The 119,634-nt window shown below is 36.2% G+C and overlaps 1 protein-coding gene and 1 long non-coding RNA gene across 2 annotated transcripts; one reads left to right on the top strand and one right to left on the bottom strand.

Moving 5' to 3' along the window:
- Positions 1–2,813: 2,813 nt before the first annotated feature.
- On the bottom strand, positions 2,814–66,647 carry ALG13 (ALG13 UDP-N-acetylglucosaminyltransferase subunit). Its single transcript, XM_047765887.1, is given in 31 exon segments — positions 2,814–3,231; positions 6,326–6,506; positions 8,497–8,537; positions 12,002–12,193; positions 18,127–18,333; positions 18,994–19,159; positions 20,401–20,472; positions 24,133–24,188; positions 24,287–24,319; positions 26,986–27,106; positions 27,488–27,644; positions 27,835–27,948; positions 28,531–28,777; positions 29,510–29,637; positions 30,925–31,025; positions 31,356–31,420; positions 32,791–32,899; positions 33,894–33,969; positions 36,746–36,908; positions 37,116–37,197; positions 41,926–41,998; positions 43,976–44,022; positions 44,759–44,809; positions 46,824–46,907; positions 47,476–47,658; positions 47,660–47,695; positions 47,697–47,821; positions 47,824–47,849; positions 64,418–64,556; positions 65,591–65,753; positions 66,528–66,647. Coding segments are annotated over 29 exon segments (3,273 nt in total). The 5' UTR covers positions 64,489–64,556; positions 65,591–65,753; positions 66,528–66,647; the 3' UTR covers positions 2,814–2,965.
- Positions 66,648–66,749: 102 nt separating this feature from the next.
- On the top strand, positions 66,750–94,307 carry LOC125118958 (uncharacterized). Its single transcript, XR_007132947.1, has 3 exons — positions 66,750–66,987; positions 73,732–73,829; positions 94,252–94,307. It is a non-coding gene; the product is annotated as an uncharacterized LOC125118958 (long non-coding RNA).
- The last annotated feature ends 25,327 nt before the right edge of the window (positions 94,308–119,634 follow it).

Here is a 119,634-nt window from a genome sequence, read left to right as displayed (position 1 = left end):
TACTAGGGTAGAATATTTTTTTCTACAATTCTGTAAATGATTTGAAAAATCTCTACCACATAGTTTATGAAAAATCATAAGATCTACAAGAAAATATTTGCTGATTAAGTGGACTGATAACCTATATAACACCAATAAATGAATGTTATTATTAATGTTCAGTGAAAATAGATCTTCGTATTTTATTCATTACCTGGCCTGAATTCATAAGAATTAATTCAGTTTAACCTCAGTTCTATGGTGTTCACATAAAAAAAATCATGATTTGTTTGTTTATAGTTTTATTTCCAAAGCTAATTAAAAGGTTACACCTTGATGAGAGGCTCTAAGGAAATGAAAGATGTTTTAAATTCCTAAGTCTTGAATTTTAACAGTAAAACAGATTCAATATTTTCATCTGCTCTTAATCAAGAGCAACCAAAATTAGTTTTGAGAATACACAGCATAAAAATGAATTCTAAATGTTTTTCCTCACTATGGAAATGATCCAATTTTCTATCTTTGGTATAACCATATTTATCTTAGGAAGGGGGTGAAAGTAAAGGGTCCAGGACAAACCACAGTGCCTTTATAGCCTTCTTCCCCCAATAATTCTAAATGGATGAAATTTGGGTATAACAGCAGAGGAAAGACAAGATGTCCTTTTTAACATCAACAGCAGCTAAAGAAGTGACATTACTATATTCACACTACAGGTTGATTAAACACAGTTTTTTTGTTTTTTACCAGAAAGACCACTTCCCTTTTACCTGGAAGCTGCCTTCAAAAACCACTGCAGACTTCTGCAGCAGTAGAGGTTACCGTCACCTTTCCAACTCCGAAAGTAGGAGGGTCAGGGCACACTCCTTGATTATTTCTTAGAGAAGTGTGATTGTAAAACATAAATAAATGGACTATACTTGTATGATTTAAACAGACCATATGTACTACTGATTTCACCACTGGTAATAATAAGGTTGATTTTGGGCTTTTAAGTCAATTACAAGCATCTTATTAAACTGCACTAATTAGTAATGGAAATCAAAGCAAAGCAGCAACCCATAAGTTTAAAATATAAAGACATCAACTGGAAGTCTAACACAAATGTGCTTATCTCAAAAACCATACAGTTTCCAGACCCATGTTCTCAAGATAGACTACAACCTTCTAAAACACTGCTTAGAAGCTAATTAGCAAACCACTGACAGTTGAAGATACAGGACAATCACCTGCTGTGAGTTATGTATATTTCAGAAATGCTGGCATATTCGAAACATGTTGGAGAGGGGTTGTTCCATGTTTCAAGCTTGACTAAAATAAACCTTTACAAAGCAATTTGTAGGCTGCACAAATTAAAAACCCAGGAGGTTAGCAGAGAAAAAGCTAAAACATGAATACATAGAGTTAGGTTCTTATATAGATCAGTGTACTGTTGTCCATCTTTCTTTACTAAGGTTGCCAGATGTCAACCTGTAGAGCAAGGACTTCTTAAGATTAAGGATGCAAAACCAAAACACTACCAGTAACATGTCTATTATGAAGCAGAAACCTTAACTATTACACTGATTTGTAACTCATGATTATCAATCATCTTGAGAACAGTATATTGAACATAAGACAGCTTCTTTGCAATGGATTCCACTCTAGTTCTTTCAACTGTTCAAGCACCTTGAGCCCTAAGTCTGAAACGGTTGTTTTTACCTGGGATATAGCTGAAGGTGGGAAAGAACAGAATGAGTCACAAGCATTTTTAAAGGAGGCAGTATAAATAGGTTTTGTGACAACCAGAGAACACTTTTAAAATAGCTGTTTGTGGGTGAGAGCAAAGCATTCATGAATTACCCTCAGAGGATAACTAATGAATACAGAAAACCTTGTGGGTTTTGGGTAGATACAAGGGAGAAGAGAGACGCTGACTGATAAAATATGTCTCACAGAAAGCTGAAGACAAAGCTAGCCTGGAGAGATACAACATGAATCTAAACAAAAATTTAGAGATTCAACAACTGTTACAAGCATAGGACAATGAGAAAGTAAGTCTAGATTAAAATTCCACAAGGGAGTTAATAGATTTTTTAAAAAGCACAGAAGACAACTTAAAAGGAGCATTCTCAAGGGAAAAGAGCTAGATATGGTAGTATGTGCTGCAATGTCTTAAGATTAAATAACATTTCAACCGAGCCCCCACCACCAGTTCATGCTATAGATTCACATTTTGTGCAACCAAAATACCAGGGAGAAAACATATTGGAACAATCAAATGTCTGGTACCCTTTGCTGCCATGAAAAAGCAAAAAAGAAGGAAATCTCACTCATTTTAGCAATTTTAAATGCTAATTTTTATTTACTGCTAACTGTGCAAAGGACATCAATTCAATACTGTGCAGTAAAACAGTTACAGAAATCCAATATTAAACAATAGCATATGGGATAAATCTAAAGCAGAGCACCATGTGCCTTCGAAACTGATTAATATCATAGAACACAACTCAGTTCAGACAATTCTTAAGAAGCCTGAAGAGCTCTCGCATTTAATACTAAGTTTGTTACCCAGAAGCAAATGCTCTTGATTTTGTTGTTTTATTTTCTAGAAACAAGTAGAAGTTTTTTTCCAGTTTTGCACGGCTTAATATGCTATGTGACATCTGAACCAAGGAAATAATAGCTCGTATGATTTATTCCTTTTATCAATTGGTACCATCAGCTAATATAAAGTTGACAAGCTGGCTGACAGGTAAATAGCTGAATACAATGAAAAATGCTCAAATATGGGGCTAGTTGTACATCCATCTCAATTTCCTTATTCACAACCCAAAGTAATATTCAAAGTACTATTTTAAACCAAAAGATAAAATAATCTTAAAGACAGATACAATAGTAACCACTCTAATCATCCTAAATCACTTAAACACTAACATAAAACACTTTTTAAAAACCAAAACAGCAAGGAAAATGGCAGTGCAAGAATACTTTGTACTGCTGAATCTCACATATTCTGAGGTACATAATGAGAAGCTGAGGGAGATGAAGCAACATAGCCAAGTGGCCCAGGAGTCATAGCACCATGAATTTGAGGAGAACCACCATATGCTGCACCAACTGGATGCCAGGGGGCAACATAGGGATAATCTGGTACAACAGGAAGGCAGGAATCAAAACCTGGCAAAGGTGGCTGCCCATAGGGATCTGACATTACTGGATAATAGACTGCTCCATGAGGGACAGAGGCAGGGTCAGCATTTGGAAAAGGACCTGAAACAAAGAGAGCATACAGAATACTTCATATACAAAGGTCCATTAAATGTCAATATAAATGGCTATTGACAGGTAAAAATGAAATTTAGCATTAACTATAAAAAAGATCATAGCAATTGCAGCAGAGCACTTTAGATATGAACATCAGTGACTAAAACAGGCTACTAAAAGATAGTAAGAAAATTTCCTAATTAAAAAATTACGTATGTGTGTACAATGTGTCACATGTGTTCTACCTAGAGAAAGACATCTTTCTGGGATGATTTAGGTACCAAAACACTAAATACATAAAGACTGGAATGGACAAGCCATGAGATCCTGCTGTATAGCACTGGGAACTATATCTAGTCACTTATGATGGAGCATGATGGAGGATGAGAAAGAGAATGTATATGTGTATGTGTGACTAGGTCTCTTTGCTATACTGTAGAAAATTGACAGAACACTGTAGACCAGCTATAATGGAAAAATAAAAGTCATTAAAAAATAAATACATTAAGAAACATTCCCTAGAGTAATTCTAGTCGATTAAGTTCTTATAAGAGTTGGTCACAATTAAGTTTACAAATAGTCTTCCAGTATAACACCCACCATCCAAATAAACATTTTGTATTACTTTAGCAACTAAAAACTCAAGTGTTTTTACAGTCTAGTCTATACTTTTTTACAGTCTAGTTTTTACAGTCTAGTCTATACTAAATTCTGAAGAGCATCCCAAAGACCAAACATTTTAAGTGTGATCTTTTGAATGTCATTAAGATCCTAGCATCATTTTAATTTTACAGCACTTTCGCTACCGTGAATCAATTTCAGTGGAAATAGATTCTGCTGTGACCTTAATTATAGTGACTATATAAATTTTTTTTAAAAGGAGTCTTTGATTACTTGGGATAACTTACGATGAGTTCATTTTGTGAAATTAAGACTGCCACTGTCTCATTTCACTACAATTAAAAATAGCTCTATAAAAGGTACATGGAACAAAAATGTAATTAAGGTTGATACTTTAATTTTTATTACCATGGGCCACCACATGATGGGTAAGATTCTACAGTGCTAATATTACAAAACTACTAATATGCTTTAAGAAAATCAAGGAGAAAAAGGAAATTCATTCTTCACATGCACCAGGCATAGTATACTTATACATATGAAGTCTCATCTAGTTCTTACAACAATCCTGACAAGTCATAAAACACAATTATTTCCCATTTTACAGAAAAATCAACCTTGGGGAGGTTAAGTAACTTAGCTGAAATCACAACCATCAAGTAGCAGTTGCTATTTCCTGTGGATTCGTTTTAAGAACAGTCCAAAGATCCTATCTAAACCTTCGAAATGCCTCAAAATTGTGAGACCAGTGGCACTGTTTCACACTTGCATAACCTCTAATGTATGGCTTAATAGAAGACAGCTGGATTCTCATATCTGCTTCTGTATTTTGTCTATTATGATATGTTGTTTTAGTTGAAATATGTAAAGAAAATCTGGCCTCATACAGATATGTAGCTGGAAAAGAGAGGTCTTAATAACTAGCCTTTTCAGATAATTGTAGATATCCTTTGATGCTACACCATTAACTAGGTAAGTGGTAATTTCTTAAAGGTCATTAGTAAGGTGGACTTTTATACTTTGTTAACATTAAAATCCATTGTTTTACCTTGCATTCTGATTAGATCTTTACAAAATCACGCACTAGTAAGAGTATACACTGATAACTGGGAAAATATTATTTCACTAAGTTATACAGATCTCCCAAATGTTGACACATTTCATTACACAATGTAAAAAACCACATTCATTAATACCCCCCCTACAATCTATCTTATTAGAAGAGTTAATTAAGTATTCGGAAGCTGTCAAGTTCATGGTGGCAGATAAAAATTAGATTTGGGGGGGGGGGAGTTCTCTTTCGGCACAGTGGGTTAAGGATCCAGGATTGTCACTGTGGTAGCTTAGGTTGATGCTGTGGATACAGTTCAACTCCTGGCCTGTGAACATCCACATGCCAAGAGTGGTTGGGGATAAATTTTTTTTTTTAATTTTTAAAAAACTAGAATTTTGGAAAACCTGTATTTGAAAGCTGGAATTTTTATCTTTGACAAAAAGCACTATCAGTTGCTATTCCTCAAGTAATAGGCTCACACTGTTCATTTGAAAAAAGTTTGCCGTATCGCCAAGTCTGAATAACCATGGTTTGTCTATCATTCCTTCAAGTAAAAAGTGTTCCAAAAGTCAGCTAGTTAAGCTTGAAACTCAAGCTCACAAATCTTTTTCTTTAAAGCTATTCATCATACTTCAGTATGCAGAGTACTTTATGAATACTTCCTATTTTGCCATATAGAATATTAAGTACAATTTTTCAAAGATAAAAATTTAGTAAAATAAGAACATCTGGAGTTCCCGTCGTGGGGCAGTGGTTAACGAATCCGACTAGGAACCATGAGGTTGCGGGGTCGGTCCCTGCCCTTGCTCAGTGGGTTAACGATCCGGCGTTGCCGTGAGCTGTGGTGTAGGTTGCAGACGCGGCTCGGATCCTGCATTGCTGTGGCTCTGGCGTAGGCCGGTGGCTACAGCTCCGATTCGACCCCTAGCCTGGGAACCTCCATATGCCGCAGGAGCGGCCCAAGAAATAGCAACAACAACAACAACAACAATAACAACAACAACAACAACAAAAGACCAAAAAAAAAATAAATAAAAAAATAAGAACATCTTTGATCAAACAAAAAAAAAACTGGCATGTTTGTATCATGAGCATGTGGCAATGATGAAAATACTAATTATTAGCACAGTTTGGTGCCCCTACTTTGATTTGTGCTTAGATGCCAGCAATTCTACCCACTACTGATTTCTCTACCCTTAATGCAAATGTAACACAGCGGAAGAGATAAAAATCTGTGTACTATGAATTCTTTTACCCTCATGGATCCCTTGAAAGGGTCTCAGAGACCCCAAGAGGTCCAAGTACCATGCTTTAAGAAATGCTGGTCTAGTATATGGACCTTATGATATATGTGAAGGCTATTATTAAATTACACACAATAAAATTCAACTGTCTTTCTGGCAGAGAATCTCATTACATACTCACAATTTGCTGATACTTCTGCTTGTGTGCCATCTTGTCTTCCCACCTCACTGTATAATGGAGGAATGGTTTGATCTACCAAAGGATGTGGCTCAGTATAGACTGGATAATTCTCTACATGAAGCTGCTGCTGCTGCATCTGTGGCACATAGACCATGGAGTGCCAGTAGCTGTGATGATAACACTTGGGCAAAAAAAGGGAAAAAACAAACACTTTACTGTTCCTTTTCTTAAGTAGTACTATTCCTCACTGAAAAAAAAAAAAAGTTGGGCCATGATTTTCAAGTGGGGTAACAATGACTTTTGAACTAAATGATATGACATTTAGAATATCCATTCTCTGTAACAACTTCAAGATCTTTCACAGCCTCTGTATCTCATATTTGGACCTAGGAATTCTTTTAGGACAGCATCCCAAGGAAATCATAGACATACACAATGATCTGTATACAAAGATGTCTATTATTGCATTATTTTTAAAGGTGAAAAACATTTAACAACCTAGATATTCAACAATAGGAAGCTAGATGAATGAATGAGTATACATCCATAATGGTATATAATACAGGCAATAAGAAAAACATGCTGTTAAATATTTAAGGAAAAATGTTCATATTGTTAAAGTTTACAAAATTACACGGCACAGTCCATATTTTATAAAATAAATAAGCTATAAGGAAATATATCAAAATATAGTGGTTATATAGGTGACTTTGGTTTTCTTTATACATTAATATTTTCCACATGTACAATAATGAATGCTATTACTTTTAAAATCAGAAAGTATTAAAATACCAAATCTACATTTCCTTGTATTCCTGATATAAAATGCATAACACGGGAAATATAGCCAATATTTTATAATAACCATAAATGAGGTATAACTTTTAAATATTGTAAATCAGTATACGGTATACCTGTAACGGGATATAATATTGTACAACTATAATTAAATTTCTAAGAAAACAAAAAACAATCCAAAATACTAAAAATAAATAAAATGCCTCGGCCTTGTTTCTGTAGGTGACTTTAATAAACAAACATAACTGAAGGGGCATAACTGAACTTTATTTTTTTAATTCTTGAAACTGCATTTGGGAAACATAGTCTTAAAGAACAAAAACTCAATTACTTTTCAATTATAAATGTGCACCAGTTGAGGAAGACAGTTTTCTGTAAATGTAATGCCCAAGGTTTTAGGGAAACCAGTGTCTTGGAAAATATGAACTTATCTGAGTATTGTCTAAGGAGACTACCTGGTTCACTATCATCTGCCAACTCTTAAGACGCATCATTCCTTTTCAGAAAATATGCCATCTTGTTATACCAGAAGTGCATTTCAAAGGGAAAATGATCCCGGAAAGGATAAAGTAAAAGAGGTTTTACCTGAAATCAGAGACACCTTTCAGTGATATTAAGATATCTGTCGGAAGTTCCTGTTGCGGCTCAGCAGTAACGAGCCTGACTAGTATCCATGAGGATGTGGGTTCTATCTCTGGCTTCGCTCAGTGGGTTAAGCCATGAACTGCAGTGTAGGTCACAGACCCAGCTTGGATCCCGCATTGCTGTGGCTGTGGAATAGGCTGGCGGCTATAGCTCTGATTTGACCCCTAGCCTGGGAACCTCCATATGCCACACGTGCAGCTCTAAAAAAAAAAAAAAAAAAGGTATTTGTCAATACTCCCCTTCTACAACTCAGGGAAGTGGTGAAAAACAGTTTTTGGCAAATATCTATGAACACATGAGTGCTTTAAAAATACTACAGCTCTTTAAATGTCTCTGAATTAGTCTGATTACTTTACACATAAAATGCAGAAATAGTCACAAAAATGTTTTATGTAAACAGGATATATAATCCATTTGCTATTTTGAGAGACAAAGACATACTGAAGGGTTGGCATATGATGTTAAATATGGAGGTCCATATATGATAAAGTTATACTGTGTAGAACTCCCACTCATGACAACTTAATGACGATTTTATAAGAGAAGCTGAAGCACTGGGAGGCTAATGAGGAAAACTATCCTGTGTTACCTTCAGAGATATCTTATAAAAATAGAAATAAACCTTTTAGGCCCCTGTTTTTGGGTTTTAAAGTTCAAGAGTCTGATTATCAAAACAGCTTACATTTTTAAGATAGAGTTTGGCAAAGCAATTTTAACAGGACTCTTACCTGCAATCCCAGATTGAAATAATACTGCAAAACTTTTGTATCTAAAAATAAAATTTAAATTTTAGTGACTAGATGACATAAGCAATTAAAACTTACCACTTAGAAGCTTTTCTCTTTGAGAATTAAGGTAGATAAAACAAATGTAGTCTTCCCATATCAATACTACCTTCAATTCTACCTTACTGTAAACAACCATTTACCTACTACTATAGCTAACATCATTCTCGGACCCAAGATTTAATCACTAAATACACATTTTATTTCTAGATGTTACAGGAATGCTACTCTGCCAATATGTACAGAGAATCTAGTTAAGGCATTTTCTTGCTTGTGTAAGACTACAAATCTACTACATAAACAATCTTACTGGTCTTCAGTTAATGAGGCTAATATATAGTACAAACTAAGGCTCTACAAATGTCAAGATTAATGATGCTTAATAAAATAACTAGCATCATTTGAAATAATGTTGTTTTTATTTAACATGATTTATGTACCACCACTAGAAAAGAGGCAATGAGCAATGTAACACGAAATAAGTTATATCCTACGGTGACAAAATTTCTCCAGACATAGAAATCAACATATCTTACAAATGAACAAAAACTAGATGTATGAGAGAAGAGGGAAGAGTCTTAGCATTCCACTTATATCTCTAGATGTATTTTTACTAAACAACCTGGAATCCACGTATATTCTCACAAATAAGATTAATATAATTTGAGTTCCACTAACAAATGAACACTCAGAAAACCCCTCTTTTTAAAGTTGGAGACTCCCAATCCATACAAAGGTATTTACTGCCAATTTAAAAGAATCAACTTGTATTCTGACTATAATATGGGAGTAAAATATAAAGCCTAATGTTCAAGCTAAAGAATATGAAAAGATAATAGTAGGAAGTACATCCACAAATGTCATGGAATCCCAACCCTTGGTATATACATACATCCAAACAAAACTTGTATACAAACAATACATAGCAGTATTATTCATAATAGCAAAAATGTGGAAATAATCCAAATGTCCATTGACTAATAGATAATAAAATATGGTATATCTATACAATGGAATATTATTCAGCCAAAAACAAAAAGAATGAAATACTGATACAGGTTACAGCATGGATGAACTCTGAAACACTATGCTAAGTGAAAGAGGTCAGCCTATAAAAGACCACATATTGCATGATTCCATCTACATGAAATGTTCAGAAACAGGCAAATCTATAGAGCAGAATAGTGGCTGCCAGGGCCATCTAGGGTGAATAAGGAGTAACTCCTAATGGACACAGGGTTTCTTTTTGGGGTGATAAAAATGTTCTGAAATTAAGATAGTGGTGATGGTTGTGCAAATTCATGAATATACTAAAAAGTACTGAATTACACAGTTTACATGGGTGACTTGTATGGTATATGAATTGTATCTCAAGCTGTTTTTTTCAAAAAATGACAGGTAAGGACTATAAGAACTCAGGTACATCTTTGAAATGTAACTGAGGATGAGATCATTTTCATGATCGGATTTAAATAGGAAGTTAGATGTAACAATAGAGGGGGAGAGAATTTGAGTAGAATCACCATGTCATCAAAGGCTTAGAAGTAGAAAACAGGCAGAGTTCTTATAAAAGTAGGAGGTAAGGTACAACTTTGGAAAAATGACCAGTAGTTTCTTATAAAACTAAACACATACCACTCTATTACCCATCAATTCCACTACTAGGTATTTGCCCAAAGGAAATGAAAACATGTGTTCATGAAGACGTTTACAAGAGTACTCATAGCAGCCTTATTCATAACAGACCCAAACTAGAGATAGGCCAGGTGCCCCCCAACAGGAGAATGGACAAACCATGTAATACCTGTACAATGAAATACTACTCAAGTAATAAAAGCAAATAGATTACTGATATATGCAGCAACATGGATAAGTCTCAAAAACATTACATTGAGTTTAAGAAGGCTTCCATTACATATACATGAATTTCTAAAACAGGTGAAAAATACGGCAGGAAAAATCAGAATAGTGGTTGTCTCTACGGGGAAGTAGAGATGGGGTGGGAAAAGACTGGGAAGTGGGGTGAAGGACCTTTGTGGGATAATGGTAATTGTCCCTTGATAGGGATTTGGGTTATACAGGTGCATGTAATCACTTGTCAAAACCCAGCAAGTGAACATTTCAGATTTGTCCATTTCATTATACATTACCTTCACAGTAAAAGAAAAAAATACCAAACTCTAGTTAATGATATGTATGCTTAAGTTTTTTTTTATAGGAAAGAATGATGATGTCTACAATATACTTTGAAATGCATCAAAAAGATGGATTAACTGATGGACAGAGAGATAGATGGAGAAATATGTGATAATGCAAGTATAGTTAGATGTTGATAGAATTAGGTGGTATATATATGAATATTCATTTTAAAATTCAAATTTCATTTATGTTTAAATATTTTCATAATAAAGTGCTGGAAAATGCAAAATCAGCATTATGTGCCAAGAAGATCTTAGGCAGGGGTAGGTAGGTAAGGGGAGAAGAGTAAAGGGATCAGAGTTTAGATACTGGGTAAATTAGGTGGAAATGATACATTATTTTTTTTTGTCTTTTTTGTTGTTGTAGTTGTTGTTGTTGTGAAATGATACATTATTAACAAAATAGAAAATCATGGAGAAGAGTCAATGTTTTACATGGCCTAAAGAGAGAAAAGAAGGGAGATAAAGATGAGGAATTCCACTACAGGCAAACTGAATCAGAAATGAAAGTACGAAAGCCAAGTGAAAATGTCTAGCAAGTAGGTGGAGGTCAAGGCCAGAATGACTTAGGAATAATGTACATAAAAGTTAATAATCAAGTTTTAAGGAAGGGAAAAAGAACAGAATGGAGTTGAAGATCTTGGTGACTACCTAAGGGGCTGAAAAAGGACAAACTAGAGAAGCAGCTAGAAAAATCAAGGGAAGGAGTTGCTGTCGTGGCTCTGCAGAAATGAATCTGAGTAACATCCATGAGCAGCCAGGTTTGATTTCTGGCCTGGCTCAGTGGGTTAAGGATCCGGCGTTGCCGTGAGCTGTGGTATAGGTCAAAGACGTTGCTTGGATCTGGCATCGCTGTGGCTGTGGCACAGGCCGGCGGCTACAGCTCCGATTTGACTCCTAGCCTAGGAACCTCCATATATCGTGAGTGCAGCCCTAAAAAGACAAAAGGCAAAAAAAAAAATAGTCGAGAGCAAGATATCCAGTTGAGAATCCTCTTCAGATAGACATGTAGCTACCTTAAACAGGCTGCATGAGTCAGCTTGATCATCCACTGCTTGACTATGCAGAAGATATTCTCAGCTTTCAGATGCTCCTCTCCTTAGTCACTTGCCTAGCCTTATGCTCTCAATTCAATTTCCATTTGGTCCTCCACCCTATTTGCACTGATCAAGCATAGAGAGATATGCTCTAAAATTAAACAGAGAAGCTCAGGCCTAAATAACCCTCACCCAAGCTCAAAATCTACTTACCTTGAGGCAGATCACTGCCACTTGGATCACACGAATAAGGTGGAGGTGGGGGTGGTAAGTTTGAAGCCTCTCCCACCTCAAGAGGAGGAGGAGGTGGTGGTGGAGGAGGTGGAGGTGGTGGAGGTGGTGGTAGAGAGGCAGCAGCAGCAGGAACAGGAGCAGATAGGTATGGATAGGATGGTGAAGCAATCACTAAAAAAAGAAACAAAATAAAGTAGCAATGCACAACTGTAACACCTTATAAGCAGTAGCTCATCTTCTATTCATTTGTGTTGCTAATATGGTTAAGCAACTCTTAAGTTTCATGGTTTGACATAAAGACAAAAGCATAGAAGGTAAATTGCCCATATTCTCTTAGACATGCCAGTAGAAAACTAGAAATCCATCACAGCTTATTCTGAGTTAAGGAAATGACTTGACATTAAAAGTAAAAAAAAAAAAAAAAAAACTTGGAATCTGTAGAGCTTTGACTATTAAGATTTTGAACATCTCTAACAGGTACATAAATAAATACCATTAAAGTAAAATGTTTACTTAGCTTAATACAAAGTTAAGGATGTTTTCAGCCATCTGCCAACTGTAGAAGCTAATAAGATAAACTAAATTGCACAGATTACAGATTTAAGCAATCCTCAAAGGTTCCTACTTGAAAATATTAGAGGAATACAGAGAACTCTAAATCGTGACAATTTCTATGGACCTACAGAATATAAAACAGACAGGCTGGATAATCTAAACTATCTTAGCCCTTTAACTTTTTGGAACTGTTACTACAGTTTAAAAATAATCCTCATTTAGGAGTTGCCCAGTTTTTGACATAAGAAATTCAAATACGATTATGTTTAAATATCAGTATGTTCCTCTATTATGATAAACGATGTTGTTCCAACTTAGTGAAAATAATTTATCTCCATGTATACATGCTATATTAAATAAATTTGCTAAAATTTTTAAAGATTAATGATACAACTTTTCAAGTTTAATTGTACATTTTAGCTGACTGTAGAAAGTACTAAATTTTATCATTTTGTTAGCTGAATTGTAATTTTAACCCTGAGAAGTATAGAAAGTTTAAGTATCATTGTTTAATAAAGGTTTAAATCAGAGTTTTAGAACACTTAGTTTAGTACAGGTAGAGTGCACACAAGCTAAACTTGTTATTGTGGTAATTTAGCACCAGATTTTGTTTTTTGTTTGGTGAAGCTGTGGAACGCGAAAATTCTAGGGCCAGGGATCAAATTTGCACCACAGCAGTGACAATGTCAGATTCTTAACCCAGAGCTACCAGGGAACTCCCTAAAAAGAGGAATTTAAGGCTGAATATTAGAAGTAATTCACATTGCTTTCATTCACCAACATAAATACTAATAATACATTTATCTATACCTTATATCTAGCTACAGGCTAACAATAATAGGAGATCTAAGTCTTAGGATGATTTAAAACTTGATAAACAACTCTTTTGTGGTGATGAAAACTGTTCTCCCTTGATTTTGGTGGTGGTTACACGATGCTATACATTGTTAAAATTCATAGAACAGGGAATCAAAAAATGAATTATACTGTATCTAAAGTAAACAGTAAATTTTTAAAATTTGCTCAAATAACTTGAGTTTTGGAGTCTTGTTATACATGTAGAAACCTCCACTTTTACTGTTTTAGAAAAAGAATTTAACTTTTAGAATATCTCCAAATGCTATAAAGACTTTATGGATTTGTTTTCTATAAAATAATGGTTTCAACAAAGCCCCTTCTTATTCCTTATAAACTAGTACTCAAGTCACACCATTTTTATAAAAGCAACTGGAATAAGTTCAATAAGTTAAAGATAGTAGCATATGATTATGATTGCAAGGTTAAAAACTAACTACTACACATAGAGGTAGCTAAATATGTTCTTATGGGCCTGAGAGAATCAAGGGCAGAATATGGAGGTTACTTTGTCTGAAATCACCTTTTAAAATGTATATTGCAATAAGCTCCATAAGAAAAAGCTTTCAAAACTGCCATTTTCTCTAAAGATATATGAACATTTAATTCACAGATTTAACAGGGCTCTATAGACTTAACAAGTATAGTTCAAGGGATGGACCCAGAACAATGGAAGCAAACTTTTCTAAAATATGAATGGAAACTAATGAAATGCAGTGAAAAAGCTTATTTACCTGTCCATGTAGCTATAGTCTGCTTCAGGACATTTCAGAAGAGAACATGAATATACACAGGAAGACCTGGCTTCTCTAGAGATCAAAGGTCAGGGTCAGGGCTAAAGTGCAGTGAGGTGCAAAATTTAAAGGGCCACCATATTAAAGGGAAAAAAATCCACAATAAAATATCCAAACTCTAAAAGACAGGATCCAAGCCTGCACTTATATAACCTCAAGAGTGAGTGCCCTACTCACCCCACACTAAGCCTGGGCCACAGTTCCTGTCTTTTAAAAATAATCTTGATACCTTAGTTATCATGGAGTTTTTTTGGCTTAATCTTGTTTTTTAAAAAATAGTGCATTAAAGTATTATTTATCTTGATAACTGTGGGTTATTTCTTTTTGACACTCTCTTAAATTCTGCATTCAGAGCAATTGAGTCATTAGTTCTGGTCCTGGCAAAAGCCTTGGAAAGAGTTACCAAAAACTCAGTTAACAAGATTTAATGCCTATAAGAACATGCCTTAATAGAAGCAATCATGGCATCTAGTTACCTAGCAGATAGGAAGTGGCTTAAGGAGTATGGGATGGGACTGTCAGACAGACACATGAATAACAATGGGAAACATGAGTTTTATCTAGAGGACTGAGAGGAATGATAAAGAGTAACAAAAAAGTAGCCATAACCTATTAGAGTTATAGTTGAGGTTCACAAGTGACTCAATAAAAAGTAAAATGAAGGCAGTATACATTTTTAGAAATATCTACCAAAGCCCCCCACAAATCTGGCATTCAAAGGGTAAGCTTTCAATGATTCTATATAAATGTGATATTACAATACTTGATTCACCTGTCATTTGTTTTTTATGCTCAGATATCTGCTAGAGGCAGCCAGCCAACACCCGTCCTTACAATTAGCACAAAGTAGTAAAATCAGGGTGTACATACATTAACATTTTCAATAAAAAATTTCCATGATCATTAATGAACATATTTGCATGTTTTGTTCCAGGCACTATGGCTAAGCAATTAATTTTTAAACTATAAATAAAACGCATACAGAAGAAAAAAAATCAAAGTATTTTCAGGTGGACACTATCCACATTTTGACAGCCATTTCAGAAAACTTCCACACGCCCCATCGCAATCACCACCCTCCTCCTCCCGCCATAATTAACCATTATCTTGACTTTCAGAGTAATCACTTCTTAGTATTTTTAAGAGTTTTGTCACCCAAATATGCATCCCTAGACTGTTTTTTTTAAAGCTGATATCATGAATATCTTTTAATCTATTGGTACTTTTTCCACCCCTGTCATTTCCTTTCAATTTTTCTTTTCAAGAATCTGTACCCTTTTCAAGAATCTGTGGAGTTTCCCAGTCTGGATTTTGCTGATTACATACTCATAGTGCATTTCAACATGTTCTTGTATTTCCTGCAAATAGGCAGCTAGATCCAGAAGATTGGATCAGACTCAGGATTGATTCCTTTGGTACGTCTACAGGTAATGTCTGTCTTTGCAATCTTAGCAGCTATTGCTGTTTAATACCCATCCACTCAGTAAGGACTGCAAAATGATTATATTCTGCCACTTCTTTTTCACTGATTAGAATAATATACAGAAATATTTCACTTCCTCTACTACTTAGTTACCCAGTAAGATAGTTCATAGAAGAAAGGCAGGATAAATACTTGACTCCTTCAGCTTACTTTCCAGTTTTCAAGAAAGTAAACTGGTTCCCTATCACTCTCTTAAGGGAACCAATTTTTTTTCCCAGTTATGCATCTTTTTCAGATTCTTTTCCATTATTGGTTATTACAAGATATTCTCTGTGCTATATATAGTAGGTCCTTGTTGTTTATCTATTTTATGTAGAGTTCATATGTTAATCCCAAGGGAATAAATTTTTAAAATATCATTAATAACTTGTAAACATATTTGATATGTTCCAATTGACTGAATTATCATCCATCTTTGGCCAGTGGGAACCTCTTCAAGATGGCTCTTGAGTCCTTTTGACATGACTCCAGTACTCTTTGATAGCTTCCTTTCTATATAGCATGACAAGATGATCCAGGTTCATCTTACATTTCCTGCCCAGACCTAGAACCAGAAATTTCTCTACAAAGCTGTTTGGTTTTAAGTGAGAAATGGTATTTCAATACCACAAACTGAGTGCTAAGGACACTCATTGTTTCTAGTCTTTTCAATGGACAGAGCCAGGAAACACACAAATTTAAAGATAAAATACCTCAAGTTCATACTGATATTTTCAATTCAAATGTGAGATCATAGCTTTTCCTTGGCCTCTTTTAGTATATCTGCATTATCTTTCTCCCATACTGAGATCCTAGTTTACAAGGACATGGGATAAAATTAGTATATCCCATACTCATTTGTTTTAGCTGACTAGACTCAGAATAACGATCTGAGTATACAGATAGAAGAACCTGATGTGATTACTGAAAGCATTAAAAAATGCTTAGTACATGGTCTCTCAATTCTGTTTTTAAAAATAGCTGTAGTATGTCTACATTGTTCAAACATAAGGCTTTTACTAGTATATTATCAACCTCTCAGCCCTTGTTTTGTGTAACTATATATTTAATGCTTATAATCAGGTCTTAAGTTGATGTCTCATTGTTTTGGTGGTCTGAAAGCCAAAATTATCTCTAATACAATGTTGTCCATCCAATACAGCTTTCTGTGATGGTAGAAATATTCTGTATCTGTGCTGTCCAATATAGTAGCTACCAGCCACATGTGGCTTTGAGCACTTGGCATGTATTTAGCATGACTGAGCAACTGAAATTTTATTTTACTTAACTGAAATTTAAAGTGTCATATGTGGCTAGTGATTACCTTGCTTGACAACATATCTTTAGTAGATTCTTCAAAAAGGGCTCATGTGAATTTAATACTCTGAATCCTTATACACTTTCTGTTAAGCTTGAAAATGTTTGGTTGCATATAAAATCTTTGGTTCACACATTCTTTCATTATCTTAAATGTTAGTCCATTTTCTTCTAGCACGAAGTACTGCTGTCAATCTAGGTAATCAAAGGACTTTTTCTTTAAAGTACAGTCGTTTTATTAGAATATCCTAGTGTTGGTTGTTCTGGCGCAATATTCTCAGGTATGCAGGGTGATGTTTCAGTATGTAGTTTTAAAGTTATTTGTTATTAATTTCAGGAAAATTTTCTGAATTACAGCTTTTAGTATTTATTCTTTCCCCTTACTTTGGTTTTTTTCTTCAAGAACTTCTATCAGTGTTAGATATCCTTTGCCTAACTTCAAAGTCACTTTTAAATCTTTTTTTTTTTTTTCATTTTAGATTTTCTCCCTTACATTTTTCTCTTAAAGGATTATCTGTGGCACATATTTGGTCATACTCTAATTTAGTCTTCATTACTGGAATGACTTTCTTCCATGTCTAATGCCTTCTTGAGTTCTGTCAGCTCATCTGAGTTTTTCTAATTTGGATTTGCTATTTTTTAATTTATTGTTGTATTAATGTCTTCATTTTAAAATAATTGGTTTAGTTTAAGTTCTGTTTAGTGTGTACATTTCTGACATGTTTTCTACTGTCTACAGGGATATTATTCTACTTTTTTCCCTTTAAAACATCTTTGTATACAACCTTAATGCTTTTCTTTCCTTCATTGTTATGTGAAATTATTTTTCATCAATTCTAGAGTGGGGTGGAGTACAAGAAAGCTTTTCTAACTTCATAGGGCTATTATTTTTGTGTCGCGTTTAATGATTGGTTTCTAGGATTCCTTGGTTCTGTTCTCAACTTTAGTCTGGACCTGCTCTTTTCTCTATCCTCATCAATTCTGAGTCCACTCTCAGCAGTTTCTCCCCAGTGAGGAAAACTATCCAAAGAGGTAGCTCTGGCAGGTCAGTTTTGAGAGTTCTTGGGGGCCAAACTGCTCCAAGCCCTTCAGTCCCTTTACCATGTACCCAAAGCACTCACCTAGTATTGGAGAGGTCAAATCCCTTCCCAGTCTTAGCTGCTCCTTCCAAATTGGCTGCCCCACTTTCCAGTGAATTCTTATTAGCTCTTTTGGGGCTCTTCTGTTCTCAGGTCCATCAGACAACATCCCCGATGCTTGCGTCTTCTTGCTCCCACATAGACCCTGATAGCATGCAGGTCTTGTGACTGGTGGTTTGTCCCTACCTGCTTAAATTTTGGGGTTTATGGGGATACCTTGTCACCTAGTTTTGTCGTAAGCATTGTCCCATGGGTTTTAGTTCTGCTATTTCCATTTTGATTTGGGGATACAGACTGAAAAGCTATGCTGTTGTTGCTACCACTTTCCCAGAATTCTGCTGAGAATTTTAAATTATATTAACTCAATAGAATTTCACAACCACTTCAAAAATTGGTACTACAGTACCTCCAAGCTCATAGATAAGAAAGGTTCAATAACTTGTCCAAAATTACATAGCCAATGTGTTGTAAAACCAAGATTCTAACCTAGACCTCAAATTCTAGAGCCAAATTTTTCAGGAATTGTGTGAAGTGTGAAATACCTCTACCTTGACTTCTGTATTATAAAACTTAACTCAAAGTTTGAGAAACTAGTACAAGTCCTCTAATTTTCAATGGAGTAGCAAAACAATAACTATGAAATCATATCGAAGCCAAATTTGCAAGAAAAACAACTGAAACCCTGGCTCTCAAATCTCATGGATCCCTCAACTATAGAACATGGTATATTAAGTAGGTTAAATTTAATAGTAGATTAAAGTAATCTTATCTAATCACTAGAACTGTTGTATGTGCATGTTTATGAATAGAAAAAGAGGCTTCCAAAGTAAGCAACCGCTAATAACCTACCTGGCCTGCCTTGTGTAGGTGGAGATACAAATAGAGGCTGTATAGCATTCTGTGAGGAAATTGAAGTGGTACTACTAGCTTGATTAGCTGCTGCACAGTTAGATAAGACTGGAGCTGGAACATTATTGGCACAGGAAGCTGCAATTGCTGCAGAATTTACCATCACCTATAAGTGTGGAAGAAAGTTTAGAAATTTGGTCTCTCAAACAATATTAGTCTCTTCTTACCTGATCCTAAATTTTAGGAAATAATATTCTAGTGACTAAAACAATGAGAAGTCAATCTTCATATAAACCCAATATAGGCAAGTTAGGTTATTTCTTTTAGAAGACCTCAGATTACTTTGAGAGTTTTACTTTTTTGCTATTTTTCTGAAAAGGTAATAATACATTAATATAATTGAAAAACCAAGTATAAAATGAAAAATTTCCCTCCAACCCCTGTCTTCCATCTGCCTAGTTCTTCTCTCCCCAAACTGGTAACCTCTGGCTTTCCTGCATATTACATTATATATTTATTTTTACATGCATAAAATTTCCCCACACAAACACACATTTAAAAAAACAGAAAAGGCTTTTTTTTTTTTTAACTCCATGAGAATGTAATTTGTTTTTCTGATTAGGCCATAGCACCCAATTCAGAGTTGCGCATAGAGAGGTGTTCAGTAAATGGTAACAATTCTTGCTCATGAACACACCATCCTCACTGCAGTCTCCATTTCTCCATTTTCTTATTACCCACTGCAATGTGGCTGCTACCACCTTTGATTCTCAGAAAAAAACTGTATTCAAAGTCACAGTGGTCTCCAGGCATCATAATAGACTCTTGTTAGTCCTTATGTTGCTTGGCCACTTAGCAGCAACAGCCACTTGACTATTGCTTGAAACATCCTCTTCCTGGGGATTCCATAATAATACACTCTCCTGCTTTCCTTCCCTGACCATTCCTTCTCTACTCATTTTTTAAAATTTGGTGAGGCACAGGATGTTCTAGATGTTCTTCTCAATCTCTTCCTTTTCCCAGGATGGTCTTCTTCAGTTCTAGGTTCAGCTACCTTTTTGATACCAGCTTCTCATTCTATAGGATAGTTTTACATTAAAGTTTCAGTAAATGACAAACTTGACAGGTTATTTACATTAACTCACTCATTATATAAGAGGTTCAGAATAGATGCACTACAAGTATTCTAACATTGGCACAAGAGAATAGTCTGGAACACAGTAGATGCTCAATCGATTTGTTCATGACTTACTGATTATCGTGCCAGGCACCAGAAAGTACAATAATATTTAAGAATACAAGCAGCTTCTTTTAAGTATGATATACGGCAAAGACAACAAAAAGAAAATTCCTTTTCCTTTGTTTAGACCACTGCAACTGACTGCTAAATAAAACCATAAAGATTACCTTCTGGGGGTAGCTGTATGAGGTAATTGGGTCCTGAGGAGACATAGAACATGGCCTTCTATCCTGAAGAGACTTTAATGAATACAGAAATGTAAGTAAGGGGAAATCAAGAAACCAAACAACATATCAATAAAAGATCTGCTTTTGTTTCAACATCTAAAATTAAGTGAAACTGATCTATCCTGAAAATATTCAAATGTGGATGTGACTACTAGGATTACACTCCAAAAGTTATTTACTCTAGTGCCTGACTTAGTTTGCCATTCTCTTTTATAGCTACAGAAATTCTGATCCTATCCAACACTAGCCCCAATGCAGATACTAAATGTAATGAAGGATTGATTGTAATTTAAACACTTTCTTGGTGGCTTCTGCCTTAAAAACCTCCAAATCAGTAGGGCCAGCAACAGTGTTACTAAAAGATCGCATTCCACCTAAAGATGCAGCTTGGGACAAGAGTGGATAACTGGATGGTCAGCTGAATACTACATAATCAGGATGTAGCATAATCTAAATACTACTCCTCTTTGGCTCAAGACCTTGTCTTTGTGACAGTAAAAATGATTTTAAAAGGCTCAGAATTATGCATGACAGACTGTCATGACAGAAAAATAAACTAGCAGCAGAAATTGGTAGTACTAAAACAAGAACATAGAGGAAATCGGGAGAAAGTAATCACAAGAAATAAAAGGAACCACACTGTGACAAGCACAAGCCCAACTTAACATGGACCTGAAAGTTTGTGTTCAAGTACAACCAAAGTACCTGACAAAAAAAATAATAATTCCAGAGAAGGATTTAGCTGAGAGTCAGGCATACAAATATGAAGAACAAACATTCATGGTTTCTTTCTTAGAAGTATCTGTGCCTGTGGAGTTCCCGTTGTGGCGCAGTGGTTAACGAACCCAACTAGGAACCATGAGGTTGTGGGTTCGATCCCTGGCCTCGCTCAGTGGGTTAAGGATCGGCATTGCTGTGAGCTGTGGTGTAGGTCACAGACGCAGCTCAGATCTGGCGTTGTTGTGGCTGTGGTATAGGCCGGCGGCTACAGCTCCAATTAGACCCCTCGCCTGGGAACCTCCGTATGCCCTGAGTGCAGTCCTAAAAAAGCAAAAAGAATAAAAATTTAAAAAATAATAAAAAAAGAAGTTTCTGGGCCTGGAAATCTATTTCCTGCATTGAGTCCTCTCCCCTCAAAATGCTGTGGAAAAATGATTAGGGAGTGGAGCACACCGGGAAGAGATTGAAACATACTGGGGATGTACAATCAGTTCAAAACAAAAAGGAATATGTGATAAGTAAAATTAAAGGAACAGAAACAAAGTGTCTACTCTTGTCATCCCTGGAGGTGAGATTTTTACTTGCTTTTCAGTGTGGGTGGCTATTTCAAGAAATGGTATAAAAAGCATGTGATATGCAAATAACGACTGAATGAGGGAAAAAACTATTTCTCTAGCAGGAGCAAAAGAAGGGAATGAGAAATAAGGGGAAGAGTTACGTATCACAGTTTTCTTCACCTTCCCAGGATGTAATGCCTAAACAATAAGAATAAAAATTTAGTATATGAAGCTACTATCAAAGTTAAGATGAATCAGAGAGAATAGAAGGTAGTCATTCAACTTCTTCACAAATATTCCATTTGGGTCATGGTAGGTTGCTCTTCCTGGCCACATCTAAAGTTAGATTTGGCCATGTGACTTGTCTGGATGAGATATGAGCAGAAATACTGACAGCCAGTGTTTAATTTCACTATCGTCAGCTCTGCCAAGGTGAATGTGAAAGCACATGTCCATCAGCCTGGGTCCTTGAGTGACTTAGATGAACAAAGGCCTGCTACCAACCTGCACTGGACCTATAACATTAATAAGACCAACCACCCTGTGTTAAGCCATTGATTATTTGGGGGGATTGTTGCTACAGCATAACCTAGCTTGATCAAAACAGTAATTGGTTAAAAGGAGGGTGATATTGTAACAAAAACTTAACTTGAGAAGGAGATTATAAACTTGTACCTCTTAAGGGAAGAGGTTTATAAAACAGAATGTTAGTTTTGTGCTTTGATTACTAGCTGGCAGAGTTTACCAAGGTATTTTAAGATAGATGTGTATAGAAAAGTAGTTTGTAGGCAGGAATGAAAGGGAATAGAGTCTTTGAATACTGCAACTTGTAGGGTTTGGAGAGGCAACTGATTCAACTCAAAACTGTAAGAGATAAAACTGATGAATGCTTTGAACAACAAAGAGAAGTTTAAACTCAGCCTCAAAGGAAGAATCAAATCAGTTAAAATATGACTGCACTAAGTTATCTCAAAGCAAGAGTACAATTAAAGATATGACATCCACTGAGTGAATCCTTGCACTTGGACAAAATGGCTTGTGGAAAAATATTGAAAGGTATGGTTCTTCTATCAATGCCTGACAACCCTCAAGGTATTTGCACTCAAGTAGGGAGGTGTGTGATAAGAGTCCAAAGAATTATAGCAAATCTTAATGTATTCATAAAAAAGAATTGCTAGGATGGCTACTGGCACATGAAACTAATAGGAATCAGAGATGCGGCACAATAAATTAATCACACATCCAAAAAAAAAAAAAAACCATGAGCATAACTAAAACCATCCAATTGAGACACAATAATCCTTGGGCCCTCAATTTTCTACGAGTAAGAAGTAGTGTAAGAAAGCTGCTCAGTTTCCAAGAAGGATTATTCTCCAATACCACTTCAAACATGGCCAAGGAAGGAAGGGCCTTAGCGTAATCAAGAGCCCCAGAAAACAATGAACCAGGGAAACTTTCAGGGAACAGTTCCCATGCCAAAGATGGGGGCACTCACAATGTCTGTCCAACATGATGTCAAAATTGCCATAGCCTATGTTTTTCCTATTTTCCCTGGATCTGAATGAGAATGTCCCTGCTGCATGTATGCAAGGGATAAATAACTGTGTCTTTGGTTTTAGTCCTCTTGATCAAGAGGAACCACACATGGACCCAATACATAGTACTATACATTTCCCAGAAACCTTGGGCTTTGAGTTTAATCACACTGAAGGGGATTTTGGGGTTGCCTCCCTTGATGTGGAAGGAAGTATTCTGCCTGTGGAAGGGAGTTTCCGTTGAATGCTGTAGTCCTTAGTGCTGTTAAAATATTTCCAACTTTTTGACTTCCAGGCACAGAGAAGTTAAGAGTCTTCAAGTGGAACATGCTCTGGCCGATGAAAAAGAAATGAAGAGAAAGTGATATGTGTCATCTCCACGTAGAAGCTATAAGAGCTAGTGCACCATTCATTACCTTTTGTGCCCTGCCTTAGCAATCATGGATGATGCTTCCATAAACCTAAGTCCCTAAGCAGAGCCCTCTTGTAGACTTCCACTAGGCATGTGTCATAACCAAGAAAACTTTTGTTATATTAAATATCTGAGATTTATGGCCCATCCTCACTGTTAGAAAGATCATGATAAAATCCTCTAAAAAAATCTTTCTTCACTGCCAATGTTCAAATCTCCTCTTGTATCAACACATATTAGGAATAACTCTAGGTTAATTTCCAGGAAGGGGTATGATCTTAGATGAGTTAATTTCTGGGTCCCAACTTCTTCGTCTACAAAATGGGAATGATATCCTAATTACCTCATAAGATTGTTCTGATTTAAATACATCTATACATATAGCTCTTAGAACAGTGCTCTAGTACATGGGAGTAGTATGTGTTTACCATTATTATTCAATACCTACCAAGTTTGCTGTAGATTCAGTTGTGCTATAAACACCTGAAGTTTCATAGTCTGGTTCTAGAGAATATAGCCAAAGTAAAAATAATGAGTATTTTATTGTACAGTTTGAAATTTTATAAATGATGAATATCAGATTGTATCTTGATCTCACTGACCTGAAGGATAAATATATTCTTCATGATACCCCCCTAGAAAAAAAAAGACAGAAGTATATTTATATATGGCTTTTTGCTCAGCAGGGCCAAATGACCAGACCTTGTTTTTTTCTTAAGTTTTATGATATATATTCAAAACTAAAATGTATACATCCTTGAAACAGGTGATATGAGCTTTCATACTAGTCAACAGATATTAAAACCAGAGGCTGGCTGTAAACTGCAAATTTCTCCCCTGAAAATTCCCTTAGTTCTCAGATTTCAGGCAGAAGTGAAAAACCTAGCTATGTCTAATTTTATCAGTCACACAGTAGAGTATGATGATTAAGTTCACTAGCTCTGGAGTTAGGACCATCTAGATTTGAATCCTGATTAACTACATCACTTTAGGAAGGTTATTTATTCTTTGTGTTTTAATTTCTTCACTGTAAAACAGGGATAACACACCTACCTCACAGGGGGGAGAGAAAAAAACACAGCACTCTACTTGACATATAGCAAATAGTGATTATAAAATATCTGTGGAGTTCCCATTGTGTCTCAGTGGGTTAAAAACTCACTTGTATCCACAAGGATGTGGGTTCTATCTCTGGCCTTACTCAGTGGGTTAAGGATCCGGCACTGCCACAAGCTTCGGCATAGGCTGAAGATGCATCTAGGATCTGGCATTGCTGTGGCTTGGCATAAGCCTGCAGCTGTAACTCTGATTAGACCTCTAGACTGGGAACTTCCATATGCTACAAGAGCAACCCTTAAAAGAGAAAAAAAAATCTGAGTATAACCAATAGTTTTCTTAGGTGAATATTAAAGGAATATGTCATGCCTCATCTGTTTTTCAGCCTAATTCAGGTAAATAATACATTTAATATTTATCTGTTCTCAGAAGATGGCTTGGAAGACTAAAGTTCTTTGCTTTAAAACTGCTACACTGGAGTTTCTATCATGGCTCAGTGGTTAACGAATCCAACTAGGAACCATGAGGTTGTGGGTTTGATCCCTGGCCTTGCTCAATGGGTTAAGGATCTGGCATTGCCGTGAGCTGTGGTATAGTCAAAGGCGTGACTTGGATCCTGTGTTGCTGTGGCTCTGGTGTAGGCCAGCGGCTACAGATCCCATTGGACCTCTAGCCTGGGAACCTCCATATGCTGCAGGTGTGGTCCTAGAAAAGACAAAAAAAAAAAAAGAAAAAAAAAAGAAAACTGCTATACCAATGAAATGCAGAGAAAGCCAATCTCCCATTGGTTAGTTTTCTATCAAATAAAACCCTAAAGGTCAAAACTGAGTTTGATTCTTAAATGTGTCACTCATCAAACACACATGCTGGTAAACCCCTCCAGACAGCAGGATTTAAGGTGAGAACAAAGATTTGGTTACACTCAATATACCACTACAGGTGAACAGTATATCTGGAGGTATTCACTGTGCTAAAAGAAAAAGACAAAGGGTCATGCTGAGTAAGAGCAGAGAGTACACATATTTAAGCACACACATGTATAAATTCTTCACAGACAATTCTTGTGCTAGATATTTTATCCTCATTCAATTCTTAGAAACATCTATTTTCTTTTACATCAGTAGCAGAAAGAACATCACAAGAAAATAAGTTGACCAGAAAGTCAGATCACTCAGGCTACCTCATACCTCCTTATAATCCACCCAATTCCTCCAGAAATGTTTCAGTAGGCATATATCATTTTATAGAAAAATGGTAAAAATAAGCACACTCCATGATGAGAGGCACTTTAACAACTATTAAAGGCATATACATATGCTTTAGAGTCAAATAAACCCAAATTCAAAATTCTGCTAGTCACAAAGGACCATATATCACATGATTCTTTTTATACAAAATGTCTAGAATAGGCAAATCCATTAAGACAGAAAGCAGACTGGTGGTGGGGGGAGGGGATGTTGGGGAGATAAAGGGGAAAGAACACTAATAGGTACAGGGCTTCTTTTTCTGAAATTGATTGTGGTGATAATATGCAGCTCTGTGACTATAACTAAAAACCATTAAATTGTACTTTCAACATTGAATTGTACACTTTAGGTGAATTGTAATGTATGTAAATTATATCTAACTAAAGCTGTTATAAAAAAAATTAAATCTCTACCACTTACCAAGGGTATGATTTTGGCCATGTCATTTACCCTTTAAACCTCAATTTCCTCATATATAAAATAAAGATACTACATTCCTCAGAAGGATAAAGTATTAAATTATAAACCTAATGTCTTAGTATAGTATGTGGCCACTAGAGTTCAATGAATAATAATGTTTATAGATCAAGTAGATTTTTTTGGACACAGAAATTATTTCACAGCAGTCTTGTACAGTAACAGTCACGTGAAAAGCATAAAGTAGGTATACAAATGGTGAGGACAGTATGGTAAGGGCTTAGAGTGCCTTACCAATAAGGAATATATATTTTCCATACTGAAATCTCATCAAATCAAAACTCACTGAAGACCTGAGAGAGCTGAAAGTTGTAACAATTAGTGGCCTATGGAAATAGATGTCTGTCCTGAAAAGTACTAAGATATCTTCAAAAACCTAGTAAGCTCTGACACAAGAACTGATAACTCTTTCAAAATGAGCTACCAGAACACAGTGAGAACTCCCAAACTAAAATGTTAGTCCTACTGCTAATGCCACAAGAATCATCTTTTCAAAAAATACTTAACTGTAACTGACTCACCATTGTCAATCCGGCCATCACCTTCCTCTGAATTCAAAGTCTGTTTGCCTGAACTATGTCCTCGCCTTGCAACACAGTATCTCGAAGTAGCAGGAACCATTGTAGAGGGCCCTCCATGATTCTGTACCAAAGAGACACACACATACATACGCAGTTCTCCCTATATAGAGAAAAAGCTATAAATATTTTAAGTGTACTTTAGAATTAAAAATATGTGAGGAAATAATAATCAAGAAAACAGAAAATTCTAGCCTATACTATAGAGAAAAGGCTATTTGTTCACCTCTACCTCTCTTCTCTAAGAACAGTTTTTAAAAAAAGTTTTCCAATTTTTAAAAGCTCTAAGATGAAAACTTAGAAGGGCTAAGTAATATTTTCCAGGAAGGGCTTTATTTGGTTGTTTTTTTTTTAAAAAAGGCTAAACTTTATCCACATTACCTTTACTTAAAAAATTACAAGAGAAAAGTAAATCGTTTTTTGAGTAAAACTCTGACCTACTTACAGGTAAACTTGGATAAGCAGTCTCATCTCCTTCTTCGACTTCATAAAAAGTAATGGTTTCTTCCAAGCCCCTGGGCATCTGTCCATTCTCTGGAGCAAAGCTATATTGGCACTCCTTATTCATACAATGCATCTGGCGGTGACTACGTCTAAAGGAACTTAAGTAGTTTGTAGAATGAGAAGGGAAAAAAGATAAAATATAGTAGTAACTCGTTTCTAATTTCTAAGTAACAGTTCAAACATTTCAATGTTGACATTAAAAAAAAATTTAGTCCACATACTTGCTGCACAGCAATAAAGCCAGACTTACTCATTTTCTGTAACTCTCGACACTTAAAATTAGCTTACCGAGATCTATAGGAGAAGTTATCATAACTCTGGCAGCACCTTTTACCTGGGCCAGGGTAAAAAGCAACTTTAGGGCCCGCCATGTTATGCCTGTTTATAAAGCGAGATGAATCCCTAAGAATAAAGGGGAAAAAAACCAGAACTCTTTATTTACTAGTGCTTGAGTAGGCAGTCTTTGTAGTTAAATAGAATTAACACATCTTTCTAAAAAAGACCAAATACAAAGAGTTTTGCTTTCCTTACTACTGACATTAGGCCTATCCATTATTAATGGATACCATACCATATACATGGCACTCAGCTTAATGGCATTCTATCTTCTAGCATCTCTTCAACCGCTCCGTATTTCCCCAGACTGTGAGAATATAAATCTTCAATAAATTTGACAAGAATTTAAGTATAAATCAATTCCATCCTCTTTGCTTCCTCTTCAGGCAGATTATAAAAGAAATCTAGCAGTTCCCTGGTAGCCTGGTAGTTAAGTGTCTGGCACTGTCACTGCTATGGCTCAGGTCACTGCTGTGGTACGGGTCTGATCCTTGGCTCAGGAATTTCTGCAAGCCATGGGTATTGCCACAAAAAGACAAAAAAGAAATCTAAACTCAGGATATTTCCATATTCTACTGTAATTTTGCCTAGGAATGATTTCCAATGTCTAATCAGAGTACTTTATCTTCAAAGTCAGTTAAGACCTACCTGGGCATCCCATATCCCCGACCTTGTCTCTGAGATGAATGTTGAGGATGAAAATGTTCATTAGACATAACATTGTCAGCTGTCTGTGAGTAGTGCATTGGAGGGTCATGCCCATAATGCATACTGTGCTGAAGCCTGGGTGGGAGGAGGGGTTCTCCCCTGCTGTAGGCCATAGTCATATAAACTTCTTTCCCTCTCACTTTCTTGAACATCTTCTTGCGTTGCTTCATGTCCATCTCTGACATAGCTTTCAAGCAAACAAAGAATAAGCTTCATAACCAAAGCAAAAGATTCAGTGTCTCACACACATGTCTAAAACTCTCGGATATCTTCTTAGGAAAACCAAATGAATACAGGGAAGGAATGTCTGTATTTTCAAAGGATGTACTAGGTATTCCATTTGGAAGGGCAAAACCAGCAAGTAACTTCCGTATCAATGGACATCTCAGCCCTCCCTTTAGTACAGGCAGCTTTGGTAATCAAAACATACAGTCAGTCATCCAATGCCCTATGTTACTATTATCAAAGAAGTTATGCCTATTAATATTTCTGGCTGCTTCCATGAGGTATCTCCCTAGTTCTCTGAGAAATCTTTTCCCTTCAAGTTTTAGAGTTTAAAATCCACTCCAGCTTAAGCTTATACAAAGTCACCTCAATGGTAGTTCTCAGCCAGGGACAATTTTGTCCCTCTCCTCTTTGAGGAACATTTGGCAATGTCTAGAGACATTTTTGGTTGTCATAACTTGAGAGAGGATGCTTCTGGCATCTCATCTAGTAGACAGAGGCCAGGGCTGTTGCTAAGCATCTTACAATGCACAGGACAGCTCCCCGCAATGACGTATTATCCAGCCCAAAATGCCAGTAGTGCCAAAATTGAGAAACTCTACCTCAGAGTAACACTTACATTATACCGTTTTTTAAAAGTGCAATGTAGGTAAGTATAAGAAGAGGAAAATAATAAAACTTTCAGCATACAAACCCATTTCTGGAACATAGCCCCCGGAAAATTTCTGGTAACCTCTTCCTTTCCTACTAGGCAAGGCATTCCAGGCAGGAACAGGTGTCACTTGGGTAACTGGTTTTAAGTTAGCCAGTGGAACAACATGCCTTAAAGTTAAAGATATCACCATGAAGCCATTGTATCATAGACTTAATTCTCATTTGATACACATATTCAACCCCTCCTGCTAAATTTTCAAGTATTTTCGACTTCAATCTGTTTACACTAGCTTCCCCATTAAGGTTTTCTTTTTAGGTTACAAAACCTAAGAGTATGTACAACTTCACAGCTGTTTGTAGCACCTATCATGTTCAGGAGGAAAAGACTGTAGAAAACTAGTTTACAAATACTTGTTAACACTCCTTGGAGAAGGATTATATTTTCTCACCCCACTGACTTCAGGCTTAGTTATGTAACGTACTTCAGCCAATAAAATGTGAGCAGATGCTTTAGGAACCAGCACATGGTTTGTCATGTTTTCATTTTTCCCCTGCCTGTGATCATAATAGCATATGTCTAGATAGAGCCTTTGCTAACCTACTCTGAACATGCCAAATGAGCAAGAAATTAGCTTTGTTCTAAGCTGCTGAGATTTTTTGGTTGTTAGGACAGCATAACCTAGTTTAAGGGTTCTTGACCAACAAAATTAGTATCATCTGGAAATTTGTTAGAAGTTCAAATTCTTGGGACCCAGCACAAACTTACTAAATCAAACTTTGGTGATGGAGCTTATCAATTTGTATTTTAACGAGCTCTTCAGGCAATTCTGGGGTATATTAAGGTTTGAAAACAATTGGACTAGCCTGTCTTGATGTTGGCAGAGGCTCAGTTAGCAAACCAGCTTTCCAATTAGTATAAACAAGTATTTTATCAGAATTCTGTTGTACTTTTTTTTTGTCCTTTTAGGGCCACACTCGTGGCACATGGAGGTTCCCAGGCTAGGAGTCAAATTGGAGCTGTAGCTGCCAGCCTACACCACAGCCACAGCAACGCCAGATCTGAGCTGCGTCTGTGACCTACACCACAGCTCACAGCAATGCCGGATCCTTAACCCACTGAGCATAGGCCAGGGATCAAATCCGCATCCTCATGGATCCTAGTCTGGTTAGTTAACCACTGAGCCACGATAGGAACTCCAGAATTCTGTTGTACTTAATATTCCTAATAAGGTTGCTAGTACCTAAGATTTCAAAACTTATGCATAGGTATACAATTACGCACTGAGATTTTATACTCTGGCATATGATTTGACAATTCAAGATAAGTCATCTTAGGCCAGTACCAGATAGAACTTTGGTTCTTTTACTAGCATCCTGGTAATTTTCAATTCAATATTACAAAAAGGCATGAAGAGCCCAAGAGTTTAGTAATTTAACAAACTATTTTCTTCTTACTTTTCTGCCAGTTCTTCAATGAAAACTGTTACTGAATTGTTTTCATTTCCAACTTCCTGAATATGAGCATTATAATATCTTCCACCTGATTCTAAGCGAACCTGAAAGAGAGGAAGAGACAGTAAGAATACATCTAGTCTCAAATCTACTGGAAGATCTGGCTTCTACAAAACAAAAATGCCACTTCTCCCCAGGTGGAATTCAGTATCTACTTATTAAAGCAGCTGATAATCAACAGTGACAGTGTGGATCAATAGAGGCAGCACATGCTGAAAGAGCTTTACATCTAATCACAAGTTGTAATTAAAATTTAACGCAAACATTAAAAAAAATTCCTAGCATTTTGTCAATTAGTTTTTTTTTTAATTCATATTAATGCCTAAAACCACAATCTCAGAAAAATAAACTACTGATTTTTTAAAGGAACTAACCTGACACTTGTCTCCCAGATAGTACTGTCTCCCAGCATACTCCATATAATCAGATTTTTGAAGTTCTATTAAAAGAAATGAAGATTCAAGCTCAAGTGAACTGGTTCCCTTCCTGTTTTATATCACTTAATTTTCTAATTTATTTTTACCACAGTGTTTTTGACAGTGCTACCATTATAAGGTAAAATCTGGAGGAAAATGCCTAAAGGGTCATTCTATCACTCTTGGTGGGTTACCTCTGTGGTCAATTTAGGGAGACCTGCCAGAACAGTCTTGTGCTATATAAAACACAAGTAGGTAGAAATTGGGAGGTTGTAATTTTAGTTAGTCAAACACCAATAAGGTATGATTTGAAAGTACTATACCTCAATTTTTTAAAAAAAGGGGAAAACATGAGAACACTATGCAGCTTCTTCAAAGCAATAGTTTACACCCGAACGATGTGGGTTTGAACCGCGTGGATCTACTCACATGTGAATTTTTTTCGATAGTACTACAAGTTCCGAGGTTGGTTAAATTTGAGGATGCGGAACTGCAGATACAGAGAACTGTGAATACTAAGGGCCAACAACAAATTATATCTGGATTTTCAACTATTTGGAGGGTCAGCAGTCCTACCCCCATGCTATTCAAGGGTCAACTGTGTTTTTAACAATTTATTGTGTTCCACATGATATTAACCTTATTCTAGATTGTTAACTATACCTAGCTTTACCAAGGTTCAAGGAATTGAATATGACACATTAAAGGCTACCTTGAAGGCAGAACTTTTAAGACCTACTTTGATCAACTTAGTTATCTTACAAGGGGAGAAAAACAATCACCTCTTTTAAGGGTTGGCAAACTTTCTCTGTAAAGAGTTGAATAGTAAATAAACTTTGTGGACCATACAGACTCTGTTGCAACTATTCAGCTGTGTCATAAAACTTTGTGGACACTGAAAATTGAATCTTACATAATTTTCATGTGTCACAATACACTGTCCTTTTAATGTTTTCCTGCCACTTAAAAATATAAAAACCATTTTTAGCTCATGGACTATACAAAAACAGGTGGCAGATTGGATCTGATTCACAGGTCATAGTTTGCCAAGACCTGATTTATCAATGAGCGCAGTCTTCACACATTTAAGATGAATTTACTTCCACTTACAAGTTTCTGGTACTCTTAAAGTTATCTAAAGACATAATTCTTTGCAAAGTTGAACTCCCAGATGAACATCAGATTCTAAAAGATCCTTCTCCACTTCTAAACCTATTTGTTTCCTCCTTAGGATTTAAATCATGTATTGAGTAGGCTAAAAATATCATATAATCATATGTAATAAGTGTTTTTTACAATGATAGTTTGAAAGTATCTCTTATCCTAAAAAATCTGCAAAATTATTCTCCTAGATCTCCCAGGATTCAAAAACATCCTATTAATATTTCATTACCTTTTCTGCTGTCCAACCAAACATCAAATTCTACATTACGATAGATTTCTGGATCCAGGGCTTTGAGCACCTTATAGGGGAAGAGCATCTTTGACGTATTTTCTGAAGACTAAAACAAAAACAATCATGCTACAAACTCACCATCCTTAGCTTTGGTCTTCTTTCTATGAAGAAGAAATAAGGTTCTTTTCTTCCTTTTTAAAAACTATGTAAATAAAGGCCTTTCTTTTAAAGAAATAAATGCCACAGTAAATCCTACTGTGTATTTTAAAAATCAGGAGTCTAAAAGAAGTAATATTGCATACTTCTAAATGGTTTTAGATGGCAGAAAGGAAATATTGTCTAAAGCAACCAATAACTCAGGAGACATATATAAAGCAACACGACACAGATCAAGATTAAAGATTCAGTCAGAACTATTCAACAAGTCTCATCTTGATATTCATATAGACATTCAGTGTTTCTGTACCCTAAAGTCACCTGGACAAACCTGAAGTTCACTTCATTTTGGTGAAAATGCTAAAATTTCCAAAAGAATTGCCTTTTTCTTCTGCTTTCCTAGAATTTCATCATATTCCATACTGTTCTCAAATTACAAGCACTTGGGGCACACACACAGATTGTTCTAGTAGTATTTTCCCAATTTAGCTAGCCTCAAACTGAAGGTCTGGCTTGATTTTAGACCTATATAGATGGTAAAAATTCCTCCTGTTTCTCCAACCAGGATTATTACCTATTTTCTTTGAGTAGAATAGAAATGAGCATTATACGCTTGAGTGACAAAAAGAAACCTTAGCATCAGAAGATTGATTACAAACTAAATATCTATTGGGTTTCTATTATTACTTTAACTAGAAAACAACAGCTTCTGAAATTTGAGTGTTCAGACTTAGCTTTGAAAAAATTTACAATTCCATAAGAATAAAAATTCAGATAACATTAAGCATACATTTTACATTTTCAGAATAAGACTTCCACGAAGGAAAACATCAGCTCCTCCCCCACCCCATAAAACTAAAATGGACCACCTAACCTTAACTAGTTTAAGTTATGACACTACAAGCCAAGATTATGCAAATTTTTTGCCCTAGAAAATCTCAAACCTTTGCTTCTTCTGTTCCTTGATTGTACCCCTCTGGTATATTTTCAACATTGCAGCAGGCACCCCACTCTTCAGTCCTAATTGAAAAGATTTAGAACAAAGAGCTTTATATAAATGCAGTAGCTAAGAAGTCTTAAGTCTAACGATTATACCACCATCTAGTGGTAAAGTAGCTCAGTTCTAAGAATGAGGCAAATACTTTTTTCATCCCAACATTTACATTTATGCTTCCTTTTCATAAAAGTATGTGCTACATATACCTCCTATATTTCCTATCTCCTGTGAGGACACAATTTTAAGATGGTCCCTATGATCCCCACCTCCTGGTGTTCATATACTTGTAGGATTCCTCTCTCCTTGTTTGCTCCTAACCAATAGACAGGATGTATATCATTACATTGCATAAGAATGCAGTGCCTGTCTTGCTGATCTCTCTCTCATACTGACTATAAAGAAGCAAGCTGGGAGGTGGGGGGATGCACTGGGGGTTTGGGATGGAAATGCTATAAAATTGGGTTGTGGTGATTGATGTACAACTAACTATAAATGTAATAAAATTCATTGAGTAATTTAAAAAAACTGTACTTGGGCCAGAGGTGGTGATCATTAAGCTAAAAATTCTAATTTCTTTAATCCTTACCGTTAAGCAATTGAGATCTAATTAAAAACCTTTTTTTTTTTTTTTTGGTCTTTTTGCCTTTTCTAGGGCCACTCCCATGGCATATGGGGGTTCCCAGGCTAGGGGTCTAATCGGAGCTGTAGCTGCCAGCCTACACCAGAGCCACAGCAACACAGGATCCGAGCCGCGTCTGCGACCTACACCACAGCTCACAGCAACGCCAGATCCTTAACCCACTGAGCAAGGCCAGGGATCGAACCCGCAAACTCGTGATTCACAGTCGGATTCATTAACCACTGCGCCATGACGGGAACTCCTAAAAACCTTCTCTAAAGAAAAAAAAAAGCAGCAGTAACCAACCATGTTCACCAACCACATATGTCAAGGAGCTGAGGATTACCTCTGGCTGACAGCCAGCAAAAAGTTGAAGTTTTCAGTCCTATGGCTGCAAAAAAATTGAATATTACAAAGAACATGTGGCTCCTCATCCTTCCCCAGTCAAAACTCCAGAATCAATCTTGCCCGACAAAACCCTCATTACGTTCTTAGGAAGGCCTAAGCAGAAGACCTCACTAAGCTGTGCCCGGATTTCTAACCCACATAAATTATGAGGTAAGAGTATTGTTTTAAGCTGCCAAGTTTGTGGAAATATTGTTATGCAGCAATAGATAGCTAATAGACTTTGCCTTCCTACTACTATTGTTTCTGTTAAGCCTCAAGTTCTTAAGACAAATGATCAGTGAAGAATGAAGCAAATTCTACCCTGATATACAGTTGTCACCCTCTGTATTCCTCAATATAGTCATCCCTTGGTATTCACAGGGTTTGGGTCCAGAACCCCCGGGAGATATCAAAAACCTCAAAATTCTCAAGTCTCTCATGGTTAGCCTTCCATATCCACAGGTTCCACATCTGGACTAGGAGGGCTGATTGTAAGCTTTTTAAGACCCTCTTTATCAAAACAAACAAAAAACACAAGCATGAAACATCCAAGAAATAGAACTGCAAGACGAAAAGACAAGGTGACACCTAACTAGAATTCAGCCTATCTGAATTTCCAGAGAGAAGAATGTGGAAGAAACATAAGAAAATACCTACTTTATTACCTCCAAGTTTTTGACTAAATCTGTTTTTAATAATAACTGCTTCCTCAGTGTGCACTCCTAGTGGGTACCAAAAGCAGACACATAAAAGCTGCTAAAACTTACCTTTAGCCTGAGACATCCTTTTCTACTAGCTGTATGTATGTGTCAAGTAACCATTTTGAATCTCAATTACCATCTAAACAATGGTGCTGGTTTAGTCATTTTTTTTTTTACCTCTTAAGTGTGGTCCAGGGCCTACCTGTATCAGAATACTTGGGTATACTTGTTTAAAAAACACATTCCTAGCCCCATTCTGACCTCCAGTTTTTTGAAAGGAGGCCTCCAAATCTGCCTTTCTAACAAGCATCTTAAGTAATTCATATATAAGTTTGAGAATCATGGGATTAGATAGTTTGAAAGTCTCTTCCAGCAATTAAAAAACTGATCCTGGAGTCAGACTTGAGATGTATGTCAGGAAAGAGAAATTTCTGCCTCTACCCCTCTTGAGTTCCTGTGGCTCCACTAATGATAAAATTGACACAAGACAGGAGTTCTCTTGTGGTGCAGTGGATTTAGGAGCGGGCACTGTCAGTGCAGGGGCTTGGGTCACTGTTGTGGCATAGGTTTGATACCTGACGTGGGATGTTCCACATGCCATGGGTGCAGCCAAAAAAATTAAAAGAAAAACAAAGAAAATTGACACAAAACAGATCGACAAGATAAAAAGAAAAGAAAAAAAATGGGCTGACCCTCCAAAGCCTGAGCATTTCACAATGCAACATGTCTTTTCAGTAAAACTTCTCTTCCCCAATTAAAAAAATGTATGTCCTATACTTACATCCACACAAGTGTGTATATTGTCGGCCCCTTCATTTTAGCACATTCCACACCCATGGATTCAACAAACTACAGACGGTACTAGTTGAATCTGTGGACGTAGAACCCATGGATATGGAGAGCTGACTGCACATACTACACCATTTTATATAAGGGACCTAAGCACTGAGGATTTTGGCATTTTCAGGGGTCCTGGAACCAATCTTCCACAAATGTCAAGAGAAGACTGTACATAAACAGTCAAGTCATAAGTTTGGCAGGTCCCTTCCACTTTCAAATGATGCACTGAAACATCCCCTATCACTTTATTACCTGTCCTGAGTTGAACTCTTATAGTCAATATGGACATCCTCGCTGCCAGTCACAGCATTGTTCCTGTTCTTCTTGGAACCACTTCGAAACAATTCAACTGCAGTCTTCAACTCTTCTTCATCCACAACAAACACATCTTTATAGAGAATTTCATACAATACAGCTAAAGGAAAAAATGGCCAAAATTCCAATTGTCAAAATAAGAGTTTTTGTAACAATGTAAAAATAGCTATAACCCAATATACAAATTCAATAGGTACCAATAAAGTTTTAAGAGAGCTATTTAGCTATTTATGGTGGGTCCCTCAATTAAAGATTGGAATCAAATCATCTGAAAGCACACCCAAACATTTATAAAGCCTTTACATACCCTGACAAACAGCTGCACTTGACTGAAATTGTTTTGAGTACACTGAATCATAATGACCATTACTTGAATAGCAGAGTAGAATCTGAAAAAAAAAAAACCACATAGAACAATCAAGTGAATGTTAGACATCTTACATAACCATGAAATACTTGAAATTAAGTTGCTAATCAGAAACTGATAAACTAAATGAATCTGCTTTTTTTAAAAAGTGACTTGGGAGTTCCCATTGTGGCACAGCAGAAATGAATCTGACTAGGAACCATGAGGTTGCAGGTTCGATCCCTGGCCTTGCTCAGTGGGTCAAGGATCCGGCGTTGCTGTGAGCTGTGGTGTAGGTCACAGACATGGCTCGGACCCTGCAAGTTGCTGTGACATAGACCAGCTGCTGTAGCTCCAATTCGACACCTAGCCTGGGAACTTCCATATGCCACAAATGCGGCCCAAAAAAGCAAAAAATAAAAAAATAATAAAAAATGACTTTTAGATTCCATGTATAAGTGATATACATTGTCTTTCTCTTACTTTACTTAGCATAACAGGTCAATTATATCTCAATAAAGCTAGGGAAAAAGTGATTTTTATTTTTAGGGCCACATGTACAGCATATGGAAGTTCCCAGGCTAGGGGTCTAATCAGAGCTGTCGCTGCTGGCCTGAACCAGAGCCACATCAACGCCAGATCCGAGCTGCGTCTGTGACCTCCACCACAGCTCACGGCAACGCCGGATCCTTGACCCACTGAGCAAGGCCAGGGATCGAACCCGCAACCTCATGGTTCCTAGTCAGATTCGTTAACCACTGAGCCACGACGGGAACTCCTCCAAAATCTTTTTGAATTTTTCTTGAAAAACCCCTGTCTTGTGTAAGGGATATAATCCATAATGATTAAGTCTATTTCATTTTGAAGCTGTTTCTGACATCAGCAAGCTGAAGTACCGAAGACACCTTCACTGTATCTATGATAAGATGGTGCCACAAGTTTCCTTTGCAGGAAATTATCCTAAGTACTCTTTTTCTACTTTCCTATACTACATTGGGCTTACTTTTCCCAATAAACAAGTTCTCTGACCCCAAGTCTATTATTCTTCCCTAGTCTTTTGTTGAAATCACAATGCCAACTCTATCAGTATAATCCATTCCAAAGCACAGAGGGTAAGTGTCCAGCTAAGGTTACCCACAATAAAGTTTAAGTTGTAAAGCTTTACCCACCCCAAGAGGTATTTGTATTTAAGAGGAGTTTATTAATCTAAAAGAATAGTGGGCAGATTTTGAGCGAGAAGCCCTTCATACTATGGAGTAGAAGAACTGAGAACTCCAACAAAGGAAGGTTAATAACCAGAGGCAGTTATTAAGGATTAGTTAAAGGAACCCAGCTAACCAGAAGTGATAAATAAGCAGGAAAGAAAACAAAGATGAACATACAATTTATCTATTCAAGCGGCAAGAAGTTCCATTCTGATGGAAGAGGCAAAACAAGGCATGATGGCTTTTATGGTCCTGGTGGTATCTCAACATAAAATAATAATTCTCTCCTACATACTTGGAGGAGGGTGTTTACTGGGGTGGGCGGGGGGGATGTAGCATCAGTAAACTAGTTTTAAAAAGGAGAGAGATCTATATTACTTATGAGGATAGATATCTGAAAACTAACAATGTTAAGTATGAGCCCATCTACATAAAAAATAAATACAAAGAGAATGATATGGCATACCAACCCAAACTTAATAGTTGTTACTTTGAAGTACATGAGATTGAAGAACATGAAAAGTGACTTTTTACTCTATATTTCCAGATATAAATTTTATTTCATTTTAAGTATGTCTTTCTATTCTTTCTAGATAGAGCAAATGAGCTGTATGAAGATGGCTAGCTTCTAGTAGCATTCATTTTGACACCAGGTAACTATGTAAAATGCAGTTAAGTCAGCTAAAGAGGTAAAAAATACCAAGGTGAATATTTGGGATTTATTTCTTTGAAAAATTGCTCCAAAATATATTTTATAGAAAGTTCATTAATAATATTCACTGCTTTTGGGGTTACTGCTGTGGCACAGTGGGTTAATGGTCTAGTTTGTCTCTATGGCATTGCCAGTTCAATCCCCAGCCCTGTGTCATGGGTTAAGAATCCAGCATTGCCGCAGCTTTGGCATGGGTTGCAGATGTGGCTGAGAGTCAATCTCTGGCCTGGGAACTTACATTATGCCATGGGTGCAGCCAAAAACGGGAAAAAATTTAATGTTCACTGTTTTTTATAAAGTTATTTTTGAAAACCCAAACAATTAAAATATAAATCTTAGGAGCCTAAGATACAGCAACTAAGTTTTAGGCAAAGCAAGGTGTCACACAACAAAAGTACCCTGCTGCCACTTCCATACTTAAATTTCAGTATAAACAAACATTCACTTTGTACATTTCCAAATCAGACATATATATATATATACACATACATACATACATATACATATATATATATATATATATATATACACACACACACGCAATGCAAATACCCAACTCCTGATAAGTATTAGCTCTGTATGTATGGATGAAACTTTTACACAATATTCTTCAGTTGCACACACTCAAAATGTCTTACATTTTTGTATTCTTATGCTTCCAATGCGTGATCTTTCCCCCTTAATTAGCTCAATAATATCTCTGTAAAATGCACAAAACATTTTAAAATTGAGCTGTGAATTATAGGAACTAGGTGGTGGGTATATGGACGTTCACTACACAAGACATAACTTTTGATATGAAAAATTTCAGAATAAAATGTCTGAGAAAAAAAATTAACCACAGGTTTAAATGTTCCTGGTAAAGATCTAAATGTCTAAATCTCATCTCAGACAATGCTATGCACAACTGCAAAGATACAATAGCTAACATTACGCTTCCTCAAATGATTCTGTCAACCCTTTGTTTAAAAACTTTGAGTGTTTAGAGAAAATTATATCATCTGAATTTACTTTGAAATAAATCAAAAATTAAGATGGATTGATGAATGGATAGGGGGTGATTATATACATGAGAAAACAAGGATATTTAATGTTGGCAGCAGACTCTTAAGTGGTGAGTTTATGGATGCCTCCTGTAAAATTCTTTTAGCTTTTACATATGTCTGAAAACCTTCATAATAAAATATTGGAAAAAAGCTTCGATTGAGTATTTTGTATAAGGAAAAGACAAATTCTTGACATGGTCTACTATAGCCCTCTAGCCTATCTTTCCAGCACTGCTCTCCCCACATCCAACTACTTGAATCCCAAATGGTCTCTTGCTTCCATCCTTTGCATATATTTCCTCTAAAGAGATTGCCCTTCATACTTGTTGGATTCATTTTTTTTTTCATACTACACTCAAATGTCACCACCACCATGAAACTTTCTAAATTCCCTCAAGTAGACTGAAAGGTTTTTCTTCTATGGTCTTTAATATATACTTCTATTATAAAACATACCACTTCACTGAAATCACTATTTTACATGCCTGTCTTAATAGCCTCTTAAGCCCTTGAAAGCCAAGGATTCTGCTATATTGATTTTGGGATTCCCAAAGCTCAGTAATCTGCATGGTATGCTACAGGAGCTTAATGTTTACTGAACAAATTAGATGGCAGTGTTGCTGGTAAAATAACATGACTAAGTTATCTCTTGCATCCTATTCTGTCCTCTCTATTCCTAATGCCACTTACCTAGTTTAGATGTTTTGTCTAGATTACTGTCAACAGTGTAACAGTTCTCCAAGTGTCTAATCTTGTCTTACTATTGAAACGCTGCCTGAACTTTGCTCCATGATGTAAAACAAGACAAAACTCAAAATATTCTGTAGTCTATATTTATTAATCAAATCATCAGGATAGAAGGCTTTTCTTAAAAACTTTTTGGAAGAAAAACTGTATGCTGAAGAACAATTTGTTTACCTGCTGAGAGTTGTCAACCAACAAAACAACCACCTGCTATTTTCCAAGCGCCTTACTAGACAGTAGTAGCACAATGTCCCTGCCCTTAGAAGAAACCTTCAAACTAATGAGAGAAACAGACATGAAAACAAATACAATGTGATAAGCACAATTACTTGAGTGATGCTAGGGGAACAAAAAGGGAGGAAATAACTCCAGGGGAGTTGGTAAAGTTTCAAAGAAATTGGTATTTGAGATAGGAAGGAAATGAAACATAAGAAAGTCTAAATACCTGGAAACATGATATACTAAGGTTGAAGGACAACGAAAGCTGGAAGGCTTGGGACCTTTTAGGGCACTGAATGCCTAGCCTCAGAGTTTGATCCTTATCTTCTAGTCAATGAAGAGCCAATTAGGGTTTGGGGTGGTTTTTCCTATTACAGAGGAGTGACAGATCAGATTTGCTTAGAAGGATAGCTAACAATACTGACGGGCTGACTAAATGGAGAGGAAAAGGCTGGTTATAGAGAAACTTGGCTTTTATTTATTTTTTCTTTTTATGACCGCACCTGTGGCATATGGAAGTTCCTGGGCCAGGGGTCGAATCAGACCTGCAGCTGAGGCCTAAAGCATAGCTATAGGAACACCAGACCTGAGCTGCACCTGTGACCTATGCTGCAGCTTGTGGCAACCCCGGACCCTTTATTCACTGAGTGAGGCCAGGGATCACACCCACATCCTTGTGGACACTATGTCAGGTTCTTAACTACTGAGCCACAACAGGAACTCCTCGGCTTTTTGAATGCCTATTTTTTCATTAATTAGGTAAAAAAGGATGATTTCTTTATATCCTGATAAGCCAGGAGCATCACTCGATTTTTTATTTTAGTAAACATCTACTATCTTCTTACCTTGTCTTCATAGCCATTATCTGTGACATAAGTTGGAGGCTTTCCAGGGTAGCGATAAAGAATGAAATCTCGGCTACATGGGTAAAAAACAAAGATGGATGAGAAGAGATAATTCAGTCTGTGTAGGAAATAGTTACAAGAACAAATATTTGTGCTTTTAAACTGCCTACCTTATTCATATAAAATAACTGTTTAAGAGATTAAATAGTAGTTCAACATAGACAGCTAACTATCCCTAAAATCCTAGATATTTTTAAATGTATCTTAATTTGAGGAAAGGAGGAGTAAATAAGGTGGAATTGCCAGTTGTATGTATGTTTGTGAGTTTCAGAAGTTCTCATTTATTTAAAGCAGGGGTTGGCAAATTTTTCTTCATAAAAGACCAGATAATAAACACTTCAGCTTTTACAGGGCATATGGTTTACTCAACTTTGACTTTGTAGTCTGAAAACAGCCACAGACAATGCATAAACCAACATATAAACAAAATGTACACGACTATGTTCCAAAAAGCTTTATTTATGGACGCTGAAATTCCAATTTTATTTTCATACACCATGAAAAAATATTTTTCTTTTTGATTTTTAACCATTTAAAAATGGCTTCTTAGCCAAGAGCCACACAGAAACAAAAAGCAGGCCAATTCAAAAGCAGCCTCATGATTTAAAAGCAACAACAGATTAGCTGTCTGCTCAATGCCTCTTTTATATTACTTCTTGCTGGATTTAGTGAGAAATAAGCAGTCTGCAAAACACTAACTTGAACAAGTCCCCATATAAGGGGGTTCTGATGCTATCAAGGCATATGCCACCTCACCCATCCTAAGAATTGTGAGTCTTATACAGATCCAACTCCTTAAATAAACAAAATTCCCACTAGATTCCAAACTACATTTTATAGCTATTTTTCAACACCCTACAGCTTTTGGAGTTCCTGTCATGGCTCAGTGGTTAACGAACCCAACTAGCATCCATGAGGAGGTGGGTTCAATCCCTGGCCTCGCTCAGTGGGTTAACAATCTGGCATTGCTGTGAGCTGTGGTGTAGGTCGCAGACGCTGCTTAGATCTGGCGTGGCTGTGGCGTAGACCAATGGCTACAGCTCTGACTGGACCCCTAGCCTTGGAACCTCCATATGCCAGGGGTGCGGCCCTAAAAAGACCGGAAAAAAAAAAAAAAAAAAGAAAGAAAAAAAAGAAAAAAGAAGTGCCACTTTCGCAATTTTAAAGACCACAACAGAACTTCCAAAGCAACAGAGCAGTGTTTCTCAAATTTTTCTACCATTATTGCCTCCCTAAAGAGCCTTTTTATTTTTTAGGGTTTTTTTTCTTTTTACCTGTGGCATATGGAGGCTCCCAGGCTATAGGTCAAATCAGAGCTGCAACTGCAGCCTAGGTCACAACCCAGGGCAACACCAGATCCCAACCACTTCTGTGACTACACCACAGCTTGTGGCAACACAGGATCCTTAACCCACTGAGCAAGGCCAAGGGTTCAACCTGAATCCTCACAGAGACAACATCGGATCCTTAACCCACTGAGCCACAACGGGAACTTCCTAAGAAGCCTTTTTAAGGACTTTTCTTAATTTCCTTAATAAAATTAAGTACTATACTTAATTTTAATAGTACAGATATAATGTGTATCTGTTCATGTACTGTGACCCTTTGAAGGATCATAAACCAACGTATTTATTTTTGGTCCTCAGGAACCAATTTCTACCCTCTTGGAAGTGACATTGCCCCAATGAGTATGCATGCACAAAAGGCAGAAAGTTAAATATACAAAAAAATGCTAAGATATTCTGATTTTTTATAGGAATAATACTAGCAGTTCTTTAAAAACTTTTATTCTCCCATTCAAATGCACATAAATGTAATAGTTCTCCACCCCAAAATTATACCACTGACTTTGCTTAGACCTCATTTAAGTATCAATATATAAAATCTCAAATATCCTCAGTCCTAAAGGGATTTTATCAGAAACCTTACACATTCTTCCTCCCTCTCTCTCTCAAAAAAAAAAAAAAAAAAAAAAAAAAGCTCTACTTACTTGTAAATTAGAGAAAGGGCTCTTATTTCCAGCTGGCCAGCACTTTCCTAAACATAAATAGTGCATAATGTTTTTAAAAACATTCTGTACCTAGGAGGTAAAGTTTCTGCAAATTCAACAACTGTTTTTTTAGATGCTTAGGACTGTTTTTTGTAGAACACACTATAACTTGCTTTGAGGCTTGGGATACTGTGATAGTTACTTATCAATATCAACTTATTCTGAAAAAAAATGGACCTGAAGATTTTAGCTATTACATAACAAGGACAGTGATATGGGAGATTTAAAAGGCACAATAAAAATGTAATTAGTGTAAGAATATGTAATTAGCAGGGTATTTAGTAGATGTATTATGCCAAGAAGTATAGAATTTAATCAAAATTATTTTTAATTAGATATGATTATGGATCTTACTCCCACATAAAAGGGTAACTACAAAACAGGGGAATTGTTTAATTAAAAAAATAATGGCCTCCTAGTAATATTCATTACCACCCCCTCCCCCATTACAGTGAAAAGGCTTAAGCTTGTCCTGTTCCCAAGCCGTATGTACTCTTTTACCAATCTATGGGTGATAAAATTGTTAACACACAATTCTCAATATTCAACACAAAACAAAAGGTCAGTTGCCAGCCTCTAAACTTTTTGGAAAAACTATTTGATTCAACACAGCTGGCCACTTAAGAAAATAGGTTGAGTCTAGCTAAAGCAACACAGCTGAATGATATTTAGGTTACTATTCCAAATACTCTGAAAAGATTAACCCCCCATATTTGATCTTACCTTGGGATCTCCCAACCGTTCCAGGTATTTCTCAAAAGATCCCTCCACATACTTCAAAAATAAAACAAACTTGACTTAACCAAATACACAGCATTACTGAAATCTGATTATATTCTGCAATATAATCCTCCAATGAGTTTTTAAGCTGAACAATTATGGTATTAAATTACTACTTTGCACAGCACCTCAAGAAGATTTGCACATACACAGAAGTTCTGAGTGGGGAAAGGCTGGTCTATAAAAGTGTTTTAGGAAATGGTCCTGACTTACCCACATACCAGAGCATTTCATCAAACAGTATGCCTTTGAGTTTCTTTTGAAACGCCCACTTGACAATTTTCATAAATCAAGCAAGCACAATAATTATAAGGATTTCGAATTTGACAGCAGACATATACAAAGTTAAACTGAGAAACTTTAAAGGAATTTCATTAGTTTTAAAAAAGCACAGGGCACAAAGGAACTTCTTGGGATGATGGAAATATTCTGTATCTTGACTTTAGTGGCAGTTGCATGACTGTATATTGCCAAAATTTAAAATGCTAAACTTAAGATGGTGAATTTTATGGTACGTAAAATGTACCTCAATGAAAATAAAATTAAACTCAGGGAATATATGTCTGATTCCATGCATGTTTATCACTCAAAAAAATTTTAATTTTTCTCAGTACTTTTAAAAACTGCTTTTTTAAGGTATAACTGATACACAATAAACTGCACATATTTAAATGGCATAATCAAGTAAGCTGAAGTAGGTATGCACCTATGAAACAAATCATCATGACAACTGTGATAGTATATATATATATATCGATCACCCCCATAAGCGTCCTTGAGCCCCTCTATAACTTCACTAAACCCCAAGCAACCGCTAATCTGTTTTCTGTCATTATAGGTTGGTTTGTATATTCCAGAGTTTCATGTAAAGGAAATCATACAGGATGTACTTTTTTGGAAGGCCTGACTTCTTTCACTCTGAATAATTAATCTGAGATTCATCCATGTGGTTTTAAAATTTTACACACATCTTTGTTACTCAAAATGTGGTCCATGAACAGTAGCAAGTATCGCTCAGGAATTTGTTAACTGCAGAAATCTTGGGCCCCAGTTCAGATCTACTGAACCAGAATTTGTTTTTTAACAAGATCCCCAGGTGATCTGTATGCACAAAAATACTTGAGATGCACTGCTTTACACTATGGTCTTGCATTTGAAGTAATTTCATGATAATTCTTTCCCCAGGTGTGGTGAAGACTAACTTCAAGGTAACGAGCTTTAAAATCAAGAAGGCTTCATATAGTTTTAAGATTCACTGAAACCATTTGGAGAAAATTAAGAGTAAACCTCAAACAGCAGGTAAATACCCATAATATAGTCAGGAGAACAAAAAGTACTGGAAGGGCTAGGACTGTTTAAAAAACAACAACAAAAAACAGCCACACAAAAGGGCACACTTCAAATGAGACCTGGATAAAACCTCATTTTGTTAACAAGAATTCAAATACTTCAACATATACGAAGAAGTCTTCTAAAAAGTTGTTCAAAGTCAATAATGGCAGAGCTCCAATTACCAGTTTGTTACATGAAAAGATACATGTTTGGGACTAATTTGTTTTGTGCAGTTAAGTTTCGCAAGATTCTTCAAGTTGACTGGCTGAAGACCATGGTACACAGAATTAAGAGCAGAAGAGGTTTGTTTATGCATATTTAAAAATATAAACATACCCAAACCTTTTGTGAACTATGATTACTTGTTTAGGAAAACACTGATGTGGATAATACAGTCAAAATGTAACTTTTGGGGTTTTGGTGTGGGGGGATAAAATAGTGGGAAGGCTACAAATTAACTCTTTCTTAATTTTGAATTAGAGTGCAAAACCAATCTGATTCTGGGAGGAGATCCAGAAGCATGCTAACTAGGAGGAAGGAAGCCAGCTGAAAATTAAATATTTGCTATTGAAAGGAGACTAAATGATATAGTATTCATACATAGGTGCTCAAAATTCATTTCCTACCTGCTACATACACTACAAACATCTCTCCCTTGGGGATACTTTCTACTTACAGACTCAAAAGTTTGTTGATTTTCTCTCATATACGAGACACAAGCCTTCCTGATTTCCAAGTGATGGACCTGGCTGCAAAACAACTAAAAAGAGAAAGACCAGCGCACTGTCAGCAGTCATTTGAAATACAAGCTTCTAAATTAAAGCTGAACTGGACACTCAAGTCTCCCCTTATTCAGGACATTTGTAGGAAAGTGGGAAATTAAATCCTGATCTTACTAAAATCCATTTTTGTCATCTTCAGTGAGACTGGGGAGGTATGATTCTGTCATGCACCCCACACACACACTACTTACAGGCACAACATATAAATTTTTCCTTAGGCATAAAATTTAGAGGAAGAAGGGTCTGCTTATAAAGGATCAAGATACATTTCAAAGTTTTCTTTAACTCCATTATCTCTTACATTCCAAAGTGGCATTTAAAAAACAGAAAAGAGAGCAAAGGCACAGCAATATATTTGTACTAATCAGCAAAGGCACGCACCAAGCTAGTAAGTAGCAGAGAGGCCCAGATGTTCTAAATAAGGAAAAGAAAAGGGAAGGGTTTTTTTGTTTTGGTGGGCTATATAGGTCTTCCAGCTACAGTACTGTGCCATGTCTCAAACTCTGAAAACTCAGTATAGGAAAGATATATTTGTTTTCCTTTTACCTGCTCCGAAATAGCCCGAAAGAGGCAAGAGGCATCCTTGGCAGTCAGCTTTCGAAACAGCCCTAAGCTGCCTAAATATTCATCCATTGATGCCTCATTCAGAGACCTCTGGCCGCAGTACTTTTTCCATCCTTTATGCATTGTGCACAGGGGGTGGAGGTGGGGAAGGGGAGAAAGGAACACAAATGTGGCAAGAAGGAAAAAGCAGGGTGCAGGTAGGAATGGGTAGCAGTGACAAGGGCTTGCTTATGCAGGTATCCGGAAAGCAGCCCAAAGTCTAGGCATGAGAAGGCAGTTGGAGTCAGCGCTGCAGAATCTTGGCACTTCTCAGGAGCAGAAGCAAAGGGCTGGCTTGCCCAGGACAAGTCGGGACCCTGTGAAAAGAAGAGGAAGAGCCGATGCTCCTAGGAGTAGAGAACTTGACTTGAGAAGGAGACATGAGAGGGAGAAGGTACTTGCAGAGCTACCTTGTAGGGGAAGGGTGGGATTAACCCAACCAGCCCAAGGTTGAGAGAAATATGCACAAGCAGCTGAGCTTTGGAACCAAAAGGAAGCCGAGTTTGCAGCTTAACTCATGGCAACTGCTGCACGAGGTTGCAAAGGGACTGTAATAAGGCTCAGGTGTGTATGATGCAGCCCAAGCCCACACTGCACTGCTTTAAGATCTCTGCCCAAATTTTCAAGCAGTCTCTGCCCAAGTTCCCTGCTCCCTTTATAGTTTCATGGAGATGAGAGGCAGAAAAAATCTGAATGTAATTAAGTAAGCTTTTGTATTAAGACTATCTTAAGCCATAAAAATGGGGGAAGGGGGAACTCCCTTGATCTAAAGGGGCAGAGGTCACAATTCAAGGAAAGTGCCAAAGCAGTTATCTGGATATTTCAAACATGAGGTTTTAAAATAATCTTCTCATTTACTTCTCCTAAGTAATAATCCTCTGCCAGGATCACATAAATCCATTAATTATGCCAGGAAACAATGATACAATTCTTGACTAATGTCTCCGAACTATTGTACAGCATTAACAGAAAGAGAAATTGCAAAAAGTGTATTCCTCTGAAAATGCAAACAATGAAAATTTAAAATTGAAGCAAAATGAAAGAAATATCTTAGCCACAAACTTACTAATAGGCTACATTTAGAGGCAATGAACATGAGAAGTGTACTTCAATGCTTAGGGCACTTTTCTGGAAAAAATTCACTGAATTTTGTGAAAACAGAAATAAACAACTGGACTTTGTAAAGTTCAAAAACAGTACTGGTTACCTATATTACTTGATTCCAATGTCAAGTGTTATTTAAAAGCCAAAACCCAATTCCCTTTTTTTTCTAATTGTCTAAAAAAATAAAGCTGGCTTTGGAGTAGTTGCAAAATTAAGCTGCTTTCAAAATTATTTTTCTGTTATCTGTGGACCCAATGGTAATCATGTCTGCCCCCTATAGGAAAAGCACCAATAACCAGTTTTATAATTTAGGAATAAAATAAATGCATAGTAGATAAAATAAAATCTTGATTTCCTTTAGCATGCCAATTTGAAATTACCTTGACTAATTTCTTTTTTTAATGAAACTAAAACACTGGGGAAATTATTTCTTTTACAAAAGTTCTGAAGTATGGTTTGGGAAGAGGGATCATCACCTTTCTTAAGACCACAAATTCACTGAGAAAAATGAAGTTATAATGAAAAAGTTAATTCATTTTTGGCATTTTTCACTCATAGAGAAAAATATAAACTCCTCATATTTACTGCTAGTTAAGCTAAAAATAAGGTATATAAAATGTTAATCAATATTAACCCATACAGTTCATTTTGAGAAAGGAAATACAGGAAGGGAAAACTTGGAGAGGAGGAGAGAGAATCAGAGAACAGGAAAAAGAGCAGGAAACAAAAAGAAAAACTAGAGACAGAAAGACAGAGAAATAGAGGGAGAGGAAAGTAACATGCACAGAAACCACAGAAAGAGACCTACATAAATATGGTCAATTGATTTTTGGCAAAGGTGTAAAAGCAGCTCAAGAGAGAAAAAGTATTTCTATCAAGTATCACTGGAATACTTGACATCCATGTCTGACAAAAAGAGCTTTGTATCAAAAATATGTAAAAGAACTCAAAAGTCAACATTAAGAAAACAAGACAATTTCAAAATGGGCAAAGATCTGACCCACATATTTCACGAAAGATAAAGAAATGGCTGATAAGCACATACAATGTATAACATCATTCGTCATTTGGAAAGTGCAGATTAAAGCCACAGTGAGACATCACTACACATCTACTATGGTGGCTATGATAAACACAAACAATAACAAGTGGATAAACTAGATCCTAAGTAAGAGAATCCAGATGTAAAGGGGCACGATTCCAGAAGATACGATTCTATCTATATGAAATGTACTTTTGGCATAGATTCTGACAAATCTATAGAGAGAAAAAGCAAGTTAGTGGTTACATGGGGTCAGGGTAGGAATAGGTATTAACTGCGAATAGGCACAAAGGATCTTTTTGGTGGATAGAATGTTCTAAAACTGTTTTGCAGTGATGTCAGCACAACTCTGCATATTTACTAAAAATTACTGAATCATACACTTAAAACTGGTGATTTTTAATAGCTTTATAATTCACATACCATACAGTTCCCTTGAAGGGTACATTTCAATGGTTTTTCAATATATTTGCAAAGTTGTACATCCATCACCATCACAATTGATCTTAGAACATTTTCAGTACCCCAAAACAAAATCCCACATCCCACAACCATCAACGTCTAATCCTCATATCCCCACCAGCTCCAGGCAACCACTAATTTACTTTTCTGTAAATTACAACCACTAGTCTGCCTAGTCTGGGCCTTTTAAATAAATGGAATACAAAATATGGTCCTGTGTAACTGGCTTCTTAGTATATTTTCAGGGTGCACCTTATGTATCAGAATTTCAATCCGTTGTATTTTAAAGTATATTTTATGTATTCATTCATCAATTGAGAGACATTTGGGTTTTCCACTTTTTGACTATTATGACTAATGTTGTTTATAAACATTCATGTCCAAGTTTTTGTTTGGACATTTCTATTCTCTTGGGTAATACCTAGGAACTGAGTTGCAGGATCATATGGTAACACTATGTTTAGTCATATGAGGAACTGTCAGTTTTCCACAGCATCGGCACCACTTTTATTCTCATCAGTAGTGTATGAGGTTCCTGATTCACATCCTATCAACACTTACTGTCCATCTCTTGGATTATAGCCACCCTAATTGGGTATAAAGTGGTATCTCATTGTGGTTTTGTCCTGCATTTCTTTGATGGCTAATAGTGTTCGGCATCTCTTCATGCGCCGATGGCCATTATATATCTTTAATGAGATACCACTACATACAGTTAGACTAAAATAAATTTTTTTAAATGATGATACCAAGTATTGACAAAGATGCAGAGCAACTGGAACTCTCATATGTTGCTGGTAGGAATATAAGATAGTACAGCAACCCTGGAAAAATATTTTAGCAGAATCTTATAAAGTTAAATATAGAGTTGCCATATGACCCAGCAACCACACACTTCTAGGTAACTATCCAAGAGAAATGAAAACTTAAGTTCACGCAAAAACCTGTATGTGAATATTTACAGCAGCTTTATTCATAATTATGATTCCTCCCAAACTGGAAACAATCCATACATCCTTCAACTGGTGAAAAGACAAACTGTAGTACATCTGTACAATAGAATACTCTGTACAACAGAGCATGGATGAATCACAAATGCACTGTGCTAAGCAAAAGAGAGTTTCAAAAGGCTATATACTGTATGATTGCATTTATATGACATACTCGAAAAGACAAAACTTTAAGAGGGTTAACAGATCAGTTGCTGCCAGTAGTCAGAATTGTAGGGAAGGGCTGACCACAAAAGAATGGCAGGAAGGGATTTATGGATGGGGTGGAAGTGTTCTGTATCTTGACCTTGGTGGGGTTACATGATTATGCATTTGTCAAGATTTACAGAACTGTATCTAAATTTAAAAATAAAACAGGAAGGAATAGGATTTACAACTGAGGAGCTCACAAAACAGACAGAAATTGGAGAGGGGGAAAAAAAGAACAAGAAAATTAGAGGATCGATTCAGGAAAGCCAATACTAACCAACAGCAGTCCCAAAATGAGATGAAGAAAGTGGAGGGGAAGAAATGATGATGAGATAAAGAAAACTCCAGCACTGCAGAATATGAGTGTCTATATTTAGACTGAACGGGTCCATGAAGTAGCCAGAACAATGAAAGAAAAAAGAATCCCCAATGCATGTAACAATATCTGAAGTCAGGGGTAAACATTCTAAAGCTTTCTGAGGAGAAAAACAGGTCAAATACAAAAGATCATACATGAACAGCAATCAACTTCTCAAGAGAAGAACTAAAAGCTAGAAAACAATGAAGTTCAATATTTTAGGAGAAATTATTTCCAACCTTGAATTCTATACCAAGCTATCAATCAAATGGGAAGTAGAAGGCATTTTCAAACTTGATAAGGATGAACGGGAAATCCCAGGAGGACAGATGTTTAAGCAAGACTAAATAGAGAATAAACTAGCTCAAATACAAGCTAAGAGAACTCCAACACACATTTTAAAAAAATAAATAATAATAAAAGTCATAGATAACCTAGCATGTTCAAATATACTAGGAAAGATGTCCATCCCCATTGGAAAGTTCGGAAATAACTCTAAATAACATAAAGCAAATGAAATAAACAAAAAAATGAAGTAAAAACGTTTTATACACATGTAATCGATTAACACTACATGGCTCATATGAGAATATTGTACTTAAGGAATCATAATAATGGCAACACTGAAAACAGACCTCACCAGAACTGATAAATTTGCTTTTGCTTTTCAAATTTAAATATCATCTATAGATTTCCCACTGTGGAAGAAAGGGAAGGAGATAAATAGATGATATTTAAATTCAACAGAAACAAGTTTGAAAATATCACTTATTGAACATATAAAATAATGTATGGTCACCTATAGGAAGCAGGATCAGAGATGGGGAGGAATGGAACATAGAACTGCTGTTTCTTGTTATAAGCCTTGTACAACTAGTTAATATTTTATATATTTCCATCTATTTCCCTAAGAAATAAGAAAACTTTCAATAAAAAAATCTCAAGTGGAATTCCCTTGTAGTGCTGCAAGTTAAGGATCTGGCATCGTCGCTGCAGCAGCTGAGCTTGCTGCTGTGGTTTGGGTTTGATCCCTGGCCCAGGAACTTCCACACATCCTGGACACGGCTGAAAAAAAAAAAAGATATATATATATACATACACATATTTTTAAAAGCCCTCAGGTAACAAAAAAAGATGAAGTAGTTGACAACTAAAAGTAATAATAAAACTTAAAAATTCAATGAAGTAAGCAAGAAATACAATAGCATAATAAACTGGGAAAGTAAGTAGAACATTACAGCTAAAAGGGGTCTCTTATTTTATAGATGAAGAAATGGGTTTCAAATAATTATAAGACTTGTCCAAATTTTCACACCCTATTAGCAATAGTACGAGGACTAGAACTATATACTGTCTTCCAATTCTTGCACAATTATTATAAAGATGAATTGAACACCAAAGAAAATAGGAACAAAGACTCAGAGATGGTTAACATGTTCACCAAATTAGTACAATTTTTAGGACTTAAAAAAAGACCTGTAGGACAACACTAGAATTCTTCCTGTACATAACAAAAGCCATTTCATAGAGTTTAATACTGTCCTTTGAAATAGCTATTGCACTTGAAATCCCAATTGGCTGACTACTCTTCAACAGCAAACTAATCCAATCCTACAAACCTCTAGGACAGTGCTTCTCAAGCAAGGGCTTGAAAAGAGATTGCTCCAAGCCCAGAAATTCTTATTCAGCCAGGTCTGGGGTGGGTCCCAAGAACTTGCATTTCTAACAAGTTTTTAGGTGATGGTGATGCTGCTAGCCCAAGGCCATACTTTAGGAACAATGTGTTCCACAGGTTATTAATAAGTGTTCCTGAGAATTTCAAGGCCAAAATTTCAGGACACACTGCATGTTACAATGCTATCTTTGAAGTTCATATGTTCATTAGCAGTATTAAATGCACCAAGGAGTGCTAAAGTTACCTGTGTAACTTTGACCTGGTCTTTCCCATAGGAAAAAAATTTTGGGAAAAGGCTAACTACCAACTGAAGTTAGTAATGGTTTTTATGCACAATAGCTACTGCTTTCAAATTCTCAAGGTTTGAGAAATGTCTCTAGGAATTTTTCTGTGATCTAAATCTAAGGTTGTTGGAATACTTACATAAGACACTGCATGTCAAGTGCTCAGCACATAAGTGCTTAATTAAGGATTGGCTACAGTTAGGAGCTACCTGCCAAATTAAGTGGCTCACTAAGAAATTATTCTTTGGTCAAAAAAAAAAAAAAGTTAAGATCCAGAACAATTGCACCTAAAGTCTACTGGAAATCAAGCCAAAATTCAAATATAGCTCCTCTTGCTGTACAGTAGAAACTGACAGAACACTGTAAATCAATTACAATGGAAAAAATAAAAATCTTAAAGAAAAAAACAATATAGCACATCAGAAGGGCTTTCCCCAGCCCTGATGGATTTCCTCCCTTTGACATCTGAAAATAATGGGAAGAAAAATTACTGCCTTAAGGACCTTTTAGGCACTGCAGTGTGGATACAGATTAAAATAAAACAAATTAACTAAAAATATCTTAAAACAACATATCATTTGGCCTGTCATAAAATTGATATGCTTTAATTCTAAAACTACTTTTCAGCTTGAAAATGTGATTTGTTGTAACTGGAATTGTCTATTTCTTCTTTCACTAATGAAATAGGGAAATTCTTTGCTGTACAATATATAAATACGAATAATATTTAGAATTCTAATGTTTTTTTAAAATTCTAAGACAACACTCCTTCATGTTTCAACCAAATTAAAGGAGTTATATGCCTGGAATTTTTTGAAAAAGCATACATTATCTGTGACATATGGTATAGTTGCAAATGTACAAAAATGCTTTTGAGTTGTTTTAATTTCTGAAACAATATATGAAAAGATAATGAACTTGATTATGCCACTTTAATCTCTCTGAATCAGCTTTCTTATCTATAAAATAAAGGAGATGGACTGTATGATCTCTAAGCTGTCTTTCAGGTCTAAGAAACTGTGATTCTCTGCAATTCAATGGTGGCTAATAGATTTGCCCTCCCTTTAGATGACCAAATTTGTGATCAACATTAACCATAAGAGTTCCCTGGTGGCCCAGAGGTTGGGGCTTGGTGTTGTCACTGCTGTGGCTCGGGTTCGATCCCTAGCCTAGAGATTTTCACGTGCTGAAGCACAGCCAAAAATTTTTTTTTAATTTTTTAAAATTAAAAAAAATTAACCATAAAAATAGCTTGTAGGGGGATTAACATTATCCTGGCAAATTGTGGGGCTGAATGGCCCACATTAAAATGAATGATAAATTTCACATTATCAAAGAAAATAAACAGATCTAAATTTTTAAAGATAAAAAGATTTGTAACTATATGTGGTGATGGATATTCACTAAACAGTGGTAATCATTTTTCACTATATACATATATCAAATCACTGTTATACATCTTAATGTTATTTGTCAATTATATCCCAAAACTAAAAAAAAATAATAAACACATGTACATAATAACTTGAGACAGCCTGCTGAAAAGACAATTACTACTAAAAAAAATTAATATTAACCCATTTATTTCACTTATTTTTAGTACCAAACAACATGGAGCCAATTAGGGGAAACTGTTCTGCAATTCTACAGAACCTTTTTTAACCTCTTCCATTAACAAAAAATGTGGCGGTAACTTTTTTAAAAAAATATTTTTTAACAGCACCCTGAAACTAGAAACTGTCACTTCTTTTCAAGGTGAACACTTAAAAAGAATTAGCAAAGGAAGATTTAGGAGGAAAGGAAACAAAATGGCTCTAGAATTAAATTTGGTCATATGGCCCTATTTAACTTCCTCAAGTTTTAAAAAGACAAAAAAAAGAATTGATTTCTCAGAGTGGTGATCCTGACAGAGAGGCAAAATGGAAGAAACAGTACCAAGAGCCATTTGCTTTCATTTCCTTCTCTTCCCTACTTCCAACTGCAGCATTCTAACATATATGTTAGGAAAAAAAAGGAAAATAGTACTGTTTAGTTATATCACACTGATATAGAAAAACTGAAAGTTGTTTTTTATTGTTGTTTTTTAAGCTACTTGCAGTGTCCAATCAATTTACAGACAGACAGGGGACTGAAGAAAGGGAGAATAAAGACTAGAACATTCTTTTCTTTGTTTTGATGCACTGAACAGACCCATTCGTTTAAACCTCTAAGTAAACTCTTAATTCTCTACAACCTCGGCTAGAGACTAAATATGAATTTAAATATGAAATTCAATGAAGATTTTGCTTTCTGTACCATTTAGGACTATATACTGTGAATTCTAGGAAAATATCTCTAAGCCTATTCCTATTTCTTAAAACAAAAACTCTAATCGAGAGAAAATGTATTATTTCAACATTTTTATTTTCAAACATGCCGCACAATTGTTTTTATGTCTTAGAAATCACCTATGAGGGAAGTTAGTTTTACTAGTTCACAAATGGAAAAACCGAGATCCAGAAAATAACTCAGGCTGAAAATTTTGGAATGTTTTTCACTCCTAAATTTAAGGAGTGTTATTATCTACCCACTTAATACTAGTAGTGGAGAAACAACCAATATGTTCTGTACAAAAGGGGAAATAAAACAGTAAAAAATATGCAATATATAACCTTTCACAGACATGATTCCAACAGTGACTATCAGTTCAGCAAGTACTTGAGAAGCACACTTGACAATAAATTACAACACTGTATTGCTTTACCAAACAGCCCAATGTAATCTATCCTAAAATACTACACAAATGAAAGGAAAATTCATATAGTTCCTTTTATCAATTAGAAACAGTGCTACACAACACATTATGGGTTATAGATACTAAGTTAAAATACTACGGTTTCCAAGTGTATTGTTTGACATGTTTTAAGCAATGAGAAAAATTTATAATTTGTGTTATATTATAAAAACTGGAAATTACTAAACTTGAAAGTATTTAATCAGAGGGCTTAATTACAAAGGAGTCTAAGAGGTATCACCAAAATATTAATAAACAATGACCAAAGAATGAAGTTACGGAAGCTGGCCTCCATCTAGGGATTCTCCACCTAGGGCAGCCTCGCGGTACCTGTAAATTCTCTGAAATTCATGGCAAAATGTGTAAATGTGAGTAGAGAGAGAAGTATTTAAAACTACCTCGAACAACTTAAGAACTATTGTCTTAGAGAGCAGGACAGTAGCCATCAAAAGAAAATAAGGTAGAGTGTCAATCACAATAAATTCAGCCAGGATGTAGTAAAAATTCATAGACAATAAAGATCTAGAAGTGAAATACCAAAATAGATAGTACATGATGGTAGAAAAGCCCCTCAAAATATTTTCAAAGAATCAATATCAATGTCAAGAAATATATTTTTTACATTTCCCGTTTGAAGCTAATTTTTTTGCTTACCTTTTATCTAGCCACCTACAATAATCATAAGAATTCAAAGAACTCTACAAGATTGTGCTAGAATATTCATGTAAAGAATTGACCATTTAACAAAGAATCAAGTATCATTTGGTGGTTATCCTACACCTTTCTCTACATAATCTACTACTGGAAAATACTATAGCTACTGCTTTTTATACACTTCATGTTTTTCCAAAGATCCCCAATAGGTACCATTACTTGACAGACCTTTATATACCAGTAAGATATTACAGAAGATCAGCACTGCTATGTTTGAGATGTCATTCCTGTAAATGCTTGATCCTACAAACTTCACCATATGTGATGGTCACATCTTTCCTCTCAACAGAGAGACATACTTTGGAATCAAGTCAAGGACAGTATGAAATGCATGTGTACAAGATGACAGTGTTTAGCATTTCCTAAAGCCAATATCTAATTTTAAGATGAGAAAAGAATACTGTTACAGAAGTGTATTTATCATTTACGGAAAGCCTACTGTTTTTCAGGCAGAGGACTCAAGAATGAATACAGTTCCTCCTTAACTATATTTTAAGAGTTCCTCCAGAGCAGCAATCATATCTTAAGTTCTGCTGATACAAAAAGTAGATTATTATTAGACATTCCTCTATTAAGTCCTGCTGATATAAAGAGTAGATTCCTATTATGCATTTACATTAAAAAAAAAACCCTAAGAGACCAATTAAATAAATGGGCTTGAGACATTTAGGAAGTAAAGCTATGAGTACCTGGTATCCAATCATATATAAAGGGTTGGAGATGTAAGAGTTAAAGCCTGGGGGACTGACTAAATGGTGACACCATTCATTAATGGTGATAAGGATCTCAGAGGCATGAAAAGGAGAAATATGATTTTAGTTTGAGGCACATGAAGTTTAGGGTGCTTAAGAGAATTAAGAGACTGACATGACTAATAAGCAACTGGAAATACCATCCAGGAGCTCAAATTGGAGTTGGGGGATATAGATAGGGGAGTCAATAGCAGAAACTCTGGTAGTTGATGAAAATACCAAGAAAAAATATATAAAGAGGACCAAAAATAGAGCCTAAACCACAAACATTTAAAGAGAAAACAAAAAAGCCAGTAAATAAGTTGCAACCAGACAAACCAACTGGGAGCTTTTCCACATGGATTTTATGAGTAGAAATCAGTATGTTTTTAAACAGCAATGTGGAAACTGAAATAAGCTACATACTTATGGCTATCATACGCTCTAAACTTCTTGCCATAGTCCCAATTTCAAATATATAGTCCCCCTGACCCCATAAATGATAGAAATATATCAGAATTCAGCCTTCCAATTACAATTCCTAAACCATCTATTGGACATTTAAGTAGCATAAAAGTCCCCATATTATGTTCTGAGCTCAGCTTCCTCATTTGCAAAATGAAATAGTAGCTATTCCATAGGGTTACATTGTAAAGATTAAATGAGTTCATTTGTATAAAATGCCTTAAACAGTACCTGATACATATTAAGCAAAAGGTGTTAACTGTTGTTACTTTTCATTCTCCACTCCCCCATAAAAATATGGTACCAACTGTTCAGCAGAAAACTGATTACCACATAACTATCAGTACCATCTAATTCAAATCTTTCCCCAAAACCAATTTCAAATAATCTGCCCATACATTTCTCAGACCATACACAGATTTTTGGTCATCTCTGGTAATTTTATATTTTTAACAAATCAGGGAGATTCGTGCTAAGAGGGTCGAAAAACGCATTACCACCAGTTATTTCTGACACTGTTTCTTTGTCTTGGAAAACTCTTCCTCAAACAAAATGGTACACATCTGCGTATTGTCCTTTGTCTACACGACTTGCCTTTAAAAGCAGACAAAGCAATGCTCTAAGGTGTCTAGAATCAGACTGGATAGTACTTTAAGATGATTCTACTTTTAAATGTTACAGAAGCTCCCATCAATTTCATCAGTTGTACTATCTTTCCTACCATCAATCCCTTCCAGCTTTCTTTCCTTCCAAATTATAAGCACATAGTCATCTAAAATCCTTACTTGCCAAGGATCCTATAACTCCACATCACTTTTTATTTACTGGAACATCAATCAATCAATTCTAGTTACCTATACATCTCTGAACCTATCCATGAATTTTTTAAATTAAAACTTTCTCTTTTACTTCCTTATCCCTGGAAATCTAAATACCTTTCAATAGAAAAATGCTAAATAAACTACACTTATGCATTGATTTCAAGAAACTGAAATCCTGTCAGATAATGAAACTAATTTTATTTTATTGAGCAAATACTTCAAATGGAATTTTGATTACCATTATTTTTTTTTCATAGGAACCAGTAAGACATAAACTTGGCAACTAATTTACCCTAGCCTCTTCTGTCATCTGTAAAATGAGTGGTTTGTACTAGACATTTTAAAAGTTCTCTATCAATTCCAAAAATCTACAATTCTTTGTCTTAAAGTCATTATCTGTTCAATCTAGTATCAATCCTGCCTGCAGGATTTTGCTTATTGCAAAAACTCAGGAATCACAGGTTTCTAAAAATCCAAGGTAAGGTTGTCATCCACCAAAGGAAAACCCAATTAAGTGAACTGTAAAATTCCTACTACAACAACTGAACTTCTGGAAGTAAAGAAAACCTTCCTAGCAAGAGATTAAAGTAACTAAAGAAAATGCTAGGAAAGTAAAATATAATGAAAAAAACACTTACAACATATATTATGATATGGTAGAAAGAGCACAGGATGGACAGTCAAGGAATTGCTTCTAGTGGCAGCTCTGCCAAAGGCTGTTATTTTAGACAAGGTATAAGCCTCTAGCCTTCTTCCTCATCTGAGAAACGATGGGATTGGACTACATGAACATGAGGATTCCTAACAAAATGATTCCAAGACAGCTTTCTGATTTTTAAACCTTGCAACTGATATAAAATTTCACAAAGACATAGTCAAGAGTTGTCACTACACACAATTGACAACATTGGCTTAAGCCTCTGCTAAATGAAATGAATGGAATCCGGGTTACATAGTCTTGTGAGAAAGCAGCAGAGGATTTCGGGTCTTATATTGCTTTTTAGTTGTCTAGTGTTTGAGACATTTTGTTTCTGATTCTCTAAGGTTAGTCGTTCTAGTCCCTCATGAAATAAGAAAACTAAAGACTGAGTGGTCAACATAAATTTTTAGCCATTTTTTTCCTCAAACTGGAGGAACACATTTAAGGTAGAGTCCAGGAGGGTCAAATTCTCTCTATGGATTTGAACAGGGCCTTTCCTACGGCATTAGTTTAGCGTTAACACAATTGCTTACGGTGCTGCAAGTTCTCAACTATGTAGATGTAGATTACTCACTTTTTAAGATTATTCTCAGCAAAATTTTAATCCAAGTTGGCATCCTCCTGATACCCAGAGTAGTTCTCAGCCACCACCTTCTACCATTAGTAAGAATTTATTTTAATATTAGCCTAAGTAAAACACAATCAGGAAAATAAATCTACAAAAACATTAACGTATCCCAAGTAAAATGTTTAAATATTCAACATTTTGGGATAATACAACAGGATATACATCTTGAGAGTGAATGTTCTATTTTTATGGATGAGCTATATCTCAAATATCAGAAAACTATGAATACTTACAGATAATCTAGTTTATTTTATAGGTCTTTAGACCACTTACCCTAGTCTGAATTTCATAATGTATCTATTTTGAATTATGTGAATTTTAAAACCATCTATTTAGGCCATTATACACATCAGATCATTTATTCACTTGCAAAACTAATTTTATAAATACAAAAATCCCTTTATGATGCTACAGTAAATGTTTTGATACCACTGTGAATGAGGCTCCTTAATAATAGCAAGTTCTATCGATATAAGTGCTTTTTGATTTACTCTTCTCAAAACAGTAAAGCTCTGACAATGGGCAAAATTATTTTGTCACTTTCTACTTAAATTTTAGAGGAAAAAAAGGAACACATCCACTCCACTCTATTCTTCAGGATAATAGTTTCTTGAAGTACAATAAATCAACTGACTTGATAGTCAATCTTGTTAATCTTTTAAGGTAATTATGAGCTTTTTACCTTTTTACTTCACAGAACACAACTCATCATTTTTGCTGGTCTTTTTTTTTTTTTTGGCCACACCCATAGCACATGAAGTTCCCAGGCCAGGGATAGAACCTGTGCCAGAGCAGCAACCTGAGCTTCTGCTGTGACAATGCCAGAGTCTCAACCCAATGCACCACAAGGGAACTCCAGGTCTTTTTTTTTTTTTCTTCTTTTTTCCAATTTTGTTCCTTGGATTATGAAGCTAGAGATGCCGACTCAAAATTTTTTTGACAGGCCTCTGTTTCATTTTTTTAATCTAAGGAATATCAAACTAACTATACTTGAGGTTTCTGTCAAAGTGTTCATGTTTAATTCATTTTTTTCATGATTCCAAATCCATCTGGGATTCTAGGATAAAACATGTAACTACTCACTACATATTCCCTTTACTAGAAGATTAGGGAAAAGTCTAATAAATTTATGAAATTGCAGCTAGAATTTGGACCCAAATGCTAACATTCACACTATAAAATTTTCTATACATTCTATAGATATAGGCTTATTAATTTATATTATTCTGCAAATATATACTATATATTTAATTTGATTTAACCACATTCCATAGGTTGAATTTGAGGGGTGTTTTTTAAAGTGTTGAGAGTTTAGTGTTTATTTTTGTAATCCAACAACTTTATCCAAAAATGCAGAAAATTTTTCTGGCTGGCCAGGAGGAAAACATTTCAGTGTTGATAAGTCCATTGACTGTAACAGCCCAGGAAGCGTGCTAAAACAAAAGAAGAAAAATATTAGGTAACATGGGAAAAAATTCCGTAATTCATTTGCTGCCCACTTGATGACTGAATCTAACTTCCAAGAATACTGTGATGATTCTCAAACTGTATATGATTCTCAAACTGTAGATTTTAATGTATTTTAATATTATACATATATACCCTAAAAATAAAATACAAAGAACACTACATTTCAATATCAATTCAACGATACTTCATCTTTTATATCAACTGAAATAGTTCAGAAATGTTATTTCATGAAAGATGTAGTCACACTGCCTTAGAACACTTGTCAGGACTGGGCAGATATAACTTGAAGCAAAATTAATTTATGAAAACAGAATAAATGAAACCCAAAGTAACAACTGCAACACAAGAACAATAAGCTAAGGAGACTACTAAACCCATACATGAAGATTGTAAAATAACTTTTTTGCTAGTAATTTATGATCATAAATCCATATTACAATTAAGCAATATACAATCACCATGCATGTGGGAAATAAGGTTCCAAACCACAATACAGAACTATTACTCAGAAATTTAATTAAACCAGCCACTTAAATTAGAACAGACATACAATCACCCAGCCTAGATTTGGGGCACATAAACAATATACCTAAAATGAAAATATAACCAATTATTGATTCTTATGTATTCATGTATGTGACATTTTTGAAATACAAGAAAGAAGATCTAAAGCCGAAAAAAAAATTAATAAATTGGAGACCTGGAGTGCTTCCTTTTTAGCCTGAGAGTCAGGATGTGCTTATGAAATCAATGTTTCCCCCTTTTTAATGTACTGACATAAAAATCAAAGCTGATTTAATATTTAGAATGAAAATACTCATCACAAGTGCCTGGAGAAATTGACTTGCATAAACCAAGGAAGACAAGCATTTACTCCTCTTCGAAAATGGTGTGTCATCCCCTAACAATCTCAACTACCCAAAGACAGATGTATTACCTAAGCCCCTATAATTTTGGTTATCTAGCTTCTCCTCTGACTCACAATATTTTCAAAGAGTATTACAAGGCCACCCTGACATTTCCTCTCCTCAATCATTATAAGGAATAGGGCACCAACAATTGCTCCTGGAACAATAAATGAACCTGTCTCAATAATAACAGGAATCTTTATCTGTTTTGCTCATTGATACACGCCAAGTGCCGAGAATAATGCCTGGTATACAGTATGTGCTCAATAAATAATGAATGAACAAGTATTTACTGAGAACCTAAGAAAAAGAAGCAGTCAAATTAAAAGAAAAGCTTATGTTCTGGCCAGTTTTGTCTAAGGTTTATTTCAAAACTAATTTCAATTCATTATAACATCAAAATACATATTTTGTAATATTTCTATGAGGTCTTTTCCTTTAAAACATCAAGTAAGAATAGCTTTTAAAGTCAAACAATTGGGAATTACTGACCTGACCCTTTGGCAAGCTTCTACTGTCTCAAGAAGAATTAATACAAAGACAAACCAGCAATTTTCTTCATCCTTCTATTGTGATGTTGATCAGTTCTTGCTGAATTCTAATATACTTCTAGAAAATAATATGCCTCACCATAAAGCAATTCCTCTGCTTAAAATACCCCAATGGCTTCTCATTAAACATAGAATAAAATCCGAACTCTTATATGAGCTATCCCCACCCAGCTTCATCTTCATACTGAATTCTCCCTTGCTTACGATACTCCTGTCACACTAACCTTCCCTCTGTTCTTCAAACACACCAAACTCCAAGCTCATTCCCAACTTTGGACCTTTGCAATTGCTGCTGTTCCTCTGCTTCTAGAGCTTCACACTATTGGCTCTTCCTGGTCATTCAGGTCTCAGCTTAAATGTCATATACCCAGTCATGCCTTCCCTAACCACTCTAATTAGTCTTCATCTCAGCTATCACATCACCCTGCGCTAGTTTCTTCGTAACACATTTCACCACATGAAATTACCTCAATTGCTTATTTATGAACTGTTTACTGTCTATCTCTCCCCACCACTAGAACCTAAGCACCATGAGAGCAGGGACATTATCTCAGGTTTACCACTGTATCCACAGCACCTAAAACAATACCTGCCACATATTAAGTGTAATTTAATCAAGAAATGAGCAAATTTAATTTAAGGATTCCAGTGGATTTGCTGAAGGAAAAAAACCTTAATTAAGGATAATCAATGCCTTCCTTAAATGAAAAATGAGCTCAAAAGTTATATTCTCAGACCTGCACACCCAGATGAAGATACACAGACACATGCACACACACATTCAGATACTCACATGCAATGAAGTAAGCAAAGATGGTAAAAGAAATACAAGAGTTCACAAAGTGGAAGACAAACAAATGAGCAGGTTTTACAAGTGAGAAAATCAAAACGTTTGACAAATGGGAGAAAGTAAGAGGTCAAAGATAGAGGTGGGTTAGATAGGAGGGTAAGACCAGCTAGGGAGGAATTAAGGCAAGAAGTCAATCAGTCTCTAGTATACCTGCAGGTACAATAGAAGAGATGCCCGTCTTTGTGTAGCTGCTTTGCCAATTCCAGCTGATGATTGTTCATCAACTTTTCATTTATAACCACTACAAGTGGCTTTCTTTTTTCCAGCGTCTCTAAACAGCTTCCTGCACCTACAAATATACATCGAATTTGTTAATAATTTAAAAAGTTAAGGTGCTTCACCAAGCTTTGTAACTAGAACTCAAAAGATGAAAAACTTAGTTGGCAATACCACAAATCAAGCCTTTTAATTACACATTGAAAATGACTGATAAACAGTTCTCAGATGCTTTCTATTAAGTGTTATAAATCCGACTTGAAAAATTCTTTAAGTCACTGCCAACAATATTATGACCTATGATTCAGTGCAACATGCCCTCCAGTAGTAGGCCCTGGGCATGGGCCTTGAATCCAAATAAGATTCATGGTCAACATACTGTACATGAAACCATACCACACTTCTATTCAAACACCAGTAGAAAAAGCAAGCCTTCAATAGTGACAGGTGCCAATAAAGAAAAACTCTGACCACTCCTTATGAGTCCGCCTGTGAAGTATGATCCCAAAAATAGTCAAGGGCAAATCTCCACGAACATACATATATACAATATTTGGGTCAATTCGACTTTGAAATCTAAAATCATATACATAGTTTAAATGGGAGAGAGGAGATTAATAAGTGAGCAGACAAATCCCTTTTGGGTAGCCGATGCCAGTGCCAGAGTGTTATCTGTGTACCATGTACTGACTGGACAGGTTACTTCACCTTTTAATAGAAACGTAAAACATTTCTCAAAGCCAATTTCTTAATAACCAATCCAACAAATTAGCTGCCTGAACATTCCTGCAGATCTAAGCCCAAATACTAATTTCAACTGACAACTCTTTATACATGTCATTGCACAAATTATTTCGCCTCTCTGTGTTTAGAGTTTGATTGTAAACCTGGGCTTCAGTGATTGATTTCCCATCCCGCAATCACCCAGAAACGATAAATTCTCTCCACGAATGAATGTTCTCAGTTGTTAGACTGAAATCGGTGTTACACTCAGAAGGACTAAAGTGAGTTTCACTAGTGATTTTATTTTACGTCACAAAGGTTCAAATCGCTGTTCTTAGTTATTTTCCATCAAAAACCAAACCGGGCGATTCTAAGGCCCTTTACCTGCGTGGCTAATAACAAGATCTGCTTTCTGAAGGTCTTCTTTCAATGAATCCTTGTACCTGTAAACATCCAGAGTAAATGACTCAGTACTGAATGGTTCAGGTACCACCTTTCCTCTACCTATTTGTAGGACAAGTCGGTTGTAACCAAGGCTCTTGATTATCTGAAACGGGAAAAAAGAAAAAGGGAGCCTTTTAAAACAGGCGACTGTAAAAACAGCAACTATGGCAACGGGCGGCCAAAGAGTCGAACTGGAGCCGAAGTGTTAGTTTTCCTTCTTCCCCGATTCCGGGCCCGACAGGGCACCTCGCTAGCCCTGAGGGATCTAGACGCCCCAGCTCACCACAGCGTGAGAGAAATGGGCCCGCAAGAACTAAGAGACCAGGCAAAGGCTCTGAAAAACGTGTCGCGAGCTAGGGGGAGACCAAGGAACAGCTTCGTCGTGGTCCCACGGATGGAACTGCGCGAACCTCACGCCCTGAGAGGGCGCGCTGCGGGGATACCGGCCGCGAGGGCGCCTTAGGGAAGGAAAGGCGCCAGGGCCCGAACGCGGCGGGGCCGGACGAGGGCAGGACGGAGGCGGCGCGCCAGGCTGAACTGGTCGGGCCGGGCCTGACGGAGCGCGTCGACCGCGCGGCCCCGAGCGGCCCTGAGGAGCGGCCGGCGAGGCGGGCAAGGGCCCGAGAGGCGGGTCGGCGCCCCGGCTCGGAGAGGCGGAGCCGCTAGAAGGAGGGGCGAAGCCGGAGGACGGAGAGGCGGAGGCGGAGAATCGGAGGGAAAAAGCCGGGGAAAAGGAGGAGCCGGAGAAAGGACGGGGAGGAGCGGCCCGGGAAGGCGGCGGGGAACGGGGAGAGGAGGCGGAGGACCCTGAGGAGCGGGGGAGTGGGAGGAGGGCCCAGCTGGGCGCGGGGAGGAGCCGGCCGAGGGGCGTCGGCACCTGAGGTCGAGCGGCTGGGGGTTCTTCCCGAGGACCGCGGTCAGGCAAGGTTACCGAGGTTAGCAGCCAGGCTGGCGGCGGCGAGCGGCGAGCGCAGCGCGGCGAGCCCAACCGCCGCCCGCCTGCCTCCCCCACTCACTTGCAGACTGTCGTGCGCCGATACACACGCAATCAGGTCGTCAAAGCTGGTGGTCCCTACAGTAACAAACACGCACTTCATCGCGCGGGTTCCGCAACCCCGAATCGCAAGGGCCGGATGTGACGTAGCAGGGCCACGCGGGCTGCCGCGGCAGCGCTGGGTGTGGGAGGCGGAAGTCGGCCCCAGCCGCCAGGGGGCAACGGGAACCCGGCCTGTGTTGCCGGGAATGGGAGGGGGCCAAAGACTGCTAATGGCCTACGTGCAGGCTACTGTTGTAAGCCCTTTGCGTGTAGAAGCTCACGGGACCCTCACAGTAAGGAGGTGGGCAATTGACAAATGTATTGTTTTTCAAAAGTGGGGGTTAAAACAAATAGTAGTGAAGCCTTACACCTTTGTGTTTGCATCCTTGCTCGAGTACCACAGATCTTTTAATGGTAGAGAAGTTTGGGATTCTTTTTTGGCTACCGTGTTTTGCCAAGATAACGTTTTACTTCAAGTCTGTGGAGGGCATCGGGAAAAAAAAGAAGTGCCTTTTCAAAATCTCTCATTAGCCTAGGCCCTTCTTTCAACAGCAGTTTTCGAGAAACCACAGCCCTACAAAGTCTCTTGGAAACTGCAGAGAAACCGTAATTGCCATTTGCAAGCATTGTTTGTAAAATAGAGGCGTTAAGCCCTGAAGCCCACATTTGTGTCGTTGAACCAATCCATTTAACCATTTAAATAATAAAATTACCATAAATTTACATTCTAATGAATGTAAAATTATATATTAGCATGACTGAATACCTCATATACTTAGGTTTATGAAGTGAAATACAGGAGAGTTGATTTCTGAAGGCTCCCCTTCTTTCTCCTTGCACCATTGCTAAGATCATTGCCTGCTTTAGCTCATTCTAATGGTTTGTGTATTTCCTACTTAAAAATCTCAGTTTAGCTAATATTTATGCTTTGCCCTGACTGGTTATACATGGAAGGGAAACTATGAGAAGAAATTCTTTTCAAAACAGAGGATTGGTAGTGAGTTAGGCCTACAACATAGGCTAAAAAAAAGAACAAACTATTAGTCATATTTCTAATGGGACTGTTAAATCTTGCATTTTGACTAATTGTCTTTTTGAGGGGTGGTATACTGCTGCCTCTTTCTTGATACCAAATTTCATGAATTAATGAAACTACAGTTTCATAATAACAACATAGATCATGGTTAAATAATAAAGCAAACATAATCATATTTTCTGCCCCAAAATAAGAGGAATAAAGAATGTTTATTGGAATATAAAGACAAAAATACTCAGTAATTTAGAAAGACTGCATGTGATATCTTTTCCCATATCTGAAAGATGTAAATTAAAGGAGCACTGTTCTGATTAGCTCAGAGAAAATAAGCACATATATAAATTGAATATTCTTAAATTCCCAGAAAATAAGAAAACTGAATTTCTGATGAACCAAGTCCCCCTAAAATTGAGCTTCCTTACCAGGTTAATGATTTATCTCTCCTTCCCGGAAACTATTCCCTTGCTTGTCTCCTCTGATCTCAATTCCTTTCTTGTCCCCTCTGACCTCAATCCTGTTCTAGCTGAACCCTAATCAACCAGAGTCAGACGACTAAAATTGCTATTGTTGATATCATCATTAAGGTAAAAACTCAGGTAGTTTCTCCAAGGCAAGATGAGCTCACAGGCCTTCGAGCCATAGACCACCTGGCCAGAGAATCCTAAACCAGAGACCTCTTGACTCCTGAAATCGCGATAAAGGAATGTTACAAGACAATGATTAATTCCAGCTTCTTCTTCCCCTTTAAAACATCCCTAACTAAAAGACCAAGAAGGAGTGGATCTGAGACCTGTATTCCTCTCCTTTGCTTGGTGCCTTGCAAATGAACATTTACTTTGCTGCAAATACCCTCTGCCAGAGTTTGGCTTTCTATGCCTCAAGCAGAGGAGCCCCTGCTTAGTTACATTAGTACATTTAAAGTGCTAGACTTTAATAAAACATCTTGCAGAAACATTTTAAGAACCCAAGATGACATAATTGATGGAAAATTCTGGCGATTAAGTCTTTTCTCTGTTTGGCAGTGTTAAATATAATACAAGCATGCACAATCATGTATCATTTTCCTAAACGTATACAGCCTTACTAGTTAAATACATTAATGTTACTTCTAAAAAAAGGTTTTTTTAAGGCCACACCTGCAGCTTATGGACGTGCCCAGGCTAAGGGTCAAATCGGAGCTGCAGCTGCCGACCTTCACCACAGCCACAGCAACACCAAATTCAAACCTTGTCTGCAAACTACACCACAGCTGGGGGCAATGCCAGATCCTTAACCCACTGAGTGAGGCCAGGGACTGAGGGCAGGAATCGAACTGGCATCTTCATGGATACTAGTCAGATTCTTAACCCAATGAGCCACAATGGGAACTCCTAAAAATGTTTTTGATTATGAAAATGTAAATTTCTTTTAAAGTCATGTTGAATCAGCATTCTGACAAACTTTGTTTCAACAGTAACTATGTTTTATAGTAAGCCAGCTTGAAGATAATTTCCAAGATCTTTTAAGCACCTTTAAAAAGATTGTGTATTGGCATTAAATTGAGTTAATTAATGTGTAATTGTTGCACAGCTACTTTTTAAGTAAAATAGAATACTGAAACATTAGTTTAAGCATAATTATTTTTTAATCAATATAAATTTTTTTTTGTCTTTTGTCTTTTTGTTGTTGTTGTTGTTGTTGCTATTTCTTGGGCCGCTCCCGTGGCATATGGAGGTTCCCAGGCTAGGGGTCTAATCCGAGCTGTAGCCACCAGCCTACGCCAGAGCCACAGCAACGCGGGATCCGAGCCGCGTCTGCAACCTACACCACAGCTCACGGCAACGCCAGATCATTAACCCACTGAGCAAGGGCAGGGATGGAACCCGCAACCTCATGGTTCCTAGTCGGATTCGTTAACCACTGCGCCACGACGGGAACTCCCAATATAAATTTTTTTATTTTATGATTTTTATTTTTTCACTATAGTTTATTTACAGTGTTCTGCCAGTTTCTACTGTACAGCAGAGTGACCCAGTCATATATATGTACGTATATATTATTTTTCTCACATTATCCTCCATCATGTTCCATCATAAGTGTCCAGATATAATTCCCTGTGCTATACAGCAGGATCTCATTGCTTATCCACTCCAAATGCAATAGTGTACACCTATTAACCCTAGACTCCCAGTCCATCCCACTCCCTCCCCCTCCCCCTTGGCAACCACAAGTCTCTCCTCTAAGTCCATGAGTTTCTTTTCTGTGGAAAGTTTTATTTGTGCCATATATTAGAATCCAGATATAAGTGATATCATGTGGTATTTGGCTTTCTGTTTCTGACTTAACTTCACTTAGTATGAAAGTCTCTAGTTCCACCCATGTTGCTGCAAATGGCATTATTTTGTTCTTTTTTATGGCTGAGTAGTATTCCATTGTGTATATATACCACATCTTAATCCATTCATCTATTGATGGACATTTAGGTTGTTTCCATGTCTTGGCTATTGTGAATAGTGCTGCAATGAACATATAGGTGAATGTATCTTTTTCAAGGAAAGTTTTATCTGGATATATGTCCAAGAGTGGGATTGCTGGGTCCTATGGTAGTTCTATATTTAGTTTTCTGAGGAACCTCCATACCATTTTCCATAGTGGTTGTACCAACTTACATTCACCTCAGCAATGTAGGAGGGTTCCCTTTTCTTCATACCCTCTCCAGTGTTTGTTATTTGTTGGCTTGTTAATGTTGGCTATTCTGACAGGTGTAAGGTGGTACCTCATAGTAGTTTTGATTTGCATTTCTCTAATAATTGGTGATATTTAGTATTTTTTCATGTGCCTGTTGGCCATCTGTATATCTTTTTTGGAGAAATGTCTATTCAGGTCTTCTGCCCATTTTTCAGTTGGGTTGTTGGTTTTTTTTGCTGTTGAGTTGTATAAGTTGTTTGTGTATTTTAGAGATTAAAACTAATCATAATTCTAAGTTTACATATTTTTACTCCTTATTTGAAATGCTATAGAGAAGCTATGTCTTGGAGTTGTGTAATGAATTTGTACATTTTTGCCACTTTAGCTAGTTATAAAAAGGATTTGTGTGGCTATGGAAAGTTTTGTCATGTATGTTCTTAAATTCTGCTAGTCTGTTAACATGCTTATATATGCAGGACAGTTCTCAATAATATCCAGACTGCACTTTTCTTTGAAAATAAAAATTAGTCACTTTAGTTTAAAGTTACAGTTAGTATGGGTGCCTGAAGGTCTTGAAGGAGTAATAGTGACAAAGAATTACAACAATGTATGTGCTTTAGTTTTTCAAGGGAAAAGAATAGTTTTTATTTTCTAAAGCAGCTTTTTTGTTTCCAGAACTCTTTATGCTCCTAAAACTTATTGAGACCCTTACAGAGATTTTATGTGGATTATAATGTTAGTTATAACTATTGATATTTACTATAGTAAAAACTAAAGATGAGAAAATTTAAAAATATTTATTGATTCTTTGGAAAGTAGCAATGATAAGTGTGATGCATGTTGACACAAATGACCTGTTTCTTATGAAATATAACTATATTTTTCAAAACAAAAATTTTCCTTAAAAATAGCATGTTTCACATTTTGGCCAATCTCTTTTACTATCTGGGCCTAATAGAAGAAAGCTGGGTCCTTGTATCTGCTCCAGCATTTAATCCATTGCATTATCACACATCACATAGCCTCTGAAAAACTCCATGAATTTGAGAGGATAAGAATCAAAAAAACACATTAATATCTTAATATTATTATGAAAAATATTTTGACCTCACAGGTCCTATAAAAGAATATGAGAGAGTATTAAAAAAGACAAAACTTAGAAAAGTAAAATTTATTTGCCTTGGTTTTTAATACCTGAGCCCGAAGAGAAGATATAAAATATATTAAAATATTTAGAGTGCTCCACCAGTTTAGATGGATTTGCTTCCTTTATTTAGTAATTAATGCTTCCATCTAGGATATGAAAGATTATTCTTTCCTTTTGTGTAATCTGCCTAAATAGCAGAGATTCTTTGTCTTACGAGAATAATTTTCTATCGTTTAAGTTGCCTTTATTATGTACTTGATTATTTAAGGGGAAAATACCCATAGCACTTGTCTCTTCACTTATAATAGTGTTCCACTGTATTTTTTTGTTGTTGCTGTCTTTTTAGGGCTGCACCTGCAGCATATGGAGGTTCCCAGGCTAGGGGTCTAATTGGAGCTAAGCTGCCAGCCTACACCACAGCTACAGCCACACCAGATCTGAGCCGCATCTGCGACCTACACCACAGCTCGTGGCAACACAGGATCCTTAACCCACCTAGCGAGGCCAGGGATCAAACCTGTGTCCTCATGGATACTAGTCAGATTCGTTTCTGCTGAGCCATGACGGGAACTCCCCATTGTATTTTTTTATATATATAATGATTTTTATTTTCTTTCATTATAGCTTTCATTATAGTTGACACTACAGTGTAGTGTCAAATTTCTACAGTACAGTATTGCCCATTGTATTTTTTGATGCGTTATTTGTAGTTTGATTAAATAGGTAGGTAAACATTGTTTCTCTGTCACTCATGAGTCTAAGTGCACAAATCTCTTCTAACAACTCTTATTTTTGTCTTCCTAAAATCAGTTCCTAAATGTAGAACAAACACAATTTTAAAATTTCCGGATATATTACATACCTAAAACTAAATCTTTTATACGTGAAAATCACTATGATTTCTCAGAGGGCCTCTGAAATCCCAAGGATTTGCTCTGTCACCTTATAAAAAAAGATAGTGGAAATAATTAGGCTTGTTTAATATTTTACTATAGTAAAGTTACATGGGAAAAGTTGTCAGGTCAGAAGGGACATTCAGGGTTTCCTAAATTAAGTTCATGTTGGTAAAATATCAATATAAACATTTCAGAAATTGCATGCTATAGGAAGTCCTTGGCAATTTGTCAGTGCCCTCCCTCCCGGACAAATGTGCCTTCCATAACACTGTTTTACCTTCAGGAATAACCCTTATCAAAACTCTTACGAAATAGATATACTATACACCAATACAGAGTTTGAATCATCTCTGTAACAATAGAATTGGCAATAGTAATAAATTAACCACAGCCATTAAATCTCTTAATGTTCTTCTTTTACTCTAATGCTTACCTGAAGATTCTACTTCAGGAAAAAATTTATATCTTTAACAAAGAATTACCATCTCAGAGCCTCAGGGAAAAGGACTATACCAAGAACTTCACATGCTTTCCACTTTAAAAATAGGCTTCTGAGCTGACATCACGTAGATAACTTTCAGACTGCACCAGTGGACTGAGGCAGGATGTCTGGGACTCTTAATCCAATGTAAGGCTCAGACCACTATAGAGTCAGATAACCAGGAAGGATGTACTAGATAATGTCAAGCTTTCAGTAAGATATCCAGTAATCCTTTGTTTTTCCCGTTTAAAAATTTTCACAGTTTTTAATGACGTATGAAACCCAGGTTTTCTGACATGCATTTTAGAAAAAATATCATACATACTTTCCCAGATAAAAATAAACATGGAGCTATTGCTGAGAAACTAAAGGAAATATGGAGAATAAGGTAGCATTAGTTGTCCTGATAATAAGGGTGGTTTCATATTGGTTTTATGTAACTAAGGATCTATTTTATTTTTATTTATTTATTTATTTTTTGGCTGTTTCTAGGGCTACACCTGTGGCATATGGAGGTTGCCAGGCTAGGGATCTAATCGGAGCTGTAGCTGCCAGCCTACACCAGAGCCACGGCAACATGGGATCTGAGCCACATCTGCGACCTACACCACAGCTCACAGCAACACCGGATCCTTAAACCACTGAGCGAGGCCAGGGATCAGACCCGCAACCCCATGGTTCCTAGTTCGATTCATTAACCACTGAGCCAGGATGGGAACTCCTATTTTATTTTTAAACAATTCAGAAGTAAATCGTGATAATACATGCCATACTAATTTATTCATGTTCTTTTTATATTTATTTTGTTTCTGCTCTAGCTATTTCCTCTGCCTCCCCATCAGTATGGTTAGCCAATCCTTCAAGATTCAGCAGAGGTGCAGTTTTCTTCAGGAAGCCCTTCTCTGACCCTTGTAAGGTATGTCCATTATGAGCAAATAAGGCTCTTTGCTTACCTCTGTCATAATTATTGATGTTTAAATTACCTATACTTTTTTCTTCCTCTGAACTGTAAAACCCTAAAAGAGTAGATATCTAAGTCATCTCTGAATTCCTAGCATTTAGTGCTGTCCCTGGAACCTGCAAGATACTCAATAAATGTATATTGAACTCAATAAATGATAAAAGATACTCAATAAATGTTTATTGAAGAGTTAAATTATTAGGTACCATGCTAGACACTATGGCGAATACAAAGATGAATAAAACATAGTGCCTTTTCTATGTCAACAGTAGGTGGTTTTGTTCATAGGCTGATTAGAGGTTTGTGGACTTTTAGAATTAAGAAACCATCAAATCTATTCTTTTTATTTGATGGATGTGAAACAGATTTCAATAGATTGTGATTTTTTTTCTCAAGATTATAATAGCAGAGCTAGTAATAATAGCAGAGCTAAGAGTTGAATCCAACCCTCCAGATACTTGTCAAGGTATACTGTGCTGACTTATCCTTTAATGATGAGCCTACAGTAATGATATCTGTATTATATATACAGGAATATATTAAGGAATACCAGCACTATAACTTTAAAAGGCCGATAAGCCAGAAATGTTTCTTCTTAATCTTTTAAACATAGCACATTATAGAATCCTTAAGCTGCCTAACTATTGTGTTTAAATTTATTTTTTTCATCATTCATCAAAAGTTTCTGTATATCCTTTATTAATATAGTAAATGACTTGTATCAAAGCTGAGAAGTTATGTGTTGTAAAACATTTGTTTTTAACCTCTACTTGTGCATCCATTGTGTTTTTGAACAATTGCCAAAACTTAACTCTCCCTTTCCTCCTCCCCATTCCAAATATATTTTTTTTTTGTCTTTTTGCTATTTCTTTGGGCCACTCCCACGGCATATGGAGGTTCCCAGGCTAGGGGTCGAATCGGAGCTGTAGCCGCCAGCCTACGCCAAAGCCACAGCAACGCGGGATCCGAGCCGCGCCTGCAACCTACACCACAGCTCATGGCAATGCCGGATCATTAACCCACTGAGCAAGGGCAGGGACCGAACCCGCAACCTCATGGTTCCTAGTCGGATTCGTTAACCACTGCGCCATGACGGGAACTCCCCAAATATTATTGATGGTAATTGTCTTACTTTTAGGGACACAAAAATAATGATTTCTTGCCTACATTGGTCAAACTTAGGCTAAAATCATATTGTAATAGTCAGTTTTTGGAGAACCATAAAGAAAATGGTTTAATTTTAAAAAGTAGCAGAATATATGGCACTTTGGCATAAGAATTATTTTCAGCTCAAGGCATTTGAAAAGAAATGGATATGAGAAAAACTATGCCCTACTCTTATTTGCCTAAAAGTAGTTATAAGGGAATTCCCCTAGCCCAGTACTTCTGGAAGGACAGAAGTTAAACACCAGAGAAAACTCTACACCCTTATCAGCCTGGAGTCAGCAAGAGAGAAATCTGTATAACAAACTTTACTAACTAGCCCTTAGGTTCCTTTACTTTGCCCATATATTTACCTTCTACCACTTTGCCACCCAAGAAACTCAAAGTCCTTTTCCTTTATCTTGTCACTTCTCTGAGAAATTTTTTTAGTTGAAGCTGCTATATGAGGTCAGATTCTAACCACCCCTTTCAGTTACTCATCACTGAGTACATTGGGTGGATGTCTGATGCACTTATTAATAAACTTTTGTTTGTTGTTCTCTTGTTAATCTGTCTTTTGTCAGTCTAATTTACAAGGCCCCAGCTGGAGATGTTTTCCTCCTCTATGTTTTATTAATAGATATTTTTATTTCAACCATGTTTTAAAAATTCAGACTAGGTTTCCTAGTTTCTTCAAGATCCTAGTGAGTAAAATGAAGAACTTCATTTACCCAAGAGTGTACAAGAGAGCGGATAAAATAAGATTCAAAAGGTTACAGAAGAAAATACGAAGGAGCAGAAACAATGAGTTCAAATAAATCACATCAAAGTCTTAGGCTTAGGTTAAAAAAAACCCCACTATACAAGCATAAAATTGAGGTTTTAATTAACTGTAATGAATGAGAGTTGGCTGTACCACTGAATTATCACAGGCAAGGGAAAAAAACTAATTTTTATAGAGCACTTCTAATGTGCCAAACAATGTGGTAGACGAATTATAAGCCTGATCTCTTTTTATCAGACTTAAATTGTAAGAATTTTACAAATCCCATCTGTACATGAAATTGCTGCTTATAAAAAAGTTACAAATCATATCAAAGCTACAATATTACTCTATAATATAAATAATTAAAATGAACCTTTGTGGTTTTTACTTCACATTCCTTCCTAGGCTACAAAGACAAAGATCAAAAACTATGAAATGCTTTCTTTACGTAAAATCCAATTGAGTATGGAACAAGTCACCTAAAGGAAGCATTTAATTCTTTTATTGTGGCTATAAGACTGTTATAGATCCTATTATCAAGTATTTTTGGAAGAAGGAAAAGACATTTATGGGATCCTGATTATATGAGTATATGCCTCCTGTACGGATTAGTGATATGGTTAATTAACCCCCTGTTGTATAAAATTATCATAATCAGCTTAACTACAAATGATAAAATGTTTGAGTAAAGGAAACTATACTGAATAAAACATAATTCCAGACAATGCTTAGAATCAGTTGTATGATAGAGGGCTAGTGCTTAGATTATACAAAAGATGTTAAGACTTGGATTTTTTTTTTCCCTAATTTATTTTATTGAAGTATAGTTGACTTACAATTATACTTGTGTTAGTTTCTGGTATTCAGCAAAGTGACTCATATATATATTATATATATATATTCTTTTTCATATTATTTTCCATTTATGGTTTATTACTGGATATTGACAATAGTTCCCTGTGCTATACAGTGGGACCTTTGTGTTTATTCTATATATAATAGTTTGCATTTGCTAATCCCAAACTCCCAATCCATCTCTCCCGCACACCCCTCCCGCTTGGCAACCAAGTCTGTTCTCTATGCCTCTGAGTCTGTTTCTGTTTTGTAAGTAAATTCATTTGTGTCATATTTTAGATTCCACATATAAGTCATATAATATGGTATTTGTCTTTCTCTTTCTGATTTATCTTACTTAATATAATTTCTAGGTCTATCCATGTTGCTGCATATGGCATTATTTCATTCTTTTTTATGCCTGATTAGTATTCCAGTGTATGTATGTGTGTGTTTGTGTATACGTATATATATTCTCATATCTTTACCCATTCATCTGTTGATGGACATTTAGATTGTTTACATGTCTTGGTTATCATAAATAGTGCTGCCGCTGTGAACATGGAGGTGCATGTATCTTTTCAAATTATAGTTTTGTTCCAGATATATGCCCAGGGGTGGCATTGGTGGATCATAGGGCAACTCTACCGTTTTTTGATGATCCTCCATATTGTTCTCCATAGCGGCTGCACCAGCTTACATTCCCATCAACAGTATCGTTTCTTTTTCTCCACACCCTCCCCAGCATTTATTGTTTGTGAATTTTTTTTTGCTTTTTTTTTTTTTTTTTTTTTTTTTGCCTTTTAGGGCCGCACTTGAGGCATATGGAAGTTCCCAGGCTAGGGGGTTGAATCGGAGCTACAGCTGCCAGCCTATACCACAGCCACAGCAACGCCAGCTCCGAGCCACATGTGCTACCTACACTACAGCTCATGGCAACACTGGATACTCAACCCACTGAGTGAGGCCAGGGATTGAACCTGCGTCCTCATGGATGCTCGTCAGATTCGTTCTGCTGAGCCACTACGGGAACTCCTGTTTGTGAACTTTTTAATGATGGCCATTCTGACTGGTGTGAGATGGTACCTCACTGTAGTTTTGATTTGCATTTGTCTAATAATTAGCAATGTTGAGCATCTTTTCATGGCTATTCACCATCTGTACAAGACTTGAATGCCTTTCAAAAACTCAAGTTTTCAAAAAGGTCAGAATTGTTTTATTTTGTTTTACTTAATTCTCTTTAATTTTTGCTAACTTTAGCAAAAACTACAGAATATCACATGGCATTTTTTTGAATAAATATCAGAGTCATGGATAGATCATAGTAAAAACAAATTCATTCAAAATATTCATTGAGTATTACTATGTACACATCCCTCTGCTACACACAGATACACTAGACATTTTAGAGTCTAGTGAAAACACACAAACATGTATGCAAATATGTTTTAACAAATTGTGATGAAGTGCAATAAAAAACTGAGCAATGCAAGGGAGAATAATAGGAAGGGTGAGGTGGGGTGGGGACCTACTTTAGACTCAATAGTCAGAGAAAGTTTCTCTGCAGAAGTGAATTTAAGCTAAGGTATCAACCAGGAGAAGACTGAGGGAATAGCCTTCTAAGTAAAGTGACCAAACTGTGGGTAGGTCATCGAGAAAGATGCTTTGCTTGTTTGAACAGAGAAATGAAAAAGGACAGTGTAAGTAGAGCATAACAAGCTCCAGTAAACACAGACACACAGACACATACACACACAAACAACAGGAAACAAACAAAAAAATACCCTCGTATTTATTGGGCTGTATTAAAAATATATTTGGTAGGTGCTCTCATCTCTACAACAACCCAGTACTATCCCTATAGTATCATTTCCCCCACTTCTTTTCCTTACAGCTGAGGAATGAGTCTTCGAAACAAAGTTATAAAGGAAAAATAAAAATAGCAGAGATAGGATTTTAATCCAGATCCAACTCCAAAGCCCATATTCTTTGTTTACCTATTCTCCTTTCTGATCAATACATAAAATGTAGTTGAGAGATGGCTGGCTAATGGCCATGAGGGAGAATTCAGTTAACTAACTAGCCTATGTGTAAAAATGGAGCAAGTAACTATGGTTTCATAGCACATTGTTTTCAGAGACTGTCATGCCTTCTAAGGGGTAGATGTTATGTTTCAGTACATAGGAAATTACATTTGGAGAGCTCCATCAGGGAAAAGAAAGAGAGAAGGGTAAAACTAGAAAAGTTGTGTGGTGATATCTTAATCAACAGTCATTTTGTATTAGAGTAAGTTAGAGGGGGAACCATTTATGCTTCTGGCATGTATCTGCCTTTGAATCCCCATGGTAAAGCTGTTAGGTAAAGATTAATATCAGAAGTCACTTTAACTTTTAAAACAGAACCCATGCGATGTCATAGATTTTACTTTTAGACATATTTGATGTTAACGCAACAAAATTTTGTTTAGCAAGAACTTGCTAAATAAAAAGTCACTTTTATTACCTTTTAAGTTGGCTTTTTTTCCTTGATTAGCCTAGTTAAAGATTTGTAACTTTTGTTTATCTTTTCAAAAAACCAACTCTTAGGTTCATTGATTTTTTTTTATATTGTCATTCTATTTTATTTACTCATGCCCTAATTTTATTATTTCCTTACTTCTATTAACTTTGGGCTACGTTTGTTCTTTTTCTAATTTACTTGAGGTATAAAGTTAGGGTGTTTATTTGAGATCTTTCTTTTTTCTTAATGTAGGCATTTATTGTTTTAAACTTTCCTCTTAGAACTGCTTTTGCTACATCCCATAAATTTTGGTATGTTGTGGCTTTGTTTTTGTTTGTCTGAAGATACTTTCTGATTTCCCCTCTGATTCATTGGTTGTTCATGAGAATGTTATTTAATTTCCTCTTATTTGTGGATTTTTCGGCTATATTCCTGTTGTTGATTTCTCATTTTATACCTTAGTGATTGCAAAAGATACTTGATAAGATTTTAGTCTTCTGAAATTTGCTAAGGCTTGCTTTGTGGCCCAATACATGATGTATCCTGAAGAATGTTCCATGTGTGCCTGAGAAGAATGTGTCTTCTGGTACTGTTGGGGAGAATGTTTTGTGTATGTCTATTAGGTCCATTTGGTCTATAGTGTTATTCAGGTCCACTCTTCCGTTATTAATTTCCTGTCTAGATGATCTAGGCAGTGTTGGAAGTGGAGCATTTAAGTCCCCTACTATTGTATTGGTATTTTGGAACTGACCGTTTATCACTATATAATGACCTTCTTGTAGCTTGTGATGGACTTGGACTGAAAGTCTATTTTATCTCCTATAAGTAGAGCCACCCCTGCTCTCTTTTGCTTACTATCTGCATGGAATACCCTTTTCCATCCCACATTTTTCACCTTTTAAATCTGAAGTTTTTGTATACTTGCTTTCCTGGTATTTTTTCCTCATATTTAAGTTATAAAAAACAGACATCCATTAAGTGCAAATCACAAAATGGATACTTAATCAATCTTAAAAGAAACCAGATGTTTTCTAAAAGTGGCAGCTTTTGCCCACCTAGAAAAGGATTACTCTGCTTATACCTATAAATGTTGTTAGCTTTTAGTTAGAGAAAATCCACCAGATGGCAACCTCATCTGCATGTGAAGCGTGATGTGCAATCCTCTGCAACCCATTATAGGTCCCTGGAGCCAAATGCTCCCTGATTAATGGCTGATGTCTATACCGATCCTAGTAGATGGATACTAGGTAGTCATTTGGCAGTGATTGTAGGAAGGTGGGGGATGTGCAAAGTTGAAATTTATTTAGTATCAAGTGTGTAATATATTTTAGTAACATTCTTTTAAAATGAATATTGAAAAGGGAAATAATAGTATCTATTTCCATGTTGCCCTCTACACATGTTTCTTATTTGAAGCTAAAGGGAAACATTCATTTCTCCAGTGTATAGAGCTGCAGACAGTATTATCTCCCCATGAATCATAAGTTATTCTAGTTGGATCCTTGTACCTAATGGCAATCTGATAGCTAGCTGGTTTATTGCTTGAAATGCAAACTGTCTTCTTTATTTCTAAACCTGATAGTATGCAGAGAGTACTGCTGGGGATATTTAACATGTCCCTTATTGTTTTCTGTTTATAAACAACCTGCCCTGAGGTACTAATTAGGTGGAAGATATTGCTTATACTTAGCAAATACTGTTGTGTTTTTCCATGCAAATATAGCTGTGGTCAAGGCAAAAGCCATTGATGTGTTGGTTAGAAGACATGCAAATTTCTGAAAATATCTATGATAGTAGAAGTTCCAGAAAAAGAAAAAAAAAAGGATTCGTTGAAAATTTTATTCCTAAATAGTTAGAATTCTAATTGTATCTTAAATTTAAGTAATAAATTTATTTCTAAAGTGGAGTATTTCACCTATGTTAAAATGAAGCTGTTTAAGACATTTGTTAGAATTAGATATCTATAATACCTAATAGACTGCCTTTTCTTATGACTCTAATTGACTTTATTTTGCATCTGTATATTTCTCAAAATCCATGTTTGAAAAATATGTTTTTTTCCAGTGTCCTGTGTATTTTAAACATTATTGGGGTTTATTTTACATATCATATAATTCACCCATTTCAAGTACAATTCAATGATTTTTAGCAAATTTAGGTCTCCTGAGTATTTTTTAAATGATATAGATGTACCTAGATCCTGTTCCTCATTACATGATAAATACTGAGCATTTTGGCAACTCATCTATCCTTGGCTTCTAACATGTCTAGTTTTAGATGTTGTTTACATGTAATGGTCAGAAAATCTGACTGTTATATGTTTGAAATTGTGTTAGTGTCAGTGTCTCAGTTCCTCATCTTCTAGCTTGAGGAAGACACACTCACATTACATTACAGAGTTGGAATTATGGCTTCATTGTCATGTAATACTAACAAATCTAGCCTTCAGTACTACCCAGACCATTGGAGCTAGTGAATATTATTTTAATTTAACACATGTGCAGTACTGACAGTACATTAAAGCATTTTAGAACACATGACAGACTGTTTTTGCTTTTGAAGGATTTACGAAATAATTGGAAAATTGATTTGGATATACAGAGCCCTTCAGAAAGATCATTAGACTCCTTTCATACTCTCCTTTCTCTCTTTCTTTCCTAATATCTCTTTCTCATCCCCCAAACATATCACCTTGCATTTGCCTTTTCTGCCATCTAGATTTGCTCACATGGCTCCAAGTTCAAATCACAGCAGCAAAATGTACACCAAAACTGATGTACATTTTCTACTAAATTGGTTCCCTTCTTCATCTTTGTATGAAAGGCTGTACTGTAAAACAGAAGAAAAATATCCAGGTCAGTATGACCATTGTATCTCACATTGATAGTTATCAGGGACTCGTGTCTCCCTTAGTTGGAAGAGTTTCTTTGACCTTGAGAAGGAAATCTACCTGTATTTGAGCAAATAAATTCCTGAGTTTAGTTTATTTATTCCTTATGTACCTAGCAACCAAAAAGTTGAACAAGTTGTCAACAATTTCAACACTCTGGAAATTGATCCAAGGATATAATAAACTGAGAAATTCTGAACTTTGGGTAAGAACAGAGCAAGTCTATGGTGTACTTACTTAGGTGTGATGGTTAGTTTTCTGTGTCAACTTGATTGCACTAAAAGGTATACAGATAGCTGATAAAACATTTCTGAATGTATCTGTGAGGGTGTTTCTGGGAGAGATTAGCATTAGAATCAGTAGAATGAGTAAAGAAGATCTACTCCACCAGTATGCATGAACACCATCTTATCCACTGAGAGCCCAAAAAGCGGAGTAAGGGGAAATTTGCACAGCTTGAGTTGAGTCCCGTCTTCTCCTGCCCTCAGATATTGACGCTTCTGGTTCTTGGACCTAAGACTCAGACTGGAACTTATACCATTGGTTCCCTTTGTCCCTGGTGGTTCAACCAAAGTGAGGCAGACTGTAATATAAAAACTAGCAGCTTTGCTGCTGCTGCTGTTGCTGTGGAAAGGAACTCACTTGATTTAGAACATTGTCGGATCTCAGTGGGAAGCAGATAAGAAGGACTGCTAGCTTAAGGTTGCAGGACTGTTTGGGGCAGGCAATGGACCAGCAACTGGCAGGGGATGTAACAATGAATTCCAGGAAGGGAGACAGCCATAGTGGACTTGATAGGTAATCCACATATCCTGTGTACATACTCACACATCCCTGGCCTACATGCCTATGAGAAGCAAGATAGTCCAGCAGAAAGTAAAAGCTGGAACAGATTTCAAGGCAGTTTGAAGTTTGCATGCATTCCCCAGTCCATACACAGATTTGTCAGCAGATGATGAACATATTCTGGTTGAAGGTGTTTGAGCAAAACCTTAACATTAAGCTATGCAGATACAGGAGCAACCCTGAGGAAGCTAGTCTTTAAAAATAAAAGCAAGGGGAAAAAATCTTAGCAGAGCCATCAGCAGCCACACATTGTAGTGGAGACAGAGATCATAAACTTAGTTTAGGCAAGTTAGTAAACAACCAAGAAAATAATGACAGCAACCATCAGGAGGCAAAATTAGAATTCAGAGTTGTTATGACATGCAGTTGACCCTTGATCGCAGTGAAGACATTACCATAAGACTCCTTTATTGATGTCATACCACTCTCCTCTCCTTCTACCCCTAATTCCTGGCAACCATGAATCTCTTCTCCATCTATGTAATTATGTTATTTCATGAATGTTACAAAAATAGAATCATGCAGTATATGAGCTTTTTTGCCTTTTTTTTCCACTTAGATAATGCCCTTGAGATCCATCCAAGTTTTTACAGGTATCAATAACTTTTTTTTTAAACTGCTGTACCATAGTTTATTTAACCATGCATCCATTGAAAGGCACATGGGTAGTTTCCGGGTTTTGACTATTAACAAATAAAACTGCTATGAACATTCATGTACAAGTTCCTACATGAAAATAAATCTTCATTTCTCTGGGATGAATATCAAGAGTACAATTGCTGGATCATATATTAAGTCCATTTTTAGATTTGAGAGGGACTGCCAAACTGTTTTCCATAGTATCTGTACTGTTTTACATGCCTACCAGCAATGTATAAGTGATCTAGCTTCTCTATATCCTTACCAACATTTGATGTTATTACTGTGTTTTGTTTTAGCCTTTCTGATAAGTGTGTAGTGATATCTCATTGTACTTTTAATTCACATTTCTCTAATGACTGATGATATTGAACATCTTTTCATGTGTTTATTTGCTGTATGTATATCCTTTTGGGTGAAATGTCTGTGCATGCCATTTGTCCGCTTTCTAGTTGGATTGTTTATTGTAATGCTCAGTTTTGGGAGATCTTTATATACTTTAGATGCAAGATCTATATACATCTTGAGTATGTAATTGCACATATTTTCCCTCAGACTGGAATTTGTCTTTTCTCCTCTTAAATAGAATCTTTCACAAAGCAAAAGCTTTTCATTTTGATGAGGTCCAGTTTATCAGTTTTTCATTTTATCAGTTGTGCCATTTGGTGTCAAGTCTAAGAACTTTGCCTAATCCCACCTAAGCCTCAAAGATTTTTCCCCATGTTCTTTTCTATAAGTTTTATAGTTTTATATTTTGCATTTATGCCCATTATCCATCTGAGTTAATTTTCATATAAAGTTTAGGTCAAGGTTCTTTTTTTTTTTGCCAATGGCTATCCGGTTTCTCCAGCATCATTTATTGAAAAGGCTATTCTTCCTCCATTGAATTGCTTCTGTTCCTTTGTCAAAAATTATTGGATATATCTGTGGGGATCCATTCCTATGTTCTGTATTCTGTTCCATTGATCTATGTGTCTCTCTCTGCAGTTTATCGTTTTAATAGAAATAAAGTCGTTATAGTTTTTCCTTACTATAATTTTGCCAGTAAAATTTCACACTCTTTTTTCTTATGAAAAAAAAGCCCATCATAACTGGAGCAAACCTTGGCAAAATTTTAACACATTTTACTTGCTTCTTTTTAGATTAAGTGTAATAAACCAAGGCAAAAGAAAATTCCCTTTCTGAAAATCTTCTACAATGTCATCTATCGCTGTTCCCTTTTATTTCAGAAAGACTGAAATAATCAGATGCTTTAAAGAAAAACTAATCTCTTTTTACCTTGATTTAAAAAAGAATCACAGGAGTTCCCATCATGGTGCAGAGGAAACAAAACTGACTAGGAACCATGAGGTTGCACTTTTGATCCCTGGCCTCGCTCAGTGGGTCAGAGACAGGGGTTGCCATGAGCTGTGGTGTAGGTCGCAGACACGGCTCGGATCTGGCATTGCTGTGGCTCTGGCGCAGGCCGGTGGCTACAGCTCTGATTAGACCCCTAGCCTAGTCTGGGAACCTCCATATGCTGTGGGTGCGGTGCTAAAAAGACAAAAAGACAGGAAAAAAAAAAAAAAAAGAACCGCAAACTGTAAACCAAGTATAATGGAAAAAATAAAAATCATTTAAAAAAATAAAAATAAAAAAATAAAAAACCCTACAGACATTACCTTATATACCCGGGTTTATTTCTCTGTTACTGTCGTTACTAGTATATTTATATTAATTATAACTTCAAAAAAAGTAACTAACTTCCATTTCACAGAAAAAAACTGAGGTAAGGAATTGAGAACTGTTGTACACAAGAATGAAGCAGAATAGCAAAATTTATGAGTACATAACTTTCTACAGCTCTGCATATCTCTTTTACATCTTAAAGTGTCAAAAATTGGAGTTCCCATTCACGGCTCAGTGGTTAACAAATCCAACTAGGATCCATGAGGTTGCATGTTCGATCCCTGGCCTCACTCAGTGGGTGAAGGGTCCGGTGTTGCCGTGAGCTGTGGTATAGGTTGAAGACGCGGCTCAGATCTGGCATTGCTGTGGCTCTGGCGTAGGCTGGTGGCTACAGCTCCGATTCGACCCCTAGCCTGGGAACCTCCGTATGCCATGAGTGTGGCCCCAGAAAAGACAAAAAGCCAAAAAAAAAAGTGCCAAAAATTAACATATCATTAACGTGGCCAAAAGCATAGCTATTCTGTCGCATATAAAAAATAAGCAAATGTGGGAGTTCCTGCTGTAGCACAACTGGATTGGCAGCATCTTTGCAGCACCAGGGTTCGCGTTCCATCCCCTGCCCTACATAGTGAGTCAAAGGATCCAGGATCCAGGATTGCTGCAGCTGTGGCATAGTTTGCAGCTGCAACTAAGATCTGATACCTGACCCGGGAACTCCATATGCAGTGGGGGCCACCAAAAAAGAGAGAAAAAGAGCAAATGTGGACTTCCCTTGTAGTACAGTTGGTTAAGGATCTGGAGTTGTCACTGCAGCAGTGCTGGTTGTTACTGTGGTACAGGTTCGATCCCTGGCCCAGGAACTTCGACACATGCCATGGGCACAGCCAGAAAAAATAAGCAAATGTATGTTAGTTTGAAATTAGGCTTGGTAATTATTTTTTTGGTATTCCATTTCACTCAGAAATCATCTAACAGTCAAAGATTATTCATTAATTAGCTTAGTTTGATAATAATCCAAGTGTTGAATGTAGCTAAAAATCTTGAAAATTATGTTCTAGCGACAAAACACAATTGCAGTTTATGTAAAAAGTTTGCCCAAATAATGATGAAATTTAGTACAAGACAAATTTACATTTTTTCAATCTTAAAAATTATATAGAAATTATATTAACTTATTTGGTAAGTAAATTAAAATAAGGAGTTTAAGAAATTCACAGTAAATAGTCTTTTCCTAAGACAAAATTTTATAAAAATAAAATGTATATTTTATTACACTTAATATACATTTGAGAAAGAGATGTAGAGCTAAAACTTAAACTATCAAACAAATCTAAACTGTCTAAGGATTCTTAATTATGTAAACATAAATTCTCAAAATGTTTCTGAGTTAGCTATTTCTGTAAGGTTTTTATAAATATATAGCCATTTAACGTATTAGAAGTTCATTTAAAATTTTGTCATTTATAGGAATATTAGATTTATATGTCCTTATATATTTATAAATAAATTATAATTGATCTCCTTAAAGAGACAATATGATGTAATTTATTATTACTCTTCATAGATAGGAAACTATTGCATGTTCACATGAATAGGTCTTTGTATTCTAGAAACACAGATATATGGAAAGCTTATACCTTCAATTCTACCGCTTCTGCAACAGGTAAACACAAACACAAAAACTCTTAGGACTAGATATGAAAGAGCTGTTTTCCCTCACAATGGCCAAAAGTTCTTAATAGATTTGAGTTCATAAACAGACAAAAAGCCTGTGCAGGCCATATTCTCTGTTTCTCATCCAGCAGAGAATAACTTTCCGCCATTCATCCAATAGAAATCACCAAGCAGTCAGACAATAAAAAATAAATTCCGGAGTTCCCGTCGTGGCGCAGTGGGTAACGAATCCGACTAGGAACCATGAGGTTGCAGGTTCGGTCCCTGCCCTTGCTCAGTGGGTTAAGGATCCGGCGTTGCCGTGAGCTGTGGTATAGGTTGCAGACGCGGCTCGGATCCCGCGTTGCTGTGGCTCTGGTGTAGGCCGGAGGCTACAGCTCGGATTAGACCCCTAGCATGGGAACCTCCATATGCCGCGGAAGCGGCCCAAGAAATAGCAAAAAGACCAAAAAAAAAAAAAAAATTTCCCAATCATTACTACCATACGTGGGAATAATTTTGTCATGTGCAAACAAGAAGCAAAAACAGAAAAACCACTAGAGAAAATAAAACCCATAAAAAACAGAATAAGGAGTTCCCTTCACGGCTCAGTGGTTAACTAAACCAACTAGGATCTATGAGGATGCAGGTTTGATCCCTGGCCTCGCTCAGTGGGTTAAGGATCCGGTGTTGCCATGAGCTGTGGTGTGGGTTGCAGATATGGCTCAGATCTGGTGTTGCTGTGGCTGTGGTATAGGCCGGCAGTTGTAGATTCGATTCGACCCCTAGCCTGGGAACCTCTATATGACGCAGGTGTGGCCCTAAAAAGCAAAACAACAACAACAACAACAACAACAAAAAACAGAATAAGCAAAGTTCAACTTATATTGCTGCTTAAGATTCACTCTGACAGCCAAGAAAAATGAATTTGAGCTTAAATAGACTATGAGGCACATTTCTCCCACAATGCAGTTTTTGGTCTCCATCAAGTAAGTCAACTTTGGCATCTCTATGGAATCTCCAAAACTGTCAAAGTATAATTTTCCAACAAGTAAAATGATAATACACTGACAAATATACAATGAATACATGTCAAAGATTTTATTTAACTCATTAATTAATGAAGGAACCATTCAGGTGTCATGCCTGGCTCAAAGACCATTTTAAAAGCAGAGTATTGATAGGAATATAAGATTACTAGATTAGACTACAAAATTTGTCTACAGACAGAAATTATTTGCATTTAGCCAAGACAAAAATCTACATGTTAACATACAACATCACTAAATCTGGAACCTTAAATAAATAGAAAACAGTGAGTTGGACAAGTTGGACAATTATCCTGGTCTCCCAGATCATGTGTTGGCAAATTACAGCCTGTGAGTTAAATCTGGTTACTCATTTGTTTACGTGTGGTGTATGGCTGCTTTCATGTTACAGTGGCAGAGTACAGTACTTGTGAGACTACATGGCCCACAAAACTGGAAATATTTACTATCTGGATATTTGCAGAAACCATTTTCTGGTCATCACTCTAATAATCCTTGGATGACCTTTCTTAAGATAGTGAAAATAAGTGGCCTGATCTTTTTGCATTATTTCTAAGTTTCAGATACTTTTTCTAATACTGTTCTGATTCTGCTGTGGTGAAAATGATTTCTTCCTCTTCGATGTTCACATATTTATTTGTATCTTTCTGATAATATTATTATGGAGTTGTGATCTTCTCTTTAATTGATTTAAGCTTATTGAGAATATCTCATTCACCTTTGTATCTGCACTTTAGCACAGGGCTTTGCAAACAGTAGATATTCAATAAATCTTCATTGAAATTAGAATAAAGACTGAAAATGTGAATATGAAAACTCAGGAAAGCCTAGAGGTTGAAATTGCTTAGGGAGGATTGCAGGGATGGGTAGCAGAGAGGTAAATGATGTCCTATGTAAAATGATATAAATGTGAAATATTATAAATTCTTCTGCTAAATTTTATTATTTCCAAGGACCCAATCATATATCTATAATGTACCATAGTTTCATTGTCTCTATGATATGAATAGTATTTGCCATTTACTGAGCTATTTGGAATGTCTCAGACCTAGAATAAATAACTTGCATTTTTATTAGCTCTAGTTCTTACTAGGAATTAACACACTTGGTCAATAAAACTTTATCCAGTATTGACAGTGACAAAACCATTGAAAACCATACTTTTATATAATAAACATGCTATGACAAAAGGGTTTTTTTTTTTGGTTACTTTTCATGTGTAACATATAGTTTAGAAGATATAGTTTGAATGATGAAGTTTTGGGTTTTCCAGAACATTTGAATGATTTATGTAGAAAAGCAGACTGAATGGTACTTTGACTTCCCTAATAATTCCAGGTACCATGCAAATTATACTCAGTAAATATCATCTGAATTAATTCGAAATGTGGTTTTATTCTATCATGGAGTATTAGGAGATGGCTAGGCAGCACATGCTATTATTTTTATCTTATAAATGAGAAGTTCAGGTATAATCATCATTGACATTAACAGGCCTTGATCCTGGCTCATCTGACATTAAGGTAAATCTTTCTGCTAAGAAAACTTCAAAATAGGAAACAAGTTTTTTCATCGTGAGATATTTGTAAAATGTCTGATTTTCTAAAACAGAGTAACTTTAAGTATACGTAAAATATTCTACTGCCTCTCCAAGTTTACCTGAGCCTATGTTATCATCTGAAGGGTTTTAAAAATTTTTTGTCTTAAAGGATTGTTCAGTTAGCATCAGATAACTAGCTCTTTTTGAAAAAGTAATTAAATGGACCAGTTATTTCAGATGTGTAAGTGAGAATGTGATTTAGTTGATTTTACAGTTAATATTTTAACTTCAATAAAAAGCAATTCCTAGTTTTCTCCTTGGGCTTATCTAACACAAATGAATACCAATTAAAGTACAATCTTTCCACTGGGTTTAGATCATCATTTTTCTAATTATGGTATAAATCTCTCAATGGAAAAAAACCCTTCATCTGTAAAGAAGCAATTCCCAACAGAAATCTCATATATTATAGAATATCAATTATTATTCATTTCTCAATACCTTTGCCAAAGGAGGCATGCACCAGTCAGTGCATTAAAATGATGGAGTTTAAGGGAAAGGTAAGTACATGGGGAACAAGTAAAAATACTGAGTATATAAAACAACTCATTTGACTTTTTATAATCTTGATTTTCCTTCACTGAATTTGGAGTGTTTTTAAATCTGTTTTTCTGCTATTGGGTAAAATCAAATATTTTCTCTATTCCATGAAGAATAATGTACTCTTGCTCTCCTTTAGTTTGCTGCCTGTATAAAATGATTTTATTGCCCACGATATAATTTGGGTGGCAGTATAATCTAAGCCCCTAAGAGTATTGGCTAAGCTTACATGTTATGATTTAACCAGACACTGATAAAGAAATTTCATTCATACTGATCATAATAGCTTAATTATTTCTGTGGTGATTTTTAAACATTAGTCAGTTGGCTGAAATGCATTGATCTTCATGCTGCATCTATTCTCATTCATTTAGATATGGAGTATGAGTTCCTCATTAGAAGGGAAGTATGTAACATTTATTTTATGGAATCTACTTTGAATAAGTACAAACATAATTTGTATTATAAATAAAAAATCATATTCTATAATATAAACAAAGTTTATTGACTATAATATAAATAATGATTATCACTCCAAAAATAGTGATTATAATATATCTCTTGGTGATGGTTGACATGTCACCATCGTAGACAGTGATTAATTCCACTTATACATGTCACTGTACTGGATATTATTCACAGGCAGTAAAACAAAAGGGTAATTGTCCCTGAATGCTTCTCTACATCAAAATGATGTAACATCAGAATTGGAAAGGGGGGTCATCTAGTCTAATTTCCTGCTCATTGCAGAAATCTCACCTGTAATTTAACTGATAGGCAGTGTCACGTAGAAAACAATGGGCTTTGAGGTCAGGCTTGAATTCGAATTCTAATTTAACCATTCATGAGCTGTATGACCTTGTCCATGTTACTTAACTTGGCTCTTCATCTCTTAATCTGTGGAATCAAAATGATAGTGATGTCTACCTTGGCTGATATTTACTGGAGCAGTCATTATGTAGTTGCACTTACATTTTAGACACCCTTCCTCATCTCTCATATTTAGAGTTTCCTAAGCTATAAGTGTTAATTATCTAGCATAACCTAAATTACTTTGTATTTACCAAGCACAGTTCAATAGAACAGTGATTAAAAGATGTAAGAGTTGGAGTTCCCGTCGTGGCGCAGTGGTTAACGAATCCGACTAGGAACAATGAGGTTTCGGGTTCGGTCCCTGCCCTTGCCCAGTGGGTTAACGATCCGGCGTTGCCATGAGCTGTGGTGTAGGTTGCAGACGCGGCTCGGATCCCGAGTTGCCGTGGCTCTGGCGTAGGCCGGTGGCTACAGCTCTGATTCAACCCCTAGCCTGGGAACCTCCATATGCCGCGGGAATGGCCCAAGAAATAGCAACAACAACAACAACAAAAGACAAAAAAAAAAAAAAGATGTAAGAGTTGATATAGCACACTCAGCTTCCCCTTCTTGCAAATAGCAAACCAGTGGGAGCAAAGACTAGTTTTGATCCAAAGAAGTAGTCTATAGACTTTTTATTGTAAGACCCTAACTGTAAAAAATATTTGGCATACACTCTCCCAGATTCAGTTATAAATAATATACACTTACTGTACTATTGTGTTTACTATAAAACATATTAAAATATTAGAAATTATAAAATAAGATACAAATAAATATAAATATAGGGTATCCAGAATATATAGAGAACTCTTACAATGCAGCAATAAAAAGACAAATTAGGGAGTTTCCATCATGGCTCAGTGGTTAACAAACCTGACTAGCATCCATGATGGTTCGAGTTCCATCTCTGGCCTCCCTCAGTGTGTTGGGGATCCGTCCTTGCCAGGAGTTGTGGTGTAGGTTGTAGACATGGCTTGGATCCTGCGTTGCTGTGGCTGTGGCTGACAGCTCCAGCTCCAGTTCGACCCCTAGCCTGGGAACTTCCATATGCTGTGGGTGCACCACTAAAAAGAAAAAAAAAATTTTAAATACAAGTTAAACTTTTTTAAACTTTTAATTTTATAATAAAAATTTAATTTATCCAATTTAAAAATGGGCAAAGGATTTGAATATACCTCCCTCCAAAGAAGACAAATAGTCAATAAATACATGAAAAGTTCCTCAGTATCATTAGTTATCAGAGAAATACAAATCAAAACCACAGCGTCATACCACTGCACACAACTAGGTGACTGTAATCAAATAACTAACTAGTATTGGTGAGAATGTGGAGAAAATGGAATCATTATACATTAGTGACAGAGATGTAAAGTGATGCTATGGAAAAAGTCTGGCAGTTGCTCAAAATATTAAACATAGGGTTACCATATGATCCATAATTTCACTCCTAGTTATATACCCAAGAGAATTGAAAATGTATATCTACATAAGAACTTCTATATGAATGTTCATAGCAGCATTATTCACACTAGTTAAAAAGTAGGAACAACCCAAATTTTCATCAGCAGATTGATAAATAAAATATGGTATATCCATACAATGAGACTATTTTTTGGAATTAAAACCGATGAAATACTGATACATACTACAATGTAGTTGAACCTTGAAAACGGTATGCTAAGTGAAATAACCTATGTAAAAGACCACTTATTACAGGATTTCATGTGTATGAAATATACAGTATAAGAAAAATCTATGGAGACAGATGCTAGATAAATGGTTGTTTGGAGGGTGTTCCCGTTGTGGTGCAGTGGAAATGAATCAACTAGGAACCATGAGGTTGCAGGTTCGATCCCTGGCCTCATTCAGTGGATTAAGGATCCGGCATTGCCGTGAGCAGCTGTGGTGTAGGTCACAGCTGTAGCTCCGATTGGACCCCTAGCCTGGGAATCTCCATATGCTGTGGGTGTGGCCCTAAAAAGCAAAAAAAAAAAAAAAATGTTTGGAGATGGGGTGAGGCAGTAATGGGGATGACTGCTAATGGGTGTGGAGTTTGTTTTTGGAGTATTCAAAATATTCTAAAATGATTCTGGTGATGATGGCACAAATATACTAAAACCATTGACTTTAATACTTTAAACAGGTGAATTTTATGGTATGTAAATTATATCTCAATAAAGCCCTGTAAAAATAAAAAAATTAAAAATCTAAATAAAAGTTCTTGTTTTTCTTCCTGTGCCCCATGGATCATCTACATTGGAAAGCTCTGGTCTAAAGGCCCCTCTCAGTAGTCCATGACCCTGGACAAGTTTCTTAGAGTTGACATGGCAATTCAATCTCATAACAGCCCCTTCTTTATTACAAGGCCTAAATTCAACAACATAAAATTTCATTTATTTTTAGACTTTTAAATACATGTAATATATTTTATTTTTTAAATTATTTACAGTTATGCACTGAAGTTCTAACTGTAAATACACATACACCATCTTTCCAGAAAGTGAAAAGTTGAGAAAAATCTAACCAATTGAAATATACCTTTAATCCTTAGATACTTTCAGTTTCAGAAAGGTCTAAGGTGAATTTTTTAGGACCTAACTTCCCGAAGTTACTAATTGCTCTCACACATTTTTTAAAGGGTGACAAAATAATTTATTAAGGATCTACTAGTCGCTGGTCATTCTTATTTACATATTCTACTTAATGCAAACAAAACTATGTATAAGACTGTTATCACTATTATATAAATGAAGAAAGTTGTTCATAGAGGTTAAATTAAATATCTAGGGAAACATAGAAAAAAAGATAGGAGTAAACATAATTCTTCTGAATTCAAATCTAGTTATCACTTTTTTATATAAACACCAGAGAGTGAGGTAAAATGGCTGCCCAATAGTTTAATTCATCTTTGCAATATGGGGTGGTGGGGAAAAGAGGATTTTCCTACCTGGATACAGAAAATAAACAACTAACTGAGCATGTGCTATAGGGATAGGGTTGTCTAACAGAGGAGCAAGAAAACAGAGTAAGGCAGGAATTTCCCATTGATAAGTAAATGGGATGGAAGTCACAGTATTATTTGTAAGTGTTAGAACAAAGATTCAAACTCAAAACCTTCCTCTTTACCTCTAGGCTTATACATACCTTTGCTCTTATTTTTTTTTAAATTTTTATTCTTTTCCTGTAAAATTTTGCCAGTTTATCAAGTGCCAGCTCTCATGCATTTATTTCCTCATCTACTTCTCTCAGCAGATGAGATCTTTCTTTCATCTATGGGATATGATATTGAAAGGCATCAAAACGGGGGTATGAGAGAGTGTTGCACCACTGTAATGGGATTGGAGTTGCCAATATATTCTTTAACAGCTCTCTCTTTTTTTTTTTGTCTTTTCTAGGGCCGCTCCGCTATGATAGCCAGTGTGAAATGTGGCTAATATGAATTGAGGGATGCTGTAAGTATAAAATACAGACTGGCTTCAAAGGCTTAGAATGAAAAGAGGAGTGTAAAATATCTTATTATCCATCTTTATGTTAGTCATATATAATGATAATATTTCTGATATTTTGGGTTTAAGTTATTAAAATTAATTTCACCTATTCTTTTTATATTTTTAATGTAGCCACTAGAACATTTTCAATACATATGTGGCTCACCTTTGTGGCTTATATAATGTTTGTATTGTGCAGTCCTGGTTTAGACCCTTGCTACTCAAAGTATGGTCTAAGGACCAGCAATGTTAGCATCATTAGCTTACACTGGACCTACTGATTCAGAATCTGTATTTAGCATGACCCACAAGTGACTCCTTTGTGCATTAAAGCTTGAGAAGCCCTGCTCTAGACACTGCACAAAGAGACTGATTTTACCTCAATTGTAAGTATATTAAAAAAGCTTTGGGCTATGTGATGGTTAGTTTTACATGTCAGCATTACTGGGCTATGGTAATGTTTGATCAAACATTAGTCTAGTTGTTACTATGAAGGTTTTTCTTTAAATTGAGGTATAGTTGATGTATAATATTACAGACATTTCCGGTGTACAACATAATGATTCACAATTTTTAAAGGTTGTATTTTATCTATAGTTATTATAAAAATTGGCTATATTCCCTATGCTGTACAATATAACCTTGTAGCTTATTTATTTTATCCATAGTGGTTTGTACCTCTTAATTCCCTACCCCTATCTTTCCCCTCCACCTTCCCTTTTCTTTCTGGTGACTGGTAGATTGTTATCTGTATCAGTGAGTCTGTTTCTTTTTTGTTATACTCAATAGTTTGCTCTATTTTTTAGATTCCACATATAAGTGGCATCATACATTTGTCTTTCTCTGTCTGCCTTATTTCATTAAGCATAATATGCTCCAAATCCATCCATGTTGTTGTGAGTGGCAAAAGTACGTTCTTTTTTATGGCTCACTTGTATTCCCTTGTATGTATGTATGTATAGCACATCTTCTTGATCCATTCATCTGTTGATGGACATTTAGGCTGCTTCCATATCTTGGCTATTGTTAATTGATGCTGCTATGAACATTGGGTTTCATATATCTTTTCGAATTAGTGTTTTTATTTTCTTCAGATATATATCTAGTAGTGAAATTGCTGGGTCATATGATAGTTCCATTTTTAGTTTTATGAGGAACCTCCATACAATTTTCCATAGTGGCTGCAGCAATTTACATTTCCACCAGCAGTCTATGAGGGTACCTTTTTTCCAGATCCTCACCAACATTTATTATTTGTGTTCTTTTTTATAATAGCCTTTTACAGATATAAGGTGATATCTCATTGTGATTTTGCTTTGCATTTCTGATGATTAGTGATGTTGAGCATCTTTTCATGTGTCTATTGGTCATATGTATATCTTCTTTGTTAAAATGTCTATTCAGGTCTTCTGCCCATTTTTTAATTGGGTTGTTTGCTTTTTAATGTTGAGTTGTATGAGCTGTTTATATATTTTGGATATTAACTCTTTATAGGTCTTATCATTTGCAAATATTTTCTCCCATTCAGTAGATTGTCTTTTGTTGATTTTATTGATAGTTTGCTTTGGTATGCAAAAGCTTTTAGGTTTAATTAGGTCTCATTTGCTTATTTTCGCTTTTGTTTATTCCTTTGTGTGTATCTGTCCAGTTTTCCAAGCATCAATTTTTATTTATTTATTTTTTCATTTATCATGATTTTTATTTTTTCCATTATAGATGGTTTACAGTGTTCTGTCAATTTTCTACTGTACAGCAAGGTGACCCATTTACACATACATGTATACATTCTTTTTTCTCACATTATCATGCTCCATCCAAGCACCAATTTTAGAAGAGACTGTATTTTCTTCATTGTATATTTTTGCCTTCTTTCTCATAGTTTATTGATCATAAGTGTAGGAGTTTATTTCTCTGCTGTCTAGTCTGCTCCACTGATCTGTATGTCTGTTTTTGTGCCAGTACTGTAATTTTTGATGATGGTAGCTTTGTAGTATACTTTGAAATCAGGGACCATGACATCTCCAGCTTTGTTCTTTCTCAAGATTGTTTTGGCTATTCAGAGTCTTTTGTGTTTCCCTACAAATTTTAGAATTATTTGTCCTAGTTCTGTGCAATATACTACTGGTATTTTGATGGGGATTGTGTTTAATTTACAGAGTGCCTTGAGAAGTATAGTCTTTTTACTAAGTTAATTACTCCAATCCATGAACATGGTATGTCTTTCCATTTTTGTGTGTGTTGTCTTCAGTTTCTTTCATCAGCATCTTACAGATTTCTGAGTACAGGTCTTTCACCTCCTTAGGTAGATTTGTTCCTAGGTACTTTATTCTTTTTGATGCAATTGTAAATGAGATTATTTCCTTAATTTCTCTTTCTGATATGATAGTTCATTGTTAGTGTATAAAAACACAACAGATTTCCGTGTATTAATTTTATATCCTGCATGTTTATTTAATTCATTGATGGGTTCTAGTAGTTTTCTGGTGGCATCTTTAGAATTTTCTATGTATAGTATCATGTAATCTACAAATAACAACAGTTTTACTTCTTCCTTTCCAATTTGGAGGTTTTTAATTTCCTTTTAATTTTTGTGGGGGGTTGCCTGCCACATGCAGACATTCCTGGGCCAGGAATCAAACCTGAGCCATGGCAATGACAACACCAGATCCTTTACTGCTAGGCCACCAGGGAACTCCTAATTCTTTTTCTTATCTGATTGCTGTGACTAGCACCTCCAGTAGTATGCTAAATAAAAGTTTTGAGAGTGGGCATCTTTGTCTTGTTCCTAATCTTAGAGGAGATACTTTCAGTTTTCACCATTGAGTATGATGTTAGCTGTGGACTTATTATGTTAAGGTATGTTCCCTCCATATGCACTCTTTTTTATCACAAATGGATGTTGAACTTTTGTCAAAGCTTTTTCTGTATTTATTCACTTATTTATTTTTGTCTTTTTGCCATTTCTTGAGCTGCTCCCACAGCATATGGAGGTTCCCAGGCTAGGGGTCAAATCGGAGCTGTAGCTGCTGGCCTAGGCCAGAGCCACAGTAACGCAGGATCCAAGCCGTGTCTGCGACCTACACCACAGCTCACAGCAAAGCCAGAAATCCTTAACCCACTGAGTAAGGCCAGGGATCGAACCTGCAACCTCATGGTTCCTGGTCAGTTTCATTAACCACTGAGCCACGACGGGAACTCCTGAAGCTTTTTCTGTATTTATTGAGTTGATCATATGGTTTGTATTCTTCTTCAATGTGTAGTTATTCTTCAATATACAATATGGTGTGTAACATTGATTGAATTGTGGATATTAAAGATCCTTGTATCTCTGACATGAATCCCACTTGATCATGGTATATGACTCTTCTAATGTATTGTTGGATTTGGTTGCTAATATTTTGTGGAGGACTTTTGCCTCTATGTTCATTAATGATATTGGCCTATAATTTTATTTTTTGTGTATGATATCTTTGGTTTTGGTAGTAGGGTGATGCCAGCCTCATAGAATGAGTTTGGAAGTGTTCCTTCCTCAGCAATTTTTTGGAATAGTTTGAGAAGGATAGATTTAACTCTTCTCTAAACGTTTGGTAGAATTCACCTGTGAAGCCGTCTGGTCCTGAATTTTTATTTGTTGGGTGTTATTTATTACTGATTCAATTTTATTACTGGAAATTAGTCTGTTCATATTTTCTATTTCTTCCTGGTTCAGTCTTGTGAGATCGTACATATCTAGGTATTTGTCAATTGTGTCTAGGTTTTCCATTTTATTGACATATAGTTGTTCATGTAGTCTCTTATGATCCTTTGTATTTTGGTGGTGTCAGTTGTAACTTCTCTTTTTCTCATTTATGATTTTATTGATTTGGGCTCTCTTTTGAGTCTGGCTAAATATTTATCAATTTTTTTTACCCTTTGGAAAAAACCATCTCTTAGTTTCATTGATCTTTTCTACTAGTTTTTTTGTGTGTGTGTCTATTTCATTTATTTATTCTCCAATCTTTATGATTTCTTTTCTTCTACTAACTTTGGGTTTTGTTATTCTCTTTCTAGTTCTTTTAGGTGTAAGGTTAGGTTGTTAGATATTTCTTTTTTCCTGAGATAAGCTTGTTTTGCTATAAACTTCCCTCTTAGCACTGCTTTTGCTGTGTCCCATAGATTTTGGAACATTGTACTTTCATTTTCATTTGTTTCCAGGTATGTTTTGATTTCCTTCTCAATTTGTTCAGTGATCCATTGGTTGTTTAGTAGTATGTTGTTTTTCCTCCATGTGTTTGTGTTTTTTGCAGTTTTCTTCTTGTAGTTGATTTCTAGTTGTCAGAAAAGATACTTGATATGGTTTCAATTTTCTTTTTTCTTTTTTTGTTTTTTGATTTTTAGGACCACACCCACAGCATATGGAGGTTCCCAGGCGAGGGGTCCAATCCTAATCAGAGCTACAGCTTCTGGCCTATACCACAGCCACAGCAACATCAGATCCAAGCTGTGTCTGTGACCTACACCACAGCTCATGGCAATGCCGGATCCTTAACTCACTGAGTGAGGTCAGGGATCAAACCCGCAATCTCATGGTTACTAGTCAGATTCATTTCTGCTGCACCACAATGGGAACTCCTGGTTTCAATTTTCTTAAATTTACTGAGACTTGTTTTTTTGGCTTACCATGTGATATAACCTGAAGAATGTTCCATGTGCACTTGAAAAGCATGGGTATTCTGCTGCTTTCAGATGGAATGTCATATATATGTGTGTGTGTGTTAAGTCCATCTGATCTAATGTGTAATTTAAAGTCAGTGTTTCCTTTTGGTTTTCTGTCTGGATCATCTATCCATTGATGTAAGCATGGTGTTGAAGTCCTCTACTAATATTGTTACTGTCAATTTCTCCCTTTATGTCTGTTAATATTGGCTTTATGTATTTAGGTGCTCCTATGTTGGGTGCATATATATTTACAATTGTTATATCTTTTTGGAATTATCTGGTGATTATTTTGTAATGACTTTCTTAGTCTCTTGTACAAGTCCTTGTTTTAAAGTCTATTTTTTCTGATATAAGTATTGCTATGCAATACTTTAGATTTCCATTTGCATGGGATATCTTTTTTATTTCTTTTCATTTGCATTTGCATGGGATATCTTTTTCCATCTCTTCATTTTCAGTCTGTGTGTGCCTTTAAATCTTAAGTGAGTCCCATGTATATATATCTTATTTTTGTATCTATTCATCCACTTATATCTTTCAATTGGAGCATTTAGCCCATTTACATTTGTGGTAATTATTGATATGTATATTCTTAGTGCCATTTCATTGTTTTTAACTTGTTCATGTAGTTCTGTTTTGTTCCTTTCTTCTTTTGTTCTCTTCTTTTGTGATTTGATTACTATCTTTAGTGTTATGTTTTGATTCCTTTCTCTTTTTGTGTGTATGTGTATCTATTACAGATTTTGGGTTTTGGCCACCATGGGGTTTATATATAGGTAAAATCATAATTTATACAGATATAAAATAAACCACACATCAAAGGTTGTATTTCACTCGCATTACTCGTTGGATAAGTAAGATGTTAATACTGATTCAAGGGAGAGTCCAAAGAATAGGCACATATATAGGTAATCAAATGAATTTCCTAATAGATGCAAAATTGAGCAATACTCACAGAGAAATAAAATGTAATGTGTGGAGTCATCTCTTCTTGAATCAATTGCATCCTCGCCACAAAAAAATTCATTTTCATCTCTATGGTTAAAAAATATTTTTGCATTATTATAACTTTTCTACAATATAAAGAATTATAAAATAGCCCAAAGCGATTGCAAGGCATAGATCTTAATAGAATCAGATAATTCCTAAAGGTCTGCTAGACAACATCTAGCATTCCACTGAAAGGACAACTACTAATCTTGTGTGCTTTTTTTTGTTAGTATTTCACAATTTTTACAGAACAGTCTGTTGATCAGGCAGTGCTAAGTCTATTAAACTTACTGCAGTATGAGAGAAAACTTCCATCGCTCTTCCAAAATGGAGACATTAAGGAAGGGTGTTTATAGGGATTTAGGGGTTTGATGCTTGGAGTTGGTGACTTTAAGGTGATTTTTAAGACAGGAATCTCCTATAGATTGGGCAGAGATTATGAGAATGTTGCTTGGGATTGGTGGTGCAGCAAGGATGAGGATCTTGAATTGATTCTTGACAATTAACTATTTTAGTTGGCTCATCTTGTAATAGCAAGTATTTTCTGCAGTGAGTAGCTAAATTTTTATGCCTGGTCCCATTTTAGGACATGAAAGCATTCCTGGTGTCAGTATTATTTAACAGAGAGACAGGAAAACATGAATGTTCTCATACTTAAGGTAGAGATAGGAAATTACATTGCTTCAGTCCTCCCTAGTATCTGATACCCAATGTGCCTTGCCCAGTTATGTGTATACACACCTTTGCTCTATTTGTCTAGTTTAGAGCAAAAATGTCTGCTCTGGCTTTTAATAGTTGAACACACTCCATTCTAAAAAGGTTTCTTGCTTTGTGTGGAGACACACTTGGGACCCCATAGTCGGTACAGAGTTTGTTTTTAAGCTGAAGATATTTGAGATTCAAAGATGCAGAAAGAAACCATCTCATAATTTCCCATATCTGACTAAAATCAGAAACTTTTGAGAAATGAAGACTGCCATAAATTCCCTCTTAGGTGTGGCTTCTACTCCCAGGACAGAGACCAAGAGTAAACCTATTATAAATCTCCCTGGGGGAGTTTTATGGCCATGAAGAAGACAGAAAGACCACTCAAGCTGCATAAACAAAATTATCACAAAATTTCTATCTCTTGTTTGTTCTTCTAGAAACTCACTTGTCTTTCCTAAAGAAACCTATTTATTCTTTCCATGGAAGGCTTTTCACCCCTTCCTTTCCCCTACTAAGGTATATAAGCCCCAAATTCTAACTACATCACCAAACACTCCCTTGTATATGCACATTGCACATGTAAAATTAGTTTAAACTTTTTCATTTACCCTCTCTCATACCTATAGCTATATCTATAGGTAAACTTGTCTACAAATTTTCTTAGGCAATTAAATTTGCAATTGTTTCTCATTTCTGTGGTGCTGTAGGAAACAAGTCTATCTTAGCTGCACTTTTAGGCTAAGTTCTCTAAAAGCAGCAATATCTAAGCATCACCTGAAGAATTTATATAAAGTGCAAACTCCTCTGTTGAATCTCCCATCTCCATATATTCTGATTCACTAAGTTGGAGTCCAAGGGTTTGTAATAAGACCCCAGGTATGAAATTTAAGCATGCTGCACTTTAGAAGGGCTACCCTGAAAACCAAAATTAATTAGACCAATTCTATCTAGACAAGACATTTGGAAAAAAAGTTATCTTTTTGTATCTCATTTGAGGTCCTTTTAAAATACTGAGACAATTTGTAATATGGTTGTCATCTTGGGAATAAAAATTAATTTTTAGAACACGATGGAGGATATTGTGAGAAAAAGAATGTATATATATATGTGTAACTGGGTCACTTTACTGTACAGCAGAAATTGACCAAACATTGAAAATCAATTATAATAATTTTTTTTCCTTTCTAGGGTGTCACCCACAGCATATGGAAGTTCTCAGGCTAGGGGTCGAATCAGAGTTAAAGCTGCCAGCCATGCCACAGCCACAGCAACATGGGATCCAAGCCACGTCTGCAACCTACACCATAGCTCACGGCAATGCCAGATCCTTAACCCACTGAGCAAGGCCAGGGATCGAACCCACATCCTCATGGATCCTAGTCGGGTTCATTAACCACTGAGCCACAAAGGGAACTCCCTATAATAAAATTTTTTTTAAATAAAAATAAAATAAAATTATATGATTTGATTTGATTTTTGACTTTTAAGGGCCACATCTGTAGTATATGGAAGTTCCCAGGCTAGGGGTCTAATCAGAGCTGTAGTGGCCAGCCTACACCACAGCTGCAGCAATGCAAGATCTTAGCCCACTGAGCAGGGTCAGGTATTGAACCTGCATTCTCATGGGTCCTAGTTAGGTTTGTTACCACTGAGCCATGACAGGATTTCCAAAAAATTATTTGTTAAATCAATACTTGCTATATTAATGTTAACATCTTTTTAAAATATTAAAGTGCTTATAGCTAGTCTGGGTTTGGAATATATACCTATTTGATTTTATATTTATGACATAAAACCATCTTGCTTACAGACCTGCAAAGTGTTACTTTATATCAAGATGCCAAAGAAAGCGTGTATTTTTTGCAATGCCAGTGAAAGAAAATGTACAGTTTTTGTAATGTAAAAGTTGGTGTAAACTTGTTCTTTCTGACAATAATGCCCCTTGCCTTTCCCCTGCTTGGTAGTTCTTGGCAGATCCTCTTCAAAAGTCGCCTCCTGTGACACTCTTCTTCCATTTTCATTATTCCTTTCTTTGTTTCATCATAATCACTTCTTTCTTTACACTTTTCCATAACAGTTTTTATTTGCCTGCATTATGTATTTTATATTGTAATTAACTTGCTATATAACTGTCTTCTCTGCTAGACTGTAAATGTCTCCGGGGTAGAAATCATGGTATAATTGTTTTTATGACCTCAATTCCTAACTACTCCTCCATTTGGTATTTATATACATAAGCATCTCTGTCTATAGGACGCTAAACACGTTTTGTGAATATAATCTAAGACTTCATCAGGTATCTTCCACTAACAATGATAAACTAAAGATTTATGCATCATAATAATTTCTGTTGATGAATGGGTAAGTGATGGTTTTCACAGCATGGCTAGCCTTTGAAAATGGATAAAATCTAAGAGATAATTAAATTCCTGTTTTCAGATTTTAGGGCACTAATCAAGAAAAACAAAAAAAATATATAACAACTACCTAGGACAAAGGGATTATTGGATGAATTTTTTGTTTCCTTAGTCCTATAAGATGGTGTTCAACAATATGGTGTTTCTATTAGCTTAAATTTTCTCAAGGCTTCTTTGTCTAATTCTGTTGGCTAATGTTATTATTCATAAATCAGGCAAAGGTATTGTTGCTAGAGAACATGGTAACCTTCTATTACTCCCATCAGTTTTGAAAAAATAATCCAATATTAAGTTTTATTTGTGAGTGCATGTTCTACACATTTCAAACTGAATAAAATAAGAAATACTGTATAAAACTTTATGATTGTGACTAGCATATGTGAGTCTGTATTACTCAGATGCCACTCCAATTTACTGCTACATTATGCTATGGGAGAGGTCAGCCAGGAAATGGGCTAAGGCTTTTAAAAAATCCAGTGTTCAGCCAGTTCTATTAGTTCCAAGTGCTTTGCTCTTTTCCTCTGTGAGGATACATCAGCTTAGCATAATAGGTCCAATTTTCGAAAAGCTGCATTTGATTTATTTCTTTTGGAAATTCAGCTTTCAGCCTGAAAAAAATATATATAAAGCAATGTGCTTGTAGTTAAGTAGCCAGATTCCCCACACCAAACTGGTAGGTGAAATTATGGAATCAGAAAAAAAACTTATCTTAGAGACTGATCACTGAAGTATTTTAAATAATGAATTATGAAGGGGAAATAACATTTTCTTCCCACCATCCTGATGTTAGGAAGTAAGGGTACAGAATCTTAGTCAAGGGACCAAATCGTCTGATTTCTTGAAAGCCTGCCTTAGAGACTTTAATGCAGTCATTACTTCACAAACGTGACTTCACTTCAAGAATACATGATTTGAAAATTTAAAAAAGGAATAGGCAGTTTTTCAAATGTATCAAGCAAGGAAGTAACAAAATACTTGTCACTAAGCAATATAATCAGCATTGCAAAAAATTGGCTCATGTCATGCACAGAAATCCTATTCTATGGCTGGATAATATCATTGCCCAAACTGAACCTACTAGCATTTTAAACAATTATTTGTAATTTGAAAGATAGTGTTAAAGAAAGTTTTCTTAAGGTAAAAATCATGACTGTCATTCAAATGTAAAATTAACATACATCAGAGATTTCATTTAACTCATTAACTAATGAAAGAGTCAGAAAGATGTTCTTGGTCCAAGGCAAATTCAAAGAACAGAAATAGCTTATAAAATGAAATTACAAATAGATTGAAAACTGGCTTTTTCCACAAGGAGAGAGAAATCAATTGTCTGTCTTCTGGACAGAATTCATTTGCATATGGAAAATCATTTGCAGTGTTTTCCATTATCTGAAACTTAGAATTGTAAAATAATTGAAAGAGAGTGAAAAGTAGAGATAACCTTGATGGTTAAATTCAACAGGGCACCCACAAATTTAAAATGGTTTTGTCCATTCTAATCTCTCATAATATTTCCTGAGAATAGAATTTATATATGCAAGAAATGGTTAATATAACTAAGGCGATCCAAGGCTTCCTTTCTTTAAACATAGTCTTATATATTCATAGTTTTATAGTTAATTTTGTATATGTGGTTAATTTACCGATTGTGTTCCAGTTCTTCCTGTGAGAGAATTGAAGGATAACTAGGAGTATTTCTTATAATCCTTTAAAGAAGAACCCTTTTGTGGTAAGTGGAATTCTAAGGTGGCCCTCAAGAACAACACCCTATGGTGTACACCACCTGTATAATAACCTCCCCTTGATTGTGGATGGGCTCTGTGAATATGATGGCAAAGTGATTTTGTAGATGTTGCTTTTGAGTTGATCAAAATGAAAATTATTCTAAGTAGCCCTCACCTAATCATGTTAGCCTTAAAGGAGATAAGAAGCAACAGTACAAAGTTCTTATTGTAGCTCAGTGGGTTAAGCACCCTGGATAGTGTCCATGAGGATGTGAGTTCAATCCCTGGCCTCTCTCAGGGTTAGGGCTCTGGTGTTGCCACACGTTACAACATAGTTTACAGATACGGCTTGGATCCAGTGTTGCTGTGGCTGTGGTGTAGGCCTGAAGCTGCAGCTCTGATTTAGTCCCTAGCCTGGGAACTTCCATATGGCAAAGAGTTCAACAGATGCAAGGAAATTAAGTCTTCTACATGATCTTGGAAGAGAGCCTGGAGCCTTGGGTAAGACCTTAGCCTTGGCCAACACCTTGAGTTTCGTCTAATGAGATGATGATGCGAGAAACCAGCTAATCCATGCCTGGACTCCTGATCCATGGAAATCAGTGGGTGTTTCCTTAAAGCTGTTAAGTTTGTGGAATTTTGCAAGAAGTAATAGTAAACTAATACACTTCCCCTTTCCTCTAAGAAGATTTGCCTGTTCCCCAGATAAATAGATAAACAAGAAGACAAACAAATAAGGAAAAACCCACAGGAATAATTTGAGAACTTGGTTAAGATAACTACATGTTTTGAGTAAGAGTTGCCCCTCCTCCAATCAAATAGAGATAAATAATCTCTGGAAAAAAAGATATATGTGTTATTCTTTTTATTTCTGATGATAATAAAAGGAATGCTTGTTCATTTTTAAAAATTTCGAAGCTACAGAATGGCACACCATTAACATTTTGGAGGATTTCATATCAGATTTGTTTCTATGCATATTTTTCATATATTATGATCATCCTTGCCCACCATTGATCCCTAGTTCCTGGAATAGTGCCTGATACATAGTGGATGGTAAGATAGTATTTACTGAGTATAGACAAGATAGAATGATAGATAAACAAGTTGGTTTTTCATTTTTATTTAGAGATATTTTATAATCTTGATTTTTGTGACTCTCTCTACATCAAATTTGGTTAATGTAATCCTGAACAGTACATTATGTGCAGTGGAATACTTAAGAGCAATTCACACAAGCCTGTGCCTTTGGCTTCCTGCTCATTGCTATTTCTTTCCTTTCCCTTTCCAATGAACAGACTTTTTATCTGCTATATCTTTTAAAAAATTGCTTTATTGAGATACAATCCATATATCATACAATTCACCAATGTAAAGTTGCAATTCAGCAGCTTTTTAAAAGCTTTTTAAAAATTTGTTCTTTAATAAATTTTATTGGAGTATAGTGGACTCACAATGTTGTGTTAGTTTCAGCTATGCAGCAAAACATCAGCTGTGCATATACATATATATTCATTATTTTTCAGATTCATTCTCTATATAGGCTATCACAGAATATTGAATAGATTTCCCCCTGCTATATAGTAGGCTCTTGTTACCCATCGATTTTGTATATAGTAATGTGTATATACTGATCCCAACCTTCCAGTCCATCCCTTCCCTCAGTGTTTCACCTTCGGTCACCGTAAGTTTGGTTTCAAAATCTTTGAGTCTGTTTCTATTTCGTGAATAAGTTCTTTTGTATCATTTTTATTAGATTTCACATATTAGTGATCTCATATGATATTTGTCTTTGTCTGACATATTATGGTAATCTTTGGGTCCATCTATGTTGCTGCAAATGGCATTATTTTGTTCTTTTTATGGCCAAATAATATCCCTTTGTATATATGTACCACATGTTCTTTATCCAATCATCTGTTGATGAACATTTAGGTTACTTTGGGTCCATCTATGTTGCTGCAAATGGCACTATTTTGTTCTTTTTATGGCCAAATAATATTCCTTTGTATATATGTACCACATGTTCTTTATCCAATCATCTGTTGATGAACATTTAGGTTACTTCCATATCTTGGCCATTGTAAATAATGCTGCAGTGAACACTGGAGTGCATGTATCTTTTCAAATTATGGTTTTCTCCAGGTATATACCCAGGAGTGGGATTGCTAGGTCATATGGTAGTTCTATATTTGGTTTTTTAAGGAACCTCCATACTGTTCTCTATAATGGTTGCACAAATTTACGTTTGTACCAAGAGTGTAGGAGAGTCCTCTTTTCTCTACACCCTCTCCAGCATTCATTGTTTGCAGACTTTTTGATGGCTCTTCTGACTGGTGTGGGGTGATACCTCATTTTAGTTTTGATTTGCACTTCTCTAATAATTAGTGATGATGAGCGTCTTTTCATGTGCTTTTGGCCATTTGTCTGTCTTCTTTGGAGAAATATCTATTTGGATCTTCTGCCCATTTTTTTTTCTTTTTTGGCTGCCCTGCAGCATATGGAGTTCTTGGGCCAGGGGTCAGATATAAGATACAGTTGCAACCCAAGCTGCAGCTGCAGCTGCAGCAATGCCAGATCCTTAACCCACTGTGCTGGGCCAGGGATCGAACCTGCATCCCAGCACTCCCAGGACAGTGCCAGTCCCATTGTGCCACAGTAGGAACTCCTGCCCATTTTTAATTAGGTTATTTGTTTTATTTTATATAGAGGTGCATGAGATGTTTTTATATTTCAGAGATTAATCCCCTGTCAGTCACTTTGCAAAGATTTTCTCCCATTTTGTGGGTTGTCTCTGTTTTTTTATGCTTTCCTTTGCTGTGCAAATGCTTTTAAGTTTAATTAGTCCTATTTGTTTATTTTTGTTTTTATTTTCATTACTCTGGGAGGTTGATCCAAAAAGATATTGCTGCAATTTATGTCAAAGTGTTCTACTTATGTTTTCCTTTAAGAGTTTTATAGTATACAGCCTTATGTTTATGTCTTTAATCCATTTTGAGTTTATTTTTGTGCATGATATAAGAGAATGTTCTAAGTTCATTCTTTTTATTTTTTATTTATATAATGATTTTTTTATTATAGCTGGTTTACAGTGTTCCGCCAATTTTCTACTGTACAGCATGGTGACCCAGTTACACATACATTTATAGATTCTTTTTTCTCACATTATCATGTTCCATCATAGTTCCCAGTGCTAATTTCATTCTTTTACATGTAGCTGTCCAGTATTCCTAGCACTACTTATTGAAGAGGCTATTTTTTTTTCTCCATTGTATATTCTTTCCTCCTATGTTGTAGATTAACTGACCATAGGTGTGTTTTTATTTTTGGGCTTTCTGTCCTATTCCACTGATCTATATTTCTGATTTTGTTCCAGTGCCATAATATTTTGATGACTGTAGCTTTGTATGCCATTTGCCATTACATCAAAGAGCATAAAATACCTAGTAATAAACCTACTTAAAGAAGCAAAAGACCTGTACTCTGAAAACTATAAGATGCTGATGAGGGAAATCAAAGATGATACAAACAGATGAAAGAAATACCATGTTCTTGGATTAGAACACTCAACATTGTCAAAATGACTATACTACCAAGGCAATCTACAGATTCACTGCAATCCCTAGCAAACTCCAAATTGCATGTTCCACAGAACTAGAACAAAAAATTTTGAAATGTGTATGGGAACGCAAAAGACCCTAAAGAATCAAAGTAATTTTGAGGAAGAAAAACGGAGCTGGAGGAATTAGGCTTCCTGACTTCAGACTGTACTACAAAGATATGGTCATAATCGGACTTCCCGTGTAGCTCACAACAAAGATACAGTCATCACTATAGCTTTTAGTATATTCACAGAGTTGTACAACCATCGCTATAATCTCTGCTACATTTTTCTGCTATATTTTGTAATTAAAAAAATACATTTTATTCACCATTGTTAATGCGATTAGGCTCCTAGTATACTTGTCAGCCCACTATCTTTACTTAAAACTGATGATTTCTGGGGAGTTCCCATCATGGCGCAGCAGAAACAAATCCTACTAGGAACCATGAGGTTGCGGGTTCGATCCCTGGCCTCGCTCAGTGGGTTGAGCATCTGGCGTTGCCGTGAGCTGTGGTGTAGGCTGGCAGCTACAGCTCTGATTCGACCCCTAGCCTGGGAACTGCCATATGCCTTGGGTGTGGCCCTAAAAAGCCAAAAAAACCCCAAAAAACCTGAGGATTTCTTTTTATTGAAAGATTAAGCTTTTTCTATAGCATTGGTGTATCAAATGTAAGTTGAAAGTGTTTTCCTTAAAATGTATATGGTCTTTATAATAGAATAAGATTAGGCAATAGAAGGGAATGTAGTACTGATACATGTTACAACATGGATGCATCTTGATTTTTTTTTTTTTGTCTTTTTGCTATTTCTTTGGGCCGCTTCCGTGGCATATGGAGGTTCCCAGGCTAGGGGTCGAATCGGAGCTGTAGCCACTAGCCTACGCCAGAGCCACAGCAACGCGGGATCCGAGCCGCGTCTGCAACCTACACCACAGCTCACGGCAACGCCGGACCGTTAACCCACTGAGCAAGGGCAGGGACCGAACCCACAACCTCATGATTCCTAGTCGGATTCGTTAACCACTGCGCCACAACGGGAACTCCATGGGTGCATCTTGAAAACAACATTCTAAGTGAAACAAACCAGCCACAATAAGCCATGCATATAATTCCACTTATTCATTTATATGAAATGTCCAGATAGGCGAATCCATAGAAATAGAAAGTAGATTATTGGTTGCCAGGAATTAAGCAGAGATAAATGTGGAATGACTGCTAATGGATACAGGGTTTCTTCTGAGGGTTATGAAAACGTTGTAAAATTAGATTATGGTGATGATTGCTCAGCTCTGTGAATAAATTAAAGGACACTGAATTATATAATTTCAATGGGTGTATTTTATACCATGTAATTAAATATATGTATAATATCTCAATCAAGTTGTTATAAATCTAGGGAGGTATATAGGAACTCTTTCAATCCAATTAAACACAGTGAAAACTAATGATCCCGAAAGATAAATTTTAGAAAATTTATAGCTATATTTAAACATTAACCACATTTTTAAAAGGACTTTTTGTTTATTATATTTGTTTATTTAAAACCTTTATATAAAAATGTGATTATTGGTGAATTCCATCAAACATTTAAGCAAGAAATAATATGAATTCCACAAAAACTCTTCCAAAAAGTGGAGGGGAGGGACTTCTTTCCAATTCATTCCATGAGGCCAGCATTACTCTGATACCAAAACCAGGCAAAGACATTACCAAAAAAGGAAACTACTGACTAATATCCCTCACACACCTAGAGGTAAAAATTTTAAACAAAACTTCACCAAATTCAACCCAACAATATATAAAAAAGATAATGCATCACAACAAAATCGGGCTTATCCCAGGAATACAGAGTTGATTTAACATTCAAAAGAGGAGTTCCTGTCGTGGCACAGTGGCTAACGAATCCGACTAGGAACCATGAGGTTGCAGGTTCGGTCCCTGCCCTTGCTCAGCGGGTTAAGGATCCGGCGTTGCCGTGAGCTGTGGTGTAGGTTGCAGACGCGGCTCGGATCCCACGTTGCTGTGGCTCTGGCATGGGCCGGTGGCTACAGCTCCGATTCGACCCCTAGCCTGGGAACCTCCATATGCCGCGGGAGCGGCCCAAAGAAATAGCAAAAAGACCCCCCCAAAAAAATTCAAAAGAAATCAATGTAACACATCATATGAACAAATTTTTTTTTTTGTCTTTTTGCCATTTCTTGGGCCGCTCTCGCGGCATATGGAGGTTCCCAGGCTACAGGTCGAATCAGAGCCATAGCGGCCAGCCTGCGCCAGAGCCATAGCAATGCGGGATCCCAGCAGTGTCTGCAACCTACACCACAGCTCACGGCAACGCCAGATCCTTAACCCACTGAGCAAGGGCAGGGACCGAACCCGCAACCTCATGGTTCCTAGTTGGATTCGTTAACCACTGAGCCACATGGGAACTCCCATACGAACAATTTAATACACACTCAAACATATTATGATCTCAACAGATCCAGAAAAGTCATTCGACACAATTCAACATCCATTCCTTATTAAAACTCTTAGCAAAGCAGGAATCAATGGAAACTTTCTCATGAAGAGCAACAAAAAAACATATAGATAGCATGATATTTAATTGCAAAAGACTGGATGATTTTCCCCTTAGATCAAGAATAAGACAAAGGAGGAGCTCCCGTATGGCTCAAGGAGTTAAGGATCTGGCATTGTCACTGCAGTGTCTTGGGTAACTGCTGTGGCGCAGGTTCGATCCCTGGCCTTGGAACTTCCACATGCTGCATGTGCGGCCAAAAAAGGAAAAAAGGGGACCATACAGGAGCTGTTAACATGAAGAATAAGACAAAAGTGTTCATTCTCATTATTTCTTTTCAACATTGTACTGGAGGTTCTGGCCTGTGCAGTCAGGCAAAAAATAAGAAAGAAGGGAGGGAGGGAGGAAGGGAGGAGGGAAGGAAGAAGTAAAAGGCATCCATATTGGAAATAAAGAAGGAGAAGTGTCTTTATTTGTGGACAACATGGAAATCTGGGTAGAAAATCTGATGAATTCCCTAAGAAAGCATGAGTTTATCAGATTGAAGGCTACAAGATCAATATACAAAAACCAATTGTATTTGTATATATTAGCAATGAACAATAAAAAGTTGAAATTTAAAGAGCAATGCCATTTTTGATAGCACTTAGGGATAAATCCTCTTCAAAAGAAACTGTTATGGGACTGAAAAGTCAAGCTATAAACTTGGAGAAAATATTTGCAAAGCATATTTCTTAAAGGAGACATATCCAGGATACAAAGAGAACACTCACACCTTAATAATAAACAAACAGCCCAATTAAAAAAGCAAAAGATTTGAGCAGACATTTCACCAAGGAAAATACATGGATCCCAGATAATCACATGAAAAGATGGTCAATGTCAGTAATCATTAAGAGTATTGCAAGTCAAAACCACAATGAAATACCATATGCATTTATTAAAATGACATGTCTTGACAAGGGTATGAAGGAACTGGAATTCTCATAACCCTGATGGAGGAAATGTAAAATGGTACAGTCACTTTGGAAACAAGTTTGGCAGTTTCTTTAAAAGTTCAATGCACGCATGCTATATGATCTAGCTATTCCATCTCTAGATATTTAACTAAGAAAAAAGAAAGCATGCTCCCATACAAAAATTTGTACATGAATGTTTATAGCAACTTTATGTGTAGTAGCCCTCAAAATGGAAACAACCCAGATATCCATCAACAAGGTGAATGGATAAACAGATAAGTATTTATCTATTCCATGGAATACTACTCATTAATAAAAAGAAATGAACTATTGATATGACAACATGAATCAATCTCTAATTTTCCTGGGTGAAAGGAGCCATTCCCAAAAGAGCACATGCTCATGATTCCATTTATATAAATCTTAATAAAATACAAACTAATTTATATTGACAGAAAGCAGATCAGTAGTTGCTCGAGGAAGGGGAGAGTAGAGAGGGGTAGAAGGGAGAGATTAACATGGGGCAAGAGAAAATTTGGGGGGATTATAGTATGTTCACCATTCTGATTGAGGGGATAGTTTCACATGCGTGTATGTGTGTGTGTGTGTGTGTGTGTGTGTGCGTGCCAACATTTGACAAATCATATGCTTTAAAGATATACAGCATATTTTATGTCATTTTTCTTCAATAAAGCTTTTCAAAAAAACATCACTGAGCAAAAAAAAAAGTGTAATTATCTTCACCAGCCTTGTTGGCATCTATAGTAATAAAAATCTTATTTTAAAATGATTAGTTGATCACAAGACAAATTGGTTTTTTTCTTCTTCTTTGAAATAGCTGAACATATAGAAGAATCAGTAAATCAGGAAATTTAAACATAGAACCACATGCCTTAAACAATTTTTTTGGCTGCACCTGCTGCAGACAGAAGTTCCCAGACCAAGGGTCAAACCTGCCTCATAGCAGTGACCTGAACCACAGCAGTGACAACACTGGATCCTTAATCTGCTGAGCTACCAGGGAACTCCAAGGCCTTGAAGCATTTTAAGCTAGAATATTCCATGTGTTTGTTTTGATGTTAATGCAGTTAAATTGAACAAAACATTCCTAATCCTGAAAGCTTATATTGAATTGCAAATTCAAAGAAGCAGCTTCAATTAGGGTTCTTATCAGAATACACATACATGATGTCAATCAGATCCTTCACCCATTTATGAAGTCATTTGTACATATACCAATCTCTTTCTATTGAGTCATTTTAAGTAGGGCCCTCTTTCTCTGAGGTAAAGGGAAGCTGTTCCATGACTAGATTTTCTACTAGCAAAGAAAAGAATTGTGACAACAAATGGATAGTTCAAGAAAATATATTTTATTCAATAAATGAATATCAGATTAGTAGGTCTTAATGTGCATGTTTACCTTTGACTTTTATACTTTTTGGTTCTAACATTCTCAGTATAAGGTTTAGCATTTTAGTCATGATTCTACTTTAGGCTAATTATCTAGGCTATAGAGTTCATGATTGATCATTCTATTCAATTATTGTATAGTGCTACAGTATTGTATATTGCAAAAGCAACCAATCACACAGTCCGTGGTATCCAATAACTTACAAAGGATGGCTTCCTAATTTCTTAGGTGGGAAATATTTATGAGCAATTTTCTCTGGGAGCCCTGAACTATTGTACTTTGGAAAGGTGGGGAGAAGTGGTCTCACATTTAGATTTATGTTTTCCCATATATTTAAGGGTTATATGAATAAATCACACATGTTTAAAATCCAGAAAAGATGAGAGTGAAACATAGTTGATGTGAATACATACTTAGGAATTTATCAATACTTTTTCTCTTTTTTGTTTTTTCTTCCAGTTTTATTGAGATATGAGTACCATATAGCACAGCATAAGTTTAAAGTGTACAGCATAATGATTTGACTTACATGCATCATGAAATGATTACCACAGTAAATTTAGGAAACATCCGTCATCTCATACAGATACAAAATTAAAGAAATAGAAAAAATTTTTTTCTTATAATTAGAACTCTTAGGATTTACTTTTTTAGTAACTTTCATATATAACATACAAAATATTAATTATATTTATCATATTGTTCATTACATCCCTAGTACTTATTTATCTTATATCTGGAAGTTTGTACCTTTTGACTGCCTTCATCCAATTCCCATCCCTCACCACCACTCCCTTCTGTCTCTGGTAACTGCAAATCTCATCTCTTTTTCTTTAAGTTTGTTTGTTTTTGAAATATAATTGACCTACAGCACTATATTAGTTCCTCTTACATGATATAGTGATTTGATATTTCTGTGTAAAATGATCACCATGATAAGTCTAGTTACCACTATGGTGAACTTTTTGTTCCCAGATATATTCACTGAAAAGTTTGTTTTTAAAAAACCCGAAAACTTGGGCCAAGACAGAAGGAAAGGTTTCCTTGCATATTTCCCCAGTGACACTTTGTATCCTTTAAGCATAAAATTTATGAGGGACTCTTACTTTGTTGTTAAATATAAACATCAAGTTTATGCACTGATAAATCAAGGAAACTCCTATTTTTGTCTGCACTCTGACTTATTCAGGCAAAATCAAAGCTTTCTCTTCATTCAGATTTTTGAGAAAAATTTGCCTGTCCAGATCTGTCCAGATTGTTGTAGGTTGAAGAGTTAATATAGATTGTTTTATCTATAAATTTGATGTTGTTGAAGTAAAGGAGAAAGAGAAAATAAGCACCTTGATAAGAAGGTACAGATCAGGAAAGATTTGGGATAGAAAGAAAGCGGACAGTTGAGGGGAGATTTGGGATAGAAAGAAAGCAGATGGTTAAGGGGAGATTGAAAATAGATTGAGCAACAGCTCTGGAGCCAGGTCCTGAAATATTCAAGAAGATTCTTACTTTGAAAAGAAGAAACACCTCTTCCTCTGAAACAAGAGGGAAAGATCGTTATGACAGATACTGTAGATTGGTTCACTCAACACCCATCCAACACTTTTCCTGCTAAAATCTTTATTTCTCATCCTTGGAACTAGGGTTCTGTACATAATGAGACCTAGAAGGAAGTGAGCAATATGTGACAATGGCCACATGTAGCGAGACTGTATTACTGGCAAATACACTGGCAGAGGAATTTCATTCTCCTGGGTTCAGCCATGCAGACAGCTATCTCGAAATTATGGAAAGTAGCAGCATAGTTCGGGGGTCTGGATCAATAGCAGCTCCCTTCATAAGCCAGTTCTATAGTTAGGTGAAGGGAATTTTTCTAGAAATGTAGTCTGAATTTTGTTCCTTCTGGTCTCCTAATGATTCTGAGGATCTTCTAATATCCTTTAATAAACTCAGTGAGTTTAATTATTAAACTAGTTAGAAAGAAATCTTTTATCTATTTCTATGAATACTTACCTATACAGTAATTGGTATCAGAATGGTCCTGCAAGTAATAGTATCTAACTGTTATGTATTGGCTGAATTGAGACAACAGGGAAGTAAATATTAAAGATGCACCCATTTCACTTTAGAAAGCTTGTGACTGTGGTTAACCTCTTGCCTGCTAGTTCTTAGAGTATAAACCAAGTAAGTATCAACCAAGTCTGTAGGATTAAAAAAAAAATGGTAGGAAATTTCAGAGGTTGCCATGTACCAGCTCCATCCTATGGTTTTTAGAAAATCTCCAGAAAAAAGTGATGAACTCAGGCTGCAGAAATGGAAAGAAAAATAAATGTACTAAGAGGGGTGCTTTTAACCTTTGGCCTGCAATTTAAGTTTACTGAGTTTCCTGTAATTTAGAGCCTTGCAGGGTTGAAAAAGCTGAAGGCTTCAGTACTTCAAAGGAAGCCATCAACAGTGGTGAGAACGAATCTGCAGCCTTAGCAGTAAATAAGATTGATGCTCTGCTGGGCAAATTCTCTGATCAAATTAATAGGGTTTTCTTCTCAACAAAGCTTATTGTTTCACATGTCCTAAAGGTAGAGGCCAGTAAGTTAAAGAAGAGGAAAATGGATAGAGTGCAACGATAAGCAGCTAAACGCCCCAAATTCTCAGACTTAAAAAGTTTGTCTAGACCAGTGCTACTCCAAGTGTGGTCCACTGACTAGCTGTCAGTTCATGAATTTTTGGTACTGGTCCTCAAGGAGTTAAGGAACTTGAACCAGAATGTAAGTAAACTTTGACAGTAAGATCACTGTTAGTTCAGCCAACTTTCTAACGTCAAGACTTTCTCAGTGAAATAAGCAGTGTGTTAATTTACGTTCTGGTGTAAGTCCCTTACCTTGTCACAATCTGGAACTCTGAGAAGAACTAGTCTAGAAAAGATCCTTGGCTAAGGTTATTCACATATGGATTGATTAGAAATAAATATCCTAGAAATCTACAAAATCATGAGGGAGTATATTGCCAAAAAAAATATACCAAACCTGACGGGAACAGTCTAGGACTGTTAAACCCCACAACAATCCCCAGGGTCCTGAACCTGCACCAACAAGAAGCAAGCTTCCCAAAGCTCTGCGGCTTCCAGAAAGGACATCCTTGACAAAGCCCAACTCAGATATAACCAGGAAGACAATGTACAAGGAAGAACTATGAGAAGGAATAAGGGAAAACAAAGGGCAATGGAATAGGAAAATTTTCCAAGACAACTTCCAAGTCTTCAAGGGCTGCCAGATGGGCTAATTGAGGAATTTATTCTACTGCTGAATTTATTCTACTTCACTATTCCTGTTCAGAATGACTTAATAATTGTTAGTATTTGAGTTTCGCCTTCTTTTTCTGATGGGAATTTTTGCTTTGGTATCCTCTGCCGCGTTCAGACCTGATGGAGAGGACTTACTTCACATTGCCCAGAAATCCTGAGTGTGTTACCGGGTCTAGTAATTAGATGAGATTACTACCTTTCTTGGGAGAAGAGTGTGTTCCATAAGTGAGAAGAAGGATGTACATAGATGCTTGGTAGTTTGAGGAATGGACTAGAGCAGGGAAGACAAGTTCCTTACCCAATATTCCTTTCTTTTCTTTCTTAATTTTTTTTTTTAACCTAAGAGAGCCCCAACCTGCCAACTTTTAGGAAACATTTCCCAACCTCCCTGACAGATAGGCATGACTATATTTCTACTTCTTTGTCAAAGGTATGAAGGAGAAGGTGTTGGTTACAACTTCTGAGGATGTTTCTTAAAGAGAGGATGAGCTGACAATACAGCCATACCCTAAGGATGGTGGTGAGCCATGCCAATCCTGGACTGCCCACTTCTGGGCTTCTATATGAGAAAATAAGCCCACAATTTGTTTGAGCTACTGTTTTCCACTTTCTGTAACTACCAGGCAAATATAAATTTTTAATTGGTACAGTAGAGAAGATGTAAGTAACTGTGTTCTCTATTAATGAATTTAGTGACCTGTGTTTACTACTTACTCAGTGAAGTAGACAGAAGTCATCCAGAGCTGCCTGTTTAAAATTACATTATTTGAATCAATACAATAAGATTTTTAGGAGTTCCTGTCATGGCTCAGCAGAAATGAATCTGACTAGCATCCATGAGGATGCAGGTTCGATCCCTGGCCTCGCTCAGCGGGTTAAGGATCTGGCGTTGCTGTGAGCTGTGGTATAGGTCACAGATGCATCTCAGATCTGGTACTGCTGTGGCCGTGGCATAGGCTGGTGGCTACAGCTCTGATTCAGCCCCTAGCCTGGGAACCTCCATATGCTGCGGGTTCGGTCCTAAAAGACATAAATAAATAAATAAATACAGTAAGATTTCTAGTGAATGCCTATTGTGTGCTTGGCATTAATTTTTATTGAAAGTAATCTTTACCGACTATACCATAATTCTTACATTGTAGTTCCTCTTTTCAGCACAGTTTTTAAGGTGTGCACTCTGGAATTCATCTCCTTTCCTGCTCTTCCCACTGGACTGTATCTTGAAGGAAATTTTATGGCTGCAGACTGAAAACTTGCTAGGGTGACAACATGTATTCTGCATTTTTATACCTAAAAATTGAAGACTTTACACCCCCCCAAGGCAACATATTACATTTAACTTGCATCACATATAGTCCTATACTCAACTTAAAATACAGTGTATTTTTCATTATGTTTTTCATTATGAATGAGATTTGTTTCATTAGTTGTCCACATTTATTTGCTGTCGTGGATATTCATTGGTTGCCTACTCAGCTTCCATTTCCCTCTTGATTCTTTCTTTCTTTCTCTTTTTTTTTTCTTTTTACGGCCACACCTGTGGCATATGGAAGGTCTCAGGCTAGGGGTCTAGAGGTCCAATTGGAGCTGCAGATGTGGCCATAGCCTCAGCAACATAGGGTCCAAGCCACGTCTGCGACTACACCACAGCTCATGGGAACTCGGATTCTTAACCCACTGAGTGAGGCCAGGGATTGAACCCTCATATTCATGGATACTAATCGGGTTCATTACTGCTGAGTCACAATGGGAACTCCATCCTCTTCTTTCCTAAGGGACCCACATTTTTGATCAGGTTTCTATCCCTCTTCCATGTAGGTTATCTATACATACACAAATTCACACATATATGCACACATTTATGCTTTCTCTTGTGTATGAGTGAATATCTGTGAAATGATTTTTCTCTTCATACGACCACAAGGCACTTACAGATAGTAAATAAAGAGGTTGCTTTTGGGAGAGAGTTTGTGTGGAAAACAGATGAATAACAGAGTGATAAGAAACAGTGCTGGTGGGTAATAGCATACCTCCCACCAAATGATAATTATCTGGGTGTTGACTCCTCTGAGACCAGAGATGTACAAAATGGCAGGTCCCAAGAGTGCTTGGCTCTACTTACCAGGACTGATTGTGGCAGGCAGTTAATGAGAAAGCACCCCGAGGCCTAGCCAGAAAGGTTGGATTCCCAGGTAATTATTCTGAGCAACCTGAAGCAGAAGAGGAGAGCAGGGGTCCAGGAGACAAAGCGGGCCTGATGCTAAAGAAGCAGTAACACCAAGGCAACAAAGAAATGAACTAGAGTTAGTAAAAGGCTCCAAATATCAAGGAGAGCATCAGACAACAGAACTAGCTGGAATGGAGTTTGATGTGTGGATAGGGTAGTTCAGAAGATATCTTGAAGAAGTGAGAGTGTAGTTTCAAGCCCCTCTCATGATGTTTTGATTGCTCCCACCAACAGAGGTCTTAATGTGACACACTACAACCAGATAGTCTTTCATTACAAATGAGTATCATGGCAGAATGGATTACTCACACTTTGTTTTTAATTCCATGACCTTATCACATAGCATTAGGGTTAGTGTATGGTAGAGCAACACTTGAAATTCCCTGCACAGTTCATGATCTGATGCAGGATGCTCTGGGAAACTCTGAAGAAGCTTTGAACTACTTCTCACAAAGTTTAAGGGTTTTTCATTTCTGTGTTTTCCAATCTTTTCAAAAATTTAAAAAGTTAAAATGTTTATTACAACACCAACTAATGGTGATTATTCCATAGACAATACCATTTTAGGTGCCTTATAGGTCAAGTCTTTCAAAGTGAGGAATAAGGTAACTTCAGTTACAGTTTGTGGTGGCATAATGAGAACTCAGTAGTGAAGTGGTGAGTACTTGTGTTTCAGCCACCTGCTACTTGGCCAGCTGCAATTTGAAGCAAAAGGGGAAATAAAACAGAATTAGAAAAAGACA

Source organism: Phacochoerus africanus, chromosome X, assembly GCF_016906955.1.
Source record: "Phacochoerus africanus isolate WHEZ1 chromosome X, ROS_Pafr_v1, whole genome shotgun sequence".
In the NCBI taxonomy this organism is placed as follows: Eukaryota; Metazoa; Chordata; class Mammalia; order Artiodactyla; family Suidae; genus Phacochoerus; species Phacochoerus africanus.
Note: the sequence above shows the minus strand (reverse complement) of the source record. Positions and strands in the feature narration are given on the sequence as shown.